The sequence below is a fragment of the Pleuronectes platessa genome, chromosome 2, assembly GCF_947347685.1.
Source record: "Pleuronectes platessa chromosome 2, fPlePla1.1, whole genome shotgun sequence".
Taxonomy (NCBI): Eukaryota; Metazoa; Chordata; class Actinopteri; order Pleuronectiformes; family Pleuronectidae; genus Pleuronectes; species Pleuronectes platessa.
The window spans coordinates 16209682-16320897 of record NC_070627.1 but is presented as its reverse complement, the minus strand read 5'-3'; the positions used below and the strand labels follow the sequence as shown (position 1 = coordinate 16320897).

Below are 111216 nucleotides of genomic sequence, written 5' to 3'. Positions count from 1 at the left end.
AAAAGCCAAATTGAATGCGGGTTAATCTGTTTAAAACTGTTTGACAGAAAGTAAGGACAGTTTTGTAAGAACTGGCTTTTTAAGTCTGCAAATGAACTTCAAACTGAACATGAATAGCTGGAGCATTTTCACAGTCTACCCTTTTCTCCCTAGTACACCACATCCCAATTTATCAGAACAACTAATTGTCTCGCCTCTGTTACAGTCAGTGGGCAGAGGGATTATGTTTTCAGGTTGAAGGTACACCCATCCATGCAAAATGTCAAGAACGCCTCGAGGGAATGTTTTCATATTGGGTAAGAATGTTCACTTGGACTCATGAATATACTGATTGATTTTTAGGTCAAATGTCAACCGTGGCCTTCAGATGTATGTTTTTGCCTCTTGAACATGATATATTTAGTCTGACTTAAGGAAATGTCTTCAGATTTTGACCAGTTGTCACTTGGACTGATTGATTAGATGTGATGGTTTAAAGGTCAAAGGCCATGATGACATAATTGTGAATTAAATATATTGTGAACACTTGGAGGCAGCTTCAGTCACATCCAACACACACACATTCACTCAGACTCAAAGAACTGATTAAGGTCAAAGGACAAGTTTACTGTGACGTCACGGTACATGAAGAATACCTTTTTATAACTATATAATTATCAACTATAATTGTACATGTAAATTAGTGACATTTCATCTTTCACAAAAAACACTAAATAGGTTTCATTAAATTTCCAGTCAGTGAACAATAACATGAGTCTGGAAAAAACAATGTATGGAAGCACTGTAGTGTTCTGGTTGATGGAGGTTGTGGTTGAAGTCTGTATCAAATCACCTGCTATTCACTGAACTGCCAGTCTACTCTTTCCACTCCGTTTTATGTTGGTGAGGTTGTAACAAAAATACATTAACTCTCCATATACGGACACATGTGCTGATCATTAAATTAAGCAATTACCATGCAATTTTATCACTTCATTTTTGTGCTTTATCGGTTTTAATGAGGCGCAGTAAAAGTTAAACGTAAGAGTTTTATGGACCGTTTTTTATAATTCTCTAGTTTTACCTCTTTATCTAAAAGGTTTTATCTACCTGGGAAAAACACTGTGGATACAAGCCGATGTGGGGGATGGTGAACAAAATGCATTATGCTGTACTTACAGTGAGCAATACAAATGGAAAAATCTATGGAGTCTGCTTTTTGACAGGTTCCTATATATTGCAACATTAGTCTCTCTCCTATTATTCAAAGCTGCGACGCTTCCAGCGCTGCTGCTTGTCACTGAATCCTTATACCGGAGGAATTTCAAAACAGAGGAGCCACATTTCTAGAGCTGCAGAAGCAAAGTGACGCGCACACACACACACACACACACACACACACACACACACACACACTAATGAGAGCTCATATCAACTGCTGAGAGTATGACACAGATCAAGGACGGGGAGATCATGCCAACTTTCCTTCCCTGTGTGCGTTTGTGTGTGCGTGTGCGTGTGTGTCCCAATGACAACGTGCACTTAGAGCTGCTTTGCTAAAGTAGCTCATTACTGGTGGAAAGGCAGCACCCAGCACACTGGCCTATGGCCTAACAGGGACTGCTCTGTCAAGTGTGAAGTTCAGGCAATAGCTTGTCAAGGCCTGATGACTCAGCCAACCCAGTGAAGATGCTCTGCACCAGTTGGAAGAGTACGTCTGTTCAGTCCGTTCACACCTGATATTAACATCTTTTGTGAGGTTCCTGAGATGCTTAGGGTATGAGGGACAAACAATTAAAAATAAAACGGGCAAAAACAAGAAACCAGCAGGATGCATTCAAGTAAAATCCAGAATTTTGAGAGATCCTATCCCAACCGGACAGCGTTAGGTTCGTCTGGTATTAAAATGGATCCTGAGACCACATGTGATCACTTCCTCATCTACTATCAGGAAATATTGTTCCCAGTTGAAAGTCAACATGATTCAGATGCATCAATCTGAACTTGTGACCACTTGTGATTGGACGACTGTCTGTTGAATGATTTAAAAAAGATATGGTGCCAGACTACTCTAATCTGTGTTTAAGCAAGAGTCGTGTTTAACTGTTTATCTCATTTCATTTTTATAAATAAAAATATATATCTGTACACGTTGGTTCACATGTCGCTGTGATGAGTGAATAAATCAAACCAATGAAAATCTTGTAACACAAGTCCTGATAATTGAAGTGGGCATATTTTATCCTGACAAAAAAAAAATCGAATATTTTATTGGAGCAGATAATTTATCTCCTTTCAACTAAACTTTCAACTAAATAGCTACGATAAGTAGTTTTTGCTGTAATCCTGCTGAAAAAGAAACCAACCCACATTACCTCCTTGGCAGAGGAGATACATTTACCTTATGTGAGATAAGAGAGATAATATATACTTAATCCCACAACTATATATGGCGCCAGGAAAAGATCTGTAATTCTCTCTGTGACTGGTCCGTCTGTTCCCTCTTCAGATGTCACCATTGCTCCTCTCTATCTTCAGAGACGTCTTTGGTTCCTTTGAGAATCTCTGACTCCTGGGAAGTTGCAAGAACAAAATTTGAAAACAGAATGCTAATCTAAAAGTTTCCCCTTTTAAACATGTGCCAATTGAGACTCCACATCCCTGCCAATTACACAGGGCTTAGAATGAGATAAAAACTAACTCTGAGAGCTTTGATCCTGTATTCACTGCATGGAGCTTCTGTTATAAAGTCCAAAGCTCTACCCAAGGTTGTTGGCACGTCATTAAATCTAATCAGGGGGATGAGATGGAGAGAATGAGATGAACGCCATATAATGCAGGGGCCCTAATCATACTTATTGTTTATAGGTTCATAAGACCCATTCCATTCTCTGCGCAGCTCAAAGTTAACACGACAAAAACAGCAGCTCTCAGCTCTAAATCAGCTCCGATGGCAGCTCTCCACCACTGATTTGGACGGTGCATGGTATCAATTTTCTCCCCTCGCAGAGGATTACAGCATCGCAAAGCATTAGACTTGCTTATTTACACCATTTCTCTGTTCACTACTGGATGGAGCCATAAATATTAATACGTTCACCCCCCCCCCCCCCCCCTGGCTGCTTGTCATGCGTTGAAGGGAGTGCGGCTGATGTTGTTAATTAGGTTTGCAGGAATAATGTCAGCAGTGAACCTATGGACAGGCTGACACGCTGAGGTGAGGACTCCTCCTGTCTTAACTCAATACGCAGCAGAGAGTCATGGAAAACACTTGGGGTGGGGTGGGGTGGGGGGGAGGGGAGGATCTGTCCTGTCATTTTTCATGGTACGACTCCAATTAAATATTAAATAAGCAAAGACATAAGACATTTTTTTCGAAAAGCATAATAAGATGTCACGCAAAGTACAGTGTAAAGTAAATCAACTACTTAGATGTCAAACCTTCAGCTCATGACTTCACAGGACATCATATTGACTCACATTGATTTCCTGGAGACTTACTCTAACCGTAACCATAGTTACTTGTATTTGACCAGCTGTAACTAACCCTTACCCCAACCTGACTCTAACCTCAAAACATGATTTCACCTTAGTATTACATGATTTACATTATGGGGACGTGTGGGGCTATTTGACACCAGGTCCCCCACAACATGAGTAATACCTGGACCTCTCTCTCTCTCGCTCTCTCTCTCTCTCTCTCTCTCTCTCTCTCTCTCTCTCTCTCTCTCTCGCTCTCTCTCTCTCTCACCCACTCACACTCACACACACACCCACACACACACACACACACACACACACACACACACACACACACACACACACACACAAACACACACACACACACACACACACACACACACACAGCATAAATCCACCCATTAGAGTAAAATCATTATTCATCCATTTTTCCACCGCAGCTTTGACCAGAGCAGCCAGGCACCAACACACAGTCAGGCTCTTGCCTCCCGAGGTCACTTTGTCACATGTGTCCAACATGTGGCCTTTTTCGTCCTCATCATCAACAATGTGTCTCCTGCACACTGGGTGCAACATGGGATGACATGTGCTTTCATAACGATGTTGTTTTGCATGTGCAGTATGACAGGTTAGTGTTTTTGAAACATTTCCTGTTGTCAATAACTAACTAAGTCAGTAAGATCATAAAAAGCCTTTACGTCTTTCTTCTCTCATTGTATTTGAACTTAAAAGTGATAATCCAAAGATAATAATACTGTAAATAATATGAGAGGAGAGCTTGGTAAATGTGTTTCTGTAGAAAATATTATTGTGCTTAAGAAAATCAATGATCAGCAAAGAGAAGTCTTTTTTTTTTTTTTACCCTTCAGTTACTTTACTGCGTCCCTGCAGCTGCACAGGAATCATAGTTTTGTTCAAGGACACGACAGCGGGGGGGTTCTTGCTGGGTGATGAAGGATCCGCTTTTCGTGCACCTCTCTATGTTCATGTCCCAAACAAACATACAAGGGCAAAGCAACCAGATGGAAAGTCATCGCAGGGCCGAGAGCAAACAGAGGCTGAGCATCTGTTGCAGGGATGTTTCCAAACTCAATCTGGAGCTCAGGATGAGACTTCCCTCACCTTTTCCTGCTCTTGTTCCTCTCCGACTCTGACTTTGGCAAAGAGTTACAGATGGAATTGCGAATGCCCCCCCGGCTGCTGCTATTAAATTTCACTTTGAGATAATGCATGCTAAAGTCTCATTAAATCCAAGTCAGAGATAATGCATGGTAAACCCCCATTATGGTTTGATTAGAAGACACAGGCCCTGCCGTCGTGCTGATTGTGTTTTTTAATCAGACCCTTTCCTGCTGCAGAGCAAACAAGAGTTAAGAGGGAAAAAAGGCAAAAGATGCTGAGCAAGCACTAACAATTTCCTTCTCTCTCCAAGGACGCAGTGAAATCCCAGTATATTGTTTTTTCTCGATGAAAGTATATGAGAATGGACTCTAAATGGAATTATTTCTCAGTGTTATTACTGTGTTGCTGCAGAAAATTATTTTTAGGTAGAAAGAAACCCATGTACCAGCAGAAAGAGACTTTTATCATTTAATGCAATTGCAGTGTTTTTCTGTTTAAGCACATTTAAAAGTAAGAAAGGTGCAGTGTTACTCCACAACACCACATTGATCATTATAATACCATTGCTGTGTAATAAACTAATGATTCATTTTGTTCAGTAGACTCAACAGCCTGTATTTGTGTAATATAATGTTATTCAAACCTATTATGAGAAGGTATTTAGAGGACGACTGACATGTTATACAATTATCTGTAATAAAAACTTCACTAATCATAGTGTTGTCATATACACAATTATCCATGTAGTGTGTTGGTAACACATGAAGTTAAGTCATACACCTTTGTTTACAAGACCGATTCTTCAAATGTAAAGAAAACAACAGAAAAAAAAATGCCTCGATGCTGCTCCTGTGGTGTGACCCAAGAGGACAGTGAGACCTGACATTCACGTTTGACTCCAAACATCATGTTTGGAGCCTCACTGTCCTCTGATCCTCCTCGGAGCCACGATCGCGCATGGGAATCCTGCCTTCTTCACGTTAGTGGATGGGAGATGGAACTAAATAAAAAGTCAAAGTACAGTTCAACAACACTTCTCAAAGATAGTTTCTGTCATTTTAGGTTTGTCACTCTGTCCAATTTAAATTTTTTCTGGTAATTTTGGTTTTAATTATTTAGTAAAAGCTACTAAAGCAGAGTTAAACATCATGATTGACATATGAAGAAAGAGAGAAATCTACCCTTGTTGGACAACCGGGGGTTCAACAGGAGTCAGGGGGGTTTGATAGTATAGCAATAATAAAAATCTAATCCAAACAAATAGGTGAAAATATAATTCTTCATGTCGTTCTGAGTTGAAAAGAGAGATCACACTGAGTTTAGTGAGAAGTTTAAAGAGTGTGAAGAAAGCTGTTCAGGAGCCAGAAGCTCACGTGTCCCATGGGAAGAACAGGGTCCAACTTTTCTCTTGTGAAGAGGTAAATGGCTGGTGAAAAATGGTCCCAATACAAAACTCTGACTGATATATTGTTATAAGGATTTACTGAGGCTATAAGAAACTATGCTATGCTAACTCTAACTGCACCACAGAGACAGTTTAATCCCCTTGAATTTAGAAAGTTATGCACACTCTTTTAAGACAGCTTGAATAAATGGGTTTAATTCTGGATTTGAGTAGAGTGGGCAGCTTCCTTGTCAGCAGGTGGGAGTTTATATAAAAATAAAGAAGCTCTTTTTTTCCCCAGAGGATTTCTAAGCTCTTAGAAGTGAAGAAATGTCTGCAGAGCGCTTATTGCATGCAAATGAATATTGAGGTTACAAGATTTTGAAGAGTGGCAGGGCATGCTAATCTTCTACTTTATATGAAAGAAATATGCTGCACGAAGTGGAAGCCATTACTGGTCAACTGAAACTGCAGAAACATGGTCACATTTGTTCTGCTTTATAATTATTTAGTATTTTGACCAAACTTGACTTATTCATGAAGGTGAGTTCATATGAAGCCAGAGAAAAGGATATTATAGCCCAGTCTTTAAGGTGCATTGAAGTCTCAGAGGAGGAGCCTGTTCCCAGCGCTGTATCGTGTACTGTTCATGTCTATAGAGCACGTGAGCTGCTTCTCTCACCTGCTTCCTGAGCAGTGGTTCCTCTTTGTCTCGTTCAGCTGCACCAATAGGAGAACAAAGGGGTTTATATGAGGAGACAATGAAAAACATTTTGATATAAAAGTATTAGAGACATATTGAAGGAAGAAAATATAGAGATTTAGAAAATAACGCTGTAGTTTAATAAGAAAAAAAAAACATAGATATATAATTCAAACTTAAATCTTTTCTTAAGGAAATATCCTTTGGTCGCTAGAGTTTCCTTCTGGATCCAAATTCTTTAACTAATCTCATTTTTTTGGGAGAAACTACAAAACCCTTTTGAATGTCACGCAGATGTAACTAATGATAATTCTCGAAAGCTTAGAATTCTTTTCATTTTACGCTAACGCAAAAAATAACATCACGATAAAAATCTGTTATTATTTGTTATCATTTCATTTTGTATAAAGACATATTTTTGCTCCTGAGTGAATGTTGTGTTAATAAACTAATGTTATAAACTCTATGGACAGAGCATGATTTAAACAGCAAGGTTGAGCAATTAAGCAACATATTGATTTATTGAACCTTTGTTATATTGCTGTTGATGAAAGTTATATTGCAATAGTAATTGATATAGTTTTTGTTTTATAGCCCAGCCTTATATTCATTGCAGCATTAACAGGGGGGGAGGTGTAGCTGAGAAAGAGGAAAGGACACAAGACCTATTCAGTTGTCTCATTAGATCTACTGTCAACGGAAAAAAACATTTGACACCTGAATACACACACACATACACACACACACGCACGCACACACAGTAAGGACTCACACAAGCAGAGCATGTACTGAAGCAGGAGAGGCATGTTCAACAAATGACATGGGCTACTACAACAGAGCAATTTCTTGCAAAGCATGTGCAGAGAGGAAACAAGCCGTGAGCCCACACTAACAAGCTTTTTAACAGCCATGCTTCTGATTCTTTTCCACCATTTCACATGTCTGTTGACGTGAGTGCGTGTACAACACACTGCTCTACCTCCGTCTCTCACATATGTAGCAGCCAATTAGAGGCTGACTGCAGGAAGATGAACAGTACAGGTCGAGGAAACGTGGGGAAATCAGAGGAGAGGTTGTTAGATGATGGTGAAGAAGGAGAAGGGAAGAGACAAGGGTGAATAGAACATGAAGGAACAGCCAAGAAAACGACACGTGCACACACACGCACATGCGCACCGGAGAGGGGGAAATTAATGGGACAATCTTTAAAGAATCCAGATCTTTCTTTCTACGTGGCTGCGGTGTTGTTAATCAAAGTCAAACAGCTGAGTGAATTATTCTCTGGGAGAGATAATGAATAATGAGGGAGAGTGTGTCTGGTCTTGAGTGAATGGTTTTTCCACTGTGCCATTTTAGCTTGATCCACCACTTTAATCCAGAAATATCTCAGCGATAACAATTTGATAAACTGGCCCATACATGCATGGCGGACACTCATGTACCATAGACAATATTTACTTGTTACTGTTGGACCCCTGACATTAAAACTACCACAATGTTTGCCCTTTTAGTGAAATATCATGATATTTTATATGTAGTATGATGTATATTATATCATAATATAAGTTATAATAATAACTTTTGTATGATTTACCATGAAATTTGGCACAGACATCCATGTCAAAACGGATTTTGTCCATATTGAGGACCAAATTCCCACGAAGCTAATGAGCAACCAACTGTGTCTATGCAACTAAAATGCTAAAGAGAAGAAAAAACTACACATTGTGGGAAACATAATTGTGATAGATTTGAATTTGTTATTGATATCAAGAAGATCTGTAGTTAGTTCAGTGACGTATTCAGTGAAAACACAATGTTGAATAAATTGTTCACTGACAACAGGTTTGTTTTGCACCAACATGTCTGCACTGTGTGAAGGTTAGGGACAGATGTCTGGTTTTAAGAACTAGTGTTTGTGATGGATCTCTCTAATTGGGTTTATAATCAAAGATGAGTTCTGCTTTTTTAATTGGCCAAAATAAATATTAAAATACCAATACTGAGAACATTGTGCTTTAAAACACGTTATCTGAAAGCCACATGAAAACACTTGTTATCACTGGCAATGGTAGTCATAAGTTCATGTGCTTGCTCTCTACAGGAAGGCGAGAGCGAGTTGATCATTGGCCAACACGGCGATGTGATGCTTGAAGAAATGCAGCCTTGGGTGGCACATGTAATATTTAAATATAAGCGATACCAGAATGGAAAGAAGGAGCAGTCTTCTGTTCTGTCAACACCAGACTGTGTGTAGGTTTGAATGGGATTGATTAGGACTGCAGGCGGGAGGCTGCGGTTACGTAACTCTAGTTCACTAGTGTTTCACATTATTGGCTCTGAGCCGAAGAGAGGAATCCCGACAAGGCCCTCAGGGGCGAACATCGATGTCTCAACCTTTGGATTATCACTCTGAAATTCATTCAGTCCTTTACGTAGAAATGTACATTAGACAGCCAGCTGTACTTTGGTTTGTGAGCTAATGAACAAATGTTAGCATGCTAATGTTCTAAACTATGATGCAAGATCCATGTGCCAAACAGTAAACCTACTGAATAGCAGCATGTTAGCGTTGATCACAAGATCAATGTTGAAACAAGAAAAGGTTCTATTAGCTATATTAAAATCCCTGGAGTTATTTTTGTCCAGTTTCCATTCAGGATCAAATTGATGTAGCCTGTAGACGCAGCGTGTCATTGTCAGTGTCACCTGGACCATGGGCGTCCTCAGCCTCATCATCTCACACGATGATCTGCAGAAACACACACAGAGCTGCCTAATCTGCTCCGTGTATAGCCATGTGATGAATATGAATGAGGAGATGAATACAGATGAGAAGAAAATGAATATTGATGAAGACAGCTTCTCCTCCCTCTGACTGATAGTAGGGGGCATTGAGTGGAGCCTATCAATCTTCACAGAGCAGGCCCATGATTGGCAGACAGGTCCATCGGTTCTGTTACAATACCACCTCGGGGTTTGTGTGTCAGCGCTGCCTGATGGGAAATGTTGGAGTATCGTACCAGAAGCTTAAAAGTGAGGGAAATTATCATACCCGACATGAGTAGGGATGGGATGCTTAATACAGATGTTTCTAAGCTGTGCCCAGATTCCAAGGCGACTTAGTGTAGATAAAAGATCCCGTTCAAGGCACAAGGCTCTTATTTTGAAGCATGAGACAGGGAGGACTTTTGTCAGGCTTGCGAGACGTGTGCACGGTGTCACAACGCGATGGTCACGCTCGTCATCACAAGCATGATTTCTGATTCAGTAAGGTTCCAATTTAAGTCTTTCTTTCTTTACTGTTCTTTGGCTTTGATTCGAAGCCTAACATCATTGACTATATTTTGAAAACTGTTCCTTGTTCAAGCATTGTGTTCTTTAGATAAAGTTTTCTTATTTATTGTTAATATTGTTTTGTAAGTGACTTGATAAAATAAAAAAAAAAGACTACTGAGAGGACAATAGCACCTCAGGGGCCCATCATGTTTCAGTGCATTTGAAACACTTTTAACTTTGCACAGATTTTTCTGAGGACTACTTCTTATGCTGGTATATTTAAAGCTATGCTAAAAAAAAATGTAATGAATGCATCTACTCTGATAAACTAACGGCATCACTATGGGATGTTTGCCGGGATGATAATTTACACACAGAACAAGCACATGCATTCTCTTTAATGGTTCCCCTGTCATTACACTGATTAATCTAACTCCAGAGCTCGATGAGGCGTGCCAGTCAGATGGCAGAGGAATTGATGGAATCTATTAGGTGAGTTCGAGGGTCAAAATTTCATATTGACCTAATGATTGAATTACCCTAAAGCAACATATCCGTGATAGTGCACAGCGCTGACACTGCGTTGATTTTTCAGTGTCGCTCTCCACGCCGTCCCCTTGGCTGCAACCTGCCTCTGAAATGAGAAGCTTCCCACAGGCTGTAACCTCTCAGTGCGTCATTACTGGCCTAATGCAGCGTTTCCTGTTCCTGCAGCCCTGGGATCATTTACCACCTCTTTACCTTGTGCTTCTCCCCATTTACCCCAGGCTTCCCATTCCTAGTAATGAGTCAAGAGGCTCCAATGGCTGCTCGGCTCATGTTGTTCCCCCACCATCTGTGGGATATTGAGTGTGCAGCCCTTGATCCCTGCAAGAGGGAAGTGAGTCTTAGTCAGAGCTGAAGTGTCTGCACGGACACCCTCACCTTATTGCATTACTGTAGAGTCATGGTGAGTTCAAGGGCTCTTCATTAGGGGGCTGAGGTAGATATCTGCTCCTAGAGGAGGCTGAATTTACTGATCTGCCCTGATGCTTGAGGAGGATGGGCGGCTGTGGCTGACGGGGTAGAGCAGTTGTCCTCCAACCAGTAGGTCGGCAGCTTGAATCTCAGCCCTTGCCCAAGTGTCCATGGGCAGGATGTTGAACCCCAGAAATGGCTCTCAAAGATGCACTCATTGTAAGTCGCTTTGGATAAAAGCGTCAGCTAAATGTCATGTAATTTAATGTAATGACCAACAGCCATAGTTGCATTGCAAGCTGTAATTCAAATGTATACATTAGAAACAGACATCAGAGAATAGCTGAAAAATTGGACATTCCAAATCACCAATTTAGCACCTCTACAAGTCATCTATAAACATTGTATATCTTGCTTGTTCAATCTGTATAGTGTGAAAACAATTTATTGTTCACAGTTCAATTAAGACTAGTCACAGCTGGTCGTCTTTACATTGTTTTGTGTGAATGAAAACCCAAGGTATGCTATGTTTACCTGTGAGATTTAGAACTATCGGTAGACACTTTGCTACAACTGTTACATAATGTGAGTACCTCGCTGTATTGACTCTGTGATGTACTGTTTACCTGACCAGGATATACATGTACCCCGCCTCTTACTCAATGTCAGCTGGGATTCCTCCAGGTCCCCTGTGACCCTCAAAATGTAAGAAGTATTACATTGTAATTTGGGAATGCAGTTAAGACTTTTTTATTACTTGACATTGATTGGTTTGTAGGTGGGCGTGCGTCAAAAGTCAGCGTGCTGTTAATTTTGACTAATGTATTCATTAAAATCTTTTGAATAAGTGAATAGAAAATAGTTTTTCCATTTGGATGAAGAAAATGAATGAACCCACTTACTACGTAAATTTCCTTGCCACTGTATTATTTATCAATGCTAGCACAATGATCCATCTACATTAATCCGGTGAGCTGCTTCTGCTTCTTCTTCTTCTTCTCCTGTTGTGTAATGATGTCTCACATTCCTGCAATTGGTTAGAAGTCTCGACGATCCAAAATAAAATTATTTCACACTGCAAACGTTTGATCTGGACCCGGACCACCTGTTTTGTTCAGACTTAATGTTGGTCCATTGCTCCGACAACATAGTCTGAGGCACCTTTCACAGCTTTGATTTTGATTTGCACTACACTGAAAAGTCCAAAGGTCCAGACCAAATAAAGTTTTATGTGAAAGTCACCTAAGAAAGCAATGAGCATATTTCCCACATAGCAGACTATTTCTTTATTAAACCATTTTAAACTGCTAATATTTAAGATATAATGTAATATCTCAAAAATATATAAATACATGTTGAGAAGGTGAGGAACAGATGCTGAATTGTGGCTAAACCTGTACACAGAAAAAATCATCCTTCCTACTGTTATACAATAAACGTTTGTCATGCTGTGTGTTCAGGATATAACAATATTATGTGCCACTACAGCTGTCTACTTCACGGCTAAAGCATCGTTTGTCTGAAGTACTCTCTGGAAACAGCTTGTTGCTCACTGCGAGGCTCACGTCTCAGTTCTATAAAAGACAAATGGACAAGGTCATGAAAGAAGTGTTATTTCCCTCAATAATAAGGTATATGTTTGTATATGTTAACATAGATTTACACATATTCTTGTTGTTTTTCCCTCTGATTCATGTGATAAACACAGTAAGTGTTACAGGATCCTGTCCCCTCGCTGACAAACATACATCACTGCTATCAAATTTTACTTCCCACATATCTATGGGAAGTAATGTTTCTTTGCCGTATCCTCCGTGACAAGGAGTGACTAGACAGTGGCAGGAAACCCTGTGACATGAGCGATGGTGGAAACAGCAACATGTATCCACGCCGGCAGTGCAGAGGGATGTGACAGCCTCAGACAGGACTGTCTATCTCGGGCCATGAGATAATATGTCACCACTGTCTGTGACATCCTCCCCCTAGAGGCACAGTTGTGTGAAAGAGACGCTAAAACTAACCGATGTCCCCGCTAAAGCCTGTGTCGAATGTCTGGACAAGAACAGAGAGAGGCTGCAAATTATGAATGAAATTATGCACATAATTGGTGCATAATTCATGGCCACCCAGAGTTGAATGCAACATGATCGTGTCTAGAGGGAGAATAATCGGCTCATATGTATGAATCTCTTGTTCTAGCCGTCTCTGGCGAGAGGTGGCCGCCTCACAATACACACTCAGCAAGCAACAGTGAGCTCGAACATTAGATGTCTCTATCGTGTACTAACTGGACGTTACAGGAAGAACGTCCTCAATGAGATCATGGACCAGTTCTTTTTATAATTGGTGAATATGCTCTAAACACAGACCTGATTGTAAGCTAACAGAGTAGGATGCATATTTTTAAAGTCGGAATCTGCATCCTCCAGCCCTATAAATCAGAGCTGTATTTCCTCCGCCTGCACTGAACAGCCAATTAGTCAGATGGATGTGCAGCGTTATCTCCACTCTGGTTCATCTCCACCACACAGGCCCACTAGCCCTGTGTAAACTGCTGTGGTCGAATACAGGGCCCAGATAGGATCAGTAATAAAGAACAACCACGCCGATGTTTCTGCTATCACAGCAGCTAAAGAAGAAAAAGCTAAAGTAACCGTCGCGCGATGCCTTATATACTCTCATCTTATCTTATCACTTAATACTATTCAAAACTGGAACATTATTGAATAGGCATTAAACTGCCTCTAGACACGCCACACTCTTTCTTTTACACTGTGGTAAAAAAGACATAATTTTTTATCTGGTACCTCGACTTTAAGATTTAGATAATAAAGAATTTCACATACACACGTGGTATAAAAGGAGAATGTCCTAGAAAGCATATCTTAAAGGGGTACTCAAGAGATCTAGTAGCATATTACACATTTATAACATTGGGGGAATTGCAGGGGACAGATTTTAGAATTGAAAGTGCCGTTGCAAAATAAACTTACTGTGAGTTCAGACGGAATCAGAGTTTGATTGAAAATAAAGTCTACAGAAAGATGCAAGTACAAACTCGCCCAAAGTGGCACAAACTGAAAAGGAAACTTGCAATCATCCGAGAGATTAATGAATTTGCTTTAGTTCGGCCAAATTTCAGAACACAAAAATTTGCCAGCTTCACTCTGTTGTTTGACTGGTTCAATTGTGTCTCTGGGAATGACACACTGAAACTGCCAATGATGTGGAATGAAAGAGTGACGGTAGAGCGTCTGCGAGCAAACAGACGTGGTCATTAAAACTGGATTCAGGCTGTGTTCTCAGAATGAAAAACACAAGCTGCTTCTATTCCTTATACATTTCTGTGAACAGTTCTCCACAGCAGGAGCACGTTGCACAATACGACTGCTTTTTTTTTTTTTTTTGGGGAATATTATTATTTGAGGATCACAGAACGAATTTGTTCAATAGATACATTTATTGCTTCGAGCTTTATTACCACTACCAAGGAGGTTATCACCCCTGTCTGTTGATTGGTTGGTTTAGTTTGTTTGTAAGCAAGATTACGCAAAAACTTCTTGTGCATGATATTTAGTGTAGGGATGGCGCATGACCCAAGAAAGAACCCATTAATATTAGTTGCAGATCCAGGACAGTTTGTTTTCTTAAATATTGCAAGATTAAACATTATTTTAACATTTCTTGATTTTCAGAAATATATTCATGAATCTTGTCTCATGTTAAGTGTATTGCCAAACCATTTTAGAAATTCAGAAATCCTTGTGGAATTTAGATTTTCTTACACTCTAATCTTCTCCTAATACGCACTTCCTTCCCCCAGTGCATTGACATGATCTCTTACAAAATAGCTAAGGACGTGAAAGAGTGGAAATGGACTGAAGTCAGTTGGTCTCCTCGGAGACTTTTATCACACCAGCTTCCTTATTCATCGATCATGCAAGCCATCGATTTACAGGTTATCATTCTCTTTGACCGATAATCCCTGAGACTGTTCCTTGAGGTTGGGCATGCTCATGGAAACCTGCTACAGGAAGGTCAGAGTTCACTGCCAAGCTCTTGAGCATTGCTGACATCATCCGTCTGAGCCCCTGGCTTTGTCTTTGCACCCCAGTCCACCTTCTCTCAGTGTATAGGACCGCCGGTGGCTGGGGCAGATGTTCCCTTCCAGAGACGACAGCCCGTCAGAGCCTGGGAACCCATGTGAAGGCTCGCCTCTCCAGCTCGGCCTCACTGTGGTGCCTAATGCCTTCACGCAAAGGGGTTGGGCGCTCACCCATGGGACTGTAGGTGGGGGGTTGGCGAGCCTGGTGTAATGCTTCTCCCTCTGCCCTCTTCCATATCCCATTAATGTCCCAAAGAGTGCAGGTTAGAGGTCAGCCCTTCAGAGGTGGTGGGGTCAAACTTCAGCTCATGAATATGTAGGAACAGCAGGCCCAGGGGACCATCTGGTCGGCTCTATTGGAAACTGAACAAATGAGCCTGCTGAGACGGTGCCGTATTAGTGTAATTTGCTGTGGATTTCCCAGGCCTGAAAAACAGTGGCAGTACTTGTTTGGTTCCCCCGTGCACCCAGCATCGCCAGGTGGTTTATGCTAAACTGGAACTAAGAAGAAAAAGGCTCATAATTCCAACATTTAGGGAAATGCACTGGCAATTCAGTAATCTAGTTTTAGAGGGGTATAACCAATTTCATTAAACCTTAAACCCCTACTGTTGATAATGTGCTCACAGTATTACTGAGCTGACATGTTGTAATTAAACGTAATTTTCATTGAAAAAAATAATCATGATACTGTCAAGATAATTCTCCAGGGAGGTTATGATTTATTCTGCATTTCTTTGTTTGTGTGCAGGATTGTGAAGAAACGACACAACCAATCTCCATTAATTTTTGTAGAGGGGTGGGGGAGAACCCAACGAAGAACCAATTACATTTTCTGGATGAGGGGGTGGATCATGGAACACCCCCCACACACTTTTTTATAACATTTTGAGATATGGTATTCAATATGAGGTGAGGCTGTTGTTCAATATATCTATTGATTTCTCAGAGAATAATTTGTGGATCCTGATGTTCAGGGGACTGATATTTGAAGAATGTGTGTGATTTGCTGCAGATACAAATAAGAATCTGGATCTAGTGAATCTAAATGTGGTTTCCTAAGGGGGCTGTTGGGCTTCGGCGGAGGTTAAGGCTACTCTAATCGATGCCATTCTAATATTTCTGCTGTTTACTGGAGGAATCTGGTTGAGGGCTTTTGTTGCAGTTCATCTCTTCTCCCATTTGTTACTTACGTCAACCCTCCTCTGTTACAGAACTCTTCCTGGTCTCTCTCTATCTTCTTTCTTCCCTCTTTACCACCACCCCCCCCCCCCTGCTCCTCTCACCCCTATTTTTATCAGCTTACCCCATCCGGTCGAGGCAGATGGCCGCCCACACTGAGTCCGATTCTGAGAGAGGTTTTTTCTCTCCACAGTCGCCAAGTGTTTGCTCGCTGTGGGAACTGTCGGGCTGCTTCATAACTTTGTATGAGCTCAACCAAGAGGTAACTCATGTTGTTATTTGGCGCTATAAATAAAATGTTATTGAATTGATCTATTGCCGATCCAAATACAGATAACAAAAAGCGAAATCACAAAAATGAGACCATGCCTAAAAGACAAAGCCCATTTAGCACGGACAGAATCGTGTGTATCTTTTAATCTGTGCAGCCTCACAACTTTTGTGCGACATGGCCGTTTTTGACACAAGGAGCCATGACCTTTCTATAGGCTATGCATGTGTAAGAAATTGAATCGAGCGCAGCCGCCTAGTGACCTTGATAAGGATCTCATCCTGTTTGTCACCATGTGAGTGTGTCTCTGTGAGCACTCTCAGAGGCCAACCACCTCTCGCTGTCATTCCGCCCCCCGCTCTCCCTTTCTCCATCATTCACACCTCCCAGGAGTGAGCAGCCACAATGCATCTCCATGTGTGTCAGTGCCTGTGTTTGTCTGAACTGAAATCAAAGTGTGAGTGCAGTGAACAATGCAGATATTCTTTTGTGCTGCTCTCGGATAAAGGTGACCGGGAGTCAGTGAAAGCAGAAGCAGCATTCTGCAGATTTCAAGGGGAGATTGAGGGGCTTGGATACCTGTCTCATCTGACACGGTGCTGAATGAGAGCTTGTTGATGTAGCACATACACACACTGAGCTAAGGTGGAATAAGAGGAGGTGTAGTGATGTTCTCTTTCCATTACGATCTAAGGGCTCCGTAAGAATCAAAGCTGCAGAATCAACATCATATTTAGATATTTTGGATTATACCTATTTTGTTAATACTCCAAAGGACGTGTCCAGCATATTATATTTGAGCTACAGTAAAAAATCGTTAGTCTTTATTTTCTTTATTTATTAATAGTCTACATAAAATTCTGGGTTAAACAATTCATTTTTTGTTCTATAAAATGACAAGCTACAGTAAAAATGAATATCCTTCACAGGTCACTATGGTGATTTCTTCAGTGCTGCTTTGTGCAAAAATCCCCAAACCCCAAATAAGCATAAATAAGAAATACCAGAAAGAAAACAATAATACTACTATAAAAACCAGAAGGTATAGGCATTTAATTAATAATATCAAATGACGGAAACAATTAATTAATAATTAAAATAATTGCCAATTTTATTTTCCGTTTGTACTCAAATAGTGACCCAGCTTGTCTGCACCCTATTGGAAATTATTGTATTGGTTTTTATTTGTGCAGTAACTATAAATTATTATTCGATTCATTATAAGTTAAATATGTTTTGGAAGGGCTTTAAATGTGCCCAAAAAACTTTGCAATGGGTGTAGTAATAAAATAGTTTTTGTATATTGTGTATTGATATGTAGCTTAATTTCTGCATCAACACTTTGAAATGAATTTACACGTTAACGTATAAAACAAAAAAATACCTTTAAAGACAGTTTATTGAATACAAACTGTACATCAGAGTGTGGTAAAAGATATGTTGTGTTCACAGGGAGTCAGCCTGGAGCTTTCCTGTCAGGCTGAGTGGCTCTAAAGACTCGGGGCATGAATAAATCACTACAGTTTGACCCATTTAAATACCAAATGGAACCAACCTCTCCATCGGGGGACGACAGGCATGTTTGAACACACTGGCTCATTTCCATGATGGAAGCGAGATGCCACTGGTAGACAGTGGGAGCGCAGCATTATGCAGCGGTCCTAAAAATGACTTCTGGCATTACTGCATTGCCTTTGGCTCTGGGTCAAACGAAGAGAGATGTCTCCGCCTGAGGAGGATGATAGCGGAGGGATCTAACGATACTGCAACCCTGATGTGAACTCAACGTTTCACAGCTGAAGGAAAACTCTCAGTCGTGACTTTCTGCTTGTTCAGCATTTCTAAGGCCCTTAGAGAAACCCTCATGCCTCCTCCTCCAGCTGATAAGGAGTTATTATGAGCCGTGGAAGCCTCTGGTTAACTCCACTGTGATCAAACCAGGACATGTGTGTAAGCCAACCTCATCACATTTATGCAAGCCAAAAACCCAATCAATTATTCAGTTAAATGTGTGGACCTGGATTCTTTGATTTGTACGCTGAGGAATCTCTTCATCCTCTGGAGGGTCCAAGATTTTCATATTTGACAGTCATCCGTGTGCACCAATTTATGGAATTCTCATTATCCAATTTACAACTCCAATCACACCACTGTCTCTAATGAGTTGAGTGGGTTGACCACGGTAGATGTACAGAGTTTCCCTGAGCTGGTTTCCACCGCAACCATCTGTCTGGCTGTCCCAGAGTGTATGTCGTTTCTTGTCTGAGGAGCTGGTTAATATTAAAATGTTCCATGTTTGTCTGGATACGATTCGAAATGTGCAGAGAGGGAGGAAGATGGGTGACAGAACTGTGGCAGCCGGACTGGGTCACAAGAGTTTCACTGGTATGAAGCTGGAACAAATAAATCTCACCTGTGACAAGTTTATGTTGTCACCACTGTATGTTCGGTTGCTGGTTTGTAAACAAGATGCCGCAAAATACAAAGGACGGATTTCCATGAAACCTGCTGGAAGGATGCAGTATGGTTCAAGAAAGAACCCATTGAAATGTTCACATAAATCTGTCTCATTTAGATAACTTATATCTTTGAGTATGTGTACTTTGGAGCAGCTTGATTGAATTTAAGGGGACTGATGGAGCTTGGCGGAGGTGAGTGCTGTAGTTCTGCTGTACCTGTGCTGTTGGATCTGGTGGAAGCAGAACTGCACTGACAAGGCCATTAGTGGGATTGTTGGACATACCCCCGAAGAACAAGGACTGGTGACACCTACAAAATCCATTGTGTTGTATTTGCGTTAGTATTTCCGGGGAATATCACGTCCTGAGAACAATGATTAACTGGAATCACCCAGTGGCTCGTGTAAAATGATATCTGACAACAAGTAAACGCCTTGTGACAGCACCGACAGAGGAAATCAATTTCACTAGCTCTGAAGTGGGTGCCACAAAAAAGATGGCACCAGGGAATACTGCTGCAGTCTGCATAATGGTATTCTAGTAAGTGATGGACAGCATGGTTACACCACACAAGCACGTTACTGGCAATAACTCCTCCATTTCAATTGTCATTGCTGCTTCCTTCCATCAGACATCTTTCATGTATAAATACTATAATACACATTGACATACCTTTCTATTACTCTAAAAACAGTGTCCTTTAATCAGTGCTGTGAATATTGTAATTTTGTTGATGTGTTCAGTTACATCCGGCATCTATTGCACTTCTGTCCGTCCTGGGAGAGGGATTCCTCACAAGCGGCTCTCTCTGAGGTTTCTATGTGGTTTTACCCTGACTCTTGTTGAGGATTAAGGGAAAGAGGAGGCGCACTTTGTTAAGCCCTATGAGACCATTTTAATTTATGAAAATGGGCTATACAAATAAAACTTTATTGATTTTTGAGTGGGTTTAAATGAAGTGTGTGCTCCTCTGTGGTTACACAAACATAATGAATTGTCCTAAATGACACCAATGAAAAAACATGAAGGATAGCTGCCTCTCACTGACCAGTTTCTGACAGTGAGTAGCCAGTAGCATAATGTTTTTGGATTATAGACATTAGATGACATTGTTTTACTATTGTGAACCTAACATCTCAGATACACCTGGAGTGAATTTCATCAAATTTTGCACAAATGTTCACTTGGACTGAAAGAGCAGCTGATTAGATTTTGGTGGTCAAAGGTCATGGCAACCTAATATGAGTCTGTAAAAAAATGTACGTGGACTAACGCAGCCCAGGTTGGTAGAAGCTTGTACCTGCAGGGGGTGAATAATAGTTTCTAAAGTTTTTTTTAAAGCATCAGCATTTGTTCAACTGAGTGAACAATACATTTCCTGACAGATTTAGAGTAAATATGTGCAGGGTTGTTATGAAAAGTTACATGAAAATATGCAAAACTGAAAGTTATAGCGGCAGGGCCAATTTGTGTGTTTACTCCAGATTATATTTAATAATTATTCCAATCTAATGAGGCTGCAGCCCTGCGTCCCTGAGCTTCTTTGAAGAGCAGTTTTTATTGATTTTACCTAATGAAGCTCTTACAGTAGATTTAATTAGAGCCACAGTTTGGAGATGTGCGGGGATCATCTGCGGAGGTGGAGCTCAACATATATACTAACACATTAGGACTTTCGATCTGATAAGGTTTTCGCCTTTAAGGAAACTACTTGAGGCGTCTTTGCATGGATGAGAGCAGAGTTATATTGATTAAGTAATGAACACCTTCTCTTGTGTCTCAGTTTGTGTTTCCATAACTACTCCGCGTATGAGAAAGTTTCTCATTATGAGTTAAAGTATTTTTTGGAGTCTTCTTGTCCTTGACAACACCGCCCCCACCATTTCCTCCCCGCTATCCAGTTCTCCCTCCCTCTCTCTTACAGCCTGATTTATATGGGCTAATAACTGCCCACATTCTCCACGCTCTTTAACTCTCCATCTATTGATATTAGCCAGCCAGGAAATGGAGCTAAATTATCCCATTCAGCGGCTGACTTTAACAGTCCATGGGATTTACCCTCCAAGAGAGACTCCTGCACACTGTAACTGTTCTGCAGTGTGCACACAGAAACTGACAGATCGTAAAGACACCGACAAATGCTTATGCAAATGGCCATTAATTATGCTACATGATAATATATACGATTGAGCTGTTTCTCTTCCTGCAGAATATGGTGTAAATAAACACAAACGCATAAACACTGAGAGAATGTCAGCGCTCTCCAGATAAGAGGAGAGATATGTGAGGGTGGTGATAGGCGAGGATAAGGTGAGAAATAGAGAGGAGAGGCAGACAAAGAAGTATTTCATATTTCACAGACAACCGAGGAGCAAATGAGGCGTCCCAACCCCCATCTCTCCCCACCACCTCACCCAAATAATACCCTCACCGAGCAGACGGGTAAAGCCCTTCATCAGCCTCCAGCACATCCCTGCTGCCATATATGGACAAAAGTGGGTGAGGCAGTGGGGATAGAAAATTCCATCACTCCCTTCCACTTCTCCTCCTCATGCAAATCCTCTCCCCCTCTGGTCTTAATCACTCTGCTAGGTTTTTATTCGCCTTACCTCTTCTCAAGTGGGACAGCCCGGCCTGTCATTTAAAGCCAAAACCTTTGCATTGGCAGGCCACTTGAATAAAGTGTTTCGGTGTGGTGAGGGAGAATAAAAAGTGTTGAGTGGGGTTGCTGTATCATTGACAACACCTCATCCTCTTGACAGGAAAAGTGCATCGCTCCTATGAAAAGCTGAGATTTTCCTCAAGTTGAAGCACCCAGAGCAGCAGAACAAAGAGGTGGAATTTTTTGAGCAAGAAAAGGTGCAGGGTAAAGCGCTTTCACAGAGACAGCTGCTTCAGCTCTGCACACACTCTCCCAGCTCTATTGAAAAACCTCTGAAAAAAACTGATGCTCTAAACTGAGACCTAGTGGACACAAGGACTAACATTATCTTCAGGATTATTTCCTCCCTCCCTCCTCCCTCCCTGCTGCTCATAGATATGCACACATTAGCACCAGTGCCACTATCGCTGCCACCAGCATCTGTGGAAAGACACATTTCTGACTCCAGATCTCAGACGGGCCATGTAGCTAACAAAGAGCAGTTGTCTTTGTTCAGCTGGCTCAGGAGAGGGAGGGGTGAACAAGGAGGGATGAGGATGGAGGATGGGGAGAGACAGCTACTTTCCCTTTTCTCAGTGTGAACACACAAAGAGCCCAGATGCAACATTTCTGCACACACATGCAAAACTCTACCCCCTGAGCCCTGGAGTCCTGGACTGCATGTTCTTCAAAATTACTGGAACAATATGCCTGACAGTCGACAAATAATGCTTACAGTACAGTGTATCATATTATGTAATATACTCCACATCCTATTGTGTTCAAGGATACATAACACATGTCCAGTTCTGCTTTAAGCAATAAAAGTTTTTAAATAAGACAAGATCTGTGTTCCAATTCAGGGGCTGCATCCTTCGAAGGCTCCATTTCATCCCTGAGCAACTAACGATCCAACGGGTGGATCTTAATTTGGCCAACCTATCCCAGGATTCATTGCACACCAGTGACAGCCTTCGTGGAGTACTTGGTCTGTGGAGGCCACGCCTTAAACCCTAACCCTGAATCGGGACGCAGCTAAAGGCGGATTTATGATTTCTATGTCTGCCAGTCCACTGGGTTTCTCCAGAGTACATAGTTAGCAGTTCTCTGAAGCTGCGGTGCTTCTATTGAGACTGCACAGGTTGATGTAATTACCTGCCTGTTATGCTTTCCACGGCACCATGGGGTCAGGTGCAGGTTCATCAGCTGGGATCCACTGGTCACTGATGCTTGGCTCCTTCGTACCTCAGAACATGGACATCTCCCTGTCACCCCCTTCAGCTGCCCTTTCTTATTCATTGGACCCCCACCTCTTGTCCTCACTCCTCAGCCATAACAAGGGCTTTTGTTGCTCTATAGAGTTTAGCCCCAGTGCATCTGTCCCAGGCCAGAACAGCTGACTATGTGTTGAGAGCGTTGAGAGAAATCTCCCAATTTCACTAAAAGCAATAGGATTAAAAAATAGTATCCCTCCAATTGTTTGTATTGGTCAGTCATAATGGATCAAGATTACTCTTTGCGGTTTGATGCGTCTTCTGTTTAGACAAGAAATGGTGTAGAAAACAACAACCACCATGATCCCACCCTGCCTCACAAGCATCTGAAAAGGCTGTAGGTCACCTTATCTGTGCTGTGTGAAGTACAATGACAAGCTGTTTGGTTGTGACCTACAGAGAACTCACTAAGTAAACATATTGCATTTTTTAATCAGAACATTTTCTTGCTCATCTCTGGAGACACAACACAGCCTGTGTGGTATCATGATCTCAACATACTGTAGATCATCATTTAATGATGAGAGGCAGATGGTAGACATCTTTAACTCTGAGCTGTCTGACATTGCAAGGACGAGAATTTACTCAGAAATACTTGATGGCACTTTCCGTGCTTCTTCTAAAATGTGACGTTTCCAAAATGTCAGCTTTCAGCAGTCAAAGCAGTTTTCTCCTCCTTGGAAAAACATCAGTGATGTAAAAGATGGTGATGCCACATTCCAATTAAATATTAATGTGTTTTATTTTGTTGGGATGGATTAAGTGGAAGAAAAAAAAACACGGCTGGTTAATATTTTTCTCTGACAGGAAATATAACAATTATAAATAAAATCAATTAACATGAAGGTATTATTCTACTACACTATTATATTCTATCACAATGCAGCGCGCCCAAGAACAATTTCCTTAATTAATATTTTTTTGCATAAAGCAAATTAATGCAAACAGCTATCACTCACACACACACACACACACGCCATACACACACGCCATACACACACACACACACACACACACACACACACACACTCTTCAGAAACTATTTAAATTTTCCATTGGGCCAAAACATATCAAGCAGGGCCTGTGTTTGACAAACCCAAATGAAAGTCAATCCTCCAGAGCCTCGGCTAAATTGCTTTGCTCAGGAGCAATTATAAAGGGATCTGTTGATTTTGTTGTTAAGTGTCTCTGATTGGTTGTGGAGTGGCAGGCTCTAATGTGCACACTAATGCAAAGTGACATGTGTAACGGGAGTCAGGACCTCATCACCTCAGTGGCTATTAAGACCGATTCCGATGAGGCGTTTCACACTGGCGCTCACCTTGAGCCTTGGCTGTAAAGGTGGACGTAAACATTCATTGCCAGCGCTACTGGAAGAGGACTGTCCTACGTTTCTACAGAGTGCGGTTAACGATTGTCACAGTTTGTAGACAGCATGAAAACAACACTGCACACAACTCCAGAAATGTCTGCAGTGTCGATTTCATGTCACACATGCAGTATGCAATGTACAGCCTTGAGTTCCAACTGTCTTAACCTGGCCAGTAGCTTAAACTGTCTCTGTGTGTTTTAATTTATCTTTGTGTCAGAGTCACATTATCTAACTTCTGCAGCTGAATATCAATTTATAATTCTATTTTAGAACACAAGCAACAACAAGGTTAACTCTAGTTTAGTTTCTATTTCTGTTATCATATCACTTAGTGAGTTATTGTCACATCTAAACTGCCCTGGTGAAGTAAGCTCATTCAGATAGTATGTTATTATAACCTTGACAATAATAATATGACAATAACAACAACATTAAAAACAACAATAATAATTATAATAACAACAATTATATTAAAATTGAATACTCATTATTATTAATATCAGGTAATGTAAACCAGAGGGTTTGGTTCCTAACAGCAGAGGCCCTGTCACCCTCGGGACAGGGCCCCTCAGCCTTGAATAAGGAATAAGCAAACAGGTCCTTATCAGAAGATCTCCGGCAACGGGCTGGTGGGTACTGATTTAGAAGCTCAGTCAAGTAGCTCGGTGCCAAACCATGCAGTGGCTCGATTGTCAAGAGCAATATTTTGAAATCAATTCAAAAAACACAGGCAGCGAGTGAAGGACGGTTAAAGTAGAGGGGAAGTGATCGTGCTTTTGATATTTGGTGGAGAAATAAATAGGGAAAGGAAGTGGAGATGCGTTGGCCAATCATTATTCTTATACAGACTTTGTAAATATAGAGGCTAGTCTTTGTCTCTTGGTTCTATGTAGGATACAGATGATAGACGGTATGATAAACGATATAGATGTGAGAGTGGTATCGATCTTGTATCTCTTGGCAAGAAAGGAAATAAGTGTATTTCTCAAAATGTACTTCGTACCTGTAAATGTGTGAATTATCAGTATAGTTTAATTAGCACTTTTCCCTGAAAAGTGATAGTGTTTGTTCTGTGCATGTGCATGTACACACACATTTGTGATCTTGGCATGAAAATGGTGTGATGGTGACATTATGTCACAACAAGATGGCAACTGTGTTAAATGTTTAGAGGCAGGCATCTGTTCCAGTTACAGCTGAGGAAGGCATCAAGCTGTTCTCCTCGAGATCAGGTGTAATCGAGAACATCAGAGATACTTATACATTTATCTCACAAATGAAACTGTCTGTCCCTCCTGTGTTCAAAATCTTTGACAAAGGCTTTTTGAGGCATTAGCCGTTCACTTGCGTTTGTGTGTGTCTTCTCAGCATCCACTTTATTTTCCGCAAACCTTCATCCCATCACTCCTTGACACTTTGTATTTAATATTCGACCCATCTATGACCGAAGTCAAGCGTTGACAAGAAAAATGACACCTTGCCTCCTCCTCGGCTCAGTGTAATGCGGCAGAATGATGAGAAGACTTGCGAAAGGTAAAGCGGGGGGCATGTTACTGGTTCTCCCAGATGGCCATGTGGAGGGAGCTGTGTGATCAGAGATCTAATAAACCGGTGGATATGCTGCAGCGCCTTTCCTGGGAGGGAACTGTTGCCATGGCAACCGCACCACAAGCGCTGCAGGTTAATGGTGGGAAATTATGATTTGCTGGATGCAACCAACACACACAGGGTGACTGCTGAATAAACCTTCAGCTCTCGGTGGTGGGGGGAAGATACGAGCGGTTCCCACAGAGCAGCTTTTAAACACCACACAGGCCATTAAACAAGATCCAGTTGGCCCTTGGCTAAAACGAATTAAACCTCACTAATAAATTTGTATTTTGAGAGGTTTTACTCAACACTTGTTACAAGTTACTCACTAAAAATCACTTTTCCGGCTACAGGGAAAAGGCCCCAAAAATCTCATATAGTAAACAAGCACTTTGCTGGTGGTTTTTAGGGACGACTAAAGCTTTGGAGTCTGTGTGTGCTCTGTTATGAAAAGGATTCCGGCTGCCGTGTGTAGAAGGTTACCCTAACATCTGTGCCGTCTATACAGTAGCATGAGTCACACAGCAGCAGCGTGGGAGAATCCCTGATTGATCCAACAAGACAAAGGTTGAAGGTCTCCAAGACCGAGTCTCCGTGTTAGAGGGATACAATGCAGTGGAGGACGGGTGGCTCGACTTCACTCCCACACAAGTTGATGATTAGTGCGGCAGCCTCACGCGTACGAGGCTTGGCCCTGTCACCTCTGTGAGAAAGGAAGGTAGTGATTCAGGGGAGGCTGCTTTGATGCAGACGTTACGGAAGCTGCAAGTGCTTTTCATCAACCTGCAGAATTTTGCTCATGTTGGATGTGAGTGATGTTAACATGATTTCGTCATTTTTTCAGTTTGGGTTAATTTCTTCAGATAATCTCCTGCTGTTTTCTCACCTCCAGACATGATTTTTTATTAGTGGGCTGGTAGGAAAAAATGTATTGTGTTTTTCTAGATCAGACATTTGTTTTCTTCACAGACAGCCCACTGGCAACTGTGAGGAGATTAACCATAGTCTAGTGCAGGTGTGAAGGCAGCTCAAGTCTTTTGGAACGACTAAGACAACAAACAACCTAAACGTTCATGTTGAAGACGTCCAACAATCCCCCTCAGAGGGAATGTATGTGCCTTGTGGCTTTCCTGAGGACAGTTAGGCCTCTGCTCCATATTTAACAGCATGCAACATTGGTCTCTCTGGCTCTGCTGGAAGGAGACGCATCCGTCCCCGGGGGCCCATCATCTCATATTCTGTCAGTGTAGAGTGCAGGTCCCTAAAGACATCATCACACCAAGGTGATGCAATACATACTGCATTTACCTATAGTTTCAAAATAGTCCAAGGCACTTATTTACATTAGCGATCCAGTCATATGAAATTCTGCATTGTTGAACTTTAAACATTGCAGTGTAAACCGACTAAGTCAGACCTGTGTGGGTCCTCAGTTAAAAACGTACGGACATCTGTGACTTATAACCTGCACATGACTTCTGCCTGTCTGTCTCCCACTTTGTTGTCTCAACACAGAGACGAGGCACGTTTCTTCTCTGAAGCTGCAGCGTGAATGAAGAAGCAGCCAGACAACTCCCAGAGCGGCAGCTCAAACAACAAGTGATGAAACGTTGTCATTTTCACTACTGCCCCTTAGAGAGGAGGAGGAGGAGGAGGAGGAGGAGGAGGAGGAGGAGGAGGAGGAGGAGGAGGAGGAGGAAGAAGAGGAAGAATCTAACGACATGACAGAGAAAAAAGACATATCTCTCTCTCTTTCAACATAGACTTCTCTCTAGAAATGTTGTTTGTGTGTGTGTGTGCGTGTATGCGTGTGTGTGTGTTCTTGTTTTTGTCTCCTCTTTAGGACATTTCCAGAACAATTAATGACCAGTAGACCTCATGGGAACTGAAGCAAGGTTAGTGGTAAGATGTGATTTTTGGTTAGGTTAACATTAGGGTTAGGCCTGAATTGGTCAAGGTTAGGGTTATGCATGAGGTTTTGGCTATGCTAGGGTTAGGGGTTAGGTTAAAGGACTTGTCTTCCCTATGGGGACAAAGAGAATGTCCCCATAACATAAATCATTAAATCTTAAGGTGAAGACATGTTTTAAGGTTTGGTTGAAGGGATAGTTCACCCAAATCTACTCGCCCCTATGCCGATGGAGCGGTGGGTGAAGTGTTCGAGTCCTCAAAGTGTCCGGGAGGTTTGGAGTTTCAGGGGTAAACAGCATTTGCAGCCAAATCCACTACAATTGAAGTATGTGGGGACTACTTCTTCAAACTTAAAAAACAACATGAAAAAAACAAACATAAAATTCATCCATACTGCTCCTGTGGTGTCATCCAAGTGTCTGTAGAACCCGACATAAAATGCAACTTGAAAATGTGTAATTTACTCCGTGTTTTTGGCCTAAATGTCCTCTAGTGTATCGCGTGGATCACATTTAGGTTAGGTTAAGGGTTAGGCAAATGGTACAGAGGGTTGGGGTTAGGGTTAGTTGAGGGTTAGGGTTAGGTTTGGGTTAGGGTTAGAGGTTAAGTCTCAAGGGAATCAAAGTAAGTTAATGTAAAGTCTTCTGAAGTAATGGAGAGATGACTTTGTGTGTGTGTGTGTGTGTGTGTGTTTGATAGATATACAGAGATGTAGGGGGGGGGGGTAGAAAGAGAGAGAGAGAGTCTCTTATGATCCACTTTAAAGCCCATCGCATTTCATAATTATCATGAATTATTTATTATCAAGTCATTAAATTGATATCAACTCTAAGTCCATGTGGCACCCAAGTGTCTATGTACATCTTGTCCTCATAGAGACTTGCCAGCTTCTTTTTTTCAGCTTTTTAAACTAATGTTGGATAAACTGACAAGTTACGATGGAGACACTTGATTAAAATATAACAAATATAATGAAAATACGTCTCTTGCTCCACCACAACTAACAGCTCGTGGCTGGTGGGTCGCTCGGGGTGGGACTTCAGTTCCCATGGTGCTGATGACAGATGGGGAGGTTGCACCGCTGTCAGAGTCAGTGTGGAGCTGACCTGCACCAGGCAGCTGCTGCTCACTGGAGCCTGTGCGCCGCTGCAGCACCCTGTTCCTCCTCCCGCAGCCCCGGAGCGGAGCGCGTGTCACAGCCCACCGAGGGGCGTTTGCTACAGATTGACAGGATTTACTCTGCGGGATGAGTCTGATTGTTTTTATTCTTTAAAAACACCGCGTGCAAGCCCCTCGCGCGTCATCTTTGGAGCTGCGGACACCGGGTCATCCCGCAGCAGCCGCGCGTGCTCGTATAGGTGAGAGCAGTGTGTTTATTCAATGCATGTTCTGAAATGTTGATAGGCACTGTATGTAATCTCTGTGCATTTTGCTTTATCGATGTTTGTCGTTCCGATGCATGGATAAAGTCGTACAGATGAGTCCATGTTTTATGTGTTTTCAGATATGCACTGAAGATGAAATGAAACAATAACATGTTATTCCTCCTCTGCTGGGGGTCCCCGTGCAGCGCGTGTTACAGACTATAGAGATAAAATACTGTTTTTATGGCTTCCAGATTTGATTTAGACGGAAAATAGATCCTGGAAATTGTCCCTATCGTTGTCTCCTAAGCGTTTATTTGCAGCGTATGCGTTGGGCTAATCTTATCAAAATATATTAGGCTATTAGATTTGCAAGGGCACTGCGCTCTGCAGTCAGTGTATATGCACAGTATATGATTATTTCTCATTATCTCAAGTGTATAAATATGAACTGACCAGCTAGAGGGAGGGAAACAAAGAAAAAACACGAGACAAATCCGTGCACTATGCAAAACCTTATTGCAATATTCAGTTTTTGCTTTGATAAATATTAATGTGAGTGTCACAAGCTGCAGCCCTGACAATTCACTGCACTGTGACAGTGGGTTCAACCAAAAATGTAGTTTAACATTTACATAACCTGCAGCATCACTGGCAAGCAGCCGAGTGCAGCTCAAAAAAACTGATTATGGGATATAACACCCTGTCCAACATATCTGCATGCCTGAGGGTCAGGGGGTTGGCAGATGTCTGAGGTGAAGACACAGATGAGCGTGACACACCAGCCACAGGGGTTTGAGAGAGCAGGGATAAGTGTGTTTTGGGGGTCACCTTTGCCAAGTGGGCTCTTTTGTTTCAGCTGCTGCATAACACACCTGTTACTGAGGTCACAGCACAAAGGAAGTCCCTTTGAACCAAAACGCATGGAAATTAGTTTGCTATGTTGAGGAGAGAAATCAGCCCGTGAATTATTTGCACCACAGAAACTTTAACCACGCAACTTTGTGTTCTTTACTTTGTCTCACAGACTAATGGAGACAATTGATCCATGATGTCACCTAATGAGCCAATGATATGACAGTATAGCCGATTGTGGCCCTTTCCCATAATCCTACAATGCACAGTGGCTTGTCTCCTCAGCTATAGTGATATGGAGTGTGAGAACATGCTGAAACAAAGACTTTTCTTAGAGTGTGTGTGTGTGTGTGTGTGTGTGTGTGTGTGTTTGGGGTGGAGCCATTGTGATCTATATAGGGCCTATACTCTGCAGCATGTGGTGGGGAGACAGGGGCGCAACAGCTTGACCCTCTCCCTTTGTGAGCTTTGTTGTTACTGAGTCAGCTGTTTTCCCCTCCTTTGTTATGAAGTGAAAATAAATTTGCGTTATCTGCTCTTCACAGTGGTGTAAGACGTTAATGCATTTAAATGTAACCATATACAATTGAAACTCTGTGTAGTACCTAAAAAAAGTTAGTTGAAGCATTTTGAACTGCAATTATGCAGGAGTAATATCAAATGAAACCTAAAAGCACAGTTGAAGATGAATTCAAACATGTGGAAAAGTCATCTACAAGCCTGTTTGCAAAGATCCATTCTAAAAGCAATATTTTTGGCTCAGTTTTGTCAGTGTAGAGGTCAATTTGAACTGTGCAGCTTCATCTTCCTTGACCTCTGCATTGTTTTAAAATAGGGGGTCCCGTGAGACTGGAGACCTTGGCAGTGTCAGAGTGATGGATCGATGCTCCAGTGATAACATATTGGCTTCTCCCCAATACTGCAACTGTAAGGGGAAAGTGAAGTGGAGGGAGAGAGAGTGAGCGACAGCGAAAAAAATAAGAGTCAGAGGAGAAAAAATTGCGTCAAGATCCATCTCAGTTCCACGGGGAAATAAAGTCACCACATTGATTTGCAGTAAATAGAAATACAGTGACAATTTGCCGTGCGGTGGCTTTTAAATCCTAATTGAGTTTAAAAAAAATAAAAAAAACTTTCCTTTAGTTCCATTTAGTATTGGATTTTCTGTGTTTGTCATTTGTCTCTGTGGCAGAGCCCTTCATCCTCCTCCTCCTCCTCTTTACTGTCTCTCTGACCGAGTGGACATGCATCCTTCTTCTTCCCCTCCGCTCTACACCTCTGCCATCAGCAGCTGCATCAAAGCCTTGTGTGATCTGAAGGGAGACGCTTGCATACTAATGGAGTCGGAGCCGGCTGTGTGTCAGGCAGGGCAGCACAGGGACGACATGGAGGAAACATCAGGAAGCCCTACTTTGGCTCTGGCAATGCATGATTGTATAAGCAACTGTGGAGAAGACTCAAACATTGGAATATAAGTGCCTGATTTGATGGCGGCACCGTCGTTCTATTATATACTGTAACAGTTAATCCTGCGATGTCACTAATAGCCGTCTTCTAATGTCTTCACTTGGTTTTGAAACAGACGGCCTGTGGCATAGCCGTTGCTATGGCGATGGTATGTCTGTAAGACTGTTGTGCGGCCCCTGATTTAGAAACACTGCTAACATTTTGCACCCGGTGAAAAGGCTCCTCAGAAACTGATGGGCCGTGCTATCAAGTGAGATTCTACCTGGCTGCACCACAGATACACAACAGCGTTTGTTGTATTAGGTCCATTGCATCTCAACTCTAAGTGTGGAGAATAAAATTAATTGAAGTCTCTGATAACTTCATCCACAGAGAACTGTGACTGAAACCCTGAACTGCTTAGATCTAAAGAAACATCCGCCTGCGTCTGACTGCAGGTCTGTGTTTCGTTAGTCGTTCTCTTTATCTTCATTGCTCCCTGTATTAGGTCAGCACCCCTGTCTTATAAATGCAGTCATGAGGCCTTAGAATGAAGCAGACAAAGTTCCACAATTACATATGATGGTCTTGCTTTGAACCGCAGGGCCAGGGATGCTCCGGAGCTTTACAGGAACCCTGTGCCAATATTAGGGGCTATAAATGAATATTTTTAGATTGTGTGTGTTTTTATATGTGCCATGTGTACTTAAATTAAATGGCAAAGCAAAGAGAGTAAATCCCTCCTGCTGGAGGCTTCAGTTCAGACAGTCGGACGGAGAATGCCAAGCTGTTGAGGGATTTCTCTGTCTCCTTCCACTCTGTGTGAGCGTGTGCACGTCACACTGTGTGAGTCAAGTAAGAGTGGGGAGAACTGAGTGTGTATTTAGTGACAGTGTGGAAATGAGTGCAGTGTAGGTACATCTGTACGCATGCATTTTTAATTACGATCCCTCCGGTGTCGTTGCTCGTTGTTGCATCTGCCAAGAGATTAGTAATAGATTTCCAGGATACAGGTGCTGGTACACAATTGCTCCTGCCCTGCTACTGAGAGAATTAATCTCAGATCTGATCTCTGTCGTATCCCAGAGAAGAAAGGTTTACAAAGTGCTTCTGTACGGCATCATCCCATCAAAGCTGTGGGCTGCAGTTGTCCTCTGATGGAGTTGTTGTCATGTTTTCTATCCAGGGCAGCAGTGCAGTGGTTAGAACTGCATTGATCAGGGCCTTTGTGTGTGGAGTTGGCTCGCTCTTCCCAGGTTTGCATGGGTTTTTCTCTCCAGGCTCTTCAACTTCTTCTCACAATCCCAAAACAGTGAGATTAGGGTCAGGTTAACTTGAGTCTCCAAACTGAGTGTGAAGGATTGTTCTTCCTTGTCCAGGGTGTACCCGCCTTTTGGCCAATGTCAGCTGGGATTGGCTACAGCTCCCCTATGACCCTTAAAGAATAACTGTTATAGATAATGGATGGATGGGATTTCCAATCAATAAAAGAAAGCAGATACAATGAACATTTTGTTGTGCAGTTTGATCAGATGTTTTAATATTGTGTTAATATACCAACTCTAGGAAAGTTTGTCGTTGCTCAATGGGAAGCCAGTGAGGGATCATGGGTTTGACTTATCGCTAAAACTTAAAGGTCTCTTTAAGGACAATGCTTAATTCAGAATGTGTCTATGTAGGTATCATGTGGGCGTAGCGGGCAGCTTCTAAGTATGAACTTGGGCACTACTGTGATTATGAAGCAGGCCATCTGTGAAAAAGTATACGCGCTCACCAGAGCTTTTTTGGGGTCGATAAGGTCAACACACACACACACAGTGAGACATAGGTGGGAACGGATGCAGACCCCCATAGTGCTGCCAGGCTGCCAGAAACCTGGTGCCAGGTGTCTGAGTTTTATGGCCTCAGCATGAAAGCAGCAATTACTTCGCCTGTCTCCTCCGATTTAATACCCAACAACACAGAGGAGGAGAGAGGACAGTAGACCTAATACCACACTTAACATTTCTCAATAAAGTGATGAGCAAGTGTCAGACACATCAATTCATTGTTCAGAGACTTATTGATTGTTGAGGGCAAGAGGAAGTAGAGCATGTTTGGCAGTTATTCCTCAGATCTATAAATAGAGACAGGAAAAGGTGCAAGTCGCTGCTGCCACACTTCAGTCACACTGAGGGACAGAGGGAAGATCTTGTAGAGACCGGCCACCTGATACCAGGCACCACATGTGCTCTCACTCAAACTCTGTCACTTGAACTTTTCACCGCACATACCTTGAATTTGATTATGTACTTTTAAGTGACACTTGTTTACATTTCTACAAACAACAGTATAATGCTGTTTTTCTGCATAGTTATTGTTCCATTTTGTATTTTGTCAAGTTTCTTTTATACTACTCTACATGTGAATGTGGAAGAAGATCTGTGAAAAGGTGTCAACAGACAGAACAACACTTGAAAGGAGTGAGAAAACAATCTGTGTCTGTTTTATGTTAATATTGGAAGAACTTGGAACAGTTTTGATGTAAAACAAAATACACTCATCAATCTCTTTGTGTTGCACACACACACGCACACACACACACACACACACACACACACTTTATGAGAATAAATGTGAGCTTCTGTCAGACTAGAAGCCGACATTGTGGTGTTAAGTTTTAGTGAGTGAGACTCAACAAAGAGTTTCTTTCTCCCTCCTGAATAACTAAATGATCATATAAGCTTATTATTTCTCTTGGCTGTCTAATTTGCTTCCCCCAAAACCCAAATTCACACAAGATTCATCTTAGATACAAAAACAAATACTAACATGGACATTTCACACAATGCACAACATGTCCAAAAGATAGCCATTTACTTAAAGTAAAAACACATGATCACATAAGAGTTTAGTATACTTGGATACGTTTTCTGGAAACTGGTCACAGCCTCTTCATCTCTATTGCTCACGTTGCCTAATCTGCTTGTGGAAATTGAGCCTGCACGTGTCATCCACACAGACATTGAAAATTGGAGTCATGAAATAGAAGGATTAGAGCAACGGCGCAAAATATTACTTTTCCTTTGACGACTCTGCCTGTCAGTACTTCGGTCTATCTCTGCTTGTCTTGGCTTTACCGAACACGGATGAGTGTGTCACGTCTGCAGCCACAGCGCTGGCTCTTCAAAAAAAACTGCTGAATTCACTTGAAGTGTGCATGATGACTGCTTCCCATGGGACTGTATCATAAGTAGTGAGTGATTAACAGTGAAGAGCACACAATCCCCGTGTATTAAGCCTGTTGTGTAATGGGCTCTCAGCCAGAGTTTCCGGCTGTGCCCACCCCACACAGTCGTTCAAGAGCATCGCTGATATCAAGCTGGCATGCAGATAATCTACCCAGCCCAGAGAGAAAAAACATGATGGTAATCTCTGAGGAGACAGATATGCAACACTCAGGGAAGCAGAGCTAATATCAGCCCCGTCTTCTTAGCTACTGATAAACAGAGCTCTTACTGTACCAGGCCGTACCCTTCTGTCTTCATATGCTGAGGTAAAATACATTTTGGTGATGGAACGACCACTTTGTACAATTCTCTTTATTGTGAGCACATTTCTGTCACTGCTACATGACACCAACCCATTTTAGGAAACTCTTGCTTTGATAGAATGTCTTTATGGAAGTCCCAGACCCTTTGAGTGGTTACCAATCGTAGGAGGGCAATATTTTTGCATGTAAAACAACAATACATTTGTCCGTCACTCATGAGACTTAAACCATTAGAATAACCACACAAATACCACAGTGGTGAAGTAAGTTAAGGCATGTGTAGTCAGTGTTGGGCTGTGTATATGTTAACAACTGCAGGGCTACAAGGTCAATTGGACGGATCATTTCAACACCATTAGACCTGTCATCGTAGTCTCCCAAAAAAGCTGGGGGGGAGGGGGGGGGGGTTCATTGCTGAATATATCATTGCTGTACGCATCTCACTGTCTCTTATCTGCTGTTTCGAGTGTCATTACTGTACGGCTATCTTATCATTTAGTTTTTTACAAACACAATCAAAAATGTCAAAATATTATTGGATCTAACTGCCTTGTTCTGTCTGTTATTTTAGGTTTAATCCTCAAGGCGTGGAAGTGAGGTGTGGTGGTGAAGTTTGGACCAGATGTTCTTTGAGTATACTGCCTCATTCTGGATTAGAAGTTACCTGCTAAAGGTCCTACAGCAGCTAGCTAGCAGTCAAGAAGACTAATGCAAACAAACCTTCCCTTCATACCCTCATCCTGAACACTGCCTCTCCTCGAACGACTTCTGTGAGCAGAGAGCGCGGAAAAAATGGCGCTCAGCTCTCAGCATTGGCCTCCTTTTATCTGGCTGTGCCTTGGATTGATTCTTGGCTTCCTGTCGCCCATACATGGCAAAGAATGTCCTTGTTTGTGCGTGTGTGAGATCCGCCCTTGGTTCACCCCCCAGTCGACCTACAAGGAGGCAATTACAGTGGATTGCAATGACTTGAGGCTAACGCACATCCCCACCAACCTGTCAACAGATACCCAGGTGTTGCTGCTTCAAAGTAACGCCATCTCGCACACCAACGGAGAGCTGGAAGTACTGCTCAACCTGACAGAGTTGGACCTATCTCAGAACAACTTTAGCACTGTGGAAGCAGTGGGCCTCACAAGCATGAACCACCTGACCACTCTCCATCTAGAGGAGAACCAGATCAGTCAGCTGCCAGATCACTGCCTGGGAAACCTCTCCAACCTCCAGGAGCTGTACATCAACCACAACCAGATTAATTCCATCTCTCCTCGGGCATTTGCAGGCCTGCACAGCTTACTTCGCCTTCATCTTAACTCCAACAAGCTGCATGTCATAGACAACCGCTGGTTTGAAGAAATACCTAACCTTGAGATCCTCATGATTGGGGAGAACCCAGTGATTGGCCTCCTGGACATGAACTTCAAGCCTCTAGGAAGCCTGAGAAGTCTGGTTCTGGCTGGCATGGACCTCATTGATGTGCCAGCTAATGCATTTGTAGGTTTGGATACCCTGGAAAGTATTTCCTTCTATGACAACAAACTGGTCCGAATCCCTCAACTGGCACTTCAGAAAGTCCCCAATCTGAAGTTCTTGGATTTAAACAAAAATCCAGTTCACAAGATCCAGGAAGGAGACTTCAGGAACATGCTGCGTCTGAAGGAGTTGGGCATCAACAACATGATGGAGCTAGTGTCTATTGACCGCTATGCTCTTGACAACCTACCAGAACTGACAAAGCTGGAAGCCACAAACAACCCTAAACTGTCTTATATCCACAGGCTGGCCTTTAGGGACATGCCTTCCCTAGAGAGCCTGATGCTAAACAACAACGCTCTCACTGCCCTTTACCAGCACACTGTGGAGGTGCTGCCTAATCTGCGGGAGATCAGTCTGCACAGCAACCCATTGCGCTGTGATTGTGTCATTGAGTGGATGAGTTCTAATAGGACCACAGTACGCTTCATGGAGCCTCTGGCCATGCTGTGCAGCTCCCCAACTGAACTAAGGGGACAACTGGTTCGAGAGGCGAGGCTCTTGGAGTCCTTGGAGCAGTGCCTCCCCCTCATATCCCATGACACCTTCCCCAGCCACTTGAACCTTGAGCTGGGCATGAGTGTCAGTCTTGATTGCAGGGCCATGGCTGAGCCGGAACCAGAGATCTACTGGGTGACTCCTCTTGGGACTAAAATCACTATAGACACAGTGTCAGAGCGTTACCACTTGAGCCGTGAGGGGACCTTGCGGTTGATTCACGTGCAGGTGGAAGATTCAGGACGTTACACCTGTGTGGCCCAGAACACAGAGGGGGCGGACACAAGGGTCGCCACCATCCGTATAAACGGCACCCTTCTTGACAGCGAGCAAGTGATGAAAATCTTTGTCAAGAAGACTGAGTCCCACTCGATCCTGGTTTCCTGGAAAGTCAACTCAAATGTTATGTCCTCAAATCTGAAGTGGGCCTCAGCCACCATGAAGATCGACAACCCGCACATCACCTACACGGCCCGCGTCCCTGTAGACGTTCACGAGTACAACCTCACACACCTTCAGCCTGCCACTGAGTATGAGGTGTGCCTCACAGTCTCCAACGTCCACCTGCAGACGCACAAGTCTTGCGTTAATGTTACAACACGTAGCGCCACCTTTGCCCTGGACCTGTCAGGGCAGCATCCGAGTGCGGCGGTGCTGGCTGTCATGGCAACCATGCTGGCCTTCATCAGCCTGGCAACTGTAGGCATCTACATGGCCCGCAGATGGAAGAGAAAAAACTACCACCACTCTCTGAAGAAGTACATGCTGAAGACCTCCTCCATCCCCCTTAACGAGCTCTACCCTCCCCTCATCAACCTGTGGGAGGTGGATGGTGAAAAGGACAAAGATGGTAGCACAGAGGGGAAACCCTCTCCCGTGGACACCACACGCAGTTATTACATGTGGTGAGGTTTTGGTGAGGAGGCCTGGCCGCCTCTCCAGCTGCACAAAAAGACACACTTTTGCCATTTTGGTGCAAAAGTAGAATAAAGTTGCAAAATGTTGTTTTTTGTATTCACAGCTTTGCTGATAAGAGGCAGAGTGATTAAGGACAGGATTTATATTAGTATAGCGTATCGCCTTTGTTTGATTCTTTCTATCTCTTACTCGTTTCGGACTCTCCATGGAAGCAGTATTTAGCTTCCAGGTCGTCTTAGATGCTATGCTCTGTTCCTTGGTGCTTTTTTGACTCACTTTCTTTTGGGTTGATAATCTAGCAGTTGGGGCTGGCGGTCTTCTAGAGATCAGTGTTTCTTTCTCTGTTTTGTAAAACAGGTAATCTGTTGGGCACTGATAGAAACAAATAAAAGCTGACAGCGGGGTTTAGACTTGTTATACTGTCTACTGAATGTTAGCAATTGTGCAGTAATGTTGTATCAACTATACCTTTGACCTTTCTGATTTAATTTGTAAGACGCTAGGGTTTTAGTTTATTGATAAATATGGTGTTAATGCTAGAAATACAAATGTTTGAAATATCTTGAGTTTTTTTTTTAACTAAGGTGCACTAGAAATGTTTTGACTCTGTCCCTATTTACTTGCTTATTTTGCTAGAGTTTTGATTGCTAAGTGCTTAGCTTATTTTCACATTAAATATGTATAATTAAAAAGTCAAAATAAATGATTTTGGGTTCTTTTACAGATGTATGGTCTTTTTTTAATCCCTCTTCCAAACCGGTCATTCAATCCTTTCAGTTTAGGCAGACAGTTCTGTGTGGACTCACAATCTCATCATTTTACACCATCACAAGGCTCATTGCTGAACAATCCTTACAAACTGAGCTATAACTTTGTCAGCTTAATTTCTAAATATGAGAATGTGCTATTTTCAGTGACAGACAGACAAATATTTGAGGCTTTACTGCCCTCTGGTGGAATACTACATAACAAACCTTTGGACATGCATGGGGGGCAATAACCAGTGGGAAGGAATAATAGCAAAGTAAAACTGAGAGCATTTAGCATAATGAGATTACATCACCATAGATTAACACAACATTTGGTTTGCTTTTCGTTCTTTATGGTCATTTAGGAAAATTGTGTCAATTTCCGGCAGAGGAATTACAAAGCAAACAAATTAATCTAATCAGATAAAATATGTACACACACTGACACACAACCATACAATCAAGTCACACACAGAAAGACAAAGACAATAATTGATCATTGTGGGTTCCCTTTTGTCACAAATTTATCTATGTTTCCCAAAACATTATACAAAAATATTTTACATAAATTTTACATGTCAGAGTCATTACACATAAAGAAATACATTTCAGCCTTTATTCCAACCAGATCTTTGCTTATAATGACAACTGATAAAACTTATTTTCACATTTACAGGACCTCACTGATCTTGGCTATTGAAAGGTTATTCAAACCACACAAGCAGAAACAATGACTGGAGTGCTACTTGTGCTAGGAAAATAGAAACCATCAGAGTTTTATATTCAATTACAAAAAAGAAAATGGTTAAAAGAAAATAAAAAGCCTTTAGGACATTCTCCACTGCAAACTGTTTGAGGCCCTGTCTTCCTTTTTCTTTTAAATCATCTTCTAATAAATAGCCTCACTATTGAAATACAAATGCTGCTTTCATGGACTTTACTTCCAACACTGGGGTTAGAGAGCAGATGGAATAAGGGACTGTGTGTTGAAGACAAGCAGGTCAGGTCACTGTCGCTCCTCAGAGACGCAGCGAAACCCAAGATTAGAGGCCGAGCTGTCGGGAGTGTTCTGGCTACGGGCTGCACATCTGTATCTGTAACAGTAAGACTTGAGGAAGGAGAAAGAAAATTCAGTGGAATCATTTTCTTATCAATGGAAACTGGTTTGACAAAGTACACACTGTTTATTTAGCCAAAGCTCTATCTCTAATTTCTTAATGCTTTTATGAGACGGTTACCTAGAAAAGTAAAGAAATCCTATATTTCTCCTTGTTTGAGCATATACACCAACATGTGTAAGACGTCCTCTGTGCCTTCTTTGTATGAAATTAGCTGCATTACCATGGCTACTAATGCTAGTGGCAGACAAACTCAAACAGTCCCCAGTGGGCGGCTCAGATGTTGTGGCAGATTAAGTAAATGCACCATAAGTGTTTGCATGAGTTATCTTGTACTCTACAGATTTGACATCTTTCAATCTTGTTGAAGCTACATCCACAAAAAGAGATTAGAATCGATTGTAGCTCAACAGTTTCTTCATCTAAACCTTCATCTTCTTTTGGACTTTTTAAGACCCTGCAGAATATATAGAAAACAGCTTTTATTTAAATTGAATTACCTTGTGGCACATGTATGATCCTCCCTTCTTCACCTTGTCTGAGCCTGATGGAGGACCTTTCTGATAGAGAGGAGGATGAGGGAATTTCAGCACCACAATAAACTTATGAAAATTAAAAAGCTTTGAGGTAATAATGTCTTCTTACTGGGTTGTGCTGCTCGTCTGTGGTATGATGCACAGTCCACCAGTCTGATGTCCACTCCCATGCATTCCCCACCATGTCATACAGACCAAAGCCATTGGCAGGAAAGGACATCACCTGCAGGATATGGAGAAATAAAAATGTATGACTGCAGGTTCTAGTTAAAGAATTTTAATCAGACACATTATTAGAAAAATAATGGATATTAATTTGAATACCTAGATGATTGATATTTCTAATGTTGTTAATTATATTTTTGGAAGTTGCAAGATGACTTTATTCAACCTCTGAAATTAGCCATTATCTCAGCATTTTCAATTTCATTGGCAGTGGCTGCCTTATAAAGCGGTTTCCAGTTCCAACAGTAGCTCATGACTCATGAGTTACTCCTCCTTCTCCCTGACCACAAAAAAAAAGACATTTGTAACAAACACAAACATTCCTCCATCTTTTTTTTGTTGACTTACTGGTGAAGTTGTGATGTATCCATCCTCTCCAGAGTTATGGTTGGGGAAATCCCCCTGCCACAGGTTGGCGTAGTGTTTTCCTTTTGGGGTCAACTTGTTTCCCCATGGATAAAGTCTGCAAGCAGGAGCAGGCATATGAGGAAAGTGACAAAGGACACATTGTATGATGATGCATCGGCGTTTCAATATAATTTATGTTCCCCCTAATGAGTAAATATCACACCTGTCTTTCAGGCCGCTCCTGCAGGCGTACTCCCATTCTGCCTCTGTAGGAAGTCTCCTGTTTGCCCAGGAGCAGTAGGCGCAAGCATCTGCCCAGGACACATGTAGAACTGGATGGTCCAGTCTACAAATAACAGCTTTAAAGTGAATCACTGAACTCCTGTTTCATGAGTCACCTTGTTTCTTTCATAAAAAAAATTATGAAAATGAGCATTCTTGGAATTATGGTGAAGATTTTAGAATATGAAGCAAATTGTGTTTCTACCTGTCAGTGATGTTTGAGTCTGGACCCTCAGGATGCCTCCAGCTGGCACCTTTGACTGGAAGCCACCAGGGGGCAGCAGCCACCTAATAACAAAGTAAAAGTAAACAGTTGCTACACACAGATTCTGCTTCTCTGATAGTCTTGTTCAAAGTTTCTCTTACATTCCATCTTCAGTATTCATCTAAAAAGGCCTTTAGTGCACTGTGATGGTTCTAATGGTTTCTACCATTGCTGCTCTAATGGGCACACATGCCACAGGATGGGGCTGCACACAGAGATGAAGCTGTCATGTGCACATTCCCTGATGTCTGGTTTTTGTCAGGCCTCAGGCCTTGTACGACCAAACTAAGAACCTCCACAAGACTCTTAAAAAACAGTGCTATATATCCAGACCACATCTGTGGACAATTTAATTCAACAGCAACCTAGCCATCCAATAGACAGATAGAAAGTTAGGAAGGAAGGAAGGAAGGAAGGACGGATGGACGGAATGTGACGGAAGTACAGACAGACAGACAGACCTGTTTAATAATGGTACTTACTGCTTGGGTAATCTGGTTTTTGAGTGTCTCACTCAAAACTCCCTCAAATACAAATGAGTCTCCAAATTTTTCTGCCTAAAAGTAAAGAAAAATGAAAAGGGGAAGGAACATTAGCTGATGCCCGTAAAGCCTCAAATATTTAAATTATCACTGTCAAATAATTGGATTAATATAGGTTATTGATTTTTCTGCTTTTAATGAATTTAACCGTACATTTAATGTTATCCCGTACCTCAGTGACATATCCTGTGGCACCGACAAAGCTCTCGAACTGCCTGCTGGTGACTTCCTGGATCTCCATGTAGAAGGAATCCAGGTTCACCCGCCTCGGAGGGCTCTCTCCATCTGCAGGGATGCCCGGGTCGTCTGTTCCCATCAGGAACTCTCCTCCAGAAATCAGCACCATCTGCAGGTGGGAGCAGATGAGCTGTGAACGGCACTATCTTAAAGGGATAGTTCACCCAAAAATACAAAGTCAAATTAAAAAACTTTTTGAAGTTCACATTTTGTCAACTTCCTCCTCAAGTGTAAGGGAATACAGATGAAAATTCACTCATTATCTAACCAACACTATGCTGATGGATGGTCGGGTGAAGAGTGCGACATAGTGGTGAGTAGATAATGAGTGAATTTGCATCTGTTATTCCTTTACACTTGAGAAGGAAGTTCACAAAATTTAAAAGAAAAAAAAGTTTTGAAAACAGGAAACATCATCACATTTAAGTATTGTAACTATTTTGGAGCTGTCTGACCAATAGGCTGAACAAAACACACAGAGGACATTAGTACGAGTAAGATACGACAACCTCTGCAACAAAAAGCTGAAAACACATTAAAGTTAAAAATGAATAAAATACTTGAATGACACTGAGTAGAGCCCACAAACCCATGAAAGCATAATCCCCATAACAGAAGAACACGTTTTGCAAAAAGACAGGTAGAGACTAATTGCAGGAAACTTAGGATAATTCAATTCAATACTTCCCATTCAAAGTCGTTACATTCAACCCACGAGCCACAGGCAGATTGTTGTGCACCAAACTAAAGATGGAGGATTTGGTTAAATTGCAGCTGTGGGGTAAAGAGCATCTAAAAGGTTGGCCCTTATCTGATCTGTACACTTTGCCAGTAGGATGCAATGTCTTGCTTAAAGGCACTTCAGCAACTATCTAATGAGTCACATCACTGACAGGCTTTAGCAAACCATGACACTGACTCTGCTGTGATCTTTCAGGTCAAGTAAAGAAAGTTACCAATAAATAAATCCCAGTGACTCAATGGTTCCTTCTCTCATCTAGTCTGTCCAATAGATGCAGAACTGGAGGTTGCCGTGTTGTCACGTGACGTGGTTTACCCGACTCAGCGTGTCCCTCTCGTGTCCCCGAGCCTCGGACGGCTCCTCATTGGCTCCTCTTGAGTACTTGTCTGCTGGTGAAGATGTCCTCTCCTCCACAGGCTCCACAGCAGCAGCGGCTCTCCTCAGGTTCTCACAGCCGCAGCTCGGTGCTCCCTGCGCGGCGCTGAGGTCTCGTTCTGCTCCGCACGAGCCCAGAACCCACGGGAGTCTGGTCACACATCCGGAGACGAGAAGCAACAAAGTGAAGCAGCGCGTCATTGTTGCTAAACATCGACTCAACATGCACTCATGTTGTCGACGGTCTTACTTCCGCAAAAGTCACATGGTCGGTCAGCTGACTGTGGTCACTGCGCGTTCAGGTGCTGCTCGGAAGATCCAAAGTTGTGAAGTTCAGTGGAGAAAAACATGGAGGTTGTAAACAAAACATATAGTGTTGTATTTATTTGTCCAGAGCGTTTACACAACAATCTGACAGGTATATCAGTGTTATGAAACAGGTGCAGGTTAATTATAAAGACATCTGTATTGGCTAAAAGTGTTTGTGAGAGTTGGACAGTTTGCAAGTCACAAAGGGGTTGCATTTGACAAGTTCACATTAAGACTATTTAAATCTGATTATAAAACCATATTAATTTGTTTATAGGATAAGATAAGATAGTACACACACAAGAAAGGCAATAAATAAGTAAAAAGTACAATATGAACACAAGGAACTATAAATGATACACATGTACAATGTTAACAAGACATAAACAGTAAAACAGTAGGCATATTGCACATGTATGATCTTGGGTAATACAACTGTTTATCTGTCTTTGTTCTTTTACTATTATTTTATTTAATTGTATTGATGTTTAATTAAGGACCGAGCACTGACAGGTACTGACAGACAGTGAGGCCCTATTGAAATCGTAAGGATTATTATTATATATTATAAATTATTCTTACCAAAATTTGCAGAAATTGTATTTCTTTTCTATTCCTTTTCTTTTAACTGTCATTTTAACATATTCTTATGTTACTCCAAATGTGTTCTCTAATATTATTTTTTTTAAATTTATATTGGATTTAATTGAAATATGATTTGACTGATCACTACATTAATTGATTTAGCATTGTACAATTGGACTGTAGTGTCTATTCGTGGCTGACTGTACATATTATATTTGTTTTTTGCACACTGACAAATAAAGAGACTCTAAAAAAATTTAAATAATATTAAATAATAAAATAATTTCTCAGTTGAATCAATTTGTCAATGGTAAATTCTCCCAGCCGAAAGGTATTTTTTCCGATTATCCTGACACCACGTGAACGCACCGGTGCATACTTTTTGTAACCCACACACATTTCTGTAAATGATGAGTAAAGCTTCTAAATATATAAGATTCCACTTATTTAAGAAAAACAAAATCACTTTCTTACAGATGCCAATAAAAAAAACCCCACTATTGATAGTATTTCACAAATTTGACTTTTTTTTTACTTGTCCCTGCTCTTCAAGCCAGGCCCTCCAGTGGGAGTGATACCAGCTCAGTTCTCCTCGGTGCTACAGGATGGGCCCACATGCACATGGACATCATTTCCCAGCACTCAACACTGGGACCCCATGAGAAGAAGAAGCTGCAGCAGAAGAAGAGGAAGAAGAGGAAGAGGAGGAGGAGGAGGAGGAGTAGCAGGCAGTGAGCCAGGCAGCCCAGCAGCCTAGCAGCTCAGCAGCCAGTGTGTGAGCCGCTTCCCCGCCTCGGTGAGGTGAAACACGGCCGCGGAGCACCGACAGCAGGCGGTGAGAGGAGGTGGCGGAGCTGTCAGGAGGAAATCAAAACAACCGCAGAGCCGCTGTGATCGCAGAGAGGAGCCGCGGTCATGTTGTCCTAAGGAGCCGCGGCGCCGAGCTTCTTCCACCGCCGAGGTAAAGTTGAGCGCACAACTTGTTCGCCATCCTCCTCTCTCCTTACTTCTCCTTACATGGTTGACTGAACGCTCGTGTGGGGAAAACAACGAGACCACTCATCATAATAGTCACCTTTATTATAAGCGTCATAATGTCGGACTGTTGGGAACAGCGTGATTGCGGATGCACTTTTCAAACAAACCCAAAGAAAAATTTACAGCCAAGCCTGCTGCTCTGCTTAGTCAAGTTTCACATGTTTGTTTTAGAGGTTAAGCAGGCCCGTGAGGAAGATGCACATGTTGTCTGGCTCTAACAGCCTCACCGGTCATTATTATCCAAACTGCAGTCAAAGCCAAAACATTGGTTTTTGAAAAGTGTTTTACGCACCGCTCCAGTGTGAGGCGGTGCGTAAAACATTGAAAAAACAGCAGGAGGATAAACCGGGGTGAGGTGAACCTGCAGAGCCCACATCACACAGCAGCTCCTGTGGCTTGTGGCTCATTACCCTTAAACTCCTAAACCCTCAGTACAGGACACCCAGGTCACAGTTACTTCAGACAGAGAGAGTCCCTGCAGCTATGCAAATCCTCACAGCAGGACAGTGTCAGTAGTGTCAGGGAACCCTTTCTTCCATACCTGCGCTGCCACCCATAACATGGGCGCTCTGCAGCCACACAAGAGAATTACTGTCATACCTTCAAGTGCATTGTGGTTAACAACATTTCAATATTACACAACATCAGAGTCGAAGTGCCACACGTTGTACTGTATTGTCTCCTCGGAAAACACACATCAGATTTTCATATTAAAGAAGCAGGCTGTAAGGCTTGTCAATCGATGTGATGATTGTGAACCAGCGAATTTTAATTTTAGGGTTGACTGACATAGGGAAAGAGATGAGTTTGAAAACAAGGATAAGGACCACTTAAAGAAAAAATAAATTAGTCTCTGGTACATTGTTGGAGTAAATATGACGAGGAACTACAGCAAAGTTTAACAATTTTAAAGATACGGTGATAAACTAACAACTGGGATGATTACATTTAAAAACAAACAAGAAATGTTGTATCTTTACTGACCTATCCTAAGCTTCAGACTCTATATGACAGCCGACCTAATTCATTCTGTGTATGAAGGGTATGCAGAATAAGCTATTGCTTCAGCCTCCATCTTTTTTGGTCTTCATATACATATTTGTCTTGCTTTACTTTATGTACCAAATTTCTTGTGGAAATTGAACATTTGGACCAAAACAAACAGAATGAATGAATGCATGTTGTGGCAGTAACATGTTTAGGACGCAGAGCACGATGTGAGATATTTAATCGTGTTTTCCCTTCTGTCCTCTGCTGCAGGTGTTCCCGTGTGTGTGTGTGTGTCCACCATGTCGGATAAGATGTCCAGCTTCCTTCACATCGGGGACATCTGCTCCATGTATGCAGAGGGATCCACCAACGGTTTCATCAGCACACTGGGGTACGTCCACACAGTGTGTGTGTCTGTGTGTGTGTGTGAGGGCCCACTTTACACTTCCCTGCAAGCTGAGCAGGACTCAGAGGGAAAGGGAGTCAGAGATTTTGCAAAGTTAGAAAAACAAATTTTAGTCAGACACCGATTTTTGGTGAAAGCTTTTCCTCCGGGTCTTATCGGTGTGATTCCTGATGAACATTATTTAGCATGCATCACCCAGACATCAGTTCCCACAGTCAGTGGCAGAATGGGTTTAACTAAGAGATTAATGGATGCAATTTTGAAGTGGAAATAGGGGTCGACCTCTGAAGAGGTGCTTTTGATCACAACATCACTAACAGTGCCGTGAGAAACGGAAATGCAGCGGTGGAAAATGCAGAGTTAATGATTAAGTGTGTGTGTGTGTGTTTGTGATGGCATGGCAGGTGTGGGTGTGAAGGGCAGAGTTAGACACTAATGGTAAAACTCTATTCAAAGCCATTCATTCACCTGCACAGTAGCAGGCGAATTGTGTTGTTTCCCTCTGTGTACATCACACCGGAAACACAACAGACCTGCTCTTCTAGACCAGATTTTCTAGAAGTAAGAGGCACATTGATTTTGAACTCCAAATATCATTATAATGGTGTTAAGGTATCACTAAAATATCAGATGTGCAGTTACTATTACCTACACCAAGAAGGTTATGTTGTCACCCCTCTGTTTCTTTGCGGTTTTTTGTGTGTGTTTGTGAACAGGATTACACAACAACTACTTGACAAATGACCGTGCAACTTGGTGTAGAGATTTAGTCTGGGACAGGGGAGAATCTGTTCAATTCGGATGCTGATCCATGATTATTTTTAGCACTTTATTTTACATTGTAGGATAGATCTTTTTTTTCACTGTTGTGTAATTGCTTAATTGAATTTTAAAGGGACTGTTGGGCCCTGGCGAATGTATGTGCTCTGCTGAGTGCCATTACAGTTCACACTTTTCTCTTGCAATATTATTTTTGCTAGTAGAAAAAAACATTTTATATATATATATATATATATATATATAACAAGGTGCTGTATGTGATATCAGCTCTCAGCTCAGTGTCCAGCGCCTCCTCTTCCGCCCCCTTGCTCATGAAAAATGGAATGACCTACAACAAAGACTGAGTCACCATTGAGACATTGGGGCCTTTCTCAAGCTCCAGTGTATCCCACACACAAACACACACACACACACACACACACACACACACACACACACACACACACACACACACACTTTGGTGCCCACAAGCGTACAAGCACGTATTTACAAAATGTATTTGGTTTTGAGCCTCACACAACCACCAACCCAGCAGCATTCTCCAAATCTTAGATTACGGAAAGAAACCGCGTGGAAAGAAAAGGAAGATAACTTTCTGAGCTTATGAACTCATCCTGACGAGCAGCATTCCCAGCTCCTGTTGGGGTCCCCAGAGAGAAAGGCCTGTGAGCAAATAAAAGGTTAAAAATGTAAGAAATTGCATAGTGATCCCAAAAAAATACTTTACCAGTTTGTTCAAATATGTCAATATTAAGCTTTTGTCCTTCAACGACAGCTCTGACAGGGATCAGGGGCATCAAACATGTACTGTACAAGTTCTTCCTCCCCCCGCATATTGCCTCAGCTTTTAACTGAGTCTGCAGCTCGGCTCTGTGAGGTGCACGGAGAGGAGCAGCAGACAGGTCTGTTTGGACAACTATAGACATTCCCCGGGAAAAAGGCTTGAAATGGATGTGGGATTTGGCCGGAGTCCAGCTCAGTGTTATTCTGAGCCAGTTAAAGCTAAATTTGTCACCAGATATTCCAGTTGGCCCACAGGTCACGTAATCCAGATTTATTTAATTACTGATTACTGAGAGGCAGGGTTCAGAGCTCTTAATTAACAAACAGGAAATGCAAGTGTTGCTGCTTTCTTATATTGCTTTACTGGTTTTATATTAGTGTTAATTTTAAACGTATTCAAGATTGAACAAAAATGGAAGTTTCTGCCACGTTCATGTAAAGATTCTGGGTCATCCAGGTCAGGTTGTCAAATGGAGTTGTACACGTGTACATAGGCGGCAAAACAAGCAATTCCAGTTGCATATATGCACTTGTACACCCCCTGAAAAAAACAAATTCAGAATCAGCTGTATCAATTATTTTGAGTATTTCCACTCATGAATAATCAGATTTGGGTTTTGCTGGCAAACACTCCGCACATATTTTCAGTTTACTATCATGGAGGATGAAGGAAAACAACAAACTCACATTTCTGAGGCTGTATCGACTGATTTATTCTAAAAACATATTTGACCAAATCAATGAAATGATCAACGGTTGTAGATTCATTTTACGTTGATTTAATGATTGATTATCTCCGTACCATTTCAGCTCCAGAATAAATAACAAATAATGGTAATCATTATTTATCAATGCAGCCCTACAGTACTTTAATGTGAAAACCTGTCAGCTGAATGTGTCGTCAGTGACTGGCTTTAATCTGGCAGAAAGTGAAATCGACTTAATGTACTTGCAAAAAGATTCACCGCAATCTATACAAAGCAATGAGCACACATATAGTTAGAGATGTCCAAAACCCAGAGCCCCGAACTGACTGGTGGCCAGGGGATTAGTTAATAGTGTTTTTCTGTGTTCATCTCCACAGCTTGGTGGATGACCGCTGCGTCGTCCAGCCCGATGCAGGGGACCTCAACAACCCTCCAAAGAAGTTCAGAGGTAAGAGATGGAGAGAGTCGACTCCCCTCATCCTCCCGAGGCCTGATCTCATCACACTGACTGCTGTGTTTATACTGTGGGGTCCGTGAGAGACACTGCTGAATGTGTTATGCTGTGTTTCAAACAGGGGTTGCCTTTGACTATGTTAATGGGTTCTGTGTTTGTGTGTATTTGTGTGTTTGTCTGTGTGTGTTTGTGTGCCTCTGCCTCCATGCTATGTGTATGTGTGCTTGCCTGTACACCTCGTCTGTGTAAGTAGAGGCAGATGGAGAGAATCAGCTCTGATGTTGGTTTGATGGAAACAACACACAAAAAGCTGCTTCCCAAACAAAACCTTGAGACGCTTCTGCGGGTGAACCCGCTATTTTTAGCTCTCATACAGGAAGTAGAACTCATGACCCTCAGTTCTCAGGCTAGAGGTTTATATCTCTGGGGAGAGGCCTTGCTCCACATTGTGCACAGAGTATAGTGTCAAAATAGTCTATTGAGTGCATCTGGGAAATGTCACAGGTTCTTGAAATAGAACAAGCAAGATGCTTCTATTTACAGGTTTTTTCCAAAATTAACATTTTTGTATGTTTTCAGATCAATTATGTTTCATAGTTTTAACAACTTGACTAGTTTAAGATCTTAATAAACTAATCTTGTTCAAGAAGTTAAGAACTGAAACAATTAGTTGAATAATCAATTTGTCAATTGACAAACAGAAAGAAAGATTATTAACTATTACGATTTATTTATTGGACATTCAGGTCTTCATCCCTCTGTGCTGGTGACAGCCAGTGGCTGGGGGAGCTATGTTTTGGGGTTTTCCATTCAGTCATTCTTGTGAACACGATATCTCAAGAACAGCTTGAGTGAATTTCTTCAGATTCGGTGCAAAGGTTCCGTTGGACTCAAGGATGAACTGATTACATTTTTGTCAAAGGCCAATGTCGCTGTGACCTTTCAAAGCATATTTTTTCTTGTGACCATGATATATTAGGAACAACTGCTGGAAATCCTTTCAAATTTGGCACAAATGTTCACTTAATCTCACAGATTAATTGATTAGATGTGGGTTACCAAAGGTCAAAGGTCAAGGCAACAATGGCCTCATAAAACCTCTTTCTGGCCTCTATAACGTTATATCTCAATTATGTCTCTAGGTAATTTTTTCATATGTTGACCCTTTGTCAATTTGACTTGAAGTTAAACTGATTAGATTTCAGTTAAGATCACAAGTCACTCTGACCTCATATTTGTCCTGAAAAAAAATGGTGTAGTAAAAAGGCACTGTTTGGTGTAGGCATACAACCTCAGGGCATCAACTATAGTTCTTCATGAAAACTATCCGCTGTTAATGTAATTGAGAAAAGAATTACATTTTATTTTTAAAAGTGCAACTTTACATACTGGTAACTCTATATAAATGGATATTTAAAGTAAAGCAATTCTTTTGGGGGCTTTTTCTCAAATGGTTTGGCTTTTGCAATGTTCAACTTGATTTCGAACTTTTTTCACCTTGGCTCTGAACTGTGTTTGCTCACATCCATACCATGTCCACACCCACTCACTTTGTATTAAGTGGGCTATCTGCTTCTAACTGCTGTTTCAAATGTATAAAGGAATTCACTCTATATTTAGAAAGTAGAAAGCTTTTGATTGGAGCAGTGACCCACACTTCTCACTCTTCACTGGGTCTCTGGTGTCACAGGACAGGTTATCTTCCCCCAGAGATGATTACTGTCAGCCCAGTAAACACAGAGTGCAGACTGATACCTCCACGCCTGCAGCAACATGAAACATGAGTCTCTTTGTCTCTATCTCTGTTACTGTAGCTTTCAAGGACTGTCGAGTTTATTCATTTTATCTACACTGATGGCAAAAAAACATTGTAGCATTGTTTGTACTTGTCCAATAACTTTAGAAGTATTTTTGTAGTCTACTCAGCATCAGTGTGGTCATATCTCTCCACTATCAACAGTCGAGCCCGACCTGTATAGATATTTGGGGGCAGAAGTACTTTTTTGATGTAAATGCACATCTTTTCTGTGTTGTTTATTTAGTCAAATTAAAAACTACAGAGCAAAAATAAAATAAGTTTTCATTTTGGCTCTTATCTGCAAACCCAAACGCAGATGCTGATATGATATAGACCTCGCTTATTTTTTGCTGTGAAGGTATTGCAGAAACTGCATCACCATCTTTAGAGAAGTATAGTCCCATAGCCATACCTTGCTGCCTGTTAAAGACAATCATATTGTCCGAAAATATCAGCAAACAGACATATCTTTCATGCTCTAGTAACCAGGCTTTGAATTGGCCTGTAAGATACAAGACCAGTGAGAAACAAATCAGTTTAGCTTTAAGTTTAAGTCATTCCCGGATTTGGCAGTAGACATGTGAAGGTAGTGAGGGAGTTGCCTACTGGCTCACTTAATAGCCAGATTAAAAGACTTTCATTTATCGCTTTGCCTCCTGTAATCTTCCATCTTCGCACACTCATTTTTCCCTCGGCTCACTTCTAAATCTCATCACCACTCAGATGTCCTGCTCTAAATCAGACCCACAGAATGACATCACCTCAATGTTCCTGTAACAGTTTAACCTTTTTTCAATATCCGTATACAAAACATGTTCATGAAAACATGAAGCTGTGGCTGAAGCTTTGAGTCCAAGCGATGCTGATTCAACAGCACACTTGAACACACAGCACACTGCTGAAGTGGATTCACACGTGTCAGCTGCTCCTGACTAGAAGAGGCAGTAAGAGGTGAAGATGGTTCTATACAAAGTTGGGATATCTCAGCCCCTGCTGCTCCTGCTTCCACCCATATTCTTGTAAATCTCTACAGACCTATATATAGCTATATATAGCTTCATGCATGGATGTTAAATGCTGTAGCACCGTTTTGCAATGGCAGTCATATTTTGAATGGAAGCCATGGCTAATATTATTATTATCTTTGCAAAGGAGTTTATGCTTTATTGCTGTTTGTCTGTTTGCAAAGATAAAGGAAAAAAGCAGATATCTCTTTGAAAAGAATCAGGCGGATACAATAGCAAATATTCCTCTCAGCGATATAAGAGAATGGATATCATGCCTGCGTTTAATGTTTGCAGGAAACTTCTGTGTACGTGATATAATATGTATCTGGTTTCAATAGATACACTGAGTGGCCAATCAGACTTGGCAGAGGTGTGTGCTCTCTGTGCCCTTTTTAGTGAAATCTGTGCTTTTTATGTCAAAATGTCATGAACGAAAATGTATCGTGATGTTTTACAGTTAGTATTCAAGAAAACATGACACTAGATTTATACTAACAGGAAACAATGACATACATGTAAATCAAATGAGGACTTTTAAACATAGCTTTTAAACAGCTTAACCTTTCTTTTTAAAGTAGCCCGCCCCTGTCCTTTATGCAATGTAGAACAACAGCCTCTATCAACAACATACTCAAAAGTGAGGTTTCTTTTTTTTATGACGCATATTGAAGACACTTAATTTCATCATTTACACTCTGCTGTTCTGGACATATCAGAGACCTGCTTAGAATCAATATGGAATAGAACATGATGTTGTCATAGATAAGTCTGAAGGAGTGTGAAACGTTATTAAACCAAACAAGAAGCAGGTTTCTCCCTGGTTAAGTAGCTGCAAACAGTCCGGTTGCGTGTGCTTTGTTCTTAGATATCTATACGTATTTCTTTCTTCAAACTTCTTTTGGAACTTCTGATTGGAGGACACTGAGTCACCTCTGGCAGCACAAAAGCTCTCCTGTCCCTCCTCCTCCTCAGCTGTGACATTTGTGCAGAGATAATACCGCTAAGTGGACGCTGTAAGGGCAGAAGGCCAGACTATAGCCATGTCCATCGCTTCTTATACTGTCACTGCTGAGGTATGCATAACATTTCCTCCCAATGTAAACACAAGCACCCTCCACACAATCTCACTCACGCTTGAGAGCACACTCTGAGACATCAGGACGCTTTGCTTAGTGTCTCACCCCAGACTGCATTTGAAATACCATTGCACACCTCCACACAGATCAGCAGAGCACACCGAGCTGGAGCCTGCACACGAGGCAGGGGAAGCACACTGCTTTCAGTCACTTTCATCACAGTCTGTCATTACTTCTGCCAAGGAGGATATGTTTTCACCCCTGTCTGTTTGCTTGTGTGAGCAGGATGTTGCAAAAAACTACCAAACAGATCCTGGTGAAAGTTGGTGGAGGGGTGCAGCATGACTCAAGGATGAAGCCGTTAAATCCTGGTGCAGATCAGAGAGCGGATCCAGCATATTTTCTTCCCCTTTCTATAACATTGCGAGACAGGGTGTTTTTCTGACATTTTTCTCGATTTCTCAGAGAATAATTCATTGATCTTGATTAAAAAAAAAGTTTAGGGGCTGATATTTATGAGTGTGTGTAATTTGGTGCAAAACCAAATCATAGTGAATTTAAATGTGGTTTCATAGAGAGACTCCTGGGCCTTCTAGTTTATACTTTTATCTCTTAGGCGATTGGATGTGGGAACAGTTTTCTCATTTGATGGTTACAACATCAAGATCAGATTGTTATCATTGCTAAACCAGTAGCATGTGAAAACCATTATAGTCCAGTCTTCACTTATCTGCAACTATTGGGTTGTTTGCCCTCATCAGATGTTTCTTGAAGTGCAGATTCATACTGAAACTATGCCTCGCTCTGCAGCATTGCAACCACCTACCTGCTGTCCGCCCCAACCACTGTTACTGTCGGACACACTGCAGACTAGCTGGGTGGTTCATGTTAGATAAACACCAGAAACCGTTCTGTCTTCAGTCCCTTCCTCTGCTAATAGAAACATGTATTGCTTTCCTGTCTTCAGAGCGACGAGAGCTCTGGCAGGAAACAATCAGGGGAACATGTTGTTGGTAGAGCAATTTATTGTCTTAGATGTACAACAAGTGATTAGTTGCTTCCTGTATAATTTTGCCAACATGATAAATAACCTAGGACTTTGTGCAAACCAGGTCACTGGAGATATTGTTGATTTAAAACAGAATAGGGGCAGTATAATGTGTTTATGGCTCCACAGTGTTACTGCAGGGACGAGTTGGTCAGATCGGTTCCAGAGGCACAAGCCGGCCTCACTGCCTGTGTCTGAACACTGAAGACTTTTTTGTGATGTGGACATGTAAGGATTTCTCTCACATGATGTGCTCCAGCTGCTTTAATGACAGAGGGGAAGAAGTGGAAATTTAAGTTTTATAGTCTCAACTAATTCTGCCCAGAAGAAACCATGACCACCATACTTGTGTGCCATTGTGAATTACACAGATGGAGTGTTGTCAGTCTTTATTAACCCCACAAAGGAGGTTATGTTTTCACCCCTCTGCGTTTGTTTATTTGTTTGTTTGTTGTTTGTAAGCACGATTGTGCAAAACGTCCAGAGCGGATTACATTGGATCTTTGTGGAAGGATGTGGTATGGGTCATTAAAGAACAAATTCAATGTAGGAGCTGGTAAAAGATCAGGGAGCAGATCCAGGATTTATCAATTTCTTTAACATCATTTGAAGTTTTCCCCCATTTTTTCCAATAGCGAATAATTCTTGGATCTTGATCAAAGTGGAAGGATCTTATGAGTGTTTAAAATGTTTGTTTATACTGGGTGCTATACTTTTTAACTATTGTATTGTGCCTCTTCATTTGAGGTTTTAATAAAAGGACTTGATCTTAGCACTGAAATTACTTTAAACACAGGGTTGAAGATAAACTTGCAAGCGCATTTTCATTTTAATAGAGAACTGAAACACTTTATTTGGATTTACAGTTTGCTAATAAAGGCTTGTGTATGTTTATCTTTTCTAATCAGCATGCAGCTATAATAGTAGGTTATCATTTATGTAGTGCACAGGGGACAGCCAGCAGAGAACACAGGTTTGTTTATGGCCTGACAATTGATATGTCTGTGGTAAATGCAGTCAGGTTTATGGGGTGGCAGTGCCAGTAGTAAACTCTTGTGTTAGGTTGCAGGGACGTTAATGAATCCCTGAGTTTTCTGCCCTCTGGACCAGTCCCACAACTTCCCCTGTGCACTGAACCCTACAGGAATTCCTACCTCACATCCCAGCATTACTGACGGGACATGTTTCCCAGCTGACTGAGTTTTTCAAGGCAAATTTCGAGTGTTGAGCTGATCATATATCACATGCTGCAATTGTGTGTGTGTGGTTGTAGATTATGATCAAAATGGCTGTGTCAAGTTATGCTGCAGCTCACTCGTCACAGAGGAGCCTCCAGTGTCAGTCTTCATTTGTCTTTTACACTTTCGAGCTCGATCCAGTTCCGGCGAGAACACAGTCTTCTGTTTTTATCTACGTTGTGTGAACCCATGAGCGTAACAAATACACATTTACTCAATTCACAGCACCGAGTAGCTCCAGGTCTCACCCTCTCTCTTTGTGCTCTCTTTCTCTGTCTCACATTCTTTCACTCTCTTCCTGTCTTCCCCATTTCTCTTTCACTTCCTTTTCTTAGTTTTTCCAACTGTATTTTGGGTCGAGCTTAAGTAAACCATTTCTGATCTGGGGTGTGAGAGGGAGGTGGGGTGGGAGGAAGATTTTTTGGAAGATAGGGGCCATTAACTTCGAAGGAGAGAATGACATGGTTAGAGGAATTCAGCAAGGAGAAAGGAGGGATGTTAGAATATCGGGGGGGGGGGAAGGAGTCCCCACCCTCCTCTCTCTCCCTCTGTCGTCCCACTCCCCTCTCTTCACTGGCCTTATTTGGTCATGTTACTGCGGCTATAGCCGGAGGAGAGCGAGAGAAAGAGAGGGAGAATGGGGGAAGGATGGACAGATTGTACTTTTTTTTCCCGCCCTCTCAGAAGAGAGAGGCTTTGGTCTGAGGAGAGGTGAAATCAGAGTGAATCCAGCACACAGAGGAAGAAGTCGCTTGTGGACAGAAGTTCAACTCTGTCAGAGAAACACCAGCTTGTGTGTATTGTACAGCTTCAAACTAAAGCTGTCAAACTCGACAGCTTTCAGCCTGTGTGCCTCTCAGCATCAGCCGTTGTGCTGCTCGTTTGAGAAGAGGAACTCTCCTGGGACAAAAGAGGAACTCTGTTATGCTACAATCTTGTCAGCATGCAAATCAAGGGCCTGTTTTTTCCTCCTCGTGAGCTTGTGCAGTATCTATGTAAATGAGCAGCACATCAGGGTCTGCTGACGACAGCAGCATCTCACCGTTGCTGTGGTTACGTGCGCCGACTCTGACCTCAACTTGTTGCTGTGTCACATAACAAACACACAATTTGGGACAAACGGATACAAAACAGCAGCATTCTCCAAATGGATTAGAGGAGGAAATGTATATGGAACACTACACATATACACACACTTGCATTCACATACAGTCATAGGCAAACACGCAGAGGACATAACATTGACATATAATGATTTACTGAAAATTTACTCAAACCTTGGTTACTACTGCTCGCCTAACTCTTGACCTAACCTGAACCTCAACCTAATTTTACTTTAGAAAGAGACTCAAGACCCAAGCACAGACACAAACACACACACACACGTGCGAGGGTGTGATCACAGAGAGTGGGTTAAAGGTTCAGTCTGCAGAATTTAGTGAGATCTAGTGGTGAAATTGCGTGTTGCAGCTGAACACCCCTCACCCCACCCTCTCCTTCTTAACACGAAGTAGAACCTGTGGTAGACTACAGCCTTAATAAAAACTCAAAAGGTGTTTAGTTTGTCCAGTTTGGGCTGCTGTAAAAAACAAGCCTCAGTAGAGAGGGCCCTATGCCAATGTATAAGTATTTAAATATAAAGGGCTCATTCTAGGGTAAAGAAAACAACAATTCACCCAATTTAGATAAAACACACTATTGAAAACATCACTAGCATTATTTTAAATGCACTTCCTGCCAATAGATCCCTTTTACCTAAATTGTACACACTGAAACTTTAAATAATGAGTCTATAATGTTTTTTTCTCTTCGAATATTTCACCAGACATTTCAAAAAGGTGTATGAGCCTGTGCCTGATGTTATTTCAATATCATTTGTTTTATTTCAGGCGGTGTTATTGTACGTTTTGTTTCCACTTGTTTCAGTGACTAAGGATTTTCAGCCTCGGTTGGTTTATGTCTAACTTGTGTTTAGCTCTGACCCTTTTTCCACACAGCAGTGCTGACCTCTGTCACTCATTGGATTCTCTTATTTGTTTAATGTAAATCCATGTCCCTTTCTTACCCATAAACATTGTTGTCATCCTCCTTATTTGTCCCTGTAGGTGATCAAAATAAGTCTGTTTCTGCATGCTCAGATTTATATGAACATGACTGTACTTGTATTTTCTGTCTCTGTACATATCTCCCCATTACAGTTGAATCTTTGTCTTTCTCCCTCTATCTCTCTCTCTCTCTCTCTCTGTGTGCAGACTGTCTCTTCAGACTGTGTCCTATGAACCGCTACTCGGCCCAGAAGCAGTTCTGGAAAGCAGCGAAGCCTGGAGGGAACACGGACACAGTGCTGCTCAACAAGCTCCATGTGAGTGAAGTGACAACATGTTCAGCCCCCGGCCGTCCTCACCACACACCAGTGCAACACACACAGACCTGTCCGCAGGGGCTCACAGCACACAGAGCGAGAACAAGAGTTACACAACGCAAACTTTATTTGGGATTTGGATGAAACTTGAAAGCCAGGCAGCACACTGAATATTCACAAACCAGAGTATAAGAGCAGTTTCAAAGGAGATTTGCTGAGTTAGACCTTTAAACTCCTTTTATAGACATTTCTGAAGCCTTTCACTCCTACTGTCCTACCTTTCTGCCCTCTACAAGCTTCTGTCTTACTGTGTTACAATACCATTTAAAGCAGTATGCTATCTCACCACACAGTCATAAAACAGAAGAATCTCAGGGTTGTTTCCTTGGAGATGTGAGTTTTGGGTTAAAGCCCCTCTGCAGAAGTGAACATTTTTTGTCCGAGAACATTTGTATTGCAACTCTTTGCCCAGCAGCTAACCACTAAGATAACTTGTTGCTGAATGACTCTGTGTGAGTGTGTGTGATTTTCACTCTTATTTTCTGTGTTCTCTGCCAGCATGCAGCCGACCTGGAGAAGAAGCAGAATGACTCTGAAAACAAAAAACTTCTTGGAACTGTAATTCAGTATGGGAACGTTATTCAGGTTTGTTCTCCACAACGACAAATCATCTGCTTGATGTTATTCAGATCAACTTTGTTGATACTTCCACAAACTTTTGATCAACCTGAAATTGCCCTTGCATGCCAGCAATAGAGATGATTGCCCAAAGCTTCCTATCTTGAATTTGATTAATGAATAACCCCTTCAATAATAAACAAATCATCAGTTTCCATTTCCATCATCAAAAATAAAGTCAAACAGAAAAACTATAAAATAAAGCATATTATTGAATTCATCCTGAGCAGAGGTCCCTGATAATTAAACAAAAACAGCCAGACTTAATATTATACCCACACATAATACATGTATGATAATAATAATATATTTAATTAATATAGCCCATTTCATACATAAAATACACATCATGTGCTTACACCTTTAGCTTTACTATACACATACAAATCATCATATAAAGAACAAAAATTTGTTTAAATAAGTTTATGGCAAGAAGTCAATCTTCAGTGTAGTTATGCAAAATGGTAAAAAGACTTTATTTATCACTCAAAACACTTTACAATACAAGTCGCTTTGTTCATTCACGCAAGCATTCATGCAGCTTTTTCTATTACACTCCATTCATACATTGTTGGCACAGCCATCAGGGTAAATATGCGGTTCAATATCTTGCCCAAGGACACTTAACTATGCAGACTGGAGCTGCTGGGGCTCAAACTACCAACCTTCTGGTTAGTGGATGACCATCTCTAGCTCCTGAGCAGTTAGACCCCAATGATTCTTTAGACTCTAGAATTTGTACCTAATTCTTACCTGTTGTAATTTCTGAATAAGCTGGCCGTAAGGGCAGTGATAACATGCACCGTTAGCACCACTTTCTTCACATCACATTTCATCATGTCTGGTGTATTTCTCTTTATTGCCTCTGCACAGCTCCTCCACCTCAAGAGCAACAAGTACCTGACGGTGAACAAGCGTCTGCCTGCGCTGTTAGAGAAGAACGCCATGAGGGTGATGCTAGACACGGCAGGAAATGAGGGCTCCTGGTTTTATATACAACCTTTCTACAAACTACGCTCCATAGGGGACACTGTGAGTCATCGCGTGTATCAGTTTTCGGAAATGCTCTTCTCTAATACTCAAAAACTTGTTTTTAATGGTTGATAATGGAGTCAATCACTTGCACATAAATTGCTATTATAAGGCCAAGACTGCAGAATCAACCTCACGGCCACAGGTCTGATTTACCATCCTAGTACTCGATCAGTTCCATCACATCTCACCCTGCGTGGACCTGTGCCAGAGACTAATTGGTGTTTGCCTGATCACAAAGCTCCTGTTGGCAGCCGCTCTTCTTTCCTGCAGCAGGAAGTGAGCGGACTCATGCCCAAGGACAAAATGGGCTACGGCAGAGTCCCCAGTCCTCTCTGCTAAGCTCCTCTTTAAGTAGACATGGCACAAGGCCTAAGCAGCAGCAGCAGCATGCCATGGACGAAAAGAAAGTTGGAAATAGTCACTGCCTGCTGAAAATAGTAGTAAGAAGACAATGACATGCAAATGGAGAGTGAGGCGCTCTTATCTTTGCATGTTGGAGATTAAAGGTTGAGTAATATAAACTCCTTTTGTGTTGCAGAGTGCAGGAAATCCTCCTGGACGTAATCATACATTTGAGTAAACCTCATCAAATAGAGCTCAGTATGTACATGAGGATGAGTGTTTAGATGAAACATCGCTTTACACCTTCTGAAATGACTAGAATCTGGATTCTTTGGCAGCAAGGATTTTAATATATAACCTTTTATTTTTTAACAATTTCACATTTTTGCGTTTTATTGTGTGTGTTGTTTGTGTGACTGCAGGTTGTGATCGGGGACAAAGTGGTCCTGAACCCCGTGAACGCTGGCCAGCCGCTGCATGCCAGCACGCACCAGCTTGTGGATAATCCAGGATGCAACGAGGTCTGGTTGAGCCGCTGCGCCTCATCTTCCCTCCTCAGATGTTTCTGTGGGAGTTTCTGCTCTGCTGAGTCTAATAATAACCTTTTCCTCATAACCGCTACTCGGTTATTAGCTGCCTGACGTGAAACAGTGCAGGATTGTTCCTCCTGATTCAGAACAGTGAAGCTGTAGGCGTCAGCTAGCAGAGCACTCAGGGGGCTGGGCCGTTTCTCTCCTGTTACGCTCGACTGCTTCGCCTTACTTAACGTTTCCTCTGTTGATTCATCAGATCCTTGAGACAGTTTAAGCTTCAGGCCAGATTTTTTTTCTCTTTACCAAGAGAGAAACAACTCAATTAGTCCTTATTTTATGACTCTGCAAGAAGCTCAGAGATGTGCGACGTTCTGAGAATTAAAGTGCAAATGACGGTTACCAGAGTAAGAAAGACGTTTTCAGTTTTGCTTTGAGAAGCTATAAAAAAAAATGATATCTGTCAAGTAGAATGACACTCAGTAGAGCACATACCTCAAACCACATTTAAATTAGCTATAGCCCGATATTTAGTACAGTGAACACATTCCTTAATATTAGTCCCTTAAACATGTCTCATTTTTGAATAAACATTCGATGGATCCGTCCCCTGATCTGGATCCCCACCATAATTGAATGTTAAACTGTTTCTGCTTCCTTGGCTGTGGTGCATGTAAAAACTCATATTTTTAAGGAATGTGTTTTATAAATATTATAAATATATATTAAAATTTGCTGTATTAGATTGAAAAATTATCGATTGGTTGAATGGATATATTGATTCTTTTATCAGATAACTAAAAAAAGTCATGACTAACTAGCCTGCCACGACATTACAGCTACATTCAAACTGTGTGTGTTCTTTTTTTCAGGTTAACTCGGTCAATTGTAACACCAGCTGGAAGATTGTCTTGTTCATGAAGTGGGGTGACAATCAGGAGATCATCCTAAAAGGGGTTCGTCTCAAAACAAACAAACACGTGTTATTATGTATATTATTTATTAGGCCTTCAGGACAAAACATATTTTATACCAGATACTAAATAACTTAAGCTTTTTCTCAGATATACTTAGAACTTGTTGTTTTGTTTTTTTCCTTAGTAAATTATTTCCCAACTGTAGGTGTTGTTTTATGTCCATCCTAAGAGCTGAGTGGATGTAAATTAGAAATTAAAACTGTCCATAAAAATGGACGATGTGTCTCCACTTCCTCCCACTATCCAGAAATATCCTGGATGTGAACACTGTAATACGTTGGCTTTAAATTTAGGCTGAATTCTTTTTTCGGTAACAAATATTTGTCTTCTGTCCAGGGAGATGTGGTTCGGTTATTTCATGCAGAGCAAGAGAAATTCCTCACATGTGATGATCACAGAAGAAAACAATATGTCTTCCTACGCACTACTGGACGGCAGTCAGCTACCTCGGCAACCAGCAGCAAAGCCCTGTGGGAGATCGAGGTGAGGGAGAGTATTTTTTGAGTTGGTTTTGCTAATTGTGTTTTGGTAGTTTAGCTCTTTTCTCAATGCCAGCAGTTAATATAAACCCAGACTTTTGGGTCTGGCTCTTTGAATTCTTTGGATTGTATGGTTTAGTTATTATTACTTTTTGCTCTGGTTATAGGTTGTGCAGCATGACCCGTGCAGAGGGGGGGCAGGCTACTGGAACAGCCTGTTCAGGTTCAAACACCTGGCCACCGGACACTACCTGGCTGCAGAGGTCTGTCCACCATGAACACTATGTTTACTGGGATAAGAACAAAGCAACAAATCTCCACTGAATTTAAACCAAACCAAAACCAAAGATCCTTTACATTATTATATTGACATATTATGGTCGTATTTTCAGACAAAACATTGGCACAAAAGAATAAGTCAAAGACAATTTTAGTGTCAATTCTGCCACATTTACAGGACATAGACAGGGTTCAAATACTGTTTCCTCTCTGATCCCAAAAGTTAGCATATAAGTAGACAGAACATATAAGTACGCAACTTATTAAGCACTCAAAACATATAACACAGTAAGACATAGTATGCATTCATAACGCACACGGTGGATAGGATAAGAGTGGTGCAAATCAGAATAGTGGAAAAATGTATTGAGAGTGCAAAAATACTTCATGGGAAGTAATGCACATCCACAGGATGTAGTAAATAGCAGCAGTTGTAGAGTAAAATATTCTTTTACACTTTTTACTTAGTTACCTAACTGAGACGCAGCTTTAAAGGCCCATAAAGTAGTGATTTAGACTAAATGATGGAATCTACACTTGCTTCTCCTTCCAGCTGCTGAACCACTCTACTGTATTTCTGCAGGTGAATCCAGACTATGAAGAGGAGTGCCTGGAGTCCCGCTCCTCAGTAAGCAAATCATGTTGATTGACTGCTCTGCAGATTATTACTGTTACAGTCACCAATAAATCACAGTTTATTATTTTCAATTTATTCATTATCTCAAATACGACGACAATACTGTTGTAAAACCAAGGTGCAGTAAACTGCCAGTAACCATGGTAACAATACGTAGACTTTACACAATTTTACAGGTGAACGCATTGATGCAGTAAACTGAGAATTGAGCTTCTCATAAACCAACTCTTGCTGAGGTAGTACATGCCAGTAAACAGCAGGTGGCAGCCTTGCATTGTGAATGTGTCTCTCTGCCACAGCACTCAATGAAGCGGCTGTGACTTTCAACATGAAGGTGTTCACATCTGCAAAAAAAAAGGAAACCGCATTGAGATTAAGAAAATGTCCGTTAATCGTGAACCTTTTTGCAGATATGACTCAAAAATAGGAAAAATAATCGGATCCAACTAATTTAATCGAGAATATAGCTGAGACTTGGTTGAGGTAAGTCATTGTGCCTCTCTTAGGATGTAGGATGGCACTCAGTAGAGCACCAACCTCCGTCAAGGCCCCTTGATTTCAGTCAAGCTGCACCAGGTTGCACACACTCAGAGATATCAGCTTCCTAAATATGGCCGACTTTTAAAAATCAAGATCTGTCCTTTATTTTCTGGAAAAGTATGAAAACACCGTGTCCCAGAATAGAATCAGTTCTTTCTCGGTCTATGTCCCATCCCTCCACTGGGTTTCATTGAAATCAGTTCATTGGATTTTGTGTAATCCTGTCATCAAGATAATTTTGACATTATATTTGGAAAAATCCACTAATGAAGAAAAAAATACATCTTTTTACTTTTCTTGGTCTTGACTCACACATCAGGTAACCTCAGTCGCAGATTGTGTGGTTATAATACGTGACTTCTAAGCAGACAGTGTTTTGTTTCTGTCTCTTTAGCTGGACTCAGATCAAGAAGCCTTGAGAGCCCGTTTGAGAAACGTCCAGGACAAAGTCATGTACACTCTCGTGTCCGTTCCTGATGGAAATGACATTTCCTCCATATTTGAACTGGACCCCACCACATTGAGAGGGGGAGACTCGCTCGTACCAAGGTAGGAAGACCATAAGGAAACTGGGTAATAAAGTTGTGAAGTGTTTCCAACCAGCTCGTACCTGTGTTACTGCAGATATGAATGTGTAGAAAAGCAGGAACTGTCAGTTGTCTGGTCTGTCGCTCTTTCCACTGAAAACCATACAGCATACACGTAACAAACAGGGGACTTCCAACATGAATTGTCATTGTCCTGTGGAGTAAGGAGAAGTAAGTAATCGGTGTGTGTGTGTGTGTGTGCGTGCGCGTGTGTGCGTGCGTGTGTGTGTGTTTGTGGCGTAGGAGGATTTCTTTAGTATCTGTTTCAAATGAAGAAAACCACAGACTCACTGAATTTCGCTAGAAATACTTTCACCAGACTTTCCCTAGAAGAGGAAGCTGTTTCTTGATGTGAAGTTTATGTCAGCACGTACGTTTGGTCCTGTTGCAGCTTTAAACATGTTGCTGTTGTGCTTCTTGTGTAACTGAGAACCTTTACTGTATCAATGGGTCACAAAGGTAACGATTTGGAAATCACCAGTCCTTTATTTCTACATAAGTTGTCTTTTTTTATAAATAATAAGATAATCCTCAGCCATGCAATGATCCCAAGAATTTTACCCTGCCAGCAACACATCTCTTCTTTTGTACAGTTACCCCATAACTCCTTACATATTACTGTATTCAGATTGAAGAATCCAATGATATGAAATATACAATGATAATACATCAATCTTTCTATTATACCTTTTACTCCATTTAAATCCCTAGTCAAATTTAGATTTGTACTGCTTTATATTTGAATCAGTTATGTCCAAAGAGTTGTAGCAAGGCATCTGTGTATTTTAGGAATGAGTATGTTTGTGTGTGTAGTCCACGTATTGACCCAATATTCAAACATAATTATCTGTATAAAAATCTGTTTGCAGGAACTCCTATGTGCGCCTCAGACACCTGTGCACCAACACGTGGGTTCACAGCACCAACCAACCAATCGATAAGGAGGAGGAGAAACCCGTCATGCTGCGTGTAAGTGACAGTTCATTTGCCCTCATGTGTATATCACCAGTACACTGTCTCAGCTTTTGTCTCGACTCTCACTGTCACGGTGCTGAAGTGAAATGCTGTCTGGGATTTTATGATTTCATGAGTCACTTGTAGTAAAAATCTAAACCAACTGCTACCAGTGTAAGAAGAGTTCTAGAATATTCTGAATATCATGTGCAAGCTGCTCTGTCTATGCACATGTTTTTTTTTTTTTTTTTTTACCCAATACATAGTAGTTTTTTGGGGGGGAAAATACTGTAAATACTCAAAAATAGCACATATCTCTCTGTTGTGCATTTCTGTTTTAAATTCAAGATTGGCACATCTTCACTGAAAGAGGACAAAGAGGCATTTGCCATTGTGCCCGTCTCTCCGGCTGAGGTGAGAGACCTGGACTTTGCCAACGATGCCAGTAAAGTGTTGGCCTCTATTTCTGGAAAGCTGGAAAAAGGCACCATCACTCAGAATGAGAGGAGGTATAAATTGCACGGTGGTTCCACTCTGTGAACTTTTATAAAACAGGAACAAGATGGTGAAGAGTAACTTCTTTGTGTGTTTTTTTTTTTTATATAAAACCAGAGCGGTCACTAAGCTCCTGGAGGATCTGGTGTTCTTCGTTGTGGACATTCCCAACAACGGACAGGATGTCCTAGAGATCATGGTCAACAAACCGAACAGAGAGCGACAGAAACTCATGAGAGAACAGAACATTCTCAAACAGGTGATGTGTGAATACAGCAAACATTTTAAACACACTCCCCTCTTCCTCTGTATCGTAACCCGGAGTGGCAGGGCTGTCCGGCCATCTGCCTGTGTGAAAGTCTTTTCCGCCTCTACTTCAGTGTGGTTACGATTCTCTCAACCTCACCTGTCTATTCAGATCTTCAAGCTGCTGCAGGCTCCCTTCACAGACAGTGGCGATGGGCCCATGCTGCGACTGGAGGAGTTGGCTGACCAGCGTCATGCCCCCTTCAGACATATCTGCCGCCTGTGTTACCGGGTTTTGCGTCACTCTCAGCAGGACTACCGCAAGAACCAGGTACGGCTTGTCAGTCCTGGCACAGTGTGACGTCGGCGTTTATGCTCATGGAGTTCGTATAAAGCTGCATTCCACATTTCCTTCAGTAAATTGAGTAGAGGTCAAAAGACGCATTGACAAAAACAAAAAAATACACTAAATCTAATTTACTGTGCTGTATAAGACCATTTGCATTTTCAGCTGATAAGAGGACAGAGAACCACAGTGTGATACGACCTCAAGCTTTGACAAATGCGCGTTGTGGTGAAATACCACATTCCCCTTTTCTAGGAACAGTCTATTTGTCTTTAACCACATTACAGTCTAAACCCTGCTTTTGTTGTTGCACATAAGTTCTGACCGGCTGTGTCTTTGTTCCTGCAGGAGTACATCGCCAAACAATTCCGCTTCATGCAGAAACAGATCGGCTATGACGTCCTGGCCGAGGACACGATCACGGCTCTGCTCCACAACAACCGCAAGCTGCTGGAGAAACACATCACGGCTGCGGAGATCGACACATTCGTTAGTCTGGTCCGCAAGAACCGAGAGCCAAGGTTTGTGTGTGCGTCTGCCCGTCTGTGCACCACGTACAGGGCGATCGGCCTGACAGACTCAAAGAGGAAATGATTAAATCATGATGGATCATTTGCACAAATGAGCTTAAAAACAGAACATTTTAAGACAGTAAAAGATGTTAAAACAAAAGGGTTAGGGTTAGGGTTAACCCTATGAGAAAAGGGTTAATGCTATAAACTATAAGACAACAGTAAAAGTATAGTACATTTTTGTAGTTTGAGTATGGCACGTTCAGCCAGCTAACACTAAGTGACCTACATGAGCACATGGGGGCATAACCGGATAGAAAAATCTTGAATCGAAGACAGTGCAAGACATTTTTGGCTTTAAAAAGGCGCTCTCTATGTTATTAGCAACCAGTGAAGGGATTCTAGTACTGGACTGATATGTTCTCTTTTGTCTCTCTCTCTCTCTTTTGTTTGCAAAAAATACAAAAGTGCAAATTTATACCCTGATCGTATCTGAGTATTATCACACAGTATATCCTCTTTACATAAATGTACACAAGCTTTGCAATCCAATGCAAGCTGTGCACACATCAAAGGTAACGGCCATCACCAGTAACTGACCAATAAGAGTATTCAGCATTTGATTTTAACTTCAAATCTTAAGAATACTTTAGTGTATATTTCTTGAAATCCTTGTTGAATTTTGAATATGTGTGTTGTGTGTGTGTATGTGCGTGTGTGTCCAGGTTCCTGGACTACCTGTCAGACTTGTGTGTGTCAATGAATAAGTCCATCCCTGTGACACAGGAGCTCATCTGTAACGCAGTGCTGGATCCAGCTAATGCAGACATCCTCATAGAAACCAAGTGAGTACTCCTCCCTCCACCTTCATCTATACCTGTCTTCTCCTCTTCACTTCTAAAAACAACGTCCACAGCAGGTGTAAAATGTGATTTATAATCAATTATTTCACTAATCAATTTACAATCCAAAAATAACTGACCTGACAAAGTGAATATAAGGCTCATCACATCCTTTCCAACAAGTAATAATGATGTAGCAAGTCGTTCTATCTAATCCTAATGCTCTTTATCAGCATAATAAAAAATGATATGTAATATTTGTCTCCATTACCCGCTCTCTCTGCAGACTGGTCCTGTCCAGATTTGAGATCGAGGGTGTGCCTCTCGGGGAGAGCTCTGTGGAGTCGGAGGAAGATGAGGAGGAGGTGTGGTTGTTCTGGAAGGACAGCATTAAAGAGATCCGCAGTAAAAGCATCAGGGAGCTGGCGCAGGATGCCAAGGAGGGCCAGAAGGAGGACCAGGAGGTGATCAGTTACTACAGGTAGACACGGGACTATCAGACTTGAGGTTGAGCCGATGATGACTGTGTGATCATCATTTCCCAGTTTTAAAGGGGACATATTATGAAAATTCCACTTTTGTAGTGCTTCTACACGTTAATTTGGGTATCTGGCATGTCTACCGTCCCAAAAACTCAACTCCCGCTATTTGTTGTGGTTCCTCTATGTCAGAAACGATACGCTAGAGTGCGTCGAATGGGATTACGACTTAGTCACACCATGCCCATGTAGGGAGTCTCGCTACATGGCCTTGGACGAGCGAGCTAACGCTAGCATTAGCTTGCGCTAGCCATGCTCCACCGCCCCGGTTAGCTCGCTGCTGCTACCCGTCAGACATTTAAGTGGCCGCATAAACAAGGGACCCCCGGGACACCTCAAAACGTTGACTCAACAGTGTGGAAGGATGCTGCTGCACCAGCTCAAGCTCCCACTGCTCCCACTGCGGGGCTGCGCAGGGGAGCTGGGGCTCTCGCAGCCAGGCTCGGCCCACCTGACTCTGGTTCAAAACGAAATGGTTGCAAGATTGTATCTTCGTCTCCAGTAGCCATATTTCTACAGAGGTAATGGATAGCTAAAAATCTGGGCGCTTGTATCTCGTGAAGGAGGGAGGGGGGAGAGGGGGGGCGCGGCACTCAAAACAGGTCAATCTGAGGAGGGCTGTTTTAGACCGGGTAAAAAGGTGCTGTTTTAAATGATCCTTGTGGTATTTTGACCAAAATATGTTACAGACATTTCATTAAGACCCCAAGGAACCATATCAACTATGGTAAAATGGGCATAATATGTCCCCTTTAAAGTGAGTCTAAGACTGTGTGTATATCCACTGCAGGTACCAGCTGAACCTGTTTGCCAGGATGTGTTTGGACCGTCAGTATTTAGCCATCAACAAGATCTCGGGCCAGCTGGACGTGGACCTGATCTTACGATGCATGTCGGATGAGGACCTGCCCTATGACCTGCGGGCCTCCTTCTGTCGCATGATGCTGCACATGCACGTGGACCGTGACCCTCAGGAGCAGGTCACGCCTGTCAAATACGCACGACTCTGGTCGGAGATCCCATCAGAGATCGCCATTGACGAGTGAGCCAATTTAGTCGATGTTCATTTTAGGATATTTCTCTTTGAAATTAATTGTTGATAAATGTGTGGTTGTTATGTTGTGTTGCAGCTATGACAATGATGGAACATCTAAAGATGAAATCAAAGAGAGATTCTCGCAGACGATGGAGTTTGTTGAGAACTACCTGCGAGATGTCGTGGATCAGAGCTTCCCGTTTGCAGATAAGGAAAAGAACAAGCTCACATTCGAGGTGAGTCAGACACAATCTGTTTGTATATTCACACACGTCATAGAAATCACATGTCGCTCATCACTTTAATACATTTATCTGTCTCGTTCAGGTGGTGAATCTGGCCAGGAACCTGATTTATTTTGGTTTCTACAACTTCAGTGACCTGTTGAGACTAACAAAGATCCTGCTGGCTATTCTAGACTGTGTCCACGTTAGCACCAGTTTCCCTTTCAACAAACTGGACAAAGGAGATGAGAGTAAAGGTATGAACGCCCTGGGTGGCTTCTGGAGGAGCGAACGTTCAATGGACATGAAGTTGAGCTGTGTGTGTGTGTGTGTGTGTGTGATTGTGTGTTTCTAGGCAGTAATGTGATGAGGTCTATTCATGGAGTCGGGGAGCTGATGTCCCAAGTAGTTCTGAGAGGAGGAGGATTCCTTCCCACAACGTCCACCAATACCTCGAATGGAGACAAAGTCAAGACTCAGACTGAGCCAGAGAAGCAGGACATACTGGTCATGGACACCAAACTTAAAATTATAGAGATCCTGCAGGTTAAAGGACAGCCAAGTATACTTAGATGCAAGTACAAGCATATACTATAGAAATGTATATTCACTTCTCTGTTATTTTCTGTCCTGTCCTGTAGTTTATCCTGAATGTCCGTCTGGACTACAGGATCTCCTGTCTGCTGTCCATATTTAAGAGGGAGTTTGATGAGAGTAACTCTCAGAGTGAATTATCTTTAACTGGAGCAGTGGAGGGACCAAGCAACATGCCAGGTCAGATTCATATACAGCATAGTGTTTTAGACAAATGATGTGGCTAATGAGAAGAACTGTGCAAGTTACAAAAATCACTGTGATTCCAGGTGCTTTGGATTTCGAACACATAGAGGAGCAGGCAGAGGGGATTTTCGGTGGAAGGTATCACAGTCTCTATTCAGAAAGAATCACATGATATACAAAAGATTAGATGTTTTCATTGTTAGCATGTTTCTTTTTTGTGTGATTTCAGTGAAGAGAACACCCCGCTGGACCTGGACGATCATGGTGGTCGGACCTTCCTGAGGGTCCTCCTCCATTTAACCATGCATGATTATCCTCCTCTGGTGTCCAGAGCTCTACATCTGCTCTTCAGGCACTTCAGCCAACGGCAGGAGGTTCTGCAGGCGTTCAAGCAGGTATCCTGACACCTCATATACACGGAGAATACCATTTGTTATTGCTTAAGGTGGTTTTGATTCTTTTTAACCCACATGACTCGCAGCAAAAGCTTGTAAACTATAAAGGGGATGGAGCCCTCCCTCATACACAGTGGTGTAAACGCTCATTGACGTAGAAAAGCCTTAAAGCATTAACAGAACCAACAACTGAACTGAAAGTGTCACCTTTATAAAGGGAGGATTTATTGCAGCCCTTTTTTTACTAGACCACATTAGGTTTAGCAGGTGTTGCCTGAAAAGCCTGGTAGCTGAGTGTTTGTGTTAATAGGTCCAGTTGTTGGTCACCAGCCAAGATGTGGAAAATTACAAGCAAATAAAGTCGGACCTGGACCAGCTGCGCTCCATCGTAGAGAAGTCTGAGCTGTGGGTGTACAAGAGACAGGGGCCTGATGAAGGCATGGACACAGGAGAGGGAATGTCCGCTGAGTCACAAAATAAAAAGGTTCAGTATATTCTATGTCAGAAGATTCAAACTATACTGCAGAATATCAGCGACAGTAAAAACTCTTGTTCTCTGACACACGGCTTCTGATTTTTCCGTAGGGAGACTCTGGGGGCACAGACAAACCGAAGAAACCAGAAACCACGAGCAGTTACAACTACAGGGTGGTGAAAGAGGTTACTGTCTTACTTCATCTGACAAGCTTCAATCTGCATGAATCGCACATTATGTTGCATTATATTTCATTTCACCTCCTTACATTTTGTTTGGCTCCTTATTTCCTGCTCAGATCCTGCTGCGGCTCAGCAGGTTGTGTGTCCAAGAAGGTCTGTCAGGTAGGAAGAGCAGGAAACAGCAGCAGAGACTTTTGAGGAACATGGGAGCTCATGCCGTGGTCCTAGAGCTCCTACAGATCCCCTATGAGAAAGTATGTGTGCAGCTTTCAGGGAAATGATGCTCTCTGATGTGCTTTTTGAAAATATATTCACATCGGCCTTGTTCACGTCCAGGGAGAAGATTTACGTATGCAGGACATCATGAAGCTCGCCCATCAGTTCCTGCAGAACTTCTGTGCAGGAAACCAGCAGAACCAAGCCCTGCTGCACAAGCACATCAATCTGTTCCTCAACCCAGGGGTGAGAGGTCATGCTCGGTCATGCATCACTCAATACACTTAATCAATGGTCTTGACTTTACTCAGCAGCTTATCTGTCCTGAAGCTTCTCCCTTTTTCCTTTTGTCCAGATTTTGGAAGCCATCACCATGCAGCACATCTTCATGAACAACTTCCAGCTGTGTAGTGAGATCAACGAGCGCGTGGTGCAGCATTTTGTCCACTGCATCGAGACACACGGTCGCAACGTCCAGTATCTCAAATTCCTGCAGACTATTGTCAAAGCAGAGAACAAGTTCATCAAGAAGTGTCAGGACATCGTCATGGCAGAGGTCATCTCGGGTTTCCACACTTCATTTCTACCTGTATGTCTGTGCAGCAGTTTCAGCCTGATGTAATGGTGCATGCTTATGTTTCTTCCCTACAGCTGGTGAATGCCGGCGAAGACGTGTTGGTCTTCTACAACGACCGTGCCTCTTTCCACACATTGGTCCAGATGATGCGGTCGGAGCGTGACCGCATGGATGAGAACAGTCCTTTGATGTACCACATTCACCTGGTGGAGCTCTTGGCCGTCTGCACCGAGGGCAAAAACGTCTACACAGAGATCAAGTGTAACTCTCTGTTGCCACTGGATGACATAGTGCGTGTGGTAACGCACGAGGACTGCATCCCTGAGGTGAGAGCAGCCGCGGACAGAGATATGATGAGGATTTTAGCAGCGATAAGAGGCCTTCAAAGAGGTTCTCGTTGTATCTCAGTTCAAAAACTGTAACTACAATTTCATACCTCCGCCAAGGCCCAGCAGTTCCCTTATTAAACCAGATTAAAATATTTAAACATGTCAGATTTTTTTTCCATCAAGATCAATGAATTATTCTCTGAGAAATCAATGAAATTGTGGAAAAACACTGTCTCTCAATTTTTAAGATAGTTAGAAAAATAAATCCTGGATCCCTCCCCCTGATCCACTCTTTTGTCCTCTTTCTCTTTAAACTTGTAGCTTCTGCACTGTGCAAGAGTTGTATTGATAAAGCACTATTGAAATGACAGATTCTTCAACTTATTTTACTTCCTTGGACATTTGAACATCAACAATCCTGAACTGGAACCATGTTTTCATTTAAACCCTATTTACTACGTTTCAGGTGAAGATCGCCTACATCAACTTCCTGAACCACTGCTACGTGGACACTGAGGTGGAAATGAAGGAGATCTACACCTCAAACCACATGTGGAAACTCTTTGAGAACTTCCTGGTCGACATTTGCAGGGTAAGGAACAAGTGGGGTTTCTATGGAAACAATAACACCATGCAGGAAATTGTAATAACGCTAAAATCTGTTGTGTTGTGGGGTTTTCCAGGTGTGCAACAACACAAGCGATCGTAAACATGCGGACACGGTTCTGGAGAGCTATGTGACGGAGACCATCATGAGCATCGTGACAACATTTTTCAGCTCGCCTTTTTCTGACCAGAGCACCAGCCTGCAGGTAGATAACTGCAACTACATGACAGGAACAACTGCTGTATGAGATAATAGACAAGAGAGTTTAAAAGCATGTGCAGTAACTCTGAATGTGCTAAATATAATGTAAATATAAGACAATCCTCCATCTATCCCCTTGGGGGAAAATTGGATATTATTGTAGACCAGGTACAGAATAAATACAGGTAAAGGAGGATAGAATAGAAGAGACTAAAATCAAATGAAATATAAGAACAAGCCTCCAAGACACAAATCTTATCTCAAAGTCAACTCTATTGTCAATTCTGCCAAATACACAGTACACATTGATTGAAATGCAGTTTCTATCTAATCCCTGGTGCAAACACATATTTAGAGATATAAGTACACAACATATAAGTAACACAATATACAAGTACACAGGCAACACATAGGCACAGAACATTTAAGTATGCAGTCAAAAAGTCACAGGGTAGATAGGATATTACCTGCGGGGGGGGGGGGGGGGTGGGGGTGTGTGTGTGTGTGTGTGTGTGTGATGGAGTTTAAACTAGAAGAGTGTAAAATAGATTTTGCAGTGTAAATACTTTGTGGCTAATTGCAGCTAAAGTAAATTTGTGACAAGTGCTGTTCATTCACAGCAGATGTATTTACTACAAAAAGTGCCTGTTGCATGTTTGCATTGAAAAATAGTTTTGTTTCGATACAACAGAAAAGAGTTGTGTTTAGTGTGTGTCTGTAAAAACAGGCGTTCAACTAAACATGTTGCTGTGAACTCTGAACCGACTCCTCGTCTGTCTTGACTCACAAGTCTGCCCGTGTCTAATATGGCCAGTTTACTCTCTTGGTAAAAGGTCGTCTTTCTTAGAATATACCTTTAAATGTATCCAATTTAAGAGTAAACTAATTATGGTGTTTTCTAAGAATTGGGATACAAGACAGAGGATAGATGGTTGAAAATCAGGGGCTCATTACTCCTAATATCTGCATGTGACCTCCTTATTAACTATCCCCCCTCTTTTCCCGTTTGTATTGATCAGAGTTGTGTCTCTCATGTCCCAGTAATAGAGCTACTAACATTTCACAAAGTCCTGCAGTTGATTATGATTGTTGGCTCCTTTGTCGATGCATAAAAATGCCCCTCTTTGTTACATTAGCAAACTTCTAGACGTTTGCTTATGTAAAGTACTTTCAGTGCTCTGGTAATATAATCTATCACGGGCTCTAACAGTCATTATGCTGTCAGTCACTACAGAGGCATGTTTTGTCTCTGAAATGCATCGGAATGTTTTTGGAAGTATGTGCATGAAGCGGCGTATTGATTATTTCCTGTGCATGTTTCATTTTCTCACTGCTTGCTTCCTCTGCTGGAGGCGTCTCTGGGGAAAATATTTCAGGTATTTATTGTGATTTAATCCAGCAGGGTGTTATAGATTTCTTCACTGGGGGGGATTTGGGCACATGTCTGCTTGGGGATTGATGGGTCTCTGTAAAAAAGTAACAAAGCACCACTGTGTCTCACACTGCAGGTGCTGTCACCTGTAACACACACACACACACACACACACACACACACACACACACACACACACACACACACACTCACACTCACACGCACACTTTCTGTCTTTCATGACTAGAGAAGTTACTTCCAGTCAGATAAATGTAATGACAAATAATAATGTTGATAATGTAAAAAAATATATAAGAATCTACATCCCCTCTGCCTTTTTCTTTCATCGTCCTCTCAGACCAGGCAGCCAGTCTTTGTGCAGCTGTTGCAGGCTGTGTTCAGGGTCTACCACTGTAACTGGCTGGTCCCAGTCCAGAAGGGCTCTGTGGAGAACTGTATAAAGGTGCTCTCAGATGTTGGTAAGAATAATACACTACCCAAATGCAACTCTACAAATCTCACAAGCACATACTAATCTGAAGTGTGTGTGTGTGTGTACCTACAGCGAAAGGCAGAGCTATAGCCATCCCAGTGGACCTGGACAATCAAGTGAACAATCTGTTTGTCAAGTCCAACAACATCGTGCAGAAGACCGCCATGAGCTGGAGACTTTCTGCTCGCAACGCCACACGCAGAGACTCTGTGGTGACGGCCTCACGGGACTACAGGAACATTATCGAGAGGCTGCAGGTACAGTATGCATGTGTGTGTATGCGTGTTTGTGCGTCATGCACGATTTTACCATTCATGCAAGCATTAAGTGTGTTTCTTGGTCCGCGCTCTAGGACATTGTGTCGGCTCTGGAGGACCGTCTGCGTCCGCTGGTCCAGGCTGAGTTGTCGGTTCTGGTGGACGTGCTGCACAGGCCTGAGCTGCTCTTCCCCGAAAACACAGACTCGCGCAAGAAGTGTGAGAGCGGGGGTTTCATATGCAAGTAAGGGACACAACACACAAATATGTCCTTGATTGTATGTAAATGTTCCAGAAATGAGGCCTAATGAACTAATGTGCTTGCGCAGACTGATCAAACATACCAAGCAGCTGCTGGAGGAAAACGAGGAGCGACTGTGCATCAAAGTTCTGCAGACGCTGCGAGAGATGATGACTAAAGACCGAGGTTACGGAGAGAAGGTAGGAGGAGCTGCCAAGTGCAGACATCATGTATTTCTCCAGTGGGATGATACACTCGAGTAACCTTGACATGGTATATTTATTTCTAACTGATTATACTATATGAGACATATGTTCTATAAAGGGAATGATGTAAACCTTTAAGGAATTATAAATGAAATATGCCCATCAATTTATGAGAATAACATCTTAACACAAAAACAGCAACATTTAATAGTGTCTTTTTACATGTCGTTTTATAGGAGCTAGAACACACACACACACACACACACACACACACACACGGGCACATATAGATACATTCCCTTTCTCCTCTGCAGTCACTTCTTTGAGATGCTTCCAGCCACCGTCACCACTGTATGAAACTGCACTAACTCTGCTGACTCCATTCATAAGTCCTATTTATACTTAACTCTGGAAATAAATAAGTACATCCACAGGCGGAACTCACTGAACTTACATACTGAATCTTCCTCCTTGTGAAGTTATCTAACCCTCTAAACCCTGTGTTCTCTTTCAGCTCAGGGCCTTTGATGATGAGATGGATTTGCCTAAGGTTGTTTCTCCTTTTCTTGTATTTATGCCCTTGTTCCCTTGAGCTCCTGTCTGTTATATCTGTGTAACACTTGTAGCTGCACTAGTATTAGTCTCGTGTTGTAGCAGCTGCCGTGGCCTCTTGTTGTAGTTAGCAGGGGCTCTAGGCACAGCTGGTAACAAGTAGTAGTAGGCCGGTTCTCCCTTCCACACCTGCTGCACAGTCTGCTGTAAATCAGGCAGTGGGGATGAATTAAAAAGGGTAAGAGGCAGAGAGACGAGGAGATAGAGGGGGGATGTGTGCTGGTGCTGTGGCTTTCCTACATATTGCTCTACAGAGATGTGGTTTTCCAAGTTCCCAAGGTGAGTCACTCACAGCCTGGGCCGGCTGCCAGTGCTGCTTGTGTCTGCTCGCTGTCCTAACGCCGGATATTTACATGCCCTACTTCTGTGCTCAGCAGATCAAGTAAAAGTCACGTCGGGACATACAATAACATTTATTCCGGTCAGAAATCGATTTGGCATTTAGTTTGACACTCACAAGCTGCATTCAAACAGATCCCAGATCTGAAAAGATGCAACAAGCAGAGGCCGGTATAAAACATGAAATAAAAAGGTCAGTGCAGGTGACATAGATCATATGTTTTAAATAAAAGAAAACATGGTTGCAAACAGGATGAAGGAGAGAATGTAATAACCATAGAAATACAAATATCAGAAAGTAGCAATCACAATTTCAATGACTCACAAGTCGGTGTTCCATATCTATGCATGGTTTGATTAAAAAAAACATCAGGATAATAACGCCATAAAATCGCCTTTGTTCTCTCATGCAGGTTTTATAGTCTGTCTGGCAACGTGCAGCTCTTTTCCAAGGGTGTTTCCCCTGTATCTCCTTTCGACACCAATAGGGGGCACTGTGGCTGTGTGTGGGCTGTCTGTGTGATGGAGAATTTAAAATGAAGGTGTGGGGCTGTGGCATTCATTGAGGCTGTGTCCTAGTTTCCCTTGCCTGCAAACTGCACGATTCCTGGGCCCCTGCCAATCCCGGGCTGAGGTTACATAAGAACCAGGCTTTTTTTTCCTGGAACTCAGCCCCTCCGCTGATGTGTGACCTTCAGCCATAATTGCCAATAAAATTGTTGAGCGCTGTGTAGAGGAGCTGTTTACCCACACTGCTGTGTGTGTGTGTGTGTGTCTGTGTGTCTGTGTGTGTTTTTGTGTGTGGTGAGGGGCTATTTGCATGAGCGCGTGAGAGAGACATGATCCCTGCACGCACCTGTTAAGTGTTGTATCTCTGTCCGTCCACACACGAAAAGCAGCTCTGATGTAAGAGTGGCGCTTGGGGGGGGGACCTGCTCCTCGCCACCGCGTGCCAGTCTTCTTATTTGTTGTCCTCTCTCTCTCTTTGTCTCCCTTTTAGGCCCCATTAAAATATTGTGACACAATCCGTCAACTGGCTGCACGACGAATACTCCCCACTTCCACTCACACCCATTATTTCTCACCTGGCTGCAAACACGCACATGCACACGTCAGCTTGCTTAATCAAGTTGTCAGTGAGTGTTAGTTCTAGTTCTATAGTCTAGAGGCTCTTGTGTCCTCTGCTGAACTCGGAGCGCAGCAGAATAACTTATAAGGGTCACAAGAGGTGTGCGGTTTTATACTGTAATGTCCTGCACAACAGGCGAGGCAGCTTTACAGCATGAGGTGGATTTTGACCTTCCCTGACGTGGGCTCTGCTAAATGTCAGAGTTGATTATCGGCCCGATTCGCTGCTTTTCGTTGATCGGAGTTATTTTAGAGCCAGAGCAGTTCAGGATACAAAGCGGTTGGCTCCCGGGTTCTCCTCTCTGATACCTGGCGTCTCGTGTGCGTGTGTTCGGGTCCAAGCAGTTATGCAAGCCCTCCGTGATGGAAAAAGTCATCCCTCTTACCTCCCTGTTTGTTCACTTGGCAACTCTCTGAGTGGACGAATGAGGAAGAAAAAAAATATTCCTCTCGACTGTTAGATTTCCAGATCAGCATCTGGTTCTTTTTTATATTTTATTTCTTCAAACATTTTCTCCAACCCTCCTATATGGTCAAGACAGGATTGATTTGACAGTTAGTCTGCTTTTCTGGCGAGTGGTTAAAGGTCATTCACCGCTAACATGACTGAGTTTCAGTCTGTGTAGACATGTTTATTTACTCACTCTAAAAAAACTCCCGAAGCATGGAGTAGAATGAACCCTGTGTGCATGTGTGCGCACATTCATTTCCTCTATTGTCGAAGCAAGAGATGTGAGATCAGGGGTTTGCCCCCGGGAGTTTCCAGTTTGGTGGAATGCGCTGTCTTCAGGGCGGATGTGGCAGTTGTGATGGGTTGCTCCGTGGTGTCTGTGGTCAGGCGTGGGGGGGTGAATGGCTGCACATATCCTCACTGATCATCAGCAGCATGTCTCTGCGGTCCCTGGGTTTGTTGTGGCGACAGTGAGGCAGTGTCCACAGACTAGTGGAAGATGCTGCTCACCCCCACCCTGACCTTTTCCTGAACTGTGCCTCCCTGTGTCATCTTCAGTTTGTCAAAAGTGAGTTTGAAAAGCCTACTAAAAAGCACAAGTGCAATACAAGAATAATCACAAAGTAAACCGGTGCACATGAGCTGTGGCACACATAGTGTAGCCTTTAAATAATAAAGTTAAATGACATCATTTGCACTTTGTGTACCACAAAGTATTTGTATGAATATATTCTCTGCTTTCTGTTTTCTTCTTTCACATCTGTCTGTCTGTCACATTCTCTTTCATTTTCTGTCTCATTCTATCCCCCAGAAAATCCTAGCCATACTTTTTCATTTCAAAGAAAAAAAATCTTTTAATTTAAGTTCTGATCAATATCAAGTTTTGCACCTTGCATCTGTGAAAGATGCCATAACAAATAATCTGACAAATGAATAAATTGACTTAAGTTCTGTTTATGATTGGAAAAAGTGTGGTCACAAGCTGAAAACAACTAGTCACATCTATACAATATAACCCCAAAGGTTAAAAAAAATGTATTTCATGGAATAATAACTAATAAAAAATGTTTATATTAACCATAAAATAAAACTTAAAAAATGTACTTAGTGGGAAATAACAGATATTTACAGGATTATTCAGTTAATGATCTTGTATTTGTATCTCTTTGACAATAACTGTAAGTTGAGGGTAAATGTTTGGCAACTTTTTGTTTTCTACAGTTTTCTTTAGTGCAAGGATAAACTGTGTCTACTTTACATGAAGCTACTGATACTCTGTTCTCTGATGGAGCTTGTAACTAAGCTTCTGTTGTGTAGGACAGACTTAAAGGACAAACTGCCATCATCATGTTTCATCAGCATCATCAAGGAGGCTTGATCGAGTTGTTAAGCCAGGATCACACCTGGTATCATAATATATTTGGTGAACACAGGATCTCGATATTGACGTGTGTGTGTGTGTGTGTGTGTGTGTGTGTGTGTGTGTGTGTGTGTGTGTGTGTGTGTGTGTGTGTGTGTGTGTGTGTGTGTGTGTGTGTGTGTGTGTGTGTGTGTGTGTGTGTGTGTGTGTGTGTGTGTGTGTGTGTGTGTGTGTGTGTGTTTCCCTCTCTTGCCCTCAGTGTGTTTTGGTGACAGATGGCCACTGTAAACAGCTCTGGGTCACTGGTTTACTGGCCTGGTTCCTTTTGGGGTGATTATGTAACTCTAACCCCATCACCCCTCTCCCCTCCCTACTCCTGCCCCTCCTTGTGGTGTCTTTTACATAACAATTTATGTGGAGCGTTACCTGTTTCCTTTCACCTCGATATGTGCACACACTGTACATACACGTACTGAATTTAAATACCGTAAAAAGCTACTCGGGACACAAAAAAACTAACGTGGGTCCTGTGTCATTTGTCCACATTTGATTTGTCTGCATTTCATCTTGTTGCTCAAAGTGTGAACCGCTCCTATTATTCATCCTTGACTTTAAATGACAGCTCCAGTGTGATTTCCTTTTTATGATTTTATATATATATATATAATTGTGTGAAGCTATATAACCACTGGCAGTGTATTTACCACAAGTTTGTTTATGTTGTGTTATTTCATGTGTGTCTTATTGTATGTTCCTAATGTGGTGATTAATACAGAATAGAAATCCGGGTTTATTTCTCTCCAAATAGGATGTGAGGAATTTCGTCTTCTGTGTCTTACACATGTCACAGGCCACTTTACATTATAATTTATCTAATTACATTTTCAGCTGAAAGAAAGATCTCAGTCGAAATTGAATTGCAAAACATGGGGATTTCCTGCAATTGTCTGCAATGAAAAAAGTAAATGCTATGAGACGGACCGTTCTAGTCTCGCTCATGCTAAGAGAAGTACATTACATTACATTTCATTTAGCTGACGCTTTTATCCTAGGCAACTTACAATAAGTGCATTGAACTATGAGGGTAAAAACCCAGAACAGCAAGAACCATGTGAGTACATTAACTTAAAAAGCCGAACCACGGGTAGAAAGTGTCCCACTTGACATCTGTCTCAGTGCCAGTCCATCTCCACCTGACGTGATATGTCATGAACAGCCAAAAGGAACTTCATTACATTTGGCACAAACATTCACTTGGACTCAAAGATGACCTGACTAGCACTGAGTGGTCAAAGGTCAAGGTCATGGCTTCACTTTGAGAGAGCTGTCATGTCGTCCATCTCTATCTACAGTCTATGTATATCAATGTCTTTTTATACTTTATACTTAAACAAATCAGCCTCGTTCCCAAGATGTCTCGCTACTCCTTTAAAACAACAACTTGATAATTGAAATTATATTGAAATGAAGAGCAAATAGAGTAGGCCATAATGAAATAAAAGCTTTTATAGTAAGTTTAAGGGAATTCAGAGAATTATCAACTCACCCTGGACATGTCTTTTAACATTTTGTTATTAGTATTAATAGTCAACACTGTGCACATCCCCTGTCTCTGCTCTCTTTATCCCTCCACAACCATTATATTTTCTTAGTTTCTAAACATGGCAGTGACTGCATGACAACTCACCTTCAGGAATTTCCTTTTGCATGGCTGCATGGTAAACTGCTGAGTAGACACGAGAGGCGGTTATTAACCTGAGAACTGCCTTTTCCGTGCTGCATGAATACTAACCCTCTGTTTGTATCTGTTGGACGGCTGCGCTCACATGCCTCACTGCACCCAGCAGCTGGATCAGAACCAGCCGGAGAAGCTGTTGGAGGATCAGAAGCGGGTAGGTACTTACAACAGCATGGCGGCTTATCTCAACGTGAACCTCTATAGAATTCTATAGAGGTTCACGTTGAGATATCAAGATTCAAACTAACACAATACACAAAATGTATTTTCTCTCCCCGCTTTTTGTGTTTCTGGTCACTCTTCACTGGTTCGAAGGCAGTAAGATCAAACCACCTGACTCTCAATCCCAAACAGTCACACACACACACACACACACACACACACACACACACACACACACACACACACAGGCCTAAGTTAACAATGCACGACATAACCTTCGGGCAATATATTTTCTCCAATGGTGTTTACCAGCCTCAGGTGGATCTATCAAAGAGACGGGCTCTCATATTTATATATATTCCACACTAACAATATTGATCACAGATGATCAAAATATAATTATTTTCGATAGAAGAGAAGTAATTTGTAAGCAGGTATGTTCGGCAACTATTTAGGTGTTGATGAGATGTGTGGGTCTTGTGAGGACAGTTGAGATAGCATCCAGACAGGCGAGCACGAGGGTTCGGCTCATGACTCAAAGGCTTCAGAAAAGAGCAATGAGACCAGGGGGTCGTCTTGTGACTACAGCTGATCGTGCCATGCTGTTACTCTCCTTTCTCCTTCCTGCCAACAAAAGATGAGAATAATGTTCATCACACCTCCCACTTAAACTAATCCTGACCTCCAGAGCATAACTATGGCAGCAGAGCTTAGATAATGCCACTGTCGTCTATCAAGGACCACCCACAGTTGACAATGATTTTCACATAATAACGCCAAAAAAACACACGCATGCACACAACAAAACCCATTCTCTCTCATTTCTTTCCCTTTATCCCATGGGAGGTCTCTCAGGTAGCTATGGGCTGCGGTTGCCATAACAACGTCAAAGTCGTGCCGCTGGCTGCTCGACAGAGGATGAGTCACGGTGTGGGAGGGCTGGCCCCAGGTCTGTCTAAGTGAAAACCAGGACCTCACAGTGTCGCTGCACAGAGTCCCTGCTGCTGATGATAACAGCGGTTGCGTGGGTGTTAAATGACGTATACTTCAGTTTACTCTTTTTAATGCATAGAAATTAGGGAAGTCTTTAAATTAAATATTTAAATTGAAAAGTTTATGTTCACGCTCGGTTCCTGTGGATTACAGAGCGTGGCCGTGATGGCAGGCTGTCATTGTGTGAGGTCAGGGGGTGTTTAGGTGTCTTTAAAGAAATCTAAAATACGCAGTGTATCACTGAGGATGAATGTCTCCCTGTTATACAACAACCCCTTCTCTCCCCGCTGCTGACATAACGTCATTACATCCCTCCATTTCTTCTCCTCTCTTAGGGCGAAGCGCTGAGGCAGATTCTGGTGAACCGTTACTATGGCAACTTCCATCGGAGTGGTGGGCGGAGGGACAGCCTGACGTCATTCGCGAATGGCCCCCTCAGTCCGGTAGGACCGAGCAAAAGCCAATCAGGTGGGACAGCGTGACAGTTGTTGCGCATCTCTGACACGGATCACAGGAGTTTGCCGTTCATTTTTTTTTACAGCAGGAAGTGCAGCTTGGGCCGGTTCACACGAGGCCATGAACACAGCATCTCTGTGTGAGCTGATGCTTCAGAGAAACATTAACCAGCCGCGTCTGACAGAGAGAGGCATGACTCTGGGGCCAGTACTGACTCAAGCTACTATCGGGGGGCAAAGTCTACATATGCTTTACTTTTTGTTAATCAAAAAATCAATGCATAAAATGTTATTTGATCCCATATTCACAATCACAATTTGTCTGATAGGGCTTAACAGGGTGCGACATCCTTTGCCCTTTCCCTCAACAAGAGGAAGGAAACACTGACCCTGAAGTCGCAGCAGAGCAAGGTTCCTCTCTGATGAAGGACGGGCCTCTGTCTGGCCCTGAGCCGGTTATCAGAGTTGTGCTGCGGGGCTGCCCTTTGAGCACGCAGAGCACAACACGCTTATCACCACCTGATAACATAGTCATTGTATTTCTATCTGCAGTCAAAATACTGAAGCGACGTATCTGTGCGGTGGTCGTGCGACAGATTGGTGCCAGTCGTGGTTGTTTGTTTTTTAATATAAATTGAGTGCTGCCAATTTAGTACTGACCTAGTAACAAGAATGACTTCTGTATGCTCCGGCACAAATTGTGGTATTTTATCATTCCCTGTAACATGGCTGTGACACCATTATGTATTCATTATGTATATTATACAGTTGTGGTAAATGGCCCAGATGTTGTCAAGTTCAAACAATATTTCTTCTGATATCAAAAACACAGAGAGAAGCCCCCCCTTGTTCCTTCAGGTCACCTTCTCTTCTATGTGCACTGAGATGTTGGCAAAAGTCCAGACCATAGGAAGTGTACCCCCCCCCCCCCCCCCCCCGCGTGATCCACTTTTCACTGTTGCTAGGTGACAGGCTGCTACTTCCTGTGGAAACAGCCTTTGCACCTGTTGCCGAAACAAGAGCCGAGCTAAGAATTCCATATGTACCCAGAAGCTGGGGTCTCGGGGGGACGTGCAGGCAAAGTCATGTACAATGAATTACACAAGTGTGCAGTTAAACTGGCCAGTACGGGCCCAGTGTCACAGTCACTGAGCCTGTGGCCTGGGTTAGTGGATCATTGTAATAATAAAGTACGTCAACCTGAGTCAGGGAACGTCTGGCTCTAAATAATGAAAGGAACGATATCTTGAAATGAAGGTATCCCAGTTTAAAAACTGAGATTTCAAAATAACAGATTTCTATAATGTCCAGATAAATAGAAAAGTTTACGAGACTGCATTCATGGATGTTGTAAGAAGAGGCTGTAGTTACTATTTCAAGTTTTTTCTTGCTGTCATGTTTCTTTTGGACATGGTCATTTCTGATCACCTGCAATTTACTATAAAAAAAATGGCTTCTTTTCAACTTTTAACTTTTGATTAAATTTGCCAAACTTTAATACATAATTAAAAGTGTTCATCTATGTCATAAACCAAAAAGACTGGCTTCTGATTTTTCTCTGTCATGCAGCCTTAGGGGGCCCCGGGGGCCTGAGTCGTGCTGAAATGGGCCTGGCGGAGGTGCAGTGTCACCTGGACAAAGAAGGAGCGTCTGACCTGGTTATTGACCTCATCATGAACACCACCAGTGACCGAGTCTTCCAGGAAAGTATCCTCCTGGCCATTGCGTTGCTGGAAGGTGGAAACACCACAATTCAGGTCAGTTAAGACTACATTTCTCCCAGGGAAACTGCAACTGATCTGCATTGTTTTAATTGAATGGCCTGTTATCTGTTACGGTCAGCTTACCCGTCAGAGAATCTGTAGATGATCTGCTCCAATATGATCACTGAAAACAACACACGGTGTCATGGATGCAGGTTCTCATTACTAGAGGATCTACAGTATATAGGTCAGTGAGCCACGGCGTCTCTTCTTCCCCTCATATCTACCAGGTCATCATGTGGCTCAGAGGGCAGCTGCTAATGATATCATCAGTGCTAAGATCAATTTATTATAAACATGTTTGTACGTATTTCACTTATTCACAAGTTTATGCCATTTTCTTCTTTGCTTTAACGTTAGCTAATCAACCTGTCTGTCTCTAGCTGTCTCCAGCTGTCTCTCTGTCTCTTTGTCTCTCTGATTGTCTTTTTCATGTGTCTTCTGTCTGTCGACTCCTCCGTCTTTCTGTCCGTCCATCCGTCCGTCTGTAGGTTGTTGTGTAAGCACGAAGCTTGCGTAATCAGACTACAGCTAGGAAACCACTGTGGTGATAATACTTTAGCTTCCCACGGCTGCTGCAGAGCCACGTCACGTGATCGTCAGCCCGAGTTACATAAGGCCTGTGTGAATGAACAATGAGGAATGTCTCAGCCTTCAAAACATTCCAGCCTCTCTACCGCTCCCCTCGCTCTCTCGCTCGGCCCAAACTGGGTCATGCTGGGCCTCCGGAACTGGGGCAGTGGGGAGAGAGAGGGTGAAGGGACAGGGGGGGTGGGGGGACACAGAGGGGATTGAAGGGAAACTGGAGCTCCTCTCAACCCCAGCATTCTTAAGTTTCTTCTGGAACCGTGAGGGTCCTACTCTGCATGCAGCGCTAGAAATTTAGCATGTAGTGCAAATATTTGTGTTCAAATGTGACTTCCTGTTTGCGTTTGAGCAAATCCTGGCTTTCATCACGGTCATCTGCACATTTTGTTTTCGGGACTTTTAATTAGCTTGACTTCAATTCCTAAACACCGGATTGAGCACATTTACTTGTCTCTTCAGGAATAATACGAGTTGACTTTTATTTGTCATGTGGAGCCGAGCACCTGTTTGATCTTGTTCTCGTGTAACACAGTTAACTATTGACTCATGACCCACATACCACACAGAAGTACTGAAGATTGCATGCACACTTACTCCCTCACACACGTACACACTCACTCTGCCGTTTGCTGCCATGCGAAGCAATAACATGCATGTTCTAGGAACTCAGACATTTGACAGTCAGTGTATTTGCAGCTCGCTCAGCCGTCACCACTCTCCTTCATCTCTGTCGCATTCCTTTCTCTGTGGAAGACCTCAGACAGCTGTAAATTGTGTTGTGACATGGCGACTTGTGACTTTTCACTCCTCATCCATCTGGCGTGCAACCGTGTGGCGGGCTCTCCTGTTTGCCTCCGGAACACACATGCGCTGCAGCTGCAATCAATCGGTATTGTAAAAAAAAGAAAAGAAAACAGCATTCGTATAAAGTTGGAAAAATGGCAAGAGAAGTGTCTGGTCTGAGAGAAGAGGAGCAGGCGGAGCGATGAGGGGAAAACGACCCGGAGCAGAGCAGCAGCTCCATTTGGTTTGCATGTGGTGCTGCCCGGCCTGAGAGGGAGGGGGAGAGGGAGCCAGGGTATAAATAGCTGTTGCATAACATCCCTTTGTTGATGCCAAGTGGCAGAACGGAAGAAGAGAAGGGAAAGCGCTATGACCTTGTTTTTCTGTGTTGTCCGCCCCCACCTCATCCCGTCTCATTCCACTCAGGGCTCGTCTCCATGGATACAGACAGGGCTCTGTGTTTACCCAAACCTGCAGGGAGCCCGTGCGATGCTTCTCCCTCTCCCATCTCCCTCCTCCTTCCTCCGCCGCTACTATCACTCCGTTCTCTCCTTGACCACCGTGTCGACACGCCATCCGTAGAGTCATCCCTCATCGTGCCAGTCGCGTCCTTGCTTTTCAAGTGCGGTCAAAACACAGATGGTGTCTGGATGCGACAGCAGAGTGTGTATAGAGCAGCTTCGAAACACTGCTGAGGCATAGGCAGGGTTAGACATGAACGTTTTGTTGTTTTGCCTCTGATTCACTGTCAGTAAGACGCAGCCGTACACACATTTCTTAAGAAACTAGACAATGAAAGTGTGCTGCAGTGTCTTTTCTTCACTGTGCTGTTCCGTCTTTATACACGGGCTTGGTTTCAGTGACACGCTTGACCCACTCCGCTCGGCCCAGTTCTTAGAAAAAGGGCTGTAAAATGAAATGACACGTTCAGTCTGCTGCTGCAAGTGAGAACTTTCCCTGCAGGAATAAATCATTAATAACTCCAACATGACCGATGCATTCCCCTTCACACACCATCAATCAAGCAACTTACCTCTACCACAGTGAAATATAATACCTGCTGCAGCTAACTCCGATCCATGAGATGAAATACACCCGTCGGTGCTCGGTCCTGCCAGGCCCTGCACCCTGAGCTCGACTGCACGCTGAGACCCGAGCGAAGTACCTCTAACCCCGGGATATCCCAGAAAGGGGAGATACGACATTATTAAAAAGGAGAGGCTCTGGGAAATGGATGATTACATAAAAATAAAGTTGGCAAACTCAGAGTTTTGGAGAGAATACTCTATTGCGGAGCATGTGGGTGTGTCCTCTCCAAATTGGCATGTGCCTATGCTGGAGATTGCTGACCCAGTTTTGTGAGTGTAAAAAGTCAGTGGGTGTGTGACCGTCTGAACTCTCTGGCTTTCATGTGCTAGTACTGTTAGTGAAGTGCGTGTGTGCGTGTGTGTGTCTGTGTGTCTTTGTGTGTGCGCAAGTTATGTAATGGTACAGGGTGGGGGAGTGTGATGGTAAAAGCTCCTCGCTCTGTTTGCTCTGGTCTTATTGACGTGTGTTATCCTGGCCCTGGGCCTCACGCCTCACCTCCTGCGCTCCCTCCCTCCCTCCCTGTGGGCCCTCGCTTCAGGACAGACTCCCCCCCCCCCCCCCCCCCCCCTTCCCTCCCCATCTCAGGCACTCCGTGAGTTGTGAGGGCGGTTGCAGCTAATCCGCTCTCCCTTGCCCTCTTCTCTCTGTCATCAAGTTGTTTATTGCGTGATGGCCTTGTCGTTGCTATCTCCTCGTCCCTGAGCGTTGGCAGAGTGTGTACGTGCTGGAGGGCTGCTACTCAGTGGTGGAGGACTGGGGTAGGGCACAAGTGCTCTGGAATTCTGCTTCAGGGTGCAGTTATGTCATTGTCTCTGTGGAAGGAACATGGCCTCCGAGTTATGCTGCAGGCTCTCTCTCGCTCTGGTTTTTGACAACTTAATTGGTTGGTCACGTTCTTTTGTTTGCGATGAAAAGACGTAGCTGTGCTTGGACACTAAATGCCAATCCATATAAAGCATTTGGAAACTACACCCGCAAACAGTCTCCTTTGAGCAGGAGGAACAAGGCTTTTTTTGTCCATTTTGCGTAAGAATTTCCTTGTGACTATCATTTATTTGTTTCCTCTAGTAGCCTAGTTTTACATCTAATCTGCAAAGACAGAATGTTATGTAACAGAAGAGAAGTGGCCTAGATACTGACTGATAAAAATCTATCCCGCCCTATCGCTTACTCGTGTTTCACCTCCCTCAATCATTCCACTTTTCTCCCGTTTACTCCCTTAATCTCTCTTTGTTGTCTGTCTAACGGCCACATTTTTTTTCTCTGTCCACTCCCTGCCATCTCCGTCCCTCTGTGTCTGTGTAAGTAGGCCGGGCTTCTCCCTCTCCCGTCATTTTTTGTGAGGTGAGGCAGCCCCGGCTGGTCAAAGTCTTTCCATAGGCTGCAGCAGATAACAGCTCTTACACAATCACAACAGGCCTGTGGGACGGGACGCCATGTATGCGTTTTGCTTGCGGGCTCGAAAATGTTCTAATTCCTCGTGACCCCAATCCAGAGCCATAACTGCAGCGTTTAAGCCTCTCACATCACAGTAAATCCAGACTTAGTTATATAATGTTTGTGTGGCTCCAGTCGAGAGCAATTTGTTTATATCGGGTAACGATTAATGTTTTACCAGTCGGCTGGGAACATTCAGAGTAAAGATTTTATGGAATTTATAACCATAGGAACAATTTAAAACTAGATCTTGAAGCTGGATCGGTTAGGCCATTTAAGGCCAAGTCCATGTCCTCATGTTTCCTGGTTTCACCCTCAGCTCACTGCACTCAACAAGTAAACAGTTGCATAATACAAACTTGGCTGGGGAACATAAAGTTCTTACTTTGTTGCACATGTGGCAGGCGTGTTGCAGGTTTGCATTACAGAGCTGAACACTGGGCCATGAATTAAATGTTATCTTGTTTTGTGTATGAAATGAAAAATAAAAAATTCCTTCCATAGTTTCCCAGTTACCTGAGTGATGTTTTTTTTTTCAATTTGACAAACAGTCTCAAAACCAACACTATAAAAATCTTAATTACTTAACACATAGAAAGCAGCAAATTCCAATATTTGAAAAGCTACAACCTGAGACTCTGGTGTTTATTCTTGAAAAGGGATTGAAATGATGATTAATATTGTGGATATTGAACATTCAAGTGTTTTCCGTAGAGCATCACATGATTGCCTTCATAGTAATTGCCATTTTACAATTCCATTGTTCTCCATTCACATACGTAGGATTGAGTTCGGCTGCAGGTTTGCTTCTGACCCAGCCCTTTGCTGCGTGTCATCGCCCAGTCTCTCTCACCATTTCATGCTTGAACAGTCCTGTCAATAAAGGTGAAATTCCCAAGAAATATCTTTTTAAAGGATAAATAAATGATAATCCCTCCTTTCTCCCCTCCTCCTGTGTATCCAGCATTCCTTCTTTTGCCGCCTGACTGAGGACAAGAAATCAGAAAAGTTCTTCCGGGTTTTCTACGATCGTATGAAATTGGCCCAGCTGGAAATCAAAGCCACAGTGTCGGTAAATACCAGTGACCTGGGGAACAGGAAGAGGGACGATGACAGCCAAGATAAAGAAGTCCCCGTTCGGAAAAAAGGTCAGAGGTCACCTGTCATAACCAAATGTATTGTCTTTATAAAGGTGTTGACAGCGCAAATTGCTAAGGCAAGCGATTCAGGCAGAACAGAAAGAGGAAATATGGATCGCACGTAATGAGGGATTGCACCGGATCCTCAGTCTATCTCTGGTGCTTGTGTCTGTGTAGCCAGAGACTCCACCGTGGTCATGACGGAGGATGTGAGAGAGCAGCTAATCGAGGCCTCGTCCGCCACCAAGAAGGCCTTCACCTCCTACCGGCGCGAGGCCGACGCCGATGAACACTTCACCTCAGCAGACGGCCAGCCCAGCACAGGAGACAAGAACCAGGACGACGGCGAGATGAGCTTCGTCATCGTCATCATGCAGCCGATACTCCGCTTCCTCCAGCTTCTGTGTGAGAATCACAACCGTGACCTGCAGGTGACACAGACTGAGCATCACACACTGCTGGTTTTATAGACACCCATTAGAGTAGATCACAGTTTGCAACAGGATCTGTATTCCTCTGACTGATGAGAGATGTAAGAGCTTTTTTGGTACAGACCTTTTGACTTTTCTGTTTCATCCAAACTGAAAATAACAGATGAAAGAGAAAGGTGCCTCAGGCCAAAGGACTGAAATGTAGTCTGACCGAAAGAGGTGGTCTTGGTCCAGATCGAACTGAACCCCTGTTTGGTTGATTTGCAGATGAAAACACTTTTTGGGATAGTTCAGACTTTCTGACCAATTGCAGGAAGTTGAGCATTAAACAATTGATGAACAGTTAGAAGCAGAATCAACTCGAAGGATTTGCAGTGTTCGCCTCCGACGAGGACGAACATTTAGCGCATTCGGACTAGTTACATGTGTGATCCCTAATTACAATGTGACACAAAGCTAAGCAACTCCAATTTAAACAATGTATAAAGACTGAGACATTGGTTCAATCTTCTTGGTGGAAAGTGTTTCCAGCTTCTTCACTGCAGGGTCTAGTCAGTTTTATAACAAAATGCAAATTCCTTGATCAACTTTTGCATGAGGGGTCATCTCTGACTTGTCGTCTTTATTTATAGAGACATGAAGGTAACAACTTCTCTTCTAGAATGCTTGTGTTCACATAGCCTGTTTACTCTGTTTCACTGAGCCTGGGAAGAGTGACTTTCAGTTACTTAGGATCAACTTCAGAGAGAAAACCGCTGCATTAAGAGTGTTATGCAAACCTTAGAGTGACGCCTGCAGATGTTTTACTGGATAAGGAAATTATGCAATAGTGCATTTTGTAATCAGACAGCTGATTGTGATCTGGTTATTTGAGCTGTATCTCTTGGTCTCCTGGGCTAACTTTCATAAAAAGACTGAAGGACCTCAGTTTATGAAACATCAGGCTTGGGTCAGGTTCAGACAAAACAGAATTCATGTAGGGTTCGGGTCGGCTCATTTTCTCTTGGGCTTGGCCTCTCCATTGCTGTTCAGGCAAACTATTCCTTCAATGCTCTGTACTTGTTTATATGTGGTTTTGAATGGTTGATTACTCATAGCTTATATCTAGTTCACTCCATTGAGACTTATCACACTCATACGACCCCAATCTTTTTTTCTTCTCAGAATTTCCTTCGCTGTCAGAACAACAAGAACAACTACAATCTTGTGTGCGAGACGCTGCAGTTCTTAGACTGTATCTGTGGCAGCACCACTGGGGGCCTCGGCCTGCTGGGACTCTACATCAATGAGAAGAACGTGGCCCTCATCAACCAAACTCTGGAGAGCCTCACAGAGTACTGCCAGGGCCCCTGCCATGAAAATCAGGTAAAGGGGCCACCATGCCTCAGGTGAAATCCAGGACTAAGTCACCTCTGGCCTCTCTTATACATTTTCTATTTTCCTATTCATTCAGAATTGCATTGCAACCCATGAGTCGAATGGTATTGATATCATCATCGCTCTGATCCTAAATGACATCAACCCACTTGGGAAAAAGCGAATGGACCTGGTGCTGGAGCTCAAGGTGAGTTGGCTGGGCCTTGTGGAAGTGGAGTTGAGGAAGGAACTTAAACTTTTTTTGATAATGGGTTAAATCTGGGTTCTCAAACCCCCAAAAAAACACAAAAATTGCTGTAGATTCCCTTCACAGCCAGATGGAAACTTGACTAACAGGCTACAAGCATAAGAGCAGGACATTCATGCGTCTGAGCTGAGCTTGCGTTTGTGCAGCTCTGCCAAGACAAATAGCAGACGAGTGCATTTTCCTAAAGCACCAGGGTTTCTGGATGTTTTCCTTGGACAAAGAAACTGGCAGAGCTGAAGTTCTTATCTCAGAGCGCTCTTCTCCTCTGCCTCCCTTCTCTCTTCGCAGAACAATGCATCCAAGCTGCTGCTCGCCATCATGGAGAGCCGCCATGACAGCGAGAATGCTGAGAGGATCCTGTACAACATGAGACCCAAAGAGCTGGTGAGAAGATGGCGTTCACCTTTTCTTTCTTCATTCCTTTTAACATTCACAGTGCAGCACCTTCTGAGCTTTGGCCGTTTGTGTGCGTGTAGGTGGAGGTGATAAAGAAGGCCTATCTGCAGGGAGAGGTGGAGTTCGAGGACGCAAAGGAGGAGGAGGATAACGAGGAAGAGGAGGAACATGATGCTGCCTCCCCCAGAAACGTTGGACACAACATTTACATTTTAGCTCACCAGGTCTGCTCCTCGTCTCTGCAACATTTTGTGCAGAACCGCATGTTGATGCACAGCATGACGCACAATTTTGTGTAACGGGAAAAATAATGAAAGAAGAGCTCCTTTCTCGGCTCCAATGTGATGAGAAACACATCCATGAGTTGTTTTTTCTGTGACAAGCTCACTTGTTGGCTCTGTCCTCAATGCAGTTGGCGCGTCATAACAAGGAGCTGTCCATGATGTTGCGGCCAGGAGGGGCCGGTGGAGAGGGAGATGAGGCCTTGGAGTTCTACGCCAAACACACGGCTCAGATAGAGGTCATATAACCCTTGTCACATAATATCAACATCTTTCGTAATAGAATATCCCAAGTAAAACAAAGTAAAGGAATGATCCATAAAAGAGGATGTTTCTTGTAAATAAGACCATATGGGCCTGCAGGGGTCAACACGTTTTGGCTCCTTGGAGAACTTTTGAGGTGACTGCGTGTTCCTCTGCTCAGATTGTGCGTCATGACCGAACAATGGAGGAGATCGTGTTCCCCGTGCCCAACATCTGCGAGTTCCTGACCACGGAGTCCAAGCTGCGGATCTACTACACCACCGAGAGAGACGAGCAGGGCAGCAAGATCAACGACTTCTTCCTGCGAGCAGAGGACCTCTTCAACGAGATGAACTGGCAGAAGAAACTCAGAGGTACGGTCAGGAGGTAGCATGCTCACATTCAATACACGTTTATCAGATATGACAGGGGCCACTCATGCAAATAGAAATGGTTATAAACCTGATAGAAGAAGGGCGACAACCCGTTCAATGGTAACTATTGCTGTGAAGAACGGAATCATAACATGTAGCATGCCTTTCTGTTCCCCTTTATATAAGTCATAGGCAAAATGTTTTCCAATGCCAATATTTGGTAACATTTTTCACTGTGACACAGTACCTCACCACATTGTAACCCAATAACACAAGACACTTTGATTTTATCACACCAGGGTGATTGCAGGATTCAGACCATTGAAATAGTTTATTTTAGTATTTGAATAGGCAGACCGGGGGGGTTTTTTCTAAAAAAATGTGATAATAAAAACTTTAAAAGAATCGCCCTCACAAGAAACTTGCTTGATTTGTCAAGCTGATCAGCTGATCTGATGGTGTGCACTACATGGTGTCTTTTTTTGTAACTGTTAGATGTTGTGCTTCACTCTTACAGTCCGAACACATGCAGCTGAATGTGGTTGTGTGCCGGTGAGTTGGTGACATGAAGGGTGAACCCCTCTCTCTCTCAATAGGTCACACTAGGAATAGCAAACATGTGAATAATAAAAACAACAAAAGAAATTGGCTGAATTCCATTTAGCTGCTTTATTGTCAGCGTCCTGTTATTTTTGCGGGCCGGGTCAGTGTCACCCAGTCATGATCTGATCAGAAGTTTTATTAACGTTACCAGTAAAACCTGCTCTGTGGCCTGTGCATGCTGGGATAGACTTACAAACCTCAGCAGGACGAGCAGATATGCAAAAAATTAATGATGCGTGTCCCCTACTTGACAGCAGAGCTGTGTGTGTGTGTGTGTGTGTGTGTGTGTGTGTGTGTGTGTGTGTGTGTGTGTGTGTGTGTGTGTGTGTGTGTGTGTGTGTGTGTGTGTGTGTGTGTGTGTGTGTGTGTGTGTGTGTGTGTGTGTGTGTGTGTGTGTGTTTCCACTGTCTAAAAGCAGACAGGGGCTTTCCACGTTCTCTGGGCCGTGAAACATTACAGTTAGCATATGAATCACAACTGAGAACACACTTGCTCAGACACAAACAAGACTGCGTACCCACACAGAGCCATTTTTCTTCTCTCAGTCAGAGAAGTGAATGGACAGAGAAAAGTCCCTGCGTCTGTCTTGTGTTTTGTTATGTTCCTCTGCTTAGAGGAAAATAAAATAATAAATCAAAAGCCAGATTATGTCTGCTTTCCTTTATTTTGTATGATTTTAATTGAATATCTTTTAGATGTTTAGACCTCAAGATCTTGGTTTCGGCAAAGCGTTTTACCTTTATTAAACTTTTAATCTGTCAAAATCTACATCAAGCTGGAAAATGAATGGAATATCATATTAGCAACACATAAGGTCAATAGTCCGAATATTGGTGATCATGTAAACATAGTCTTTGTCCATTATTTCCAGAGAAATTAACACAAATGTGGAAAAATTTCTCCCACTGTGTAGAAAGGAGAAACATTTAAATTAAAAAAGTTAATAAAAAAACCTTGCTCTGCTCCTGTTAACACATCTGCACCATAATTGAATGGGTTTTCCTCTGGCTACTGCCCATTCTTCATCCCTCCATTAACTTTCCTCAAACAAATGAACAAACCCACCAACAGATACAGGGGAGAATATAACCTCCATGGCAGGTAGAGGTGAAGATGTGTAATGTCTCACTGTGCGTCTCCCTCCAGCCCAGCAGGTGCTGTACTGGTGCTCCAGAAACATGTCGGTGTGGAGTAACGTCTCCTTCAACCTGGCTGTGCTCATGAACCTGCTGGTTTGCTTCTTCTACCCCCTGGAGGGGTTGCACGCAGGTCAGTCACACACGAGTCGACACCTGAGAGTGAGAACAGCTTTTAAAATAATAAGTGTTGAGCCTGACCCACTGCACCGGCGTCCTGTCTCTAATATTACTATAAAGTCTCACTTTACATTTCCAGTCACTCATTGATAATGTGAGAATAATTTTTTACACTTTTCGTTGTGAAGTAGCTTGAGGAACGCACACATACACTCAGAATTATCTTGTTTAGCGCATTAGTTAGGGATGCTGTTTCTGACTGTTTATGGTTTTATTAGACTAGTTTAAATTTTGAGGGTTTTCTGATGTTCCATTTTTTGTATAATTTTGTCGTATAATTTATTCAAAATTCTTGTAAATAAATAACTTTTGGCATTTTTAGCAAAAACACCTGGTTTATGTTACTACTGTTTTGTCTCTCCCGAGCTGTGTTGTAACAGTTGTGGTGAGGCTGTTCCTGTTACAGCTCCTTCTACTGTGAATTCTTTCATGCATAATTGTGTGTGTTACTGTTCCTGTGTTCGGTCTGCCCTGGAAACGGGGGTCAGGCAAAGGTTAAGTGCTTGACGATGCAAAGCAGGAAGGACACGAGAGTTTCTGCTACAAACTGCTCTTCTTACGCTTTACAGCCTTTACTAAGGAAGCATGTGTTAAATTAATGTGAATAGAGTGAATTTCATTTAATTTTATTGTATTTATTTATTTGATGCAGACGGAGCAAATTAATGAACTTTAGCATCAAATGCTAAATGGATATATGCCGGAGTTAGCAATAATGCTTGTTTACATCCGTTTCTCGACTGATACCGTTCATATAGTTGATACAGACACTGGTATATAAACACACAAAGAGTGCGATCAAGAAGGCGAATTAGACATTCACTTCATGTGCTGAGGTAAATTGCACCGTGGCTTAACCTGGACTTCAACCTGCGATATGGTGCAACCACCCACAGACAGATAGACTTTGAAGAGCCGACACCCATCCTTCTTCCAGTCCTCGCCGCTGACACACTGATCTCCTTTTTACCACAATGCTCTGATCTCCTGACTTGTTATCGCCTGACTGGGATTAGGAGCAGGACACACCCTCACACACACAAACACAGACTAACTTCCACCCACGCCTTGGAGCGGGAACTCATGTCTGACTTTCAGTACTATGGAGACAACAGACAACACAGGAATGCCTTGTGCAATTCATGAGTCCCGTACACTCGGCTTGCGTGGACCCACACACGTGAACATTCATGACAGCACAGGTGATCAAAACAAAGTCCTACATCATGCCCTACTTTTCAAACACTGCGACCTGTTGAGCTGCCCAATTCTCTCTTACTGTTGTTGGTTACTTTGGTTTATTCTGTCAGTGGTTCAGTTTTCAGTCCTAATGTTTACCTGGTTGCTCAGAATCAGATAATGAGTACTTAGTAATCAAAAGGAAGAACAACCAAATAATTAGATGGCAAGACAAAGATACACATACCTTCGCTAAGGCTGATGCCCTATCTTGCTTTGTTAAAGAAATAAGTCAGTTGATTTTTTGTGTAATCCAGTTAACTAACAAACTGAAAAACTGCAATGATAATAAATCAAGTCATTGTTACTTCCTTGGCTATGGTAACAATGACTTTACATTTATTCACAGAATTAAACCAAGAACAACCCCAAAAATAAGTGAATAATCCAATTTCCAGTTTCTTTGCATGTGTCAGTTATTTATAATCAAAACTTTAAACTTAATGAATGAATAAATTTGTGCTAAACTATAAGCTCACATTCATCATACGATTGTGTTAGATCTTCTCAAATCATCTGTTAGGATAACAAGATATTCATCAACAACAAATGCACTATTTAAATTTTGTATTGCATTCCAGAGAGATAAAGATGGTGCTTTGAAATAATTATGCATTTTTTCAATAGTTAATCATTGTCTTAACTTAGTGACAAAACTAAAATTCCATTTTGTGTGTCGGTGGTGATTGTACAAATGAAAATGAGCTCACAGTCTGAGTGAGAACTAAATGTACTGTTCTCTGGAAGTTGTTTTGTGTGACAGACTTAGTCACGTGAGACTCTAGCAAACCTTTGGCCTGCTTAAACAGGAAGTTTTATGGCTTTGGGTCGCTGCCTTCTTTCTATTACTTGTGTGTGCGTGTGTGTGTCTGTGTGTGTGTTGCTTCTCCCCGCTCGCTCCTCATGAATCTTTCAGCTTCGGTATTTTTAGAGGCGGTTGTTATGTAAGTGGCACCTGTCATGTGATCTCCACAGGGATTGGGAGGGAGAGAGGGAAGGAGACGGAGGGAGGCGAGGTGGGAGGAAAGGAAGGAGGGAGGGGAGGGGAGGGCAGGAGGCCTCACTTACCCCCAGTGCTCCCCTTCTGCTTTCTCATTTAACACAATTCCCTTGTTTTTTTTTATATCCTTGACATTCTGCCCCTACTCTTTTTTCTTTCTCTTTCACCTAATCTGTTTTCTCTTGATCTTTTTAGCAGCAACACAGTTGTGAAATCACTCTGTGTCCAGTCCTCATTGACCACAAACACTACCAATTTAGTCCTTTGCTTTACAAAAAGGTGTGGGGGGGCAAGAGTTACACAGGCAGCAGGTCGGATGTTGACTTGTTCTTTTTTCCTGGTCAAACCTGGTCAAGGCTTTTACCCCGAGTAACACGTTATCACATGAAGCCCCCTGACAAGGACACTAATCCTGGATTTACCCCAGAAACAGGGCAAGCGTCGGGTAGGCTTCTACTGAAGCTCGGTGTGTGCACACACAGAAAGTATGTCAAATAGTTTGTGTTACGTAAGTGGCTCTCTCTGAGTTCAAAGTCTCACTAATGAAGGCCCACGGCATCCCTGAGAGGCAGAAGTTAGTGGGGCCTGTTAAAAAGTCCCTCGTCCGACTGCAAACTGCACTGTCATCCTTTTGACATTTATTACTCCATATTCCATCTATCCATCAATCAATCTGTATTTATGTAGCACATGTCAACCAAAGCAAATGCAATTCAAAGTGTGCAGTTATTGTTGATTTTACAAAACATATGGTGTTAAAAATTCGTTAAAAACTTTCAGATTTAGAGACCAGTGCCCTCCAAAGAAACTAATACGAGAGAGGGCCACACTCAAGGAAAGATAAGATAATGAAATACATAATTAGAAAATAGAATAAGGAAAAATTAAAGATAAGAAAAATATATATAAATATTTAAACCATGATAAAACATTGCATAAAAGTAAGACTTAATAGCTGGGTCTATGTTTAAAAATGTCGGTATTGTCAGCTGCTCTCAGATCATCTGGAACTGGTTCTGCTAAGACAAAAATAACCAGAGGACCTGAGGGCCTCTTCCACGTCATACACCACAAGCATTTCTGATAAGTAATCTGGTGCTATTTCGAGATTTATGAACTAATAACAAAATTCTTAACTAGCATGTAAGCAGTGTTAAGATTTTTTAAATATGTGTGATACAGGGATGGCTCCAGGGGTGGTGCCAGGGGGGCACTGGCCCCAGCTGAATCCTGTTGCATCCAGAATGAATTGTCACTGATGGATTTTGTTCTTTGGTCAACCAGAGAGGAGAGCGTCCCAGTAGTCTAGTTATAAAAGCCTGCTTTAGAAGTGGCCTCACTTTGCCGATGTTCTTCAAAAGATGAAAAGCAGTTTTTATGACTTAGTGGACATGAGCCTTGTAATTCAAATTCAGTCAAGTTTGGTGCTTGAGTAAATTTAGTTTTGAGTTCAGTTTCTCTGTCTGAGCCTTTAAACCAATGACCATGACTTCTTTTTTTTTTGTCCTGGTTGAGCTAGAAAAAATGTAATTCATTATATAACAGTTAATCAGTAAATCTTACCAGTGCGGTAATGCAGCTGCTCTCCTTTTATGTGTTTGTTGCTGCAGGAATGCTCGACTCCCACCTGTCGGCGCTGCTGTGGATGGGGGTCTTGGCGACACTGGCCATCGTCATCATCATGCCACAACCGCTGGGCATCCGCGCCCTGGTCATTGTCACCATCCTCCGCCTCATCTTCTCTGTCGGCCTGGAGCCCACCCTCTTCCTTCTGGGTGCCTTCAATGTGAGTGGTCTACCTTAAATGGTCAAATCACAAGTGGTGTGACCCAAATCAGGTGTCCATTTAGGAAGTTAGTTACCTCAACCGAAGACGTTATGTTTTCAGGACTGGCCATTGGTTTGTATGTTTGCTTGTAAGCAAGATTACACAACGCCTGGATCCAGAAATTGGTCAGATAATCAATTCCAGAAAAATCCCAGCAACATTGATAACTTTGATTAAAGATTTTTTGTTTCTGGGGTTTTCAAGCATGTATGTCTCTAATGTGAGTATATGACACAATTCTCACTATTTCATTTTTTCATTCTGGAGTTTTTAAACGTTGATTGGATTCAATGATCAGATTGAAGATGTCAGATTGGGCTCTAGGAAATCATGATGGGTTGTTTCTTTAATTTCTTTGACTAAACAATTAATAAACTAAATCTGCAGATTAAATGACACTGAAAAATTGTCAGTAGCTGCGTGAGAATGTTGTTTGTGTGCTCCAAGTATTTTAGAAAAAAATCTTCAAAAATCCACAGATGTAGTTACTGTATATGATTGTCCCTATGACGACTGCTGACAGTGCATTAGCTCCTCAAATCATTTATTAACCTGCATTGTGTCTGAGTAAAGGCAGAAATCTCAGACAAATGCAACACAAATATGGAATAATGTACTGACTGCATGGCTGCATTACACTTTCCTTTTTTTCATTGTTTGGGTGACCAACCCGGTCAATAACACACATTGCTACTGTAACCTCAGAAACCTCTGCCTCACTAGTTCCAGTTCTTTTGTCAACTCTCCCTCACACTCATGCCCACTTGGCAGACCGCTGCCCCTCACTGCTCTGCCTGCCAGCGCCTGGCTGGGTTATGGGGTGTGAAGTGCGTCACTGGACCCTTGAGAGAGGGAAACTAGATGTGCTCTTTCGACTCATTATACACACACGCAAAATCAAGTGTTGCACGCACCGCTGTCGTCTCCCCTCTCCCCTCAGTGTGCTGCGTTCACATGTACACACACACAAACACAAAAACCAGGTTATTGAGAGAAATCAGGTTAAGGCACGAAACCGGAGAACGTGTAACCCTGGACTGCAGTAACCGGGTTACTTCAAAATCTAGTTTACCCACGGCTGAGCAGAGGTCGACGATGTGTTTCAACATTTTTTAACCAAGTGTTCAATTAACCGCTTAAACTTTGAAAATGGGTTTAACTTAAAAAGTTTTTTTCCATCAGTCTCATTCCTAGACTTCAGAATAAAAGGATGCACTGCTGATGACCTTCCCATTCATCCCTCCCCACTGCTGACAGTGAAATGTCTGTAACAGTTGCTCTTGTTAAAACCCTGTGAGACTCGGTTCAGCGTGTACATGACCGAGCTGTGTTAACCGGGTTTCTGTTCATCCCTGCACCCTGGTTTTACATTTGCATGACATGACACGTGAACAAAAATGAATGTGTCCTCATTTGTGGTAAAAGTGCCCAACTCCGGCAGTTTCTACCACACAGTCCCCAGCAAAAGCAACTGCATGTTTCTTTAAGCATTAAAATGATTGAGGTACTAATTATCATTATTAAAGTGGTCAACTTTGTCTTCCAGGTTTGTAATAAAATCATCTTCCTCATAAGTTTTGTGGGGAATCGAGGAACCTTCACTAGAGGATACAAAGTCATGGTGCTGGACTTTGAGTTCCTCTACCACCTCATGTATCTCATCATCTGCTCCCTGGGGGTGTTTGTCCACGTCTTCTTCTACAGTCTGTTGGTGAGTGAAGCCCTTTACACACACCTCCTCCATATAGTGTAGGGACAAAGACAAAGGTGTAGGCTGAAATGTGATGTCAGCAGGTTTTTTGAGTGAGAACATGTGGAAAATACTTTTGCTCTCTCTGAATGGAGCCCGAGATTTTCCTTTCCTTTTTCTTCGGGTGCATTTGAGGACGTGTCCCGGTGGCAACTCACAAATCACCTTATTCAGTGCTGCTGTGGTGTTGTTGTTGTTGTTATATGAGGTTTTATGTGCTGGGGCCTCAGGTCTGCTTTACAACATGTCAGGTTTAATATGTCATCATTTGAAGATGTTTTACTTTCACTCGACATGTTTCCTAATTTTTTTCACCTCATCAAAAAAATACTGAAGGTAAATTTGGATTCAAGCTGGAAAATGTATAAAGCAATTATTATTTTTTGTAGCTTCACATTAAACATTTACTAGTCACTATGCTATGATAACTGTATGTTAGCTCAAATACATTTTATACGGAATTGTCAGTTTCTTAGTTTGTGTTTTGAGAAGCATTAAGTAACTTTACAATGAATTTATTGGCACGTCTTTGGTCTTCTCAATGTGTTGCCTCTCTGCAGCTGTTTGACTTGGTCTACAGAGAAGAGACCTTGCTGAACGTGATCAAGAGTGTGACACGTAACGGCCGCTCCATCGTGCTCACCGCCGTGCTGGCGCTCATCCTCGTCTACCTGTTCTCCATCGTGGGCTACATTTTTTTCAAAGACGACTTCATCCTGGAGGTGGATCGGATTCCCAACACGACCATGAGTGAGGAGACGCTCACACAATTACACATCATACGGGGCTTCATTTAGAAGTCAACATGCATGAACTACCTCTTTGTACTCTCTAGAAAGTGGAGCCAGTCTGGCCGGCGAGTTTCTGTCTCAGGGAATGTGTCGCGGAGGGATTGATGAGAACTGCACCACAGGGACTGTGCAGGAAGGTAATGTTTACAACTTCACTTGGTTTTCACCTGGATTTAGCTGGAGAAATCCAAATTTTGCTAGGTATTTGAATCATTAAGAACAGTTGAGTAATACTTAAATATTCACTGTTCTTATGTGAGTTTCTTGTCACGAACTAAACCTTTGGAAAAGTGTGAATAAAAGTTTAATTTGTAATGTGGTTAATTTTTGTGAGAGGTTTAAATTGTAGGAATTGGCGGGATTAACACTCGGCTTTAAAACTAATTTTAGGTTGATGAGGAAGACTAAATATATATGCAAAAAGAAAAGATTTATTGTGAAATCCAACAAGTTAAAATTATTTTATGTAGAAGCTGTTTCAAATCCTGGGAAATCACCCATGTCCTTTTTCAAAACACATAAGTGAGACTGTTTGATATATTTGTCAATAAAGTGCATTGTTTCTTTTTTTGTTCTGCAATTTAATTCATTTCACATTTCATTCATGTGACTCAAGTCGACGGCCTGTTGACCAGAATATCTCCCATGTGACCTCATCGCCCCATCATGTGACAGAAACATGAGACCGTCCCAGCTGCACGCCCTAAAAAACAGTTTAATGCAGGGGAACTTCTTCTCAGTCCGGTTGTGTGGTTCTTTTTGTTCCATTTGTTCTAAAATGTAGTATCAAATAATACGAAGAACTAACACATTCAGTTTGGGACTCATGATACTGTAGCTTCTATCAGTTGACTGTGAACAGACTTAACTACTGTGCCGGTCAGGACCTATAAACTCTATCAAACTGGACAAACTATTTAGAAATGTTGTTATATATGTGTAAGTGTAACCAAAGCCGCGGCCACATTCCATCTAAACAATAACACTTTTTGCTTTGACTAACCGCTTTCACACTGCAAGCCCAAACATGTGAACAAGGTTTCAGCTCTTATCCAGCTTTGCAACCAAACCAAGGATATTTAGGACCAAACAGCAGATAGCAACTCACATTTATATGTGACAGGTCCTGCTCTCATACAGATTACTGGTGGTTCTTTATTATTATCAAGGGAGATTTTTAAAAGCAAGACAATACTTGTGTTGTTTTTTATCATAACTCAGTTGAATGTTGGCATAAGAAAGTTCATTGTAACACAGGTTCATACCTCTGCCAAGGCCCAACAGTGCCCTGATGAAACCACTTTTAATTAACTACATCTGAATTTTTCCCTTGATCTGCACTTAATGACACACCCTCATAAATATCAGTTTTTAAATCAAGATCATCGAATTAGTTTCTGAGAAAATCAACGGGAAAGAAACCTTCATTGACCTAATGTTAAAGAATGTGAAGAAATGCTTCTTGCCTGACCGACACCACTTCCTCAACCAAGTTACGTGGAAATTTGTTGCATGGTTTTTGTGCTAACACTGACGAAAAACATTACAACAGGACATCACAACACTAAATGTGTGTTTGTATGTGTCACACAGTCACAGTAATAATGTCTTAATGTAAAGGTTATGGTTACACACACTCAAATGCAAAGCACATATCGCAGGTCACCACAAGTTCACCACAATTAACTTTCTCACAGGACGTGAAAGTCTGTGAGACTGAGCACTTCTGAAGCGGTGCAGCAAATATGTTATCACGCTAATAAGATGGAATATGAAAATGTATCTGCATATTGTTAGTAGTCAGGCTCATAAGTGGATTTAATACTATTCAGCCACAGTGGTTTTCTTATGTTACATAAAGTAAAATGAGTAGGAACTCTTTTTCCTCCTTCACCAGGTTCATGAGGACTTCAAATGTTTTTGGCACTTTTCATTGCATTTTCCACGTCCGTAGACACACGCACCTGCTAGAGTTAAATCGACTGTGCCCAATTAATTCAGATGACATCTTTCCATTCCTTTGTGCTTCCACAGACTTTGGCAATGACAGTGAGGAGCAAAGCAATAAGGAGCGGACCTGCGACTCCTTACTCATGTGCATCGTCACCGTGCTGAGTCACGGCCTGCGGAGCGGTGGGGGTGTCGGGGACGTTCTCCGCAAGCCTTCCAAAGAGGTAGGTGCAGCTGTGATCAGGCCTGTGAAAGTGTGCGAGGGCTGAGAGGGTGAGGCACCCGCAGCTGCAGGCGTGGGTCATGTGAGCTGGCTGTGAGCCCGCCGTGCCTTGAACTTGTTTTTGTCTCACAAGCATGGAGGTTGCACAGTATTTACGGTCTTACAGCTGCGTCAGCCCTCCCCCCGCCTTGTTTGAGAATCAAACCTCAAAATAGATTTCCACCGAATTCAGGCTAGGCCACTAATGATGTCAAAAGAGGATGTTAATGTCTCCCACACATGTTTTCAACTCAGTGCACGTTAGGCAAGATGTCTTGCGGAACAAGCTGGACCTAAACCATTGTGAGTGTGTGACTGCATGAAGCTGCTGACCACTCCAGGGTAATTCCCTTCAGGCTCATGCCATTACTTTTGAAGGGGATTAACTAACATCTTAATGTAATATCAACCAAAGAATAAGTACTGAGGTCAACAGCAGAGAGCAATCGGTTTATAAAGTGAAATATTGTTTTCTCATGAGCTTTAAATGTTGTTTTTTTAATTAGCATTCTCCTGAATCTTTTAATGAAGCTGCTCCCAAACACACAATAGACATGTTGGTCCAATACAAGCCTGCGAGACCTCTGAGATCACTGGGCAGTGGTCTGCTAGTGGTGCCCAGGGTCAAATCTACACACGGAGAAACAGCTTGAACTTTTTTATTCATAAGCTATTTTAAAAGGTCTTAGTGAAGGTCTTAGCATCATTGTTTTTCATTTTATTTTCTCTTTTATTATTTTTTCTTTTATTATGTTTAACGTTTTCTCTACTCCTTTAATTTTACTCAAATTTTTTTTGAAACTGAGCTTTCAGATTTTAATTGTTTCATTTAATTTGTGTCTGTGCTGTTTATTTGTATGTCCCTGTTGTACGGCCCCTTGAATCTATCTGTGTATGAAAGGTGCTAAACACAGGCTGCATGGGTTGACCGGCCCTCTGCTGTCTCTGTTACTGAAGCATCTGGCAGGTTACCCCCGTGGGCTTGAGTTACCATTAACATCCATGATGACCAAGGTTGACCTGGTTTTTTCGACCCATCACATCGTCCCCAGCTCATGCTTACGTAAAGACCTGCCTTTCGGGTCTTACATGTACAGAGAGCATCAGTCCCCCTCAATATGAAATCATATACATATTTTGTTGCCTTACTGAAGTTAATAATTACTATTAAATCGAATGCGTTTCTTGTCTATAGCTCTAAATAAGCAGCTGCACAACTACACAAGATTTGGTGCCGACCCTCGTCTACATTTAACCCTGTTTCCTGTTCCTTTCGCAGGAGCCGCTGTTTGCTGCCAGAGTCATTTACGACTTGCTGTTCTTCTTCATGGTCATCATCATTGTCCTCAACCTCATCTTTGGAGTCATCATCGACACCTTCGCTGACCTGAGGAGTGAAAAACAGAAGAAAGAAGAGGTGCTGAAGACGACCTGCTTCATCTGTGGTGAGACTACTCAGCTGATCACTTGTTGGAAAAGTTGAAGTCTCCCAGATGTGGTGTTTTTTTTCTCTCCTTTCCCTGCTCAGTTGACACATGGTGAAATATTTTCCTAAGGATATTATCATGGGAATCAAAGCTCTAGCTTTCCAGTGACGGTATGACCTCTATTAATCTGGCCAGGACGGGGTTTGTGAGTCAAAGAGGGTCTCTTCCTCTTAGTCAATACTCATGAACCTCTGATTTCTCTGCGTGGTTGTGGTTTCCGGTAAAAAATATTTCTGTGAAGGTGTATTTACTTTGCTGCACTCCCCTTCCTCTCCTCCTCCTCCCCCCTTCTCTCACTTCGCTGTCGTTCCAGAGAAGGCTGAGTCATGAGGGCTTCCTGCCACCGCTGTGCTCGCCTCCATAGTTCATGTCTGTCTCGCACGTACGGATAATTTCTCCCACTCACATACACACACACAGACACACACACAGACACAGACACACACTTATTCATACGCACTTGATTTTCATAACATATGTTTTGTGCAACTTCATGGACAACCCAATCTTTACACTGCTGTCTATCACCTTTTTCTTTTTCTTATACGTAAATTATGTGTGTGAGTGCCTAAATACTCACAGTGCATGTTTCTAAATGTGTGGGTTTGCTAGTGCTTCAGCATCATTTGTGTGTGTGTGTGTGTGTGTGTGTGTGTGTGTGTGTGTGTGTGTGTGTGTGTGTGTGTGTGTGTGTGTGTGTGTGTGTGTGTGTGTGTGTGTGTGTGTGTGTGTGTGTGTGTGTGTGTGTGTGTGTGTCGGGTCATGCAGTGTGGGCGGCTGGTAAGCATATGGAATGAGAACAGTATATGTCGCCCAGGCAGCCATCAGCTCTGACTCACTCATATTAAATAAGGCCAGGCCACAGGGGGAGCTGCCGTCTCTATGGTTTCCAGCAGGACCCCGAGGGAACAGAAGATGCGGAGATTAGGATCCGATCTCAACAGGCTTAAGTGGCTCTCCATCCTCCAGCTCGGTTTAATAAGCCACCAATCTTTCTTTCCCGCAGCATTCAGATTAGTTTTGAGATCTTGGGGGTCCGAAGACATTGATTGATGTACGTCAGGATCTTCCTGCACAGGATCCATACCTGTGGTTGAATTTATTTTCATTCTGTGCATCAGGATCAATCCCACAGTAAAACAGCATCCGCCACATCCTCTGAAGAAAAAGTCCAATTAGAGCTTAGTTGATATTCTCTCTTCTTGTCGTTATATATTAAGAAATCATTTTTGGATCAACAAACATGTCATCCTTGCTAAATCTTGCTAATAACTTACAATGCTATTTTGATTGTCATACTGTTGGGATTCTGTAACATGGGTCTGAATTTTGAGTCAGCCTCTGCTTGTTTTAAAGAGCAGAGGCTGAGTCTTTTCAGAAATGTGCATGTTTATTGATGACTTGAAATTAGTGGAGAGCTAAAGTTCTGTTTTTAATAGATATATATATCATCTATAATATTGCATTATAACAATAATTTTTCGTTGATTTTAAATGAATTTAGAGTTCACTTTCAATGTGTAAAGCAAACACCGCTCCAGTTTCTGAACTGTAGCGGTCAGGCCACATTAAGCATTTTTCTTTGGAAATCCACCTAAAAAACTCCCCTGTGCTGTTTCACCCCCACAACATGAGCACCACTCGTCTGATCGCCTCTCTTATAGGGGAAGTGACTCTTTCTGGAGCTGTATTTGGTTCTAATATACCACCGAGGAGGTTGTGTTGTCACTGCTGTTTGTCCGTCTGTTAAACTACTGAACTAAGTTTTGAAGATTGGTGTAAGTGCTTGATAAGGGCCAAGGAAAAACAATTTTTATTGAAAGGAGATTAGGCATTATTAGCACATGTGTGCTTTCAAAGCACAATTTCATCTCTTTTCATTGCATTGTGGATGTTAAACACAGCATTACTCACTTTTATTTTCTATTTTCATTTAACCAATTCGTACTGTTAGAATGCAATAACTTCAAATGAGACCACAGGACAGATTAGCTGTATAAGTTCTCCAATCCTGCTCTGAACTGGGAAGGCCTGGTTTGCAGAAACATTCATTCCTTGCCTGACTTTATGATCTTTCCTGACAAAACAAATGAAGCTTATCTAACTTAGTGATCTATTTCCCATTATATCAATACTTTTCAATTAATTAATTTGTTCAAAGTGATGTTTTCCCTTCTTCGGAGGACAAGTTTCAGTTTTTTAGTTAAAATCTTTCCCCCCAAATGCCCCTTGATGCAAAACTGTTGTGTGAATCAGGTCAAATAAAAGCCAACTTCCTCTTCTTTTTTATGAATCCAGGTCTGGAGCGGGACAAGTTTGACAACAAAACGGTGACCTTCGAGGAGCACATCAAAGAGGAGCACAACATGTGGCACTACCTGTTCTTTATTGTACTGGTGAAAGTGAAAGATTCCACTGAGTACACGGGCCCTGAGAGCTACGTGGCTGAGATGATCAAGGTAAACAACACGCACGGCCACACCCTGAAGACAAGCGCATGGTGCATGACATCGCTGAGCTGCTGATGTGTAAATGGAACATAAAGGGAAATGTGTTGTTCAGAGAAAGTTACTTCACTGCTTAATGACTTGTCCTCTCTTGCTCTTAACGTTCATCATTTCCCATTTACTTTACATGTTCACATTGTAACATGTTAGCTGTGACCGAGCAGAGTTCATCAGGTTATGCAGCTTCATCAGTCGCGGGTACAGAACCAGTCGCACACACATTAGTAATCTGTTCCTCTATTCTGATTTCATCTGACAGTCATACCAGTCATGCACATTCAGTGGTACAAACAGATAAACAGGAAGTCAGTGAAATGAGACACGAGCTGCAGTCACGTACTCCAACTAAACAGGTTAAAGCACGATAAGAAATAACTGGTCCGTTCACAGGGTTTTTCTATTTCTGGTATGGTTTGTTCTTGTTGTGCGGCAATAACGCCGTCTCAGCTTGTTCCTCTGAAAAACAGATTATAGACGAGTGTCACGTAGACTTCACAATTAATCACAGTATGGCCAAACATTAAAACCTTTAGTTTATTAACCCCTAGTATGATGTTCTTGATCGACCACAGGAGCACAACCTGGACTGGTTTCCACGGATGCGCGCCATGTCGCTGGTGAGCAGCGACGCGGAGGGCGAGCAGAACGAGATCAGGAACCTGCAGGAGAAGCTGGAGTCGACCATGAGGCTGGTGGCCAACCTGTCCGGACAGCTGACTGAGCTCAAGGAGCAGGTACATTTGTTTATTAGCAGGATTGTGCAACAACTAAACAACTGATTTCCATGAAATTTTGCTGAGGGGTGGGTCAAAGGAAAAAAACCACCTAATTATCAGATCCGGATCGGGGGCCGGATCCAAGACTTTCACTTTCTTTAACATTGCTTTCTTTAAAGTTGTATACATTTTGTTGATTTCTCAGACAACGATTGATGGATCATGGAGGACTGATATTTATGAGTGTGCAATTTAGTGCAGAATCCAAATCAAAAATCTGGATCGATAGAATTTAAATGTAGTTTCATTAGGGGAACGTTGAGCCTTGGTGGAGGTCCACTGAGTGTCATTGTCGTTTCTTATTCATCTGCCTCCATTTGAGAAGGACAGCTCTCCTATCCTCCAGTTTTTACAGGCTGTTTATGGTAATTGTGAGTCATAATATTGCTATGGTCTGGCACGGTAACTTCCTGGAGTTAAAAAAAGTGCACACGTGTAAACAATTGGTCATTTTACACACTAGTTTTCATCTATTTTAAGTCATGCCTTGTTTACATCCAGGTCTACTTTTTCCTTACCCATTTTGGCACAGTATTTCATTCCTCCATTGCCACAGTTGGACAGCGAGTGCATTCGTATACTCTTTTGAGTCAATACAATACCACCACTTACAATTAGATTTTAGCAATACTATTGGTTTAAAAACTCTGTGGGGTATAAATAGATCTCTGTTTCCTCACAGATGACGGAGCAGAGGAAGCAGAAGCAGCGAATCGGCCTCCTGGGGCATCCCCCTCACATGAACATCAACCCCCAGCAGCCTGCCTGAGGATTCCCCGGGGGTCACTAGTGCCTGAGTGCTCCTGATTGGGTGCCAAGTGCAAAAAAATGGAGAATGCCAAAAGATGTGTCCTTCTCCAGCACTGAATGTATTTATGTCCGACCGTATGCTTCGGCAGACATTCCTACAATAAGTGTTTCTGAATGTCTATGAAGTGAAAGTTATCTGAGTATGTTACTCGTGGCTTCGAGGGCAGATGTGTGGGTGGAGTATGTGCACCATGTGCCTTGGGACCCGAGAAGCCGGTCTTGTAGGTGTTAGGAGATGAAAACACTGACTTGAGCTTTACTACCCTGGATGCCTTCTGCGTTGTACCACACTGACTGCATGCCAAAGTCCAGCCATTGTTCCAGAGGGAGTCTTCCTCTCGAGGGGCCTTGTGTTGAGGTTTCAATCCTCAGTGTTGCACCACCAAACTCAGGTCACGTGGATTTGACGGTTTGTTTGAACTCTACAACACATTTTTGGAGATTTTTGGGGGGGGGGCTGACAGCAGAAGAAAACAATAATATGCTAAATCTAACTAAATAAATGAAATTATACCATCAAACATTTAGAATAAGGAGACAGCTCCTCTGTACAAACTGAAGAATTCAAATTATTTTCCAATGTTTCTACAGTGTTGCTAGTTCATGAAGACAACAATTTACTTTCATAATATTTCTATAATCTAAAATGAAGGTTCTACTTTTACCAGGACACTATTTTTTTAACTGTGATTTTTGAATAATGACCTATATGAACATACTGGAGGGAAGGAGAGGGTCATGTGACTGCAGGTCAATGCCATTGGAGTCACAGTAGATGCATAAAACCAAACTTAAAGGATTTTTGGGAGCCAACGGTGAATTAGGTTGATTATTATTCTTTTGTGCACTAAATTATTTACTCCTCCTTTATTTAGTCCTGAAGCACTGATGTTTTCTGTAGCACACACAATTGTTACTTTTCAGTTGGTCACTTTGTAAAAGAACCACAGCTCTGGGTGTGTGTGTGTGTGTGTGTGTGTGTGTGTGTGTGTGTGTGTGTGTGTGTGTGTGTGTGTGTGTGTGTGTGTGTGTGTGTGTGTGTGTGTGTGTGTGTGTGTGTGTGTGTGTGTGTGTGTAAAAGATGAAGTAAAATATGTCATTTGAAGTGTTGCTTGACCGAACTGTGTCTGAATTGTACATTCCATACTTGGAGTATATATTTAAATAAATAGTGTGTAAAAACGACTATATGACTGTGAGTGTTTAACGGAACTGGACCATGAGCAGATGAGAAAATAAGCTAATTTGAATGTTGGCATTTTTCTAAATTATCACATTGAAGTCATATTCATATCTATGTGTGTATCCTGTTACCTGTGTAACTGATTCAAGTTTGGAAGCCATTTATCTAAAGTGCAGCAGACAGATTAATAAATTTGAAGTTATTTTGACAATAACATTTCAGATGAACAGGGATCCTCTACACATGAGGAAGTGCACATATCTTGTAGCCATGTTGTATGAGGAAAGTATTTTAATACTCTGCGTACAGAGGTGAAGCTATTTAGTTTTAATTCAATGCACTTGTAAGTCTTTAAACAGCACACAAGAACTATTATGTATGTTTTTTAAGATCTATACCGTTCTTTTTACTCAGATTTCTTGAAGACTAATATTACATTATAAATATAGCCCAAACAAATATCCCTTCACTTGTCGGTGGATGTATGTATCACATAAACTAATGCAACACTTAAATAGTTTAAACCAATCTAACAGCATCCGTTAGAACGTTATTCAATTAGCCAAGAATTCTTTCTAAAATGTTTAACATGTTTTTTACTCGATGTTCTGCGTGAAGCTATATGATCTACAACTGAACTGAGGCGACTTGTCAGGGAATTAAAAAAATCTAATAAAATCTAATTAAGTATAATTCAAAGTTAATTTGCCCCCATTACGGGGCTTTCCATCATTGCTGGGGTTATTAAATAAAATCTAAATCACTGTGGCCTCTGTTATGGTCATCTCGTATATTTGTCTCTTGTAGCCCCTTATATTCAATTTACTTCACTCGAGGAATTCCCTCCTTTCACTTAAGGCCAAT

At 42.3% G+C, this 111216-nt stretch overlaps 3 protein-coding genes across 10 annotated transcripts; 2 read left to right on the top strand and 1 right to left on the bottom strand.

The window, feature by feature from the left end:
* The first annotated feature begins 28934 nt into the window (after positions 1–28934).
* On the top strand, positions 28935–38580 carry LOC128446202 (leucine-rich repeat neuronal protein 1). Its single transcript, XM_053429195.1, has 2 exons — positions 28935–29067; positions 35478–38580. The coding sequence occupies exon 2, from the start codon at positions 35699–35701 to the stop codon at positions 37844–37846; it is 2148 nt and encodes a 715-aa protein (XP_053285170.1). The 5' UTR covers positions 28935–29067; positions 35478–35698; the 3' UTR covers positions 37847–38580.
* A 355-nt stretch (positions 38581–38935) lies between these two features.
* On the bottom strand, positions 38936–43544 carry sumf1 (sulfatase modifying factor 1). Its single transcript, XM_053429207.1, has 9 exons — positions 43215–43544; positions 42093–42266; positions 41861–41935; positions 41319–41401; positions 41055–41177; positions 40832–40946; positions 40368–40481; positions 40223–40282; positions 38936–39712 (listed from the first exon to the last, which is right to left on the bottom strand). Exons 1-9 carry the CDS (start codon positions 43497–43499, stop codon positions 39611–39613), a joined length of 1131 nt encoding a protein of 376 aa, XP_053285182.1. The 5' UTR covers positions 43500–43544; the 3' UTR covers positions 38936–39610.
* Positions 43545–44545: 1001 nt separating this feature from the next.
* Positions 44546–110354, top strand: LOC128446158 (inositol 1,4,5-trisphosphate receptor type 1). 8 transcript variants are annotated; one of them, XM_053429133.1, is made up of 61 exons: positions 44546–45129; positions 46467–46587; positions 49250–49320; positions 57746–57855; positions 58414–58500; positions 59407–59565; positions 60333–60431; positions 61313–61396; positions 61754–61900; positions 62064–62159; positions 62759–62803; positions 63747–63901; positions 64809–64908; positions 65242–65402; positions 65506–65647; positions 65807–65965; positions 66329–66501; positions 67218–67337; positions 67621–67815; positions 68664–68915; positions 69004–69145; positions 69237–69390; positions 69489–69679; positions 69775–69907; positions 69997–70051; positions 70143–70308; positions 70619–70792; positions 70894–70968; positions 71082–71219; positions 71302–71427; positions 71537–71737; positions 71833–72084; positions 72554–72679; positions 72771–72899; positions 74248–74271; positions 74626–74746; positions 74833–75017; positions 75113–75261; positions 75347–75458; positions 75979–76014; positions 81202–81246; positions 82583–82715; positions 84272–84459; positions 89327–89510; positions 89679–89932; positions 91097–91297; positions 91386–91496; positions 91845–91940; positions 92033–92176; positions 92365–92472; positions 92658–92850; positions 94600–94722; positions 98619–98794; positions 100383–100547; positions 101147–101336; positions 101422–101514; positions 103412–103551; positions 104869–105034; positions 107375–107535; positions 108156–108317; positions 109042–110354. In XM_053429133.1, exons 2-61 carry the CDS (start codon positions 46496–46498, stop codon positions 109126–109128), a joined length of 8256 nt encoding a protein of 2751 aa, XP_053285108.1. In that variant the 5' UTR covers positions 44546–45129; positions 46467–46495; the 3' UTR covers positions 109129–110354. The 8 variants fall into 8 exon arrangements, with proteins under 8 accessions (XP_053285108.1, XP_053285101.1, XP_053285124.1 ...); XM_053429126.1 differs by having other exon boundaries at positions 81199–81246; XM_053429149.1 differs by lacking the exon at positions 74248–74271.
* The last annotated feature ends 862 nt before the right edge of the window (positions 110355–111216 follow it).

Coding starts and splice junctions, on each gene's coding strand:
- LOC128446158 (XM_053429126.1), top strand. CDS start 46,496: ATGTCGGATAAGATGTCCAGCTTCCTTCACATCGGGGACATCTGCTCC. Junction 62,160..62,758: donor GACACTACCTGGCTGCAGAG/GTCTGTCCACCA, acceptor GTATTTCTGCAG/GTGAATCCAGACTATGAAGA. Junction 70,969..71,081: donor ACTACAGGGTGGTGAAAGAG/GTTACTGTCTTA, acceptor TTTCCTGCTCAG/ATCCTGCTGCGGCTCAGCAG.
- sumf1 (XM_053429207.1), bottom strand. CDS start 43,499: ATGTTGAGTCGATGTTTAGCAACAATGACGCGCTGCTTCACTTTGTTG. Junction 42,267..43,214: donor AGAGGGACACGCTGAGTCGG/GTAAACCACGTC, acceptor TCCCACCTGCAG/ATGGTGCTGATTTCTGGAGG. Junction 39,713..40,222: donor GATCATACATGTGCCACAAG/GTAATTCAATTT, acceptor TCCTTCCTCAAG/TCTTACTGTTACAGATACAG.
- LOC128446202 (XM_053429195.1), top strand. CDS start 35,699: ATGGCGCTCAGCTCTCAGCATTGGCCTCCTTTTATCTGGCTGTGCCTT.